At 35.5% G+C, this 139,118-nt stretch overlaps 6 protein-coding genes across 9 annotated transcripts; 5 read left to right on the top strand and 1 right to left on the bottom strand.

Annotated features, from left to right (window-relative positions):
- Positions 1-14,273: 14,273 nt before the first annotated feature.
- LOC117327660 (chitinase-like protein PB1E7.04c) lies at positions 14,274-19,778 on the bottom strand. Its single transcript, XM_033884734.1, has 4 exons — positions 19,639-19,778; positions 18,867-19,316; positions 16,110-16,188; positions 14,274-15,605 (listed from the first exon to the last, which is right to left on the bottom strand). Exons 1-4 carry the CDS (start codon positions 19,679-19,681, stop codon positions 15,398-15,400), a joined length of 780 nt encoding a protein of 259 aa, XP_033740625.1. The 5' UTR covers positions 19,682-19,778; the 3' UTR covers positions 14,274-15,397.
- Positions 19,779-21,760: 1,982 nt separating this feature from the next.
- Positions 21,761-26,662, top strand: LOC117327659. Its single transcript, XM_033884733.1, has 5 exons — positions 21,761-21,902; positions 22,305-22,661; positions 23,375-23,596; positions 23,905-23,983; positions 24,662-26,662. The coding sequence occupies exons 1-5, from the start codon at positions 21,776-21,778 to the stop codon at positions 25,173-25,175; spliced, it is 1,299 nt and encodes a 432-aa protein (XP_033740624.1). The 5' UTR covers positions 21,761-21,775; the 3' UTR covers positions 25,176-26,662.
- Positions 26,663-34,543: 7,881 nt separating this feature from the next.
- Positions 34,544-48,565, top strand: LOC117327658 (protein let-653-like). Its single transcript, XM_033884732.1, has 7 exons — positions 34,544-34,567; positions 35,674-35,759; positions 36,844-36,897; positions 37,295-37,652; positions 39,351-39,653; positions 40,413-40,491; positions 46,161-48,565. Exons 4-7 carry the CDS (start codon positions 37,337-37,339, stop codon positions 46,702-46,704), a joined length of 1,242 nt encoding a protein of 413 aa, XP_033740623.1. The 5' UTR covers positions 34,544-34,567; positions 35,674-35,759; positions 36,844-36,897; positions 37,295-37,336; the 3' UTR covers positions 46,705-48,565.
- Positions 48,566-52,004: 3,439 nt separating this feature from the next.
- Positions 52,005-64,785, top strand: LOC117327655 (integumentary mucin C.1-like). 3 transcript variants are annotated; one of them, XM_033884731.1, is made up of 8 exons: positions 52,005-52,470; positions 54,877-54,945; positions 55,341-55,352; positions 57,355-57,696; positions 58,199-59,107; positions 59,254-59,329; positions 60,498-60,556; positions 62,756-62,861. In XM_033884731.1, exons 1-7 carry the CDS (start codon positions 52,422-52,424, stop codon positions 60,529-60,531), a joined length of 1,491 nt encoding a protein of 496 aa, XP_033740622.1. In that variant the 5' UTR covers positions 52,005-52,421; the 3' UTR covers positions 60,532-60,556; positions 62,756-62,861. The 3 variants fall into 3 exon arrangements, with proteins under 3 accessions (XP_033740622.1, XP_033740620.1, XP_033740621.1); XM_033884729.1 differs by lacking the exon at positions 60,498-60,556 and having other exon boundaries at positions 52,011-52,470; positions 62,756-64,785; XM_033884730.1 differs by lacking the exons at positions 55,341-55,352; positions 60,498-60,556 and having other exon boundaries at positions 52,012-52,470; positions 62,756-64,785.
- A 4,113-nt stretch (positions 64,786-68,898) lies between these two features.
- Positions 68,899-72,034, top strand: LOC117327654. The gene has a single exon (XM_033884728.1). The coding sequence runs from the start codon at positions 68,998-69,000 to the stop codon at positions 71,092-71,094; it is 2,097 nt and encodes a 698-aa protein (XP_033740619.1). The 5' UTR covers positions 68,899-68,997; the 3' UTR covers positions 71,095-72,034.
- A 6,615-nt stretch (positions 72,035-78,649) lies between these two features.
- Positions 78,650-102,624, top strand: LOC117327653 (uncharacterized protein PB18E9.04c-like). 2 transcript variants are annotated; one of them, XM_033884726.1, is made up of 6 exons: positions 78,650-79,180; positions 84,335-84,376; positions 94,434-94,760; positions 95,109-96,614; positions 101,670-101,748; positions 102,590-102,624. In XM_033884726.1, exons 1-4 carry the CDS (start codon positions 79,120-79,122, stop codon positions 95,942-95,944), a joined length of 1,266 nt encoding a protein of 421 aa, XP_033740617.1. In that variant the 5' UTR covers positions 78,650-79,119; the 3' UTR covers positions 95,945-96,614; positions 101,670-101,748; positions 102,590-102,624. The 2 variants fall into 2 exon arrangements, with proteins under 2 accessions (XP_033740617.1, XP_033740618.1); XM_033884727.1 differs by lacking the exon at positions 102,590-102,624 and adding an exon at positions 97,390-97,404.
- The last annotated feature ends 36,494 nt before the right edge of the window (positions 102,625-139,118 follow it).

The raw sequence follows: 139,118 nt of genomic DNA, 5'->3' as shown, positions 1-139,118 counted from the left end.
TTCTCGGGAAAAGCCCCCAAGTCCCCAACTGACGGTCACAAACTGACGGTCCCCAACTGACGGTCCCCAACATTTAGGCCGACCAGTGGCCCCGACCATATTATTTATGTAATCTGTAAATACATATTAATATTATATTAATATTTAATAAACATAACAGGATTATTTTATATAAATCGTTTGTTATTTCTTTATGAATTCGGATTGACCTGAGACGAATAAACTTTGTTTACTTCGTTCATTGTTTACTTTCCTCCTCCCAGTGACATCTAGAAATTACGAACTCATTATTGTCTGCAGCGCTTCAGGGCTAGTTTCTAGACCCCGTTAAATGCTGCAATTGGTGGCAACGGTGGGATCATATAAACAAATGTAAACTGACGCCTGGTGCTAATATTATCTATTTGTTGGTTATATTTACAACAATTTGTTTTGTTGTAAAAGATTGTGTTTTTTTTTACCTCTGAAACTCTGAACCATTTACAAAATGGATGAATCTGGGACTGTAAGTTTCCCTAATTTACACAGTGAAGAGTTTTATAAGAAAGTTGATGAGATTCTTTAAATGCAAGTCTTGATCATAATTATGATCAGAGTGAAGCTTCTCACTCCAATGGAGGTTAAGCTGGTATTGAACTGATGAATCAATTAAAGTCATTTGTTAATGATGCAAAAGATCCGTTTTATGAAATTCAGTCAAGTTTGACTGAAATGATGAAAAATCAGCTGTCTGAATTTGAAAAAAGATATGGACAATATTCGTAGAAAGCAAACTTCTGTTTTCTGCAAGGACACTGATTCGAAAATGCTAAATTCTTCTCATCAGTCTCACAAGAACTCGCCACAGGTTAATTTAGATGTAAGCAGAAGTTTTGTTGTAGAACATGGTGTTTATAGAAATACAAATCGGCATGGCACCCATGAAATGTCAAATAGCACTCCACAAGGTGTTCGGGCACAAATACATACCGATCTCGTTAATGCTCAGAACAATGAGCCTTACATTAACTTTGGTTCACATGTAAGCCATACAACAGAGAAACCTAGTACCTCTGTGAAAAGTGTTTTCAAACCACAATCATATGATGGTAGAGATGATCTTGAAGATTATCTAACTCAATTTCAAATATTGTCTGAAATTAACAATTGGAGTTATCTTGTCAAGTCACTTTATTTGGCAGGAAGTTTGAAAGGTTCTGCTCGTGCATTACTTAGCGAGTTATCCTCAGCTCAGCAACGAGACTATGATAGCTTAGTACATGCACTCAACAGTCGTTATGGATCTGCCAACAAAGCAGCGGTATTCAGAGCACAGTTACAAAGTAGAGTTAAAGGGAAGAAAGAGACCATTCCAGATTTAGCTCAAGCAATCAAGAATCTTACAAGACAAGCATATCCTTTGGCACCATCATCTGTCAATGATGTTTTGTCACTAGATCATTTTATTGATTCTATCAATGATTCTGAAATAAGATTGAGATCTAGGGAAGCTTGTCCCCGGTCTATCAATGAGGCAGAGACCTTGGTCGTCCGTCGCGAGACTTATCGACTCGCTGACAATCACAGGGGACGACACACTCGTTCTGTAGATGCAAGGGCAAATGAAGCCTCAACTGTGATACCTAAAAACACAGGTGAGGTGAATGAAAGGCAGGTAATCACTAAGTCTGCACCGAACTCTACTGAGATCTGTGGTCTGAAGGATGAACTTAAGTCTCTTACCAAGGAAATAAAGGATTTGGTTAAAATCACCAGGTCTGGTTCCCAAAATGGTCAGAACAAACAAAAGCATTATAACAACAGCTATCATCAGCGCCAAAATGGTAACCGCAACAATGGTTACCATAATCAACATAACTCTGGCTATAAAAACCAACACCACCACAAAAATCAGCAATCCAACAATTAGGAAAACTAATATCAGCTGGGGTGGTGGACCACACAACATCAAAGGTAGAGCAAGGTCCATCAATAGTAATGGTCAACAGTGTTAGCAAGGGTTTATTTGTGGCTCGGTCTATGCAATCATATCCTGTTCTCATTTTGGTGGACACAGGTTCGAATGTCACAATAAAGAAAACTGAAGTTTTCAAGAAAATATTTCTGATATAGAAGTGACAGATGTTAATTCAACACTTGTTACTGCGACTGGTGAGTCTTCTCCACTCTATGGGAATGCAGATCTGTTTAAAGAAATCATAAAATGCAACATTGTGTGTTATTAGCAGACATTAAAAATGATGTCATATTGGGGGTGGATTTTATGGAGAAACATAAATGTGATGTATTGTTAAGCAAGAACTGCTTGTCAGTAAATGGTCATAAAGTGCCATGCTTTCAGATATCAGACTCAAATGTTCCTACATGTTGTAGAATAGCTATTGACCAAAAGGTGACTGTACCTCCTGAGACTGAGATGATAATTCAAGGTAGACCAATTGATACCTTGTCCAGTGGAATGTGTGGTGTATTAGAAACAGCTCCTTCATTCAATGAACGGACTGGGTTGCTGGTAGCAAAGTCATTAGTTGATTCCTGTAAAGGAGTGGTACCCATACGGGTAATCAATTTATCTGAACAACCTCGGGTTATCCATAAATATACGGTAGCTGCAGTCAGTGAACCAGTAGATGAGGATATGGTGCTCAGAGCTGAAAATATCAGGAATATCAATATTAGTGGAACAAGTGAAGTTGAACAATGTAGAAGAAATTGCCAGAACATTTGGTAAACATGTATACAAAGAGTAGTGAAAATCTTGACACTGAACAAAGAGAAAAAACTTAAGCGGTTGCATTAAAAACATAAACATTCTTTTTCCAAGTCATCAACTGATATTGGTTGCACTAACTTGGTTGAACATACAATTAATACTGGTAATTATCCCCCTATCAAGCAGAGGCCAAGAAGGGTTTCTCTGGCAAAAATGAATGAGGCTGAGGCTGAAATAAAATATATGACAGAGAATAATATCATTGAACCTTGCTCTGGTCCTTGGGGCTCTCCCACTGTTCTGGTCCGCAAAAAGGAAAATAGTATCAGGTTCTGTGTAGTTTATAGAAGGTTGAATGATATCACAATCAAAGATTTACACTTGTGCCCTCTCTGGCTCACAGTGGTTCAGTACCCTTAACCTGAAAAGTGGTTACTGGCAAGTGAAAACGGCTGAAAAAGACAAACCAAAAACAGCATTTTCAATACAAGGTGGTGAATTCTGGCAGTTTAATGTCATGAGTTTTAGGCTTTGTAATGCTCCAGCCACTTTTGAACGTTTAATGGAATGTGTTTTAAGTGGATTATCATGGAAGACATGTCTAGTATACTTGGACGATATAATTGTTTTCGCAAAATCACTTGATGAACAGTTAGAAAGACTAGATGAGTTTTTTTTACCAGTCTTCATGAAGCTGGTCTCAAGTTGAGTCCAAAGAAATGTTCACTTTTTTAGAAAGTGGTAGACTTTCTAGGTCATATTGTTAGTGGAAAGGGTGTTTCTAAGACCCTAAGAAAATAGCTGAAGTGGCCAGAACCAAAGAATGTGAAAGGTGTTAGATGCTTTCTTGGTGTATGTTCGTATTATAGACGTTTCGTACGAAACTTTGCAGATATTGCCAAACCTTTGCATCAGCAAAAAGAAAAGGGTCAAAATGGACAGAGCCTTGTCAGAAAGCTTTTGACACATTAAAAACTGCTTTGACAACTTCTCCGATACTGGGATACCCAACATCTAAGGGTTCTTTCATAGTGGATACTGATGCAAGCAATGAAGGCACGGGAGCAGTCCTGTCTCAATTTCAATTTTTTTCATTTTTTTTTTCAATTTCACAAAATTTTATTCAATAAAGAAAAGGATTTAACAACAGGCATATGCCTATATAAGTTATCTCCTTGTAACAAAGTGTATACATGTATACATATATAATTATATAAAATTGCTAATTTAATAGAATTAAGTAATTCCAATGCAATAAAGATATTACTTAGTACATATATAATATAATATGGTATGAATATGTAATTTGAGTAGTAAGGACAATTCTATGATTATTATTAATAAAAGTTGGCTTGTCTTAAATGTATTTTCAATTTGTATAAATTTTGGAGGATTTAGAATACATTATCCAAGACATAATCCATCCACCCATGGGATACAGACCTAAAAAGTCCATACTGGCTTACTAGCCATTGGTCATCCACCCATAAGTTTTTGGATTAAGTCATGGATACTATATTCAGTCATGGACAAATATATTGTAGAATATGGAAGAAAAGAAATTTAGTAGAATGGTATTAGTGGACTGATATTGTCCTTACTTATTTCATAATCAATTGATTTGATTCAGAGCTATGTAATATTTCATATGTAATACTTGGAATATATTATTATAATATGTTAAGTATTACAAATTTCATGCCAATCAGAAAAAGGGGGGAGGGGTAGGTGACCATATATAGGGCTTAATAAGGAAAGAAAGAAATTGCAGACCGCAGAACAATAATGGGGTTTAATCTATAGTAAAAATCTATTGGTGGCTCTAATGAACTCAATGACATTATCTAATATATTTAAGTTAGTTTGTTTATTACAAGTTTCACAGCCAGACAAAAATATATTTAAATTATAATGATTATGATTTAAATTGAATAATTTTTCTCTTAGTATTCTTCGGGGTTCCTCATATTTACTACAAGTTAAGAAAAATGTTCTACTGTTTCATGGGCGTTTCCACATGTACATACTGGGGATTCAGAAAGATGATCTCTGTGTAAGTCAGAGTTAAGATTACTCACATTATTTCTTAATTGACATAGAAGTATATTGTTTTTCCTGGTACCAGCATTAAAATAGGCATACTTAATATTTTCGAATCTGATGTCACTTAAATGCATATTTAAAAGTATTTTAAACTGATAAATTGATGTAATACTGGTAAGGTCACAACTTGCTGCAAGTTCATTATAATCTTTCAATGTGGCTGGAATAAAACTTTTTGCGTAGATATTGGTTCTGCATAATGGAATAGTAAACATTCTATCATTACGTAATAAATATGGATTTGCATTAGTAAAGTACGGCTCAATTAATTCATTCAGATAAGTTGGTGTAGTTCCAAAGAGAATTTTGTAAAGGAGTATTAATCTATGTTTTTTCCGTCTTGCAGCAAGGGTGTCCCAACCAAGTTCACAGTAAAGTTTGTAATGAGAGGTTCCCTTACGCAGTCCTGTAATAATACGGACAGCTTCTATTTTTATTGATTCAAGAAGTTTTGCTTCTTCTTGCGTACAGTTATCAAAAATAATATCACCATACTCTAAAATGGGTCTAATATAAGAAGTATATAAAGTAACTAAGGTTTTTCGACTCATTTTATATTTTACTGACTTTAGTAAATTAAGACGTTTATATGCTTTATTATAGATATAGTCAATGTGATGATGCCATTTACCATCTGCAGAAAAAAATACACCAAGGTGTTTATGTGATGTAACATTAGATACGATTTCATTTTGAAATAAAATATTAGGACTAATTATATTCCTTTTACGACTAAAAGTTAATGATTCAGTTTTATTTGGATTAAACTTAATGTCCCATTTTTTGGACCATACATCAACATTTACTAAGTCAGTAGATAGACTGTTGGCAGCATCTAATGGAGTGGTATGTATTACTCTAAAGAGAGATGTGTCATCTGCAAATAATCTTTTTTCATTAGTTATACATTCAGTGATATCATTGATGTAAATAAGAAATAGAAAAGGGCCGAGGACTGATCCCTTTGGGGACACCAGCACTTACCTATGTTTACGGTTTATAAGATAATCCTTAAACCAATTAAGGAGCTTACCTTTGATGCCATACATTTCAAGTTTAAATAGTAAACCAGGATGCCAGACTCGATCAAATGCTTTGCTAACATCACAGAATATTGATCTAATTTCAAGTCCTTCATCTAATTTTTGAATAATTGTATTATACAATGATAGTAGTTGGTTGACAGTAGAATCACCTGGGATAAATCCAGACTGATATTTTGTAATAATTTCATATTGTATTAAGTGATTATATAAATGTTTAAAAACAATTTTTTATAATATCTTACTAAAGCAACATGTGATAGAAATAGGACGATAGTTGGAAACATCGCATTTATTACCTTTACCTTTATATATAGCATTAATATTAGCTAATTTCCAAGACAGAGGAATAGAGCCTGTAGACATAGTTTTATTGAATAATAAAGTAAGGGGAGTTACTAGTGATGGTGAGAGGAGTTTAATATTTTTAGGTACAATTTCATCAGATCCTGCAGGCTTTCTATCATTCAATACAGTCAGTTGATCCACTATCTCCTGTTCTTGAAATGAAATATTATTGAGAGTATTTGGGGATTCTGGAACAGGAGGCAGTGGATCAATGTAATCAGAAGAAGTTGAAATAGATGTAAAATAATCAACAAGACATTCAGCTTTATCAAGTGGATGAAATAAAATGGAGTTATTACAATTTAATGGAGGAATGATAGGTGATTTGTCATCAATTTTCAAGATTGCTTTTGCTGTTTTCCACCATTCTGATGCAGAAGTAGACTGGTTGTTAAGAGAATTTTCTAGATTTTCTATGTATACAGATTTAACCCTACGTATTAAGGTAATAAGTTCATTTCTGACATTTCTAAAATGTGCCCAATGATCAGGATTATTACTCTGTACAGCTTTTTTATGAGCTCTATTTCTCTAATTTTTAGCCTGACCTCGTTTGACATCCATGGCTTATCATTTGGTCTAACTGTAATATTCCTCTTAGGTATACAAACATCTATAGCTTTATTTATAGTGTCAATAAGTATTTTGTTAAAATCATTTACGTCATGCTGCTCATTTATACTTACCCAGTTGATACTATCAATCATACGGTTCATTTTGGTAACATCAGCATTCTTATAGAGTAGAATATCTTTCCTGTCTCAAGTTCAAGGTGTCACTAAAAAAGTGATTAGTTACTTTAGTAAATCATTCTCAAAGGCAGAAAAGAAATACTGTGTAACTCGACGAGAATTATTGGCTGTTGTGGCCTCAATGAAACATTTTCACCATTATCTATATGGGAGACAATTTCTCGTGAGGAGGGATCATGGTGCCTTGAGGTGGTTGTTAAATTTTAAGAACCCCGAGGGTCAAATAGCTCGATAGTTCGAGGTTTTCGCAACCTATGATTTCAAAATAGAACAGAGAGCTGGTCGTTTGCATTCTAATGCAGATGACCTTTCTAGAAGATCATGTTTTGAAAAAAAAAACTGTGGACACTGCATTCGTGCAGAAGCCAAAGAACAATTACAGTCAGGGGAGACAACTCATACACAGCAGTGTAATGAATTTGTGTTAGTAGAGTCAGAACATCCTTTTCAGAAAGTAGAGCTAGAATGTAATGGAAATAAAACAAATTAGATGAATATTTCACCAGTTATACTTGTTACGAGGACCTTTCAAGATAGCATGGTTGATCAGAGTATTGTAGAATGTGTAACCTTTGACTTTAAGGGTTCTACTAACACTGGTTATCACCATGGAGAGGTAGCGGGTGGTAGTAAGCAGAATATGGGCGATGATATATCGCAAGAACCAAATTCATGTTGCAAAGGAAGTTGTCCTGATTCTCTCCAAACATCTCCAGACATTACTCTAGATTCTATTAATGCCACAGAATCATCTTGTGATGACTCGTGTAATGTACATGCTTGCTCGAAACTTGAAAAAGGAGAGACAATAGATGACCAAACCCCTGGTTCATCAAAACAAACTCCACAGAATATAGATACTGATACAATAGGAAATTGTCCTGAACTGAACAGTTTGACAGATTTGAGAGAGTCTCAGTTAAGTGATTCTGATATAAGTGTTGCATACTATTGGAAAGAGAAAAATGAAAGACCATCATGGTCGTCTTTTTTACTCTCATAGTGAGGCAGTGAAATTGGTCTAGATGGGATTCACTGCATCGACGAAATGAGATATTGTATAGGAAATGGGAAACAAATGATGGTAAATCGTGCATTTGGCAAGTGGTTCTACCCCTGAAGCACAGACCTTTTGTCCTTAAACAACTACATGAAAGTGTTACAGGTGGCCATTTAGGAATAAAGAAAACTGTGTCAAAAGTAAGACAGAGATTTTTCTGGTGTGGTTTACGTTAAGACGTCACCTTATGGTGTCGAATGTGTGATTCCTGTGCTGCAGGGAAAAGGCGAGGCAATCACATGACCTTTCAACCCCGTATGTAAATCTGGACAGGCTGAGGGAGCTGTTTGAAAAATGGCGTTCAGAGCGAGGAATTCGGCGATGTTTTCACGGACTATTGTATTTTGGATGTAACAATTCGTATTGAGTGACACGGTAGGTTAAAGATGAATGTTTCCTGATGACGGTAGTATATATTATGCACCGTGTCAATTTGAATAAATGTGTTTTTTAGTCGATTGAAGTGAGATTGGGTGCCATTTCGCTCGTGGCGGAGTTACCAACCTTGAGCTTAACAGATTACACATACCACTGTAAAAAAAAAAAAAAAAATGAAAATCACATTTTCTATGCAAACGCCTGTGGAATTTGTCACACACTAGAATGAAGAAACAGTATGACAGTAAAAGTAAACAATCTACACATAATAGAGATGACTGGTTATACAATCCTGCAAGACTTGGTAACTGTAACATAACAATGTAACAGAGCGCATGATAAAATAAATTTAAATCACTGCCTCCGTTAGGGGATCGAACCCGGGACCTCTGGCTTACTAGTCTTACGCTCAACCGATCGAGCTAAAGAGAAGATCTCTCTAGCCGAGCGGTATATTGCGGCTAGTATTTACCAGGGTTACATACTCCCCCTCCAGGAAAGAACTCGTCCTCGAGTTTCCAGGAGTAACAGCCATGCTTTCGCAAGCAGCGATGAGTATCATTCCCGAGTCCCTACACGGGCGCCAATGTAACAGAGCGCATGATATATTAAATTCAAATCACTGCCTCCGCTAGGGATCGAACCCGGGACCTCTGGCTTACTAGTATTACGCTCAACCGATCGAGCTAAAGAGAAGATCTCTCTAGCCGAGCGGTATATTGCGGCTAGTATTTACCAGGGTTACATAGGTTAATGCCAGAAATTACAAAACTTATGGCATGGGCCATATACTGTTACTGAAGTTCTGAATGATGACATATACCGTATCCAAGAGACACCTAGATCAAAACCTAAGGTAGTCCATCATGATCATTTAAAACCCTTCCAAGGTGATATATAGCAAAAAATGGTCGAAATGAAATGAAATTGTTGTGTTGAACAATTTGCACTTTCTTGATTGTGTTTAAAAGTTTTGTTTTATTAAATTTGTTGGTATGAGACACTATTCAATTACAATTGCCTGAAAACAGGTGAATAAGTGTGATAAAAAGTTCACATGAACTTGAATATAATGTGAATGAACATCACAGTTAGTTGACAGAGTATTAATACTCAAGCAGCTTATATTGCTTAATTGTCAAATCAATATTGTATATACTATACTATGGAGCAGATCCATACTTATATGTGGTGTTAATGATAATGGGTATTTCCCTGTTATCAGATAAAAATGTACTGTATAAACAAAACTACATATAATGGTATGAAAATTCCTATGTTTTAAGGAATATATATAACTCACCAAGTCCCTCATCATCTTTCAGATGAGACTTAAGTGCACCTTGTGCCCACAAAAAACGTTCACCAAGATGGACCATGCTCGGCGCCATCTTCTGGACCAACATTCCATGTTGGGCTACATGTGCCCAGTGTGCCAGAGGACATTCAATCGTCCTTATGCAAATTACGAGGGTTGTCACAATGGCATCAAGCCTGCCAACTTGATCTTGTACTGCCGTCAGAACGGGAAACAAGCAGCAGAGGCGAGTGTCCCTTTTGGAGGCATTTTATCGACGCATCCCATCATTAATAGTAAAGGAGCCAGAGGAGTTCCCCAAGTTTCCGCAGCCAGTATCCAACCAGGATATCACACCAGTCAAGCGCCCTAGGACATGCTCAGACCTTCAAGACATCTTAGAAGACCTGCCAGTGGAACTTTCCTTTCTCATTGAGGGAGATGTCGAAGCAGAGTCTCAGTATGTTCAAGTACCTGCGGATGAGCCCAGTAGGACCATTGCCAGCGACCCTGTGGAACCCATCCTAGATGCCCGTGTCACTTTGGATATTGGTGGAACCAAGTTCGACACCTGTAGAGAAACCCTTACTGTGGTCAGTGGTTCATTTTTTACGGACATGATTTTGCCAAATATTTCAAACTACTTTGTTGATAGGGATTCAACCCATTTCAGAACTATTTTAAACATTCTTCGTTATGGTGGAAAAATCAAAACAGTACTCCTCCCAGTTAATATTAGGGATCTTGTAGAATTAGAAATGGAGGCAGATTTCTATAGGTTGTACAACTTGGGGGTCAAAATCAGGGAGAAATTAGATATTTTGTGTTAGATCTAGGCTAAACAGTTACATTGGGAGATACATTTTGTATATATTTTTGGGAATGTTAGATTTAGGTATTAGTCAGATTGTAACATCTGGGATAGCCGGGGATATTATACTACATATAACAGGTTTAAACTACATTGTAAGCTACTCTGTTGTTATGTTAACTTACAGTACCTGTTATTAGAAATTCAATTGTTTTCTTAAATTCTTATGCTCGTCATAATAGTTATATATATCTTGAAGTTGTGTTATTGTTAATTAACTTATTATCAGGAATGGACAGAACAGGTATTGAATACAATCTGTTCTTGCAAACGTGTTATATATTAACTGTAATATAAGAGTTCCATTGTTATTTTCTTTTAAACAGTTGAAGATATTAAATATCATTTATTGTTATTGTTCCACTATGCGATTGTAAACATTTTGGATAGTATCTATAGTAGTATTGAAATGTTATTGTTTGGTACTACAATGTTATTGTTATTGGCTAAGTGATATCATTCTCAACTACTGAAACATTCAGTATTAACATTTTATCAATATTACCTAATGCTCATTACATTATTGAATTTATTTATAATCAATGATATTGTTATTATAGTTGAAATTGAAGTGATCAAAGTTATTTTCTAACATGAAGTTAAATGCTTCAATTTCCATATGTCCATCACTGCGTGACATTCATGGGAATGTTGTTACTGTAGGGACCACAGAACCAAATCAAAAATAGAATGTGGGTTTTCCCCGTTTGGGCAGAAGATTTAATAGGAAGGTGAATACATCGGGGCCTACTGATTGGATATTAAGGTGAGAGAAGTTTCCAAAGTTTTAATATGTGGGTCGGGCAATACATATAGATGTAAAATATATAGAAAAACAGTTATTTTTTGCTAGCCTGTTTTTGTCAGGGGGAGGTAAGTAAGTGTGTATTTTGTTGTTAATTTAGATGAATTTTTGTTGCTGATTTCAATACAAGATGGCGGCCCCCATATAAAAAAAAGTTCAAATTGGTAGAATTTTTTTTATATTCCATTTAGAGGTTTCCGAGATGACATACTTCAAAATTATTGCTACTGGACCAGTGTTGAAAACTCCATTTAAGCAGTACAGTGATAAACGTTAACATTACCGTCTATGGGAAATCATTTGGTTCCGTGGTCCCTGTAAGAAGATTTATGTCAGTTTTTAAATATTCGTGTATTTTTCTATCTCGAAGACATTACATGCTATTAACTGATATGTGAGTGTCGAGTCACGGGTTTTTATAGGGCATACCTATCGTATGTACATCCTATATCGTTTTATAGGTCGATATTTTCGTCGTTATCTTATTGTATCATCTTTAATTTGGAGACCAAATGTTGTCTAGGAGGGGCAGTGTTACGAAAATATGTGTATTGTTAGCCTACTGTTACTCATTATTGTCTGTAGCGCCTCAGGGCTAGTTTCTGGACCCCGTAAAATGCAGCACAACTAACAACGTGATACGAATATTTAGGCTTCTCTGAAGGTTATCCTCGTTTACCTGTTTCACTGGATCAACAATCATGTTATTTTATACATACATGACGGAGTATGTACTTATTTGTATTAATTGCAACATATGCACTATAATTAAAAAACGTTACATGACTTTTATAGCCGAAACAAGCATGTACCATTTGAAGTGAAGAGCGTCATCTCTCTTTTTAATCTAAAAGATAAAAATTAGGTGTATATTTTTCACTTCCATTTATGGTACTACAAACATACACAGTTTAAAAACAATCCGGGTATGGGTGGTTTTATGGAAAACAACGTGACACTATAAGAATTAGACGGAGAAATACAGAGTTACGATAAACGTCCGGGACCACAACACCTACCACTGGAGGTTACACCAAGCAATCTGATATGTCTGTTGTGAATAGAACTTCTAGATAGAAATAGCAATTCGATAATTTAAAGCTGCGCCGCACTGTTGCTTTGTCACTGAAGAAATTTTCTGTGATGCTATATCACTTCCTGGTGTAAATAGGCAGTTAACGTTTCAATGAACTTACACCGTCACAGAGGTTGATTAGGAATACACACGTACTGCACAACTCATCCAGATGACTGTCACTGACACTTACTTATAACAAAAGGATATGACGCATAACTTTGTATGAAGCACCATGTCCATAACATGTGGTATTGAAATTACGATATGAATTGATATCTTCAGGAACTTATAAGATTTCGGCATTATGCGATTTTATTATCATTTTAACATATGTTTTACATATCATCATTATATGACGTGTTTAACCAATATGCTTTATCGTTTGGGTTAAAATTAACAGGTAATTCTATAAATTTAAGTTTCAGAATTAATTTTTTCTCACTTTTATCGTTTTAAACGGAGACTGCATGTATCTCCTACCTTTGTCCCAGCACAGTTGAGTGGTTACCCAATACATCAAGGCATCGTAACAAGGCATTGACGATATAACAAACTGATTGCACGTTAAATTATTTGAGGAAGTATTTTAGCCGTCTAGACATTTACACAACAGAAAATAGATTATCAAATTACCATCACAATGCATGGTTGATCACCATACCCCGCGTGACATGTCTCTCTATATATAGCTGAAGTATGGTATTGACACACAATGTATGTAACATTATATGTGTATTTGTGATGACTTCCTGGTTGGTAAAATCATATTTGACTTAGTTTACTCCCCATGTATGTAAAAAGACCGATGTTCCAGTTGTATCTATACAACAGGGGTGGAGGCATGTCCGAGATTAAGTTAACGTGATAAAATCACTAAAATGTCAACCCGGATTATTTTGATATATAACATTTATTATTTCCTGAAATATTTTCAGGGTTTTTCGTGTGACACCCATGTTATATCGATTGTCGTATACAATTACATTTTGTTGGCATGCATTTAGATAAGCATGTCAAGTTCATTAATTCATCACAAGGTTTTTGTTTTGTAAAAAGGCTTTATAATAATAATATTTAGTTTCGTGTAAATGAACAGCATTTTGATTTAATAAGTTTACAACTATCGACTTTTGCTTATTTAAGTATTTTAATCGTGACCATCTCTTTTGTCATATCTTTGAATCGGTCGGCTTTATGATGATTTGTAGCTGTGCATTATGATTTTACTATTTTTGAAAGAGACATTGGCCTTTGTTTATTTCAGTATTTTAATTATGACAAGAAATCTCATCTCTACAGTCTTTCTGAAACCTGATAGGCGTTATAGTATTGACATGTAGTTTTGTCTTCCAGGGCGATATTTCAATTTTGTTTCTTTGAAAGAGTTACTAGTCCTTTATTTATCTTAATATAGTCCGGTATCTACTTTCTCAGTTTCTAACCGATCTGTTTTAATTTACCGCACATGCTTTACAAAAGTAACCATGCTAGGTTATTGCGTTATATTCAGTGCCATTCTAATTAGACTATGTTTAGAGGGAACTACTGCTCCTTCTTTCTTTCAACAACTTGTCTGGAGATCCTCTCACTTTGTTTAAGAGCTAAGCTGCATGTTCTGATTGAACATTTCTTCTGGTTACATTTTCATATTTTATATATTTTGATGAAAAGATCTGTTATTGTTCAGCCCCACGGAATTCTAGGTAATGTTTGTAAGTATGTCTTGCGGTTTCGTTGGAGATTTACATGTCGAGTGTCATCAAATAAGAAAACATAACAGGTCTGGACACTGTATATATATATAATATATGTAAATATTTTGTAGTAAGAATTACGCTTGTAGTTTTATTTGGCCATTCTGTCATAAACATACATTTTTTATGAGTCAGAACAGAGAATACCTTTATTTAATTAGGAACATGGTTAAATAGAGTATCAAGAACATTTTAGTCTTAAATAATATAAACAACACATATATATACCGTATATGTGTGTGTGTGAATGAGTTGTCATTAAGGTAACATCGAACGCTTGCTATTGCTGTTAAATGTTATCCTGCTTGATGCAATCATTTTAATGGCTAAAGTTCTGTGTTGTTATCATACAATATAAAATTGCGCCATTGATTATTTAGAGTACACAACTTGTGTGTCAGCTAAAAGATAGAGAATATGCACAAGATACACCACTATAACAATATTTCGCTGACAGCATTCAACATTCTCTATTCTATGCTGGTGATTTGATGACAATATATGGATGAAGAAGCAAAGAAATTAAATTGTTCTAAGCATTATTCCGCAAACACCATTGAGATCACTGATATGAAGTATGTTTCCACGAAATCTTGACTTCAGGCAACAGTTCGTTAAGCCAGGAAGCATTTTCTTATCAGAAAGAACACTATTGTCATCTCTGAATGGAATGTTTTCATACCATTAGGCTGGAACTTTTAGACATATTGTACGCTGGTAAAAAGGATTCATAAACATGAACTACCTGCAATTGTTCTTTGTACCGTGGGTGCATTGGATACCATGTACAATCGCCAAGGCAGTCGGGATGCAATTTCCTGATCGGACCTGGAATTGTATGTTATCAACGCACCGACGGTATGTTTTCTTTCGGTTTCCTTCAACAAACCATGATTTAGATATATTTATCTGTATTGTTTGTAATATAAAATGAAAGCATGTAAATTATATATGTATCTGTAAATCGTGTTTACGAGCTTCCCTTAAATGACCTTAACTGTCAATAGCTGATAATACTACACATCACAACAACCTTCATGTCGTTATAATACAACTTAAAATATGACTATACTAAGATAACCGTTTCTTTTTACCATTCAGACATAAAAAGCACTGGTGAAAGATGTTTAATTTGTTGGCCGGACTATAGGTATACAATTGTCTCTCTTTCTTACATTGTATTACTGTCTAAAATTTATGTCAACTCAGTGTACATATCTGATTGGTTCTCAGTAGTGGCGCTCATATTTTCATAAATTCTAGGTGTTTTAGCATTGTCTTTACCAACTACATCGTACATCTCGGATGGTTTTTCTCTGTTGACACCAAGGCTTTCATACGTTGCAGGAGTTGGTGTCTCGACGCCATAAGCGTTCATCGGTTTTTGTGCCAGAGCAAGACGTCTACAAAACGTTAAAGTTAAGGTAAGGTAATAATGACAATGGGATTCTTAGATGAAGTGAATCTCTTCTTAAAAGAGTTATGTTAAAATATTCCATGATGCGCTTTCGTATGTTGTATGTACTCTGTCACAACTCTCATGGGTATCATGCTCATTGATAAAATGACGTTCTTTGAACCTTCATTTAGTTATAAAACAAAAATGATGTTTAACGTTCTGAGCAATCGCTTGTGTCTCGTTTGATATTTGAAATAAATTTGATAAACATCAATGTATGAAAAACAAAATGAATTATAGATAATGTAACCGTTATCTTTCCCGTGAATAAGGAGTATTTTCTATGATAAGGGATTTTAGGAGCCGTTTATTAATTTAACAGTACGCTCTATTTGCCCCAGATACGGTGACATGGATTTGCTTTCCATTTTTCTGTAAAATGGTAGTTTTTTATTGAAAAGAATTGAAAAGTTGTAAATAATATATATATAATATAGGTCATACATACCGTCTGTAGAGGATTACGTTAGCTCCTGTAGCCAGCAGCACGATCAGTATTGTTACCACGACAGGGACGATAACAGCGACTGTAATATAGCTAAAACGTGTCATGTTTTGTTCTACTATAGTATTTCAATTGAACTACAGTCAAACTTCGCTATCTCGAGCTCTGATAATTCGAGTACCTCGATTGCCTGACCCAACTAGTTTCGAAATAACGAGGATAGATTAAACATTGTATTTTACCTTATATACTCTTTGGTAAAATGGACAGACTGTATAAGCAACTCCCGAATGTACGAAAGAAAGTATTCTCGGAAGGAGTAAAAATATCCCTTACTGAGCAACATGATGTCACGAACGATCTACATCATAGTGGTAACGAAGATATTTCTAATTATGATATATAACTTCAGGTTGTATGAATGAATATATGTTGTTTGCATGCAAATGTACATTTCTGTAAGACTGATGGCTGATATGAATATATTGTAAACAAAGCTTTCCTGTCAGCTAGAACCATATAGTTTTCTGGTTTCTTTATTATCTAAATATCTACACTCCATAACTATATAGTAGATTGATGATACTTATTATGGAAATTTATCTGGTTTTTTTTGAAAATTTTATCCCAAAATTTTAAAATAAAATTTTAAGATAAGATGTGTTTATACAAAGATCAAAGGCGATAACATAATAATGTGATACATCGTATAGGCCTGGAATCTATGTATTAAAAAAATCAATATGTGCTTTTTTAGCCCACCATCATCAGATGGTGGGCTATTCAAATCGCCCTGCGTCCGTGGTCCGTGGTCCGTGGTCCGTCCGTCCGTCCGGCCGGCCGTCCGTCCCTCCGTCCGTAAACAATTCTTGTTATCGCTATTTCTCAGAAAGTGCTGAAGGGATCTTTCTCAAATTTCATATATAGGTTTCCCTTGGTTCCTAGTTATGCATATTGCATTTTGAGACCGATCGAAATACAACATGGCCGACAGGCAGCCATCTTGGATTTTGACAAGTGAAGTTTGTTATCGCTTTTTCTCAGAAAGCACCGAAAGGATCTTTCTCAAATTTCATATGTAGGTTTCCCTTGGTGCCTAGTTATGCATATTGCATTTTGAGACCAATCAGAAAACAACATGGCCGACAGGAAGCCATCTTGTATTTTGACAATTGAAGTTTGTTATCGCTATTTCTCAGAAAGTATTGAAGGGATCTTTCTCAAATTTCATATGTAGATTTCCCTCGGTGCCTTGTTATGCATATTGCATTTTGAGACCAATCAGAAAACAACATGGCCGACAGGCAGCCATCTTGGATTTTGACAATTGAAGTTTGTTATCGCTAATTTCTCAGAAAGCATTGAAGGATTCTTTCTCAAATTTCATATGTAGGTTTCCCTCGGTGCCTAGTTATGCATATTGCATTTTGAGACCGATCGGAAAACAAATTGGCCGACAGGCAGCCATCTTGGATTTTGACAACTGAAGTTTGTTATCGCTATTTCTCAGAAAGCACTAAAGGGATCTTTCTCAAATTTCATATGTAGGTTTCCCTTGGTGCTTAGTTATGCATATTGATTTTTGAGACCGATCGAAAAACAACATGGCCGACAGGCAGCCATCTTGGATTTTGATAATTGAAGTTTGTTATCGCTATTTCTCAGAAAGCACTGAAGGGATCTTTCTCAAATTTCATATGTAGGTTTCTCTTGGTGCTTAGTTATACATATTGCATTTTGAGACCGGTCAGGAAACAACATGGCCGACATGTAGCCATCTTGGATTTTGACAATTGAAGTTTGTTATCGCTATTTCTCAGAAAGCACTGAAGGGATCTTTCTCAAATTTCATATGTAGGTTCCTCTTGGTCCCTTGTTATGCATATTGCATTTTGAGACCAATCGGAAAACAACATGGCCGACAAGCAGCCATCTTGGATTTTGACAATTGAAGTTTGTTATCGCTATTTCTCAGAAAGCATTGAAGGGATCTTTCTCAAATTTCATATGTAGGTTCCCCTCGGTGCCTAGTTATGCATATTGCATTTTTGAGACCAATCGGAAAACAACATAGCCGACAGGCAGCCATCTTGGATTTTGACAATTGAAGTTTGTTATCGCTATTTCTCAGAAAGCACTGAAGGGATCTTTCTCAAATTTCATATGTACGTTCCTCTTGGTGCCTAGTTATGCATATTGCATTTTGAGACCAGTCAGGAAATAACATGGCCGACAGGCAGCCATCTTGGATTTTGACAAGTGAAGTTTGTTACCGCTATTATTCCGAAAGTATTGAAGGGATCTTTCTCAAATTTCATATGTAGGTTCCCCTCGGTGCCTTGTTATGCATATTGCATTTTGAGACCAATCAGAAAAACAACATGGCCGACAGGCAGCCATCTTGGATTTTGACAATTGAAGTTTTGTTATCGCTATTTCTCCGAAAGTATTGAAGGGATCTTTCTCAAATTTCATATGTAGGTTCCCCTCGGTGCATAGTTATGCATATTGCATTTTTGGACCAATCTGAAAACAACATGGCCGACATACAGCCATTATCGCTAAATCTTAAATTTGTTATATAGGTTCCCTTTGTTTGAAAAGTACTAGAGGGCTGTTTCTGAATTTACACAGATTAGTAAGACTTAGAGGAAGGGAAAAGTATAGAAAAGATCAATCTGACATGGAACCTATAAAGATCATTCAATGGTTGGCGCCAAGATCCCTCTGCGATCTCTTGTTATAAGATAGTATACATACCATACGGAAATGTGTCTGTTGGACACACAGTTGTGGATTCAACGGTAGTTCTTGTCTCTGATGTGGATTCCGTGGATATAGTGGGCCCGAATGTTGATGTCACGATTTTGGTATCAGTACTTCTTTCGGTGTCTGTAGATGTCATTGTAGTCGCCGTTGAAGTTGTTATGCCTGCTTCAGATGATGCAGTTATGGAGGTGCTTGTGTAAGAGTTTCTAGAAGGTGGGGTCGTAGTTGTGATGAACGTTGTTGTGGATAATTGGTCGGTAGTTGTAGTCGATTGGTCAGTAGTTGTAGCTGATTGGTCGGTAGTTGTTGTCCATATGTCGGTAGATGTTGTCCATTGGTCGGTAGTTGTTGTCCATTGGTCGGTTGTTGTAGTCCGTTGGTCGGTAGTTGTAGTCCATGCGTCTGTTGTTGATATAGATGTTAACGATGACAATACGAGCACTGGTAAAAGGAAAATATTTAAACAAATACAAATAATCTTGTAAGAGACAACCGAGTTAATAAATTTACAAAATATAAAGAACCATAACCCTAAGATGATTCGGTCAAACATCGTCCTCAAAACTGAAGAACTATGATTTCTAAAAAAGTAATTTGTTTTTGAAATTATTTCTTGATATAGCGAAACAATAGTCAACATATCAGATACAGTGCCCTAATTATAGAACAAGATGGTTCTACAGAGTCTAGCTGCCAAGGCTGAACAAGGTTGTCGCTATATACAATAAAGTATGTATGTGAAGAATTAAAACAAATACCATACCTTTGTACAGAGTGATGGCGACACAAACACTACTCCACAACATCGTTGTCTGTGTGTTATTAGACAAGTTTCTTACTTACAGTTTGTGTACTGACTGTTCCGCTTGTTGACGTTCACTTTTAATGTAAGCTTACATATGTGGTATTTTAACTTCCGGGTTTATATATGTTACTGTGAATCTATCTAAAAAGCATTAAATATGGGTAGGTTAGCGCCGCAGCGACTGACAAAGAGGGTTTTGATTTACAGAGAGAGTTTTAGAAAAAGAAATAAAATATATGTCTGAAACACATTAATGTACTTCGCTTGTAATGTTGTAAAAAGCACAAATACACATTTCAACTTTGATGGCATTCCGATGTAAAAAGAGGTATTTTATATCGATCTAATCAAATTTACCTATTCCTAGTTGATGTGAATGAAATCTATTTCAGAACGAAATATTACCAGTATATTCTTCGATAAACGTAAACCGGTTTCAGCAAATTGTCAATTTTCACATCCTATTTTCTAGACAACTGTAATATAAAGTGTTTTGTTTTGGTCTAAAACCGTTGATAAATCTGCACGATAGACTTTGATGTGTGGCCGAAGTACGCACGTGAGAAATTAACCCATGATCTCTGTGTGAAGAGTTACAATGTAGATGACAGTCTCTATGCGGTTCTCTCATAGGAGGTGATGATTCCAAAGTGTACTGAATTGAACAAAGATAAGGTTAGTATGTCTGGACCATCCTGTTGCTGAAACCTTTAAATTAACTACTTACATAAAAAAAGTCAGAAAATATGTGAGTATTATGAACAAGAGGACCAAATGCCAAAGGTCGACTAGACTGAAAGTGTTAGTCATGATTCTGTCATGAACACGTATAAAATGCAGTTTTGGAAGTGTTTGGTACTTACTGAGTGTATGAAGTCTGATAGTTGCAATTCTCTCCAGTCTTATCATTATCAGATTAAATTTAACGATAAAAATGATATGATTCTCACTAGTGTTGGCAAACTTTTCACATACAATTATCCGGAATCAAAAGCTTGGCACACTCATCATATTTAAAGAACAATATACCTCGTTTCCTTAACAAATTATATAATCACTGTGTAAAAGCTTAGTTAAAAGGTTAAAGCTATTATATCAATGCTGTTAACTATTACATCGAATGTAGGGACCGTTAGAGGGAAGTCCTGTTCCATCAGATCTCGAACCAGTTAGACTGATTGTACAAACTGTTATAAAGTTTAAAATGAGTTATCAAATCTATTTTAGCTTTGAGTGACATTTCAAGCTTCCCCCAAAAGATAGTAAATGTATTCCTGATTTAATAAAATGGTATTAAGCACATTTTAATTTGCACATACCTTGTCATCAATTTCTATTTGTACTGTTTACTAGAGCATTTCAATGAGTATATTCGAATATGTAAATATGCAATTAACATTTCTGAATTTTAATAAAATGTTATAAAAAGTACACTGTAATTTGTATTGATAAATAAAATGATAGAAGCTCTCACCGTCGTGCTGTTGAAATACGTGTTGTCTCCCTTGTGTAAAACTCGAATGTTGGTGACGTCTCGCTCCAGTGGTTTTGAACAGGTTATATATTCACGTATTTAATACCGGCGTATAACCAGTTTGGACGTCTATATTTAGACAGTCTCTTAACACTAGAGTATGATTGTGGTTTGTAAACAAAGTCTAAGACTATATATATACTGTGAAGTTTTTGATGTCGACATTTTTCAGACAGTGACGTAAACGACAGAAGTGGTTTGTACTTACGGTAGATATGTGTCGCATTGCCATCAAGGTAAAGACATCATCTATTGGTCTGCTGCTATTGATACTGGTCTGTTTCCATTATCATGGTAGGTCTTCTGTAAACAGGAAGTATTCTGAAAATGTAATGTATTTAAATGAAACGTCATACTGAGATCGTAAATTTGTGCTCAATGTTTTTTTTTCAGAAGGCTCAGATTAGTCAATACAGGAAGTAATAACACATTGAACGGGTTTGTAACGGTCCACACCAGTAGGGTTACGTATAATTTCAGGGTCATTGACCTGTTTTCTGGTTATATATATGTACTAGTGATATGTTAAATCAAAAGAGTTTTGTTAATCGAACATGCTACATGTACTTCAAAATACTTACTTTTCAGAGAGTCAAGTACTTCTCTAAACTGTTTCTATACATCAATTTCCAGGTATCAAATCAACAATATGCACTGATAGAAGCTGACCAGGACGGCTTCACAAACGGTATCATACTCTCCCAACGATCTCTTTATATTTACTGTATTTGGGTCTGATCTATATTTTCTTTACATTTGATAAATAACACCCAAATTCATATATAAATAATTGATTGCAAAATCATGAGTATGATTTCATTACAATACCTTTCACTGTTAAACAAATATGTATCAAGATATACCGTTGATAAATGTGATGGAGGTAAACAACCTTAAGAATTTAATATAATGATGGTGTTCAGCTAAGGTCGTATATAAAAAATCCTCTAAAATATCCATTGCAACTGTGTTCTTGTTCTCTTATTCACGTTAGAATAAAAAAAGTGAATCTGCTATAGCATTAAAACCCTAACTTAACATCATATTATCAATATTGGTACATTTTAATGAGATGTATTTGACCTTACAGTGGTACCGATGTGTAGGAGTGGGACTTTAACTGCTGGCCGTGTGGTGGTTGATACGTACGACACAGGAGGGTTAGGACACATCAGTTGTCAGTGTACAGTTAGACTGACTGTGGCTCATACGATTCCCGTCCGCTTCGACATCAATGCTTATCCTGATACAGTGCCGGCGTCTGATTGTAAAAGTAAACTAAGATTTACCAGGCTTCCTGTAAATACATTTACAGAATATCAATGTCAGCAAATTAGTGGGGACATCATCACAAACTTTACAATCAACGAGGTTTACAATATTGCGTTAACCAGATCAGATGACAACATCCCGTGGCAATCCGGGTACTGTATCTTCATTAAATCAGGTAAGTAATAATTAATAATAGTAGTATGACGTCTTTTGGTGATATGTTGACCTTCGCACGTCGCCTCGGATAACATAATATAGAGCTAACATCAATCAGTAAGATTAGGTTTTAACGAGTTTTACCAGTAAATACACATGCAATATAAATGTATATATTGAGTTATTTGATATGTTAAAATACTCCATATTTCGATATTCCATATGTAATGCAAGTTTCTGTTGTAATTCTGTTTCAATTTCATATCATTTATTAACCGTATTTGTTCAAACTTGGGTATACATAGTAAGGCAATACCTCTTGGTAAGACACACAGTTCCACACAGAACTAGATATGCATAAAAAGTTTCACATCAAATAATGCATCTTTTAATCTATCAATACGGCTTTTGCTGATAAAAAACAAAATCAAAACAAAAAGAACTAGCCGCACATACATGACCCAGCCGAGCTACTCATGTCAGATTATATTTATTGTGAACAAGAACGCATTTATTTTGTCAGATCAAGGCTTAATGACAATCGTTTCGAGGTTATGTAATCTACGTACTTGGTAACTAATCATCTAAACATTCAATTTTCTCTTGAGCTTCAGTGTAGTGTGACAAATACTATTATACGACCTGAACTATACACTGATTCTTAATAAGATTTTCATTGTTTCCCGCACTTGCGTTAACACTTCACGTAACACGGTAACCATTCTTTGATAGATGTTACTTTAAATGTAACTTGTGATGCACCGCGCGGATCAGACAGCTCTCCGTCGACTTCTGTGACGACGACAAAGACGGCGACAACAGCAACAACGACGACACCGACGACGACGTCGATCACTACCGGCTCCAGTTCCATACAGACCATTACCAATCGTACATTGGGTAAAGGTAATGGTGATGTTAACAACGGAGAATTAAAGGAGTCGTCAATAGGAGGTAAGTGATATCTGTTTTTATAGGTACACGGATCTTAGAAACATTTCCACATAACACACATGATAGTCCTGTTCCTACTTAAATTATATTTAAAGCTACGATATACGTAAACATGACAGCTAAGAAAATGTCCAAACTTACTTAGTGCACGCAAATAGTGAAACCTTTGTGATTCAGTAAATACATGAACGCGATAACTAGGCCTACAATGTATTTGTAAATAACACTCGTGTTTGTTTCAATATGTTGAGCATGCTGTACCGTATGTTGAGGTGCCAGTGTTTGTATTGTACTAGTATCTGTTTTAGTGGAGATTATTGCTGGAGCAGCCGGCGGTGGTGCAGTTTTACTCATCGTCCTTATCATCGTCATTGTAGTAATAATTAGGTAAGTAGTCATTGCTCTAATGCTATTCGTCGTCCTTATCTTTTTCATTGAAATAATAATAAGGTAAATGCAGTCAAGTCCTTATCATCGTCATTGTTATAGTACTGAGGTAAGTGAAGTCATCGTCTTTATCATCGTCATTATAATAATAAAAATGTACGTATAGTTATTGTTGTTATCATCTTCAATGTAATAACAATAAGATAATTGTAGTCATTGTCCTTATCATTGTAGTAGTAAGTAAATATCCATCGTCTTTATTATCGTTATTGTAGCAATGATTAGATAATTACATGTAAAGGCATCGCCCTTAGCGGCATTGTAGTATTAATAGTATAGTCATTGGTCTACTTACTGGATAATAAGGCAGATAATTTCAGATGTAACGTTACAGATGTATTGATATCAAAATCAGAACAACCCAGTGCTATATATATAGTGTAATCTACAGATATGATTATGAAATGAAATAATTGCATAGCTTATTACCATAATTATACAATTGTATAGTGTGCTTCATAATAAACTGTTTAGAAATCTAACACGTACGAACTTAAACGAACACGATAACACAACAGTTCAAAATACGACAAAGACGTTGACGATACGTAAATATTTAAACGTGGATCGGTGATTTGAAATTGTTTATACATGTACTTAATACTTTATTCTTAATAGGAAAAAACGTTCAGATGCGAAGAACCCCGAGGAAAATTTCTCTGTGGACATCCAACCCTATGCTGTCGCAACACCAAAATTTTATCATGACGAAGGTTCAGACACACTAACTCAAAATTCTCTCTACATATCGGCGGGACCACGCGTTCCGGATAATAACCATATTGTCACAGAGACTGGCGATATGTATGCGCAGGTCCAGAAGCCAGCAACAAATGAAAATTCTGAGACAGAACATTCAAACAGTTCAACACGAGGACATGCAGTGACAGCTCCCTCTGGCGACGTATATGCCGTTGTAAATAAGCCAGGGAAACAGTCAGACGACAGGAACGATGAATCACAAACGGATGAGGATAGACGGCCCTCTCGATATAAAAACCAGGAAGGTTTAGTGTACGCGGAGATAGATGATACATCTCGTCCCAAGTCTCGTCCTCCAGTCAGGCCTAAACCAAAACCTGACGCTGACAGAGTAATATATTCGGAAGTTAACACTGACGGAGGAGTATAACTCCACTAATATTGTACTACAGAGTAGTGTTCTGTTATTTAGGAATCCCGGTCCGAAATAACATAAATATAGTCTAAAACAAATGACGTAATTTATTTGATATTGTTTTTCTGAATTTTCTTAATAATTGTAGTTTTTGTTTTTATGATTCGTTATAGGCGCCAAAATTCAGCTAATTCCTGATTTAAGTGTTTTCTCCTGTGAAACAGGCTAGAGCTATGACATACAAAAGTCATTAAAAGTGGTCGACGATTAGCTTTAAAGGGGCTGTACAAAGGAACATGTCTAACTTATTCTGTTGTCAGTATAACTTGGGATATGTCATGTCAATGTACCTCCATCATGATATTGTCGCTATAAAGCGGTCCCAATCAATTGGATACCTTCCTTAAATGTCACTTGATTTGTTGCTAGGATGTTATGCAAGAACAACCCGCAAACCTGTTGTGTATATGTGTATACGTTTGTTTGTCGGTTATTATAATCTTATATTGCGATGATCATCAGAAGCCTTTTTCAGGTTTGTTAATATGGTTTTGTAAATGTTAATTCATATTTAGCTACAGACGTGTTAAATGACATTTGAAACATATCAAATACTGTCTTAGTAGCTTAAATATGGTGGTGCTACAGTTGTGTTGAATTGTTAATCTTGTATTGATAGCTATATTAATTTTTATGTAATTATATCTTTAATTATAAACACGATAAGTATTTCATTATGTTTAACATCAATTGTTTTCTTACTTCCAATTCACGTCTAATCCACCTACTCCACTTACCATTAAATAGACTGTGCACTAAGTATTAGCAGTAAATGCTATCAAAGTTATGTTGCTTTCGTTAAAAACGAAAGCGAAAGCTTCTTTCGTAAATAATTAAATATATTATCCATTATCTTAAAATATACAATGTGTATGATATGTCATTCTAAGTGTAGGTCTGATTGTGTGTTACAGCTGCAGTGACATTCTGTCATGAAATCCTGCTTATTTCCCCTTTGTAGTCTTTGACATCAGAAATGCTGTCTTGTTTCTGTTCTATTTGATTCCATGTTGTGATTATGTAATTATAAAAAGTCGAGCGTGGATAAATAATGTATTGTGAAATATATTACAACAGGCAAATATTGTAGATAAAATAAGCTGACATTCTCAATGGTTAGCACTTTTCTTATATCAAATATAACATTTGCACACCTACTGAAGTTGACAAACCCTGAGTGCCTTTGCCTGATCAGTGTAATTGTTTTACTTTTTTGTCGTTAATTACCAAACACGTATACTGCAGGAGTTATATAGAATATATGCCTATCTTAAAAAAAAAAAAATAAAAAAACAACGGTCTATATTTTGTTCGGATATAAACAAGTATCTGCATATAGCATTATTACTTATTTCATCTTGCCAAACTATATAGCTTTATTATTTGACTTAATATATAATAATGCTATGTTTTACCGTTTCAATAAATTAGTCATGATTTTGGTTTTGTTTTTTGTGTAATTTGTTTTTGTAAAATAGGAAGATAAAATTGAACGAAAAATTTGACATTCCTCAACATAAAATGTAAATCAACGCTTGTATTGATCTGTTACAAAAGAAATAAATACATATGTACTCTGGAAATATTATAAGTTATACGTTTCTTTAGGAAATTAATAATTGTGGAGAAATGGAAAAAAAATACCAAAAGCTTCGATCAATGAAACAAAGCGGTACCAGGACAAAGCGGCTACATCGGCTGAATATGTAAAGGTATAAGGTATGGTGATTTTGGTGAATAGTTTGATGCCCAGTATAAGTCCGTTCTGAGAGATAAATAGAGGTTACACAACGTGGTGATTGTTGAATATGGAATGTATTCCACACGAGTAAGTTATTTTTTAAATGTTATAAAAGACACGAGCTTTAGCGAGTGTCTTTTGCAACTTTTAAAAAATAACTTACGAGTGTGAAATAAATTCCATATCCAACAATCACGAATCGTGTGACCTGTTTCTACCACAATAATATCGGCTTGAATCAAAGGGAAACGTGGCCAAGTATAATTTCGCGTATGCAAATAAAGTGTACCTGTGACGTCCGGAACCCGGTGATGTGACATCATTCAATTATTGATGACGTCAATAACAATTGCAGCTTGAGTAAAAGTTCAAATTCTTGACCAATCAAAAGACCGGAAGGTGATATACCACTAGTGGTATATAACATATATTTATCCAACAGTCGACACATTTATACAATGGCTTGAGAGTGGAATAACACGGCGTATTGTGGTAGAAACAAATCTTGCACACATTCAGCATCTGTGTTGAACACTTAAATGCATGTTACGATTTCTCGACGACATTGATTAGAGGGTTCGGCCTACGTCATATTCGTTTGTCCAACTCGTCCCATAAATCTTCTATCGGGGAGAGGCGACACCAACCTGGACTAGTGAACTAGACTAACATGAACGAAATTTTCACAGACGACAGAGTGGTTCACTGTTTTTAATTAAACCATTATTACATTCTAAAGCTAGTTTTAATTTCCCGGTCACCGGACACTTTTTAAAGTTCCGTTTCTGTTTACTTTCAGATCATTTGTTATTGTACACGTGTCTCGAAATAGGCGGATAAGACGGCCAATACCTTCGTATCCTTTTAATGAATTGACTGAAAGCGAGACCCTGCAGGCTTTTACTTCCGTAACACTGAAAATACCGAAATTGATCTACTCTCAGCTTTACAGTTGGGTTGTGGAAAGTCCGGGGTCCCATACGGCTTTCCATACTTTATACCATAATTGTTTTACTGTCGTTTCTTTCTTTCCTGAATGCGCCCTCCTCTGCTTTGTTTTGAAAAGACCCGAACTGGCCTGCTGCCCGGATTGTAACACTTTGGATCTTAATATCATTCTTTCTGTACTGCCCTGTCCTGTCTTCTTGTATGTGCTCTCTTTCTGTGTGTTTTTAACTGCTTTTGTCTCATTGATTTTCGTTGTCAACACTGGTCCGAGGACGATAAACGCCTATAATATTGTATCCTTGGTGGGCTCTATCGAAATTGCGGTAAAAAACTTCATGACATGTAGTGAAGCAATGTTGCGATTCTTTGACTGAGGGACCAGTACCAAATCATATCCATGAAAATGTGTAGATATGAATAAACTAAACTAATACACATAAATATGTAAGAGGAATGGGAAAATGCATAAGTGGACCTCCGAGCACTTACCGGAAGCGCTACCATTGAGCTAACTGGTCGCCGATAATCGCCCCTATCCAGTTCATTTTGGGAAAATTTCACACATACCAATTAAGTTAATCAATCATTCGAAGGACACAAGTAACACGACACGTGTTCTGGTGATTATCTGTACAGGTCTGAAAGTTGACTAAAACGGAAACCGATCACTGTATGTATTATCATACACAATTAATGTAAACATGTAGACATGAAAACATAACAACAGCTTAGAAAGACGATAATTTACCTGTACACCAGTTGGTGTACAATGCCGTATAAATTGAATTGTTAACCAGCTAGTTTTTTTGTCGATAAATATAGTCTGTTCAAAACGAATTGAAAAGAAACCAAATTTTGATTTCAACACATTGCGAATTTGGAATCGAATTTCAATGTGCAAATAGCTGATAAATATCAAGACACGCACATGTAAATATAGATAAGTGAACACTGGCCCTATACATTGTATCGCTTTACATGTATGTACCTACGTTATAGATACAACAACCGAACGTACCATCTTATGCTGTACAACTTGGAAATCTGATGATGATGGAATATAGATATAAAACAACTTTTGATGAAATCGCTCAACTTTCTTAATTGCCCCTCCTTATACATATTTCATGAGCAACCCTTGTAGTGTTTATAAATCGATTTATCCCCCGTCCGGACCAGCAGAAAGGAGACTGACCTCTGAATCCGACGTAAATGTCTTATGTCTAGGGGAATAACGTCATCGCTATAACTTTTAAGTATATATATTTTACTCCTTATACTTATCGGTATTACATGTAATTGACAATGGATATGAAAAATAACAAACCACACGATTCAGATATCATACCAGCAGATTCTATCATTTTTCTCCGGAAAGATATAAAGATTTGTATTAAACGTTTACTGAATACAGTATAAAGTAAAAAAAAAAAAACTGCTCTTAATAACACAAAAAACAAGGGATTATTTCATGCTTACCAAAATAAAATATAGCACGTGAATATTTGAAAAATTGGAGACCAATCACACTTCTTAATGTAACTTAAAAACTGGCCTCAGCTCGAATCGAAAACATTTAAAAGAAAAACGTTCCGAACACAATTATATCTGATACGCAAACAGGATTTCTATGCGGTAGATATTTAGGAGGGAATACCAGGCTCATATAAAATTTAAAAAAGAAAATAACATCCAAGAATTAATCATTTTGATTGATTTCGAAAAAGCATTCGAATCAGTGTCACGGCAGTTCATGGAAAAAGCAATTGATTTTTTTTTTCAAATTTTGGACCTAAAACATAAAACATAAAACAGTGGATTAAAACTCTTACAAAACATGCATCATCAGCTATATTGCGAAATCGCTCGCTATCAAATTTCTTTTCACTGAATAGAGGCTGCAGACAAAGAGATCCAATATATCCTTATGTCTTCATCATTATTGCAGAAATTTTAGTAAATAGTAATAATATTAAAGGGATAGAAGTTCATCAAATAAGCCATAAACTCTCGAAATTTCCTGATGACACCACCTTTATCTCAAAATTGCTCCGAAAAATTTAAAGAAACATTAGATACAATAGAACGATAGGCTCAGATTTTGGGGCTTGAAGTTAATAAGGAAAAAACCTCAGTTATCTAGATTAGGTCTAAGTTTAGTGCAGAAATATACCCCCATAGATTAAAGATATTAGAACAAAAACTTGGCTGATAGCTTGGAATAATGTAACGAGCAAAAATGAACCACAAAACGATATAATGAAATCTCCTGTAAGGCACAATTGTTCATTTCAGTTAGAAAATAATATCAATTTCCTGCATGGAATGGTATGCGAAAGGTGGTAAAAATGTTTGGGATCTTATGTCTAAAATGGTACATTTTTTTTCTCAAATTTGAGGAATATTCAGAATACAGTCAAATATTTTCATATTGTTTAGGGGGCTTTGTCAGGAAATACAACATCAATGTAGAATAAAGAACATAACAATGCAATTAACAGAACCATTTAATAGACCATATATACCTGACCACATACTACTTAGAAACAGAAAGGGAATCTATATATATATAAAACAATAAATAAGATAAATATCTCAAGGAACACAGTAGAAGTTAAATGGGAAGAACAACACAATACACACCAGAAGTTTGGAAACAGCGTTAAATGATACCATTCCCCACAACACAAAATACTTTACACTGGTTTCATTTCAGGCAACAGAAAAGAATACTCCCAATAATAACCATTAAAAATTAATAAACAAACCTAAAAATGGCTCTTGCGATCTTTGTAACTATCAGAAAGAAACTATGGAACACATATTTTGGAACTGAAAGAAAGTTAGAACGATCTGGAGAACATTGAACTTTGGGTGTTTGAAAAACTGCAAATAAATCGAAGGTTAATATCAAGGTCATTCTATTCGGTTTTTCAACAAAAGATCAAAAACCAAATAATGATTCTAAGGAATTGTATAATACTATACTCATAACACTACATATGTCTCACATCCAGGAAAAAATCAGACATACATATCAACGAATTGAAAGCATACATAACAAAAATGTACTAAATACATAAAGCAATCGCACAAAAACAAAACAAATTGCAAGTTTTTATTCAAACATGGGAAAACTTTCAGCAAATTAGAATTAAATACTTTATACATGCACATGTATATACAATTTTAGCATTTCTTCAATGGACCTGATGTATTCTAACAAAGTATAAAGATGTTGCCCCTCTTGCTACCGTATTTTCAACCCAGGTTGTGTTGAAAAAACTTTTATGGCAGATATACAGAAAAAAGAAGGAGTTACATAAACTCAGGTTCGATCCTGTCCTGTATCCTGGAATTTAAATAACTTGACAAACACGATAAATACAAATATTGGTATATCTATTGTTATTAGAATTGACTTTGTAAGTCAACTACATTGTATAGCATTACCGGCGATATTTTGGACGATATGAATAATTATTTTTAAATATAAGAAATCGTAGCTGTTGCCCATTTTATGTCCTAAGATCGTAAATTATAATCAGCTTGTCAATATTGTTTGGTAAATATGTAATTATTTAGTATGGAGTGGCTGGATATATGTTTCCTTCTTAAACTATATCGTCTGCGTTTGGGAGTATCCTATCATGCATCACGTCAGTCTTGGTTGCGAACGCAAACAATAACTTGAACAGACCTTTCAATGCCTCAAATACCCAAACAATTCCTAATAATTATTAGTGTATCACTATTAAAAGCGTACTACTTGGGTTATCCAAATTTACCTAATTCTTACTATTATAAGCCATGGTATTTGCATTTGTTTAGTTTTTCCTTTGTGCCCTGATCTTAATTTTGTATGTCTGTCAACACTATGCAATTTTATCCCTATGCCGATTTTTTTTTATTTTGGCCTGCCATATTCATATTACATCATAACTATGATTAAAAGGAAACTTAGACAATTAAAAACTTAAAAACATTCGTCTTATAAATGCCCAAATAAAACCGTGCGAATCAAAGAGTGTTACCTCTGCATAAGCGAGGCCCATTTAGCACATGACTGTCCCTAAAAGAAGAAAACTGTTGTTTTATCTGTAAAAAGAATGGACATTTACAACAAAATTGTCCAATGAACCTATATGGCGAGTAAAATAATGATGTGATGGATGGCAGAGAAATGACGGAGTATGAAAGTAATCGTAAGGCGACAAATGACACTCAAACAAACATTGACGAAACTTCCCTGAAACAAGTTAAATAGAGTGACATATCACTGATACTGGGAGCGTCCAATGTTTAACGGATATCTATCCTAGAAAAGAACGTAGTCGACGGTTCTATTTCGGTTGCGTCACTTGAAAAAGTAGACGCTGTCATAAAGAGAGCTTTATCGTTGATCCCAAAAAAACCGCCGACATTAAAAACGTCACACTTAGTTTGGGAACAAACGACGTCAGAAGAAATATTGATGATCCAGAACAGGTAATTGGAAGAAAAAATAAAAAGATTAAGGCATGTGTGCAGATATGGAAAAGCAGAAACTCATCATTATACGGTAAGAGCTTGATAATTAAATCATTGATTATATCTCTTATAGAATTCGAAGTAGAGGCTCGTGGTATTCCTGAAAGGTATAGCAATGAAATCAAATTATTAATATGGAAGTTCGTATGGAATGAAAAGAGAGATTTAGTCAACCGCAGAATAATGTCAAAAACATTCGAAGAAGGGCGTATGGAGATTGTTGATATAAAAGGCTTTATTTTCAGCATACAAATAAAATAAATGTACAAGATAATAAAAAGTGAAAACGACACATATAATGTGATTGGTAAACACTGGATTTGCTATATGGATGAAAAATACAGAGATTATTTCTTAATCAAGCTATCAGACATTCGAACACTAGATTAAACTTATTGAAGCTTGGCACATTTTCAAAAGTCCAACCTCTCCAATATTAGCAGAAATGGAATACTAGATCAGCCCATCTTTGGAAATCATTTTATCCAGTATAACAGAATGCCTATATTTTTATCTTCCTTTCTAAAAAGCAACACTTTTGCAGTTAAAGAATGATGGGATGAAAAGAGAAACGAAGATCGTGAAATATACAATATCTTGATAGATAAAAGAAACTGCATCTCTGAACTGGCGAATTTAAACATGCGTTTCCGAACGAATAGCTTAATATTCTGAAAGGAAATGATGTCAGGGTAAGAGAATGTGTGTACCTAATTATAAACGCCAATCTTAATATAATAGGAAAAGATGCAAAACAGATATCTTGCGCTAACCTTAAACCGAAAATGATAGCAAATAAAATGAAGACAGATGGTATTTCTTCGTGCAAAATAAAATGGGAATTCGAATTTCAAAAACAATTTCATTGGGAATTAATATGGCAAAATATAACAAATACTATCACCACAACGCAAATGAAAGAATTACAATGGAAGTGTGTACATAATATTATATAAACCGAATCAAAAATAACTAGATTTGGTAATTCAAATGGTATGTGCCATTTTTGCAAGAACCAAATCGAAGATGTTGTTCACCTTTTTTATGAATATAAAGATATTCTGAACATGTGTTCTTCACAAATACTAGACCATATTCCAGGATTGAGAGAAGAAATGTTGGTAATTGAAAACCTGATTCTCGGATGTCGAGGAAATCTCTCTGTGCTTCTCAATACAGCACAACTCTCATTTATACAATAAAAAGACATCTACAATTCATATCATTCATGAAAAAATTAAAAAAAAAAAAAGGAATAATCTAACCATGTTCAGGAAAACACAGAAAAGAAAAATAGTACCAACAGTTTATGTTCAGAATATTTTAAGAACTATTAGATAAAATTACTGGTATAACTAAATATTATAAAAGTAATGATGTTATTATATGTTAATGTATGATAATTTATCGAACGATTTACAATGATGAAAAATAAAAATCAACAGCAAAGTGCAATGCTGATATTACTGAGGTTCAGAGTGCCTTGTTCTAAAAAATGTACTAAAACTTGTTATTTATATGTAAAGATAATGATGTAAATCGAAGTGTTATATTTACTCATTTGAGAGAGAGAGAGAGAGAGAGAGAGAGAGAGAGAGAGAGAGAGAGAGAGAGAGAGAGAGAGAGAGAGAGAGAGAGAGAGAGAGAGAAGAGATCTGTTAGAATGAGGACATGTCTATACGTTCGTATATTTATAGTAATCCCTGTTATACAGTTGATATTTGAAGGTGTGTGTTTATGATATTCAAATTATTTGAGTGTGGGAAGGGTGTTTGGTGAATACGAATAATGCGAGTGTAAGTGTATTTATACATGTATGTGTATGTGCTAATAACTCGTGTTATCATATACATGTACGTGTGTATGCGAGTATGTTGATACTAGAATAGGCAGTGATAATAATTAAGGTGTTTGTGATGCCTGTATTATGTATTATAAATGAAAAAAAAAAAAAATGAGCAAAACTAACAATTACATGTAAGAGCAAATTTCTTAGCACTAAAAAAACAACAACTATTTATCAATTATTGATAATCTGGGTAAGAGAATGAATGTAAGTTAATGCTAATGTGATGTGATGATGTTTACGTGAGAGAGTTTGATGTATTTAACAGGTATCAGTTGTGTGGTGAGTGAGAGGCCCCTGTGTGGGTACGTTGTTCATATTTTGGAGACTGACCCGATGACCCCATCCCTGGCAGCCTTCCAATGTATTCATGTCTGGGAAATTGAAATGTGAAAAAAAAACCAAAAAAAAACCGGATTTATCTGAAGGAAAAGCGTAAATAGTTTCATTAATTTATGTTTTGGATAGGTTTATATTTTCTGTAAAAAATAATGAAAGCTGTGCATGTTTGATTACATCATTTTGTATGTTAAAGTCCTGCAATTTACGATATTTTCGTGAAAGATACACGTATATGTCCAGTTTTCTTTGAAACGACTTTCAAGGTGAATAAATGAATTTAGAAAATATTTTACAATTTTTTCCCCTCTGTCATAATGGTAGCTAAGAAGATGTAGACGAATGTTTTCTATGAACGCCTTATTATCGCACCGATAACAGTAACTTACTGATTTTCAACATACAAATGTAGCATTTCTTGCGAAATATTCCGAGTAAAAGATGGTTTAACACGTTTTTTAATTACCTATTATACAGTTATGTCAATTAAAACTGTTTGTGAGGAGATTTCCTAGATCCTATGTCCTTAATGGATTAAAATGATAAAACGAAACAAGGAATCTCAGCATACATATGTTATTGTATATTGAGCTATTGAAACCACGGATATTGTTTGTTTTTTCCAATGCATCCATTTTTGATGTTTTCCGAAAATGTAAAGCAAAAAGAATATTTTGTCACTAACTTGATAAAATGGATGATCAGTTTCTCTATCGATTTTATTTTGAATGTAAACTAGAACCATCAAACGTATCAATCTTTAATAGTAAAATAACTCTCCCGGGTAGAGTGACAACATAACTATTACACGAAAGCAACCTTACAGTGTGTCATGTCAACGTGTACACTGTATCGCTCCACTGAGTCAATAGAACAGGAACAACAAAGACGTTCGACCGGTTTGACTGCAGGAAATACATGCTATATTTAGTTAAATACATCGCGATTTAACTTCCTGCTTTATACCACTATAACACAAAGCTATGGAGTAAAATCGTGATCGGGGAAACATCACCTAAACTGACGGTGTACACTGTTGTTATATCCAGGGAAACCATGAGAGGCAGGGAGGACAAGCTCAGCGTACTGACAGTAATTACGTCTGTGTGGTTACTTCTCAGCGTGTGTGTTACAGGTAACTCTGATGCGGAAGTAAATATCAAAGGCGATTTCACTGACACTACTGATCAAATTATTGTGTGACAAAGTTAAGATGTTGATAACTATTATTACTATTAAATATAGTACATGATGCCATGTTACATGTTTGAAGCTGTAAATAATGAGGAGGTATATACTAGTATTCTAATATTCACGCCGAATAAAATCTATGTTAATAACATACTATTGCAGCGTGATCTGTACGATTATAACACATGAAAGTATTGTCTGGGTGTTCAGCGATTAGTTGTATTTGTTTATTTACAAGGCTCAACATGTTTTATTTTAGGTTCCACGTTACGTGTGTGGTATTATCTGTCAAACAATATAAACAATGAAAATAAATAAAAAAAATAATCATGTCATTGGATTTTTTAATACAGTTATGATATGTGAATGTGTAATTTCTGATGAAAATTACCAATGACTCACTCGGTGTGATTTGACACCAATATTGGTATTGGTAATGTAGTTTAACATGCACCTCTTTCATCACACTGAAATCTATTTCAATTTTCCCTTTCGTATACGTACGAGGATATCGTTTTATGCGCTATTATGTATTTATGTTATAAAATTCTAAAACCAGTCCTAACTATCACTATTCCTCGTAAAAGATGTCGACTGCTAAGAAAGACGCTTAGAAATATGATTTTAAAGAGAGTGAGCAAGAGGTCAATGGTCGTCATGATTTCACCTGAAAATAATCTATTATCCTAGATTAGCTTTGAGGATGTGAGCTGCGAGGGTTACGATTACCCTTCCGGAATATCTCGTTTTATTATCCTCATAAAAAAACCACCAACATGTTAACCATGTTTTTGTTTATACTTTCCGCTCGAGTTTTATTAACAATTTTTACATTTATTTGTTTAGCTTTGTTTTGCATGTTAAATGGTGCTCTATTTTAATGTACTGACTGCGTTCCTATATAAATGCAGTCCATGTGTATGGATAACAATTACACCAACTTTCTATTTCATTTCATGCTACTTTACATTCAATGTAGATCAAAATTATTATTCTATATCAATGTTGATGTAAAGTATCTATTACAGGGATCATTACAACGCCATGTACGGATCAGACTAAGCTAGAAAATTTTAATCACGGTATGCTATTATTATCTGGCTCCAGTTTCATTAACGTTCTTTAACGTAATAACATTCTTAGCTTAACATTTTCCATAGGAACGCATTAAGGTTCATAACTATTTTTTTTACCGTGAATTGATGAATCTGGAACCAGGAGATTAGGTTTCCGTTAACAAACCTATCTGGAATTAAAAACAATCAGACAAGGAAAAATATCACAAATAATGATAAGAGTTTCAACATGTTTTAGAACAGAACAATTGAGAACGAATAATTTAATATAATTTGCTGCCTATGTTTAAGAAATTACAGGAATTTTAAGGCAGGATCAAATTCACAGTAGAGTGTAATTACTATTTGTCGGGAATGGTATTGAATTAAATGTATTATATTTATTTCTTGTTTGCAATTGTAGTTATGACTATGTGTCAAGGAGGCGATACTATATAACACACGTATGGTAATAGACACCTGGGGTACGGGAGGCCCGGGGATATACAGTTGTACATGTACCGTTACACTGAATACGAAAATATCACGTACAACAACAGTGACAGTACAGGAATATCCGGGAGTAGAAACAGATCTTAACTGTGCAAGTAAACTTCGTATCACCTCCACTACATCTGCTGGTTTTACCGAGACCGGTTGTAGCCCGATCCCTGCTACGTCGGTGGACAATTTCGGGACAGCAGACATGTTGACGCTGACGTTGACCAGGGCAGAAAATGGTACACAATGGAAGTCAGGACATTGTATTTTAATTTCGCCAGGTAAGCAACTGAAGTGTTTTTGGTTCTCTGGGGCTATTTATAGCCCCGAGAACTATAGTCAGCGGTCGAAAAAATTGCTGCTTTGCACCTTTTAAACATATTTTTAGCCTAACTGTGCATTCATGGCTGTATGTTGTGATACCAGATTATAGGTATTGTGAAGTTGCTGTGTTGATAACAATCACAATATTCGATATCAACTGGAATTTTTTTAATTTAAGAAATTTTAATTTTAAGAAAAATTAAGTTTTAATGTCTATTTTTTAGTAACAACGGTGTAATACGAGCTATACATCCCACTAGGCGGCATCGTTAGGCCGAGATTCAGTGCAATTTGTGTATGTTGGTGTTATCTGGACTATTGACAGTATCAATTAATTTTGTCCAGGCAGGGCTTCAACCACTGCTCCCTAAGGTATAGTTTACACTGAAGGGGAAACACACACGTGTGTCTGTGGTCTACAGTGTAGTGTGGACAAATACCCCTGTCTTGTTACATACAAATGCATTGCTTTATATCATCAAATGATAAGATTTAATTGAAGAATTAATGAAAATAAAATACCTAAAGTTATATATAGCAATTATATAATGTATGTGACATAAAGTTTTAAATAGCAAATTTATTGTATGTGGTTCACATATAATCAGTATCACACATTACATTGTCTAGTTCCATACTACGAATACTCCATATAATCTGCATCAGAATAAATGCATCAAACTTAGAAAGAAAGCATAACTTGAAAGATACATGAAAAATAAAAATGTTTTGGGGCATAACATAGTATAATTTGTATACAATATTTGTGTTGTAATATGTGTTTACTACAAGTTGTGAGTGAAATATAACAGGAGATATATATACTTTTAATCATTATTTAGTTCCTAGTATTGTCATGGGAAATATCAGTTAAATGTGCAAATCAACAGATATCATGCAAGAATGTAAAGTATAATCTGTCGAAACCAGATGTTCATGGTTGATAAATGGCAATATATGAAATATCAAGGTTTGTTCAAAATATTGTGACGGGGTTCAAACCACAAACAAATGTTAATAAACTATTTACAGTTTATTTACAGACATTTAGTACATATTCACATTCACCAGAGTGCGTACATCAACAACTCCTAATCAGAACATCAAAACTTGTACTATGTTCACCAAATCAGAGACTCCATAAAATGTACATAGAAAACACCAGCTGACCAAAACATCATTGTCTCCCTCTCTCATGCCACCTAAAAACCTATTAAATGCCAGATTACGCTCAGTATTAATCACAATAGAGCTAGTGACCTAAACTCTCCCCTTACTCTGCCCCAGCGTTGACAGACACATACCAGCCAGTATACTGGAGCTGAGCTTGTTTGGTTTGTTTTCAGATAAAACAATATGGCCTTAAAACTAATTAATTCCGATTCTGTACAGGACGAAAATGAGATGATATACAAAGAACTGAAAGGACAATCATGATCAGTTGGTTAAACAAAATATAATTATCAAATGCAAGAAAATTGACAACAATAAATTAAATACTAATACCAAGCCCAGAGAACTACGTGGCCCTTTGCCTCTTGTTTTAATTTCATATTTAGATAATTCGGTTATTAAATGCAATTCTTTAAGTCGCAAAATTACAAATGTATTGGTTATACTAGCTTGCTATCTTTTTGTAATTTTCTCTTCCAAAGACATCAGCAGTTCTCTGGAAATCACGGTTAACTGTAATAAAAATAGTGTTACGTCTGACAAACCCTCGACAGTTTCCACCAGTGCGTCAACAAAAAGTACTTCCACACCACCAACATCACCACCAACACCACCACCACCAACAACAACAACAACAACAAAGATGACGACAACAGAAAAACCACCATTTACGTCTACCAAACTGATGACAACCTTATCAACAGATTTGACTACTGGTGATGTTGTTGCAGTGTCTTCAACGATGGGAGAAACAGGAAAAAACGCTAAAAATTTAGACGCAGACAGTAAGTATTGATTACAAGTTGTACTGTGTCCTACGGTACCATCGGTCGAAATCATTGCTAACCAAATTGTATTTCTACCCTGAATTTCTTTAACTACCTTATACTTTTACAGTCTTATACTTGCCTCTTGATGAAGTCTACTCGAATCATACAATATGATCATGCATAGAGTTTTATTAATAGTTCCAAATACTTAAGATTTTAATTTCTGCAGTAGATTTATGGTTGACTGATTCTATAGTTATAAATATACTTTACTTAGTATGGTGACTATATAGCACCATGCGTACTTGGGACGTTTGACTTCGTACAAGTCATTTAGAGAGGAGTGGAATTTCGTAACTAGAATTCATCGTAAATGTGACCCCGAAAATTGATTAGGGAGATATAACGTTGTTTTAAGCTCCCAAACTCGCAAACCTCGAGATCGATATATATATATAACACAAACTAAATTCAAAAATTCTAATCGAGAGTGCGAACATGAAAAGTAAGGTATATCAACATATGTAAATATGTATATAGAGAATGAAAATATACTATGTTACAGCTACCTAGAAAATCCTAGTGATTATTTTGGAGTTGTTTTGTGTTACTTTATAGTGAGCTCACCAATCCCAGTAAAACTGTCCGAGTCACCAATATGAGCCATTACTTGCTTATTGACGTTATTCATTCAAAAAGTGAAATATGATAATAATAAAAGAATATACCATAATTTGGCAACAATGGGCACAGTTTGTTGGTTTTTGTTTTTAGTTGGGATTATCGCCGGAACAGCCGGCGGTGGAGGCCTACTGGTCGTCATAGCTATCATCGTTGGTGTCGTCATCAGCAGGTTGGTAATTCGTACATCAACATCTTTGCGTCAGAAATCGATTGTGACGTCGGAATGTAGCCAATGGCATGTCATCTCCACATTGACTTTTAAAAGCTGTCAAAAATACGTTTTCTGAGTGATAAGATAGAAAGTATCCGAAATCCGTTTTCATTTCATATGAGATTGTATGAAACCTCCAAGACACGCTCTATGAATTCGAATAAGAAATGAAAACTCATTGTGTTATACTATTTACAATTTATTTGTTATTTCTCTTTTGCATCAATGTCGCAACATATATATCATATTAGACATAGTATCGCGATTTAAATTCTTATGACTTCTATGGTAATGGTAAAACAGACGTACAGTACAAATTAAACGTTAAACAGATAAAGAATACAGGTTGCACGTTAAACAGATGTAGGGAACAGGTTGAACAGATGCAGGGTACAGGTTAAACAGACGTAGGGTACAGGTTAAACAGATGTAAGGTACATGTTAACGTTAAAGAGATGTAGGGAACAGGTCCAACAGATATATGTTACACGTTAAGCAGACGTACGGTACGGGTTAAACAGATGTAGAGTACGGGTTAAACGTTAAATAGATAAAGAGTACAGGTTAAACAGGCGTAGGGTACAAGGTAAACGTTTAGCAGATGTAGGGTTCAGGTTAAACAGATGTACGGTACAGGTTAAACAGATGTAAGGTACCGGTTAAACAGATATAGGGTACAGGTTAAACAGATGTAGGGTACAGGTTAAACAGATGTAAGGTACAGGTTAAACAGATATAGGGTAGAGGTTAAACGTTAAAAAGATGTACAGTGTAGGGTACAGGTTGAACAGATGCAGTGTACAGGTTAAAAAGATGTAGAGTACGGGTTAAACAGATGTAAGGTACATGTTAAACAAATGTAGGATACAGGTTTAAAAGATGCAGGGTACAGGTTAAACAGATGTTAAACAGATGGAGTGTCAGGTTAAACAGATGTAAGGTACAGGTTAAACAGATGTTAAACAGATGGAGTGTCAGGTTAAACAGATGTTAAACAGATGGAGTGTCAGGTTAAACAGATGTAAGGTACAGGTTAAACAGATGTTAAACAGATGGAGTGTCAGGTTAAACAGATGTAAGGTACAGGTTAAACAGATGTTAAACAGATGGAGTGTCAGGTTAAACAGATGTAAGGTACAGGTTACATAGATGTAAGGCATTGGTTAAACTGATGTAGTGTACAGGTTAAACGTTAAATAGATGTAGGGAACAGGTCAAACAGATGTAGGGTACAGGTCGAATAGACATGGGAACAGGTTAAACAGCATTCGGCATTAAAGTGTAAATATTATTAAACCTACATTTAGTATAATTCACTAACCTTTAGGGAAATCAGATAGGTAGCATTGCAGTCAATGTCTGGCCAACTTTAAATTATAAATCTACTGATTAGAACACATTGCTGTACAATTAATTGCATGACGCCGGAAACAAGAAGATTTCTTTTCGAATTGAATTGCGCAGGGTTTGATTGATGCGGGCACAGAGAACTTAAACCCCTCACGGGTGTCCTGACGACGAAGCCACTCCCACTTAAAACAACAAGTCAAGACGTGCTCTGATTGGTCAGTCACCGCTAATGAATATGCTGTTGATCCTTTGATCAGTATTGAATTTCATCACACACATATGCATAATGTTACAGGTATAATCAGATTCGTTTCTCAAGACAAGCGATGCATCCTGGCATATACTGTAAGGTTTATGATTTCAACTAAACTAATATTTAAATTGTTTTCTTTCCTACAATTATAGAACTAGATGATGATCTCTGCCATATAGGTACATGTATAGTATAGGTCTCTGCTGAACCAGAGACATACAGGAGAGTTACAACAATATTGGCATAGGCCTTTTATTAAGGCTATAACTTAAATTTCCTGGACCCCCCAGGATAGCCCCCCCCCCCCCCCCCCCCCCCCGGATCCGCTAGTGACAAGGAAGGGATCGACATCATCATAGGAACATGTTGCTCCATTTTCACTCCATTCCTGCATGCTCCCCATATGGTTGATAACCACAAGGATTACAAACCAGAAAGTCAATTCCTTCTGAGCAGATAGCTTCAGAGTGAACTAACTCCTGTGAAGAGTCTAATTCAGCATCAAATTCCGTGTTCCTTCCTGTTGTAACAAGGCTCTTCTAGACTGTTGAGAAACCGTAAGCTCCATGAGACGAATACTTTACCAACACGTGTATCAATGGTTGAGCCAGGTAACCCACACCAGAGATACAAAGTGCGTGTGTGCAGCACGGACTACCTGTCCAAATACTAGTCAAACGCTGTCTCCTTATTTCACTTTCACCTATTCCCTTGATGGTGACACACGGAACCGTCGTTAACAAAGTCCATTCATTATTTTACTCTGGATGTTTTTGATAAGTATTTTATGCTGAAATGATATTTTAACCGGCGGCCATGCATAGATCAACCATCAGCTACTGAACTGCGTTTATGTAATGTACCTACGTTTAAGCCACGCCCCATTTCTTATCAAAACAATTGAGTTAACCTATCTTGCATCAGACTCGGGACTCTCAAAAACTCACAGGACGATTTGCAATTCATGATTCAAATGTCAATACTATATATGTACTAATAATAATATGTACCTACGTTTAAGCCACGCCCCATTTCTTATCAAAACAATTGAGTTAACCTATCTTGCATCAGACTCAGGACTCTCAAAAACTCACAGGACGATTTGCAATTCATGATTCAAATGTCAATACTATATATATACTAATAATAATATGTACCTACGTTTAAGCCACGCCCCATTTCTTATCAAAACAATTGAGTTAACCTATCTTGCATCAGACTCAGGACACTCAAAAACTCACAGGACGATTTGCAATTCATGATTCAAATGTCAATACTATATATGTACTAATACTAATATGTCTCTCATCACGAAAATAAAAAAAAATAGATTATCATCGCATAAGTTGAATATAGAAACGGGGAGATATTGGAGCATTGAAAGACATAATCGAATGTGTACATATTGTGACAGTGGTGATGTTGAAGATGCATATCATTTTATCGTCAAATGTATCTATTATTTAGATATAAGAAAATGTTTTATTAAAACTTTTGGAAATAGGCAATGACAATATCAAATTTAGGAAAATTCATTAGTATTGGTTTAAAAAGACGACTGAATACTGTCTAATATAAGTCATAGAAACATTATCTAAACTAGCGCAGCGGTCGTGTATGTGTAGTCTCTGTGTGTGTGGTCATTGTGTGTTTGTAAGGTACCATTTGTGTGTATCTTATGTAAATATTTGTCATGTATTTACTGAAAATATTTGTACTGATAAACCGTAAGGTTTAAAGCAATAAATGAATGGAAAAATCCGTCTGTCTACTTGGTTAATTCACCCATTTTTTTTTGTATGCCTATCTCTAGGCCCGTTATTTGTAAACAAAAATGACAGGTGCCTGGTAGGCATATTACCATACAGCAGAAACATGAACAGAAAGTAAATTACAAAATGGAATGTATTTTGTTGTTTTGTGTACAAACCAAATTTCATGTTCTAATAGCTAGCATATAAAACAACGTATTATATTTTGTTTAAATATATTTTCCTATGTTTTGAGTTCGTGATATCATGTTTTTTATTAGCATTTATTAGCATAAATAATGGACGCAGGCTTGTAGCCTCTATATCCATATCCATATCCATATCAATACATAGTGTAATATATAGAGGATCTGTCATGAGTTTCCCTTCATATTAGATTTATGATACGAGTTTTGAATTTTTTATTTTTGCGAGCCTCTGGCGAGCAAAAATAAAAAATTCTAAACGAGTATCATAAATCTAATATGAAGGGAAACGAATGACAGCTTCTTTTTATCATATGAAGTTTTCTTTCATCGTTCCCCATCAAAAACTGATTTTTTCTTTTGCCTTGAATCGTCACATCTCAACCAAATCACCCGAACCTTCGAAGTAGGTCAATTATACCGACGAGAGAAGAAATAGTTCTAACACAACTGACTCTTGAAAAGGATTCATTTTATTAAATAAACGTCTCAAAACAAAATTTCAGCATTTTTTCATTTAATCTATAATAGATAAATTGTCCTTGGTGTTTGAAACAATGAGGAAAATATTTTAGTTTGAAAGTTCATGAGCGACTGTTTTTGATGTGACGAAGCCGTGACGTCACTTGGCGCGATAATGGAGGCTTGTACAAATGTCTATTCGCTGTCGCTGTCGTACAGAACCATTGTACGGCGCCTTTTCACTGCTTTGTGTTTATCCTCGTCCTCGCGGGAGTTTTTGGAGATGTGAAATGTTCCACCGTGAATATTCCCACTGAACATTGTGTTCAGACTGCCGTGAAAAGCGACTTTGGATGCCGATTTGTTGGCAGTGTTGTTTGTTTTGACATTACACGTGTTTGTCGACGACAGTGTCAGCATGTTATTCTGAGTAACCGTTGAAGGCAAGTTGTAACAAACTACATTGCCGTTTTTCATGAAGATTTTATTAAATAATGTTATTATTTGTTTATTTGAAAAGAATCTAGACTAGATATGTCTCATCGGACAACGCAACCGCAATTTTCTATCGGAGTTGAAATATGTTACTAGGGGTCATAAAATAGATGTTTGCCAGGCCTAATTTAACATCTTATAGTATAAATATAATTAAAAAACTTAGGATGTTTACATCTTGGATTTTATCTTTGATTGTACAATATGTTATGTTAATAGACCAATTTGTCGTTCAGTTGATTTTTTTTCAAAGTTTACAAGCACTAGTCGCCATTTTTACGAGTCGTAGTAAAAAGAAGTAGGTCGTTCCCACGCGTATGAATACAGTTCTCACGGAACCAGCCAATCAGCGTAGCGAAAGGTGTTATTACCTAGTGTCATAAAGAAAATTTATGTGATGGGTTTATGACACCGTATATAACGGTAGTCATATGATAAAAATATTTCCTGTGTAATTAATGGTTTTATATTAGTTCCTGTACATTCATGAATAAAAACGGTTATTTTCCAATGACCATCTAACATTATTTCAAATTTTATGACAGAATCAGCATTGACAACAATTTGTTGCAAGCTATTTCATAAATCAATAACTCGGTAACTGAAAAAAATGTGTCCTTCCATCAAGACGACATCGCTTTTGGATATGTTCTTATCGTGACCTCTGGTTCTACTCATATTGTCCATTTGGAAAAAAAAATTTTTGTTATTCTACTATCGTACATGTTATTTAATATCTTAAAAACGTTAATCATATCTCCTCTGGTCCTATGGTGTTGTAGCGTTGGGAGGTTTAACCGTTGTAGCTGTTCCGGGTACGAGATATTTTTAAATCCAGGGATCAGTTTTGTTGCCCTTCTCTGCATATTTTCAAGGAGTTCTATATCTTTTACTTTTGATGGGTTTTAAACACTTGCAGCATACTCAAGGTGGTGGTCTAACTAGAGCTTTAAAAAGCATTTTGAACATCTTCTTATCAGTCCAACTATACTGTTAGCTTTATTGACAATTAACTGTATGTGCGTTTTGAAGTTTTGAAGTTGTTACATTGCTTTTCTTTGAAAGTGTCATATTTTACAAAAGATTTTAACAGATCACTTTTTTGTACAGGAGAAGAAAACCAGACATTCATCAGCCAGTTGACCGTGGGAACACGTCTAACGGCAATACGAATGACGGTTATGACGGTGACATCCAACCGTACGCTATCACAGGAACCATGAAGAAATACGTCAACTCTGACGGGGACACAATAACTCACAACTCGCTCTATGAATCGGCCGGACCCCGAGATCCGGACGACAGTCACATAGTCACGGGAACGGGCGATATGTACGCACAGGTGCGAAAGTCAGATCAATATTCCACAATAAAAGACACTGAAATTGACAGATTGGAACTAGAGGAAACTCCGAAGGGAGATGTTTATGCTGTCGTTAACAAATCAAAAAAAGAAAAGACCGGTAATGAAAGTGGTGACAACCGTCCGTCTCGGTATAGAAATGCGGACGGTTTAGTGTACGCGGAAGTGAGTGCTCAGGACGAAACGTCACGCCCACAGTCACGGGTGAAGTCACGCCCACCTCCCGTAAGCCCAAAACCGAAAGCAGACTCGGGGAATGTTGTATATGCTGAAGTGAATACCGGTGTCTGATCTACCGGTAAACTCTATGTTAGGTAACCGAGTAAAAGTATTGAATATTCAAAATAATGTGGTAGTTTTGTTAATGACATGCCGCAAGTTATATCGTTTATTAAGTGATTGGGGAGAAAGAAACGTAAAAAAACAGAGAAGGAAACCTGATACTTTAATCGCAATTCTGTAGTCATATTGTTCGGCATATCATTGCCCGTACGTCCGTCAGTCCGTCTGTCACAATATTTGTCCGGCTATGCATTCGCTTTTCTTTTCCTTTTTGGATTTCATTCAAATTTGGTATATAGTTAGAAGACCATATGAACTTGTGTCCCCTGCAGTGATTTCGCGATTTAAAGTGTCGGGACACCTTAACCACTCGGCCACCGCGGTTTTCAATGGATTTTCTTTTAACTTTTTACACAGTTGAAGGACAGCATGCACTTGTGCCTCCAGTAAATGTTTTTTCCGAAAAAATGTTGTTTTTTTTTTTACATAGTTATGCCCTTTTATTTGAAAAATGGTTATAATTTTGTCCAGTTATGCATTTCCTCAGTTTTCACAAAATTGGTGTACAGTTAAAAGACCATACGGTGCTGTGATTTTCCACAAGTAGTCCTTTTAAACAAATTATGCTACTTTAGCCCTTTTTAACAGAGTTATGGTCCTTTTTCATACAAAATGTGTCATAATTTAGTCCGGCTATGCATTCACTTAGTTTTTGATGGATTTTCTTGAAACTTTATACAAAGTTGAAGGATGGCATGAAATTGTGTCTTCAGTAACGGCTTCTTCCAAAAAAAAAACCTTTTTACAGAGTTATGCCTCTTTATGTAAAAAATGGTTACTAGCTTGTCCAGCTATGCATTTGCTTTGTTTTCAATGGATTTTACTAAAATTTGGTATGTAGTTAGAGGACCCTATGAGGCTTAGCCCTATTCAAAGATTTTGCCGAATTACCAGTTCTAATAGAGTTATGCCCCTTTTCTTTAAAAACGAGCAAAATTTTGTTCGGCTATGCATTCACTTAGTTCTTACCTAAACATAGAACATGTTTGATTTGGTTATAATACCATAAACAGGCAGCTTCACAAAGTATCCAAACCAATCATGGGAAAGCGGGGAGTATATTTGTCACCCCCTCGGTGACAGCTCTAGTTAAGAGTTCCAGTTCAGTTGGTAATACATATGTTACAGAAATGCATGAACCCAGTGGTATTATAAACACTATGTATAAGGATCTCGGAGCGTTGTTTTTACATTGTATATGTTAATGTTTATAATATCAGAAGTTTACTGTTTTACTTACAAATGCACTTTCATTTTATATTTAAAAATATATATTTTATATACTTAACGCCAGAGGAGTATTAACAATTACATATTGATAGTATTAATTACACCAGCAGAATTATGTGACAGCAATGTTACTGAGACAATATAGCCGATCATATCGTTATCATCCCTTGTAAGGCCTACAACAGTACCAGTCGAAAGGAATAGTATTTGCTGACGTACTCTACAAGGATAACATTAAAACAATTACTTGTGGTAAATATTTTGCTTGTCCGTCACCTGTTTTTATATGAAGTATAGACTTAAAACGGTCGCTTAGCATTAATTAAACTTTTTTTTAATTAGCATTAATGTTTATGTAAAATATTTTGATTGAAGGCAAATCTTACTTCGTAATGGAGTCCTATGTATAATTATTTACTTATGTATTCCGTACATACTTCCAATACATTATATCACTTACACATTGATAGATCTCTATATGTATATAATCACCATAAGAATATTCAAAGAGAGCCATTTTGTTCATATATTGCTATTTTGATAGCTTTAGATAATTAAAAAGGACTAATTGAAAATAGTATTACTCTGTTATTGTTTTTTTTATTAACTGTAATGATATATTATCTTATTGATCTATTATCTATATTTTTGTATTTTGCCTAATTTGGGTCAGAATAACGATCTCGTTATTATGCCAGTATTCTCGGTGGTTATAATAAATACCATATGATAATGTATCATCCTGGTGATATATATAGCCATGCAAAAAATGTGGAAACCACATAAGTATAACAAAAATATAGACAATAGGTATCTCTATCTCTATCGGAGTTATCTCTCTTGAGTCGACAAACTTTAGTTGATTTTATAGAAAATTGCCTTATTATTTAGATCAGGAAAAGTCACATGTGTTGAGTTTGAAACACAACTGCTACAGTTCCTGTTTATTAATAAATGACACTGATAATGTATTTTGGTCACTAGAAATAACCGCAGGTGTACACACGGAATTACATGTACTTATAATCTATAAGGTACGTAAAGAAATAAAGGTTTGTGCAAGAAAGATGGGGCTGGATTAAAATTCGGTTAAAATGACAACCCGGTGTCTGTTATAAGGAATTCTACCATATTTGATTTTTTTTTCTTCGAGCTAAGTACTAGCGGCTCGCTGATTGGCTGGATGCATCCCATTCAGCCAATCGGTGTTTTCTTATAACAGTTGTTGCGCGAAGGAACTATAATATAGTTCTAAATGAACTGCATAAAATAAACAATTTGAATTGTGCACTGAAACATATATAAAAATCAGCACGAACCCCAAAAAGAGCCGTAAATACTATTAGCCACTACATATAATATTTCTATGCCAAGTTGAGACGTAACGCCGAGTCCTTTGCGATAGGAGTTGGCAAAGTACAAAGATGAAGAATGACAACCATGACTTATTACAGTGAAATAAAGAATTCTATCAATAAAATAGACGGTGCATCTCCAGGATAACTAAAACCCGGATTTCTACATTCATCATTTTACATGTAATATTGATAACATGTACTTATCTCATATTGACAAAATGAAGACGTGATGCACTCCTGCATCATTCTGTCTCTGACGTTTTACATTACAATAGGACGATATAAAGATTCGTAAAATACCAGACGATCTCAGCATTTATAATCTTCTATATATAACATATAGTCACGCTACCTCACGAGAGCTATGTATTCCCCTATTACCAAATAACAAAACGTGAATAAGACTTGGTCACCTCGACCCGATCGGCTGATCGAATTTGTGCACACAGAAACAACAGGCAAACGTATTTTTGTTACAGTATGGATATTGATTGAAGCAGACTATAACTCAACAATCTATTCACGAATTCGACTGTATACGTTAAAGGTTTGTGACAATGTTAAGAATTTCATTTAAAAACTGTTTGCTATTGCCGAGGTCTTGTCATGATTTTTTCATCACGGCACACTTCATCACTATAAATATACCATTATGTACCCTTTGAAAGAGTTAAAATAAAGAACGAAAATAAGACAGATTCCAACATGTTTGTTAAAAAAAACCAAGATAATATTTTACATTATATGATAGTTGTGGCTGCGTTTAAAACAAGATTTACAAAAGAATTGTTAATTATCTTTATATACGAATTGATAACATACGCAGTGTATTGTTGAATAATAAATGAAATACCAAACAATGAAATATCTTATTGGAATTAGGAAGGCTACGTTGCAATAAATCAAGGCGCACGTACTGGTGACAATTGGAGCAGAACAACAATTGTGTGCCAGCCCCTCGGTGAGTACACACAACACTTATACCGGTAGTGTACATACCGGCAGTGATATATCTTACAAAAAATACAATGTAGTGTCCTTAACATTGTTAGTTAATCAACATTCTGACAGGTAAATAATGAATAACCCCAGTATTATGACAGATGTTTCACACCATGATTCGATGTAATGAACAACGATATGTACTTTGACGAAAAATGTAATTTTGCTTGCGCTCCATGAAATATATTATTCATAAGATTCCGTGACTGGGAGCCTTCCCGTTACAGTTACCTACCATAGCTAGGTATACATATACGTTTATTGTACCCTGGATATAACCCGATCGATACTGTATCAACCTGATATCGAGTTCCTGTCTGTATTTATGAGGTATCATACAGTATTGCCATGTGCCATCTAACTATACTATTCTAAATGTATTTATACATAAAACAGAATTGAAATGTAACGACAAGTATAAGGCCTTCTCATATGCCGTATTTAATATACTATCCCCTTATATCTCGTCAATAGATACTGTGATATTTAATAGGGATACAGAACTTATATCCCATATCGAGTCAGTAAAACACAATGGTTGTTTACTGATGATTCTCATCTAAAATGTCTCATTTAAATGTGTGGTATCATTGTTATGTCATTTTTCCACGCGATTTATTGTTAATATCTCATTTTACAAAATGAACGGAATATCAAAATATATTATTATGCAGTTAAATGACTATGTGACCTTCCCGATATTGATGAAAGTTTATTTCTAAAAGCAGACTTGTGTGAAAGTCTCTCAGTCCTTGACGCTGCAATACCTCTATGGCAGCCTGTTAACGGACATGCTAACACAATCGTTATTAATATAAGTCGGCTTAATACCAGTGCTATTCTTATAACATTATTATGATACACGACAAACATTCCTCAACAATAAACACTTTTGGAAAGCATAGCACCGACATGTATACAGCTTCATATTTCCTTTACAGGCGGATATATTCTGTATACATGTTTCAGTAGTCACGATAGTTCAAAGAAGCTGACTGTCATTTGGAAGTGAAATAGATTTTCAATCACGGACTATGTATCCCTAAAAGGACGAAACAGCGAGACAGTTGGGATATCCCCATCTCCTCAGACTAGTAGAATAAATTATTGAAGACAAGATTAAATGGCTCTACCTGTACTTTATAAACCACACGTAGAATAGTATACATGAAGGAGAGAAGGTTTATACTTGATGTTGTATATAATATTCCGTTCCTGTTTGGTGTATAATTTACACTGTACTACATAAAGTCCCCTAAACCGCGGTACAAATATACAACACTCAAATTATAAATAAGACGCAGGCTATTTCGTCGTTAGTGTAACTATCTGTCACCATAGCTAGTGAGACTAAAACGTTAATTAAGAAAACACTAGAGTTGGTATGATTAATTAAACAACCTTATGATAGTCCGTATTTAAATGTGAAGTCCGGTTGAGTACGTGATGAAGTGATAAGTCCAACAGTAGCTTTATACTACGGTCCAGCCAGGTAGGGTGGTAAGGCTTGTGTTGATAGCTATCACAATGACTTGGTGTATATATACGATATCAATCCTATTATTGTAACGGATAATTACCGTTAAATTATTCACACAATCAGATTATTGTATTATATACAAGGATAAATGTGCGGGACTATTTCGTCGGTAAAGAACCAATAGTCTGATCGTCTTAAACAATTGAGCTGTATGGAACGGCCCCAGTCAGTCTTTGAATAAAAAGTCACTTTAGTCGATACAACAAGCCGTCAACGGAGTCGTAAAGCAGCCTACGACATACAACCAATGGACTGAAACGTGCCTAGATCAGTGTGTGTGTACCCGTTCAAAATGTATGTGTTTGTATGTCTGTGTAACAATGGACCGCTATAGAGGCATACAGCACCATTTGTTCGTCGGAACTCTGGAACGTTAAAACTATAGGTGGTGATTTAACCATTTCGAGGTCTGTCACATGCCGACAAGACGACACGGATTTATATTTCCAATGTACCAGTGGATCAGTAGCACTTCCGGCGACGCCCTGCTGTTTCGTTAAAATTTGACGCCGTTTCTTTACATATTGGAAGTCAATATGTATACCTGTATCTTCGTATTTACTGTGGTACTACTTACTTTTGAAGGTGAGTTTCACAACCCAATCACAAACACAACTACAAGGACACAACACATAAGAGTACAACAGTTTGTAACACTTTACATTAATTCATAAATGCATCCATTTAATCAATATCTATTAATATACTAATCGATACTTATGAATAACATGGTGAATTTGTTAGGTAATGGTGTCTGTATTAAATGGCATCGCTTTTAAAAGTACTTACTATGTACTTTAACTTTATTAGTTCACATTTCAAGCGAGTACTGTTATAACAACCCATATCTATTTAGTAAAATTATTGTTAAATAGAATGTAAGATCAGTAGTCGTCAGGTTAATATTAAAGTTTCCATTGCTGAATGAAATACAAGGCTTAATGAAAACAATGAAATAAATAAACAAATTTAACTGTTCCTGATGCTTGCTTGGGGAATACACCGGCAAGAAAGGGAAACATGAATTATATATTATTGCAATATTCTTCTTTTTGTGGAGTCTTCAGGCAAACTTTTTTTTAGTTATAGTTTGCCCTCAATTACTCGATTTTGAGTTTAAATTACGGTTTGGTTATTATGTGGCAATCATTGTTGTTTTTACATCGAAGGTCGCATGTTAGAGGTGTATTATCAAGATATACCCAGACTATAGTTAATACTCTGCTCGCGTTTTTTTAATCTAGTATCAACGGTGATACTTTTATATTATATCAAATGTTAGATCTTGATAATATAAATGATGACAATCGTATTATGTCAGGACTCACCATATGTTACCAAAACACGTCAATGTGATGGAACATCTGTCTTTACTAAATCTCTGGGTAAATTGAGATTCACACAATTAAATTATTAACAGAATAAATAGTGATATCGACCGGTCTATTGAAGGAATAACATATGACACACCCAGAGGTAGACAGGGAGTAGGTGATTCAGGGTCTCACCAACCTAGTCAGACTACCTCCCGGAGACATGGCAACAATTACCGACAAATCGTATAAATAATTCAAGTTAGAGAACGAAAGTCAAAAGGGAATATAGAACGAATCTATTTCGGATCGACCTACGAGACTAACACCTGGGATGTTGTCTGAAATCAGCACCTTTGATTTGAATTAAATTGTGCGTTTGAGCAAGAAATTGCAAAAGCCCCATCTCCAGGGGAAATAAAGATTCATATATATGAAATCTAGCATGGTGTACATAATGTTTATGTCGTATCGTTTTTCAAAAATTCATAATAATCTTCTTTTGCTATCTTTCAAGTGTTTTAAATGGCCATCTACACGAAACCCTGAGATATATTTAACAATGGGATGTGCACTATAGTTCTAAAAGAACTTACATCAGACTGTTTGTACAACAAAATGTGTAATTCTAGACTACGATTATGTGTCAGACACTACTAAATTTTATGTCGAAGCTAACTAAACATAAATCTCTAGATGCAATTTACATAAGAGCAACATGACAATAGCTCACACTAGCTGATGTATATTGACACTTGAAAGTCGAGAACAACTTGTAGTTGCCAGAAGAAACGTATAAATTCGTGCAAATATTTGGATAACAGAGTTATCGAAAACTCGTCTATTAGATTTTGCAAACTTTCTTTTCCATAAAGATTTGACTGAATGGGACATGTGTTTTGTGATGTATATCATATGACACTACTATTGCGTGTACAATGGAATCGCTAGGACGGATTTACAATGCCCCTTATAACACAAAGCCCCGTTAAAATGTCGCGAGGAGAGGACAGGTAAGTCCTAGTCCTATGCTCTGTTTCACTTTCACTCTTATTCAATCAACCGTGTAATTTCAGACAATGGAATGGTAGTCAATAGAAGTTAGCAATGCTACATGGCTAATAAGCTTCCTTGTTTTTATAGACGGGTATGTCTATAATACAATAAAGATACATATCCTTTAAATATTTCATAAAAACACTGAATTATTGGTTTGTTTTTGAATATTGTATATAAAATGCGCCTACCACAACAATAGATAAAAAACTTGTTGTCTACACTTCAGTGATTTCAATTTCCTATCAACAGCTTGTAGTAAATATGTTATCAACTATTTTTAGTAGTATCTCTACATTTCATATTTTTCATTAACTGGTTAGCATGGGAAGACTTTATTTTGTTGGCGATGTTTCAATTTCAACAGTCTCTAGAAATATGGCGTTAAGCTTCCGTAGATTTTACCATCAACTACATTGTATCATTTTATTTCGCAATGTTGACAAAGTTGGTAAATAAAGAAGCACGTTGGAGCTTCATATCATTAATTATTATTGAGGAAAACAAGGTATTGGTATTCATTTTTGTCTTGTATGGACATGACTTGCCCGGAAGTAAATATATCGGTGATGGTTTACACTATAACTTTCCTTTACTTACCTGTGTTTCTCCCTTCATACAGATATACAAGGACAAACGTTATGTGCTCAGTTTGCAGAGATTTCTACAGACACCTCGGGTCTTATTCCAGGTAAGTAACATTGCATGTTTTCTGCATTGATGGGTATATTATATATGTACAATAAATAATATAAAGAACTTTGTATTGTCAAATAGATACGATTGTCATTTTATGTTGAAAATAATGAAATGAAAATATACGAGAAAAAATATCATTAGATGAGGTAATATAAAGTAAAAAAAACTAGTCACAGAATGGAAGTAAATTGCCAGTAATGTTATTTAATTTCAGAGACATGTGTACATGTGCATATTTGAATTTTCTGTATGAATTGCATGAATGATACAAGAAAAACAGTAATTTGTAATCAGTTTATTAATTGTAATGTTATGTCAATCCAATTAATGATTCATTGTAATCTACATTATAACGGACCTAATTTTACCCGTATTGTTCTTCCTTAGCCATTCCTAAAGGTAAACGTAATATGTTCACAAAAATAGTGATGCATTTCACAAGATCATGGTTAAGTTGCGATGGTATTTGGTATTTTTGTTTTTAATTTCTGTCAATTAGTATCCAAATAGTCACAGATTGTACAATTTATAAAACTTCCCCTTTATAGCCTTAAGTTGCTTTTCTGATTGCATTCTAAGCATGCTATACTGCTATACTAGTATTGGTGATGGGCAGGGTGCCTGCACGGTGTGTACTACCGATGGTGCAATGTATGTGACGGGATCCAATGTCACTCTTTCTATGTATGTCACCACTTCATATTTTTGTCAATATTAACTACTTGTACATGGAAATGGCTCTTGTTGCATGTCTGGCTGTTCAATGTATAAATACAATATTGACCCATTTGTCCTTCAAACCAATGCTCGCTGTATTATCGATTATATATAATTGAAGTAATATTTTGTACTGGGTATAACAGGATATAGCTATCTGTAATTGTGCATAAATCAATATTGTTTCATGGCTATCGCAAAAATACATACCAACAACATTACAGCAACTTCCGGTATATCGGCACTCATTTCAGTTTTACACTGTGAACACGCCATAATCCATCCAGCCATATCGTCCCTACATCAGTAATTAAATTCTAACAGTGGAGCCTTCGTAATCCAGCCTTGTTTTCCCCTCTATCAGTTATTAGTATCTGATCGGTTAGCCTCCATAGTCCGGTGATGCTGTCCCTTGGTCAGTGGTTATAGTGTCTGACAGCAGATTCTCCGTAATCTGACCTTGTTTACCCTCTATCAGTTGTTAGAATCTGACCGGTTAACCTCAATATTTAATGTCTCCTCATCAATGTATAAATTATAACACCGGACCCTTTATAATCACGTTATATCGTTTCTACATCAGTAGTTACGTAATTCGGCGATGTCATCCCTACACCAGTAATTACGTAATTCGGCGATGTCATCCCTACATCAGTAATTAGAATCTGACATTGGAACCTCCGTAATCCAATCATATTGTTTCTTCACTAGTAGTTTGATTATAAAAGAATAGTCTCCGCCCGTACATGTGTAGTTAGATGCCAGATTATATTCTGACATTTTATCCTCCCCAATCCGGTCATGTCCTGACTACATTAGTGGTAAGATTCTGACAATGGACCTTTCATGCCTCCATGATCCGGTTTGAGATGGCTTAATAAATTGCACAATTTTAATAACATCCTGTTAAAATGTCTGTTTTGGAAGTGTAGAATTCAGATTAGTGACGGCTGGATGATGAGAAATTTGGATTACCGTTGTCTTAATTTAGTGTTAAGGCAATATCACTATTTACAGGGGATGATATTGTTTGTGATATAGATAATTTTGTTATCAGTATGAACACGATATTCTAAATATATAGAGATGATGGAATCACGAATGAAATTTCCATGTAATGATGAGTATCTACCACACACATTAAACTTATTCTGTACCAGATAGCACTTCAACACACTTATCAAATTCATCCATTTGATTTGCAAATGCATTAAAACACAATTATATTGCTTCATATGGTCATAGCTTCTTTATGATCAACATCCATTTTTATGTTTATACTCATATAATCAGTAACAAGAGGTAAGTACACTGTTTAAAGTCTGACCTTTGATATTAACTGGTCGGGGAATTAATTAGTGTTTGTAATTAATGTATGGTGGGCAAATACAGCATGGGAACCCTACCTATGGTGGGGAAATCTCACAGGTTCCCATGCTGCATTTACCTACCATATATCTTGCTGTTATATCGAATATAACAACATTAAACAACTGTTTAGTCTTACCATCTTTGTCAACTTTAAAAAACCTGAAAACAATCTTTTTAAATGTCACATGACCCACTGGGTGTTACAGGCGTAAGGTGGTAACTGCCTCTTAACATTGTGTCAATGAGAATTGCGGAGCAAATGTAAATATATATGATATAACTGTGTAAATATGATATACTTTATGTTACGTAGTGGCTTCCATGTGCACCAACTCCGAAGTATCAGGGAAGAGAGTGATCATTGACACGTACACGGCGGAGGGACAGACCAAACCATCCACTTGTTTTTGTACAGCAACTGTTACTCTGGATACTGTGGCCTCCTCAGACATCTTTCTCTCCCCTCATGTCGACCTTCAACCTAACTATCCTAACTGTGGAAGTCGCCTAGTGCTAACTAAAGGGAGTACCACTGTCAGCCAAAGGTGCTACATCAATGGTAATATCCTTGTAGACAATGGGGATACAATAGATGTCAGCTTCCATATGGAGACAAATCCTTTCGATACCAGATACTGCATGGTCCTGTCGCTAGGTATGGATTTTATATATTGATATCGTTACGTATGTAGCCGTGCCATATTGGAACGACACTTTACAATATCTCGCGAGGGATAACTTGAGAAGCGTCAACATGATATATTTACTTATGAAACAAGCAATCCTTTTCTGATACATGTACGTTCTATAAATAATGGACAGAGTAAAGTATGCATACAATACGCTACCTGTTCAAACAGTATTGTTGTGTTTCAGTACATACTTGTTTTCAAACCAGTCAAAAGATACAATTACATCTTCACTTAAAATGCAGCACATAGGAAAGATTATTCATAAACCTTTTAATCTTCTTCATCACGACTACGGGATCTTTTCTCTGGATTGAAAAAATACGAATACTAGATACAATCAATTATAGTTTTGCTTCGTCTCCTATGATTCGTTTTCGACATGCATAATATACACAGTTTATAAATACAATTCGATAACGTTTTATGTTTTCAGATGTGATTGTTTCTAAGTAACATCTTTTGCAGGTGCGAATGGTCATATAGCTATGAAATGCAGCGATCCAACTGGTAGCACAACCGGAAATACTACTACTGACGCCGCTGCCGCCACCACCACCGCGGCAACAACAACAAAGGAACCAGAATCAAGCACAGCGACCGCGTCGACTACAATAACATCTACTCTAACCTCAACAGAAGCGACAACAAAACCAGTAACGCAATCACCAACTAATCAGACAACAACTTCGGCATTATCAACATCAACCTCACAGTCAACCACCGTATCTAGTTCATCATCAACAACAAAAACAACAGAACAAACAACTCAACAGGAAACAACATTGAGTACACAAACGACGAACACACAACTAACAACAACTGTAAAACAACCAACTACAACAGGAAAACAATTGACAACGACTACGACTAAGACAACAACGAAACCGTTGACAACATCTCAGCCGTCGACCACAACTCAACAATCGACAACCAACACTACAAATAAACCTTCGACAGCAACAGAACAAAGTACATCAACGACAATTAATACAACTACAAAACCATTGAAAACAACTCAACAATCAACCACAATAACGACTGCAAAAACAACTAGGGCATCGACAACAACTAAACCATTGACAACAACTACATCATTAAAAACGACTACACCCTTGAAAACCACTCCTTCTGCAACAACAACTAAACCATCGACAACATCTAAGCCATTAACAACGACTTCACTTTTGACAACAACTATAACTGAAACAACAGGTAAACCAATGACAACAAGTAAACAATCGACAACAACTAAACGACTGACCACGACAACAGTCCAGACTAAAACGAGTACGGCGGCGACACCCTCAGATGGACTTACATCACCTAAACCAAGTATGACGTCAAAGCAAGGACAGGACGGCGAAAACTACAAACGTAAGCATGTTTAAAAAATCAGTTTCAGAAGTTATTTTTTGTTCGGAAAAAAAGGGTATTTGTATTTGTTTTTATTTCATTATTTTATTATAAACATCAGACGAAAACTTATCGCAGTATGAACTTATCATGTCGTTGTGTTTCAGTTGAAGTGATCGTCCCCGTGTCCATCGTTTCTGCGATCCTAATAATCTTTGTCATAGTCTGCATCATATGTGCCAGGTACGTCTGGGTAGTTTACTCCTTACACACTCTCAAGATGACAGTGTCTTTGTATGTTAATTCCTTACTTTTACATTACAATATCAGCATTACTCACAAACTTCCAAGGAAGCCCATTCTATAAAATACCAACTTGATGTTTGTTATCACATCCTTAAAGTTAATCATAACGGTGCTAATTGACATTAGATAATTTCAGAATGCATAAACACATTCTTTGCACATACTTTTCATTTTGATAAACATATTAATGTTTGACCTGGTGAAAATATTGGACGATTATTCTTTGTCCAATATCGAAAATTATTTAGGGTATCTAGGGGACATTACCTTCCATACATTAACCATTTGTTGATGCATATTTGATCACCCAAAGTTTCCCCATGGAATTTGCAGGCTTTGATCCCTAACATCATGTCCAGTATATGCTATATATATGACTGAATTCCAATTTAATGCTGTTAGTTACATTCGTGAAATAGTCAAATTGTTCAGCCCTCAAGCACTGTTTCGAAATATTTGTTGAAATACACGGTGTTTAAATAAATCAATATTTGAATTAACATTTAACATCACAATAAACAACGATAGCACACCTGCCAATTCCAGAAACGGACTGATAATTGAATATGACAGTGATTAGTCTAATATTTAGCTGTGACATCCGACGTCGCGGGTGTCATATTTGAACATTTGTGCGGAGTCATTTAAACAATGTTTTATCAATAAAACGCACCGGCACAATGATTGTCATCTTAATATTTATGTTTGTAAAATTACATATTTATAGCAGATACTAATTTTTCCCCATTGTGATCTAAATTTTGCTACTTCGTGATTAGGCTATCAGAATTGTGGTGCTACGATGGGAGGATTTTAATTTCATAAGTTTGTTGTTGAAGAATTCGTGACACAAACATGACGGCTGTCTATCATGTTTATCTAACTCTCGTTAGATGGTTTTCAAATGTAGAAAAGACACTTGCTTCAACCGTCAACTTAAACAAACTGCAGTAGTGCAGTAACGTTATACAGCTTAGTTTTATCGGGAGGTATATATATAAATAACGTTTGCTTCTTTGCATAACAATTTTGCACGATCTTGAAAAACAACCGTTTTTATGTTATATGCAAGCTAAAATTGGTGTTATGCCATATTCTATTTCAGGAGCAAAGTCAGAACTAATAACTACAAACTATAAAATACTAACACTGGAGAGATTTAAGGTTCGACATGCATGCATTTCTTTAAATGTAGTAGCGTCAATGTTGTAATCACGAACATGACTTTTATACTTTTCGATTAGAAGCTTTGATGAATTTCTTTAGTCTTCATTAATAAATTTTCATTATCTATATGAATATTTTGATATCTTTATATACATTTGTGTATTTCTTTCGTGAAAATCGTAATAATTTGAATACATTGTACTTTGGTATTGCATGCATACACTGTTTATGCCTGTACTCTTGGTAGTTACAATAGTGTGGCCGTTTTATTATAATTTACCATTTATATATCGGAAAAATATCAAACATTTTCATAATAAATCATCACTGCTTAAATTTGCACTATTGGTGATATCTAGTGATGATGAAACGTTTAGATATCAACCTTGAACGTTTTTTTCTTTCTGCTTTGGAAGTCGCCACATTGAAATTGTTTTCTTTTTAAGTGATAAGAGTTGATAAATGTAGAACACTGTTATTACATTTTTTGTGCTTATTTGTCATAGACGCATTATGCCAAATCAAACAGCCTAGGAAGGGTTGTATCTTAGAATGTGTAAATGTACAAAATCACGTATATAAAATGGGGTTGTATCGTCTAAGAAATGTACAAATGTACCAAATCACAAAGCCTAGATAGGGTTATGTCACATATAACATGTGAAATGTGTGTTAACAAATGTATGTGTATCGCACAAATTTCTAAACAGATTTTTGCCGTTATCACGATGTCATTAGAAATGCTATCAGTCCTTGTACGTTTTAAAGATCTCTATTAGAATCCCTACCTTACCTTTCTGTGACGTTAAAAGATCTCTATTCAAACCCCTACCTTATCTTATGTTGCGTTTTTAAAGATCTCTATTGGAATCCCTAACCTTACCTTGCTGTAACGTTTAAAACAATCTCTATGAGAATCCCTATCCTAGCTTGTTGTGACGTTAAAAGATCTCCATTCAAACCCCTACCTTATCTTGTGTTGCGTTTTAAAAGATTTATATTAGAATCTCTACCTTACCTTGTTGTGACGTTTTAAAAAATCTCTATGAGAATCTCTATATGAGCTTGTCGTGACGTTAACAGATATCTATTCAAACCCCTGCCTTATCTTGTGCGTTGCGTTTTAAAAGATCTCTATTAGAATTCCTACCTTATCTTGTATCGTTTGTAAAAACATCTCTATTAAAATCCATGCTTGTTGTCGCGTTTTAAAAGTTATCCATTAGAATACATGACTTATCTTGTTGTGTTGTTTAAAAAGATCCGATTAGGATCCTTATTTTACTCGATGTTGTTGTTGCCATGATATAATTACTATCAGGACAAGACATACATTGATGTAAATTTACTTGATGCGTCTCCGAGCAAACAAGACGATTGTTTTACCTACCTGGCATTTGTTCTTATTTCGTTTCATGAATCTAAATCATGATTTACACTTCATTTAGTGGCTTATTGTTTCCATCATGTTTTACTCTGAATATTATATTAGAGAATATAATTATCGCTTTTTTCATCTCACAGCTAATGCTTTGACCCTCATAATGTATTAGAAATGCATGTGACTTTTATATAAAAATGATTCATGTAACCGCTATAGATTTTGACAATGTTAAATTACTTCGATTTTTGTATTTTCCCTCAGAATGTTGAATACACTTTGAATTTGATACTTTATACATAATAAACTTACACCTAGATTACTGTTTTTTGAGAAGCGTCGGCAATCATACTAGGAGTCGATATGGATATGATATCATTTCATTACGGATTGTCGTTACCATTGATTGTTAGTCTATGTCGATACAACAGTTGTATTATATGTAATGCTGCATATTGTATCTAATGCTGACCTAATTCTAACACAGCTGCCAACATCTCATTTACATACCATAAACCTTGTATTATTTATTAGCAATATCAATGTACATACACAGGGCAAATATTGTAAAGACTGTATACTTTTGATAAGTCAAATTTTGCGGTTTAAAAAATGTTTGAAGTGAAAATGATATCTTTTTAACGGAAATTATTAAGCGTGTCATACTTTCCTCTATTTATTTATTTTCAAGATAACTATTTTTCGGGATTTTCTTCTATCTTCGAGTATGATGAGCAATGAAGCCCATTGAAAATAAGAAAACAATACACCTCTCACCTGTTGCAGCATTAGTAAGCATCTTTTTTGTCTTGTAGACACGTGAAGTCCAGGGCTGGACATTTTGAAATAAACCGAGACATACTACGCAGGGTGTCAGAGGATATGAATGCCAAAACTAAGAATGGGATCCAGAACCCATCCTATAACGGCGAGACCCTCCCGACCTCGATATCATCTCTGGACAAGAACAGTATGTCCATGATGCAGGAGAGTGACCCCTCGTGTGACGCAGAAGTGACGCTGGACTTTGGCGAGGAAGTCGCGGACGAAAACCAGGATCTCACAAGTTTTTAGTGCCCATAAGATTTTTACCACGACTCAGGAACTGAAAATTACAGTTATATGTCCCTTGTTAAATTCAAAATTCAAAAAAGGAAATTAAAAATTATGAAAATAACATATATTTCCTACACTAGCTCTGACGTCACAGATTAGTTCTGATTGTTTGAAAAAAAAGAGGTGAGGTATATACAAGACACGAAATACACAGAAGATATGATGGTATAAGTCAAGATATTATTTTGTAATATATTGACAGCTCTTAAATATTTTTTAATGGAATTATGGCCAATTATTCTAAACTGACACCTTTCTTGGGATTTGATATCGATTCACATTGACTGTATTATAACCATTTACAACAACTGAACGCAAGCGCGTGTTCACCTTCAGTAGGGGATCTTGACGCATGGTTAACAAGATGAAAATATTTCATATGGTCATCAATAAACTTTGAAAAATATAGGAAAAAAATACTCATCTAATTGAGAGCATTGTTGTATAAAACTCACTTCAAAAAGGGCAAGGAATCATGTAAGAAATTAAAAATCATGCAAATAACTGTAATTATAATACATCTGTACATCTGGAAATCATCATAGTGTATCATGTCTAGGTTAAAAAGACGTTCTATTAGCTATTGTAATAGAGTATTGTCGAATACAGCACTTTGATTCGAACAAATAGTTCCCGAAACATAAGAACAGTTTTCGATTCTCATAATTCGTGTAATCATTCATCACCGTGACAAAATCCATAATCCAGTATAGAGAAGTTTTGAGCAGAATTCAGGTCGAAATGGTACAGTCACTTATTTTTAACGCGACGGATCGAGTTTGTTTGGTGACTGTTAGGTAGGAGTATTTATATGATGGTGCTTTTTCTTAATTTTGCCAGGAGATCCATTGTACCAAGATATACAAACCATTTCAAAAAAAGTCACGCTATCGTTGTGGGAGAAATAGTCCACTTTGTGTTTTCTTTACCCTAATTTGAAAGAGGAACGAATGCATTATATTTTACGAAGTGTTGGATTTCGAGTGCCTAAACGTTGTTGGTAAGTGACTGTGAGAGGGTGTAAGTGTGAGAGTATGGTTTATATCCGATGATAACGATCTGTGACTTCCGCAATCAATTATCATTCCAATATAAAGAAGTGTTCGATACTCTGTATCTGTACTGGTATCTGTATTTCTGCGAGTTCCCTCCTGTTCAGGAGAGTACATACCATATATTTCGTCAACTCTTATTACATACAGTTGTACTTCTGCCTTTTTCTTTGGATTTAAAAAAATCATATAATTCAAGCTAGTTCCTATCATCACCATGTCATGGTCACCAAGGGAGAGAGATAACTGTGTTTGTTTCATATTTTTATATAATGTGTGTTAAACCCACTGCTCATCTAAAACAGTTCTCTATAGATTCCACAGTATGACGTGCATCTTCTATGGAATAAACTACCGATCTGTCGCCATTTCGAATCGATATCGCGTTAGATGTACGCGTGGATATCGACTACAGAGTAATATGTAAATCAGTTTGTTATTGACAGTTTGTGTTTGGTTTGTATGACGAGTTTGTTCAGGTAGACGAGACAGTATGATGGTGTATTGACAAAACTAGATATGTTCCTTAGTTAAATGTATAAAGCCTGGGATTGGATTTTATATATACATTTTATATGTAATAACTTATTTTGTAAATATGGAGTTTTTCTTCTTCAGATAGAAGCAAGACTTCAGGTGATTATTTCCGTCCAATAAAATTGGTAAAACTAAACGTATATCTTGTTGTGTTATCTAAACATAGAAAGGTTATAAATTCCTGTTAGATTGCAGGAGTTGCCTCCCTTAACGATAGATTATTGACAAACTGTAAAATGGCATGATTTTTGCTCTAGAAATAACGGGATTCAAATTAAAACATGTTGTATTTCTTCTTTGTTTCCTCTTAAAATTTGTTGATTAACATTAATTTATAAAGCTTCCTATGAGTATCTGTACCTGGATAAACATCCCAAACCATGAAAAGATGAATGATCAATGTTCATTGTTATTGTCGCAGTGTGATCGACAAAGATTGACCCAGAGGAAGTATTTAATTTAACAAGGGTGAAAATAAGTTGAACAAGTTAGGACAATATATTGGTTATGGATAAACAACTCGGCAGCATCAGGAGTACACGTGATAACAAACTCAATTAAAAGATTATCAAAAAATAATTTTAAAAAGATTCAAACTAACGTAGCATTATTACGCATAACGTTAAAGATACTACATCGTCAAGAGTGCACTAACTGCCCCTCACAAAGAAATGCTTTACATTGCCCTACAGTCAAGAAATGATTTACTACAACAAAAGATAAATAAGGATACCACCGTCCTAATGATAATCTTTATTTAACAGAAAGTTACCAGATACATAAAAAATCGTTGGGATTTATGATAAAAAAAACAGAAGCTCAATTTTGGATGGGCGGTTCTAGTGTAATGTATGTAGCTTTTGGTGGGTTGTAATAGTGTGAAGTATGTAATTTTTGGTGGGTGGTAAAAGTGTAGAGTAAGCCATTTTCGGTGGATGGTAAAGGTGTAAAGTAAGTCACATAATTTGGCATAGATATATACAAGACATATACTATTCTTGCTTGTTTTAAATGTATCAGCAAGACAAACATTAATGGCCATGTTGCGGGCATTAAGTGGTTACAAACAAACGTACATCAGCCCAAATGACAATACTTGACATGCATTATTCAGGGTTTCATGTTTTATCACCAAATAATGAAATATTTATAAATGTGAGGGTTTCCTTTTATATGTCTGTAGACATCGTTTTAATTTGTTTTAACGAGATCATAGTCTATAAGTTTTCAAATCGATGAACAATACTTACAAGGATTGATTTGATACCTTCAGAAGCATCCACTGAGTAAAAACTGAATATTAACCTGACGTATTCCTAAATATCGATTGAACGAAAAAGATATTTGTAAGAATTTTCAGAAAAGTGTTCATGAAATGGATGTCGGATTAAATATGGATGTAACAGAATGGTAGTCCATATTACATGTGACATCACAGTGGTGTCAGTAATCAACTACAACGTAGAACATATACAGCAAGTGTATACCATCTAACACATCTGGACAGTTTATTTACATTTCGTCTCAGTATTTACACTACTATTCAAATGTAATGGCATGTTTATTTCAATCGCATTGTACCTACACGTTCCTAAAAGTTTAAAACGGATATAGGAAGACGTTGACCTCCAAAAATTTGAACGATTCTTCACAAATTCCTGCCCTACTCCATTTCAAATGGAGATTCAGTTTATGAGATAATTATATTTGAAACCGATATCAAGTTTCATGAAAGAAATGAGTGCCCTTAAAAGTAAATAGATATGGGATAAGCGAGGTAAGAGGATGGTACAATTTCAACGAATCAAATTTATTACTAATTTGATACCGAGACTTACTTCCTCTAAATATGTTTTTGTAATATTTAGTTTGATCACTTCCCATTTAGTAAAAGGAAACATTTTAAGGACCTCTAATTTACAATCTAGCAATAAAAAATTACGGAAGTTTTATTTGATTGATTATATCTGCATCAACAATTCCAGCCAACTTCTATTTCCTTCTTTCCTTAACAAAATACCGGTGAATCATAAGGAAATATTTATAAGTACACTGGTTAGGTTTAATGTCGTTTTACCTATTCGACATATTTTCATTCAATTGGGAAGAAATTCCTCTGGTACCTCCGTCTGGATTTGAATACTTATCTAAGGAGTTACATATGTACAAAGCTGGGGTAATTGAATGAGAAGTAGTTTTAGATGAATAAAAAAAAACAAAAACAAAAAGCACATTATTTTTGTTCGAATGATTTTATCACTAGTATAGAAATAAAAGGTTTTCAAAGGCATTGAAGGAAGAAGAATATTTGTTTTTCCTTATTATTATGTAGATATGCTGATGGGAAAATGATATGAAAGGACAAATGCTACGTGAAGAATACAACGTATCATGAAGAACAATTAAAGAAATACAACTTAAACAATAAATAGCAAATAAAAACAGAAACATTGATATCACCATGGTTATTAGTAACTAAACAGAAATAACAGATTCAAAGTAAATCACCACGACAACTAATACCTAAACAGAATTAGTTCACAACGGGTATGTAAAATATGAAAAAGATACATAGAGAATATATCACAAATACATAATGTACTTAACTGTATGTAAATAGCAAACATTTTTGTTATCAACTGAGCATGAGACTGGACAGAAATTTCATATGCAAATTCATTACTATTGAAAGTGAAAATTATGAAATACATTGTTTTATTTCTAATGATATCCTTATAGCTAAGTATGTATCAATATATAATCCCTTAAAAATATATCTCAATATAGATAACATTATATAATGTAGTGTTTAAATTTAATTTGATTTTAAAAGTATTGACAGGAAGTTTAAAGATGATCTGAACGCTACGTAAGAGCAGGAAGAAGCAATTCATTTATCGTGCCACTCGTATTTGACCATGGTGAATTGCGTAACAGGTTAAAGCAAATAAGGATGTTGTGGGTCGTATATAACGAGCGGGATAAGTATGTAGTTTGCATTCGATCGTGTTATTTGGAGTGAAACTTGAAGAAGGCGTACAGATTAAGTCAGTGATATTCTCTGCATCATCAACTAGAAAAAATAAGAAAACTATAGAAAAGACACTTTCTACCTTGAAAGGCATTGCTTTCTTATAGACGTGTTTTATCGTGTACGGCCACACGAGATGAAGAAGTCATAAAATCAGAGATATGTAGTAGTTAGATACTACAGAAAACATTGAATGCTTATTAATCAACAAAATGAGAAGGTGATGGTTTCTACAAGAAATTAACAAGCCAAAGCTTCTATCGCTTTCTCGTCCAATAGCGCACAACACATTGGAGTTCCCAATACCAACCCGGCAGGTGCAGCAACATTACACCCTAGGGTCATAGCAAGCTTACGACAATAATTCTACTGTTTCAAACAACGTTGACGCTGGTGAGCATAATATCTAGCATTTTGTATATCCTTACTCTTTCTATTTTTATTACAAGAGGGGATAATCGATAAAGTAGACTATCCCAAAAGGTAATTAAAAAAAGAACATTTTGCGAAATATTTGACTATTTGCTTCCAACAGAAAAATAAAGATTTTTCTGCATACCAGAATTCTTCGGTGTATATTATAACATTCTGATAAAATTCCAAATACAAATTTGTAAATTGGTTTGTTGTTATCTGAAGCAAAGAGACACAGATTGTCCCATATGCTTGATCAATTCACTTTAGCAACCCTTTCAGAGACGTGTTATTAGAGCATTATACAAAACCTGACGGACGACTATTTGCTTTAACATCTGGTAAGATATTGCTGCAAGTAATTATATCGTGTAATTGCTTCATGTTTTATCGTGTAATATCCTTTTAAAGTGATCAGATTTATTATTTCCGATAATATTACCATTTCTCTACAGATACACTATTTACATTCCAAATGACCACAATGAAATTTCTGTACATATTTCAACATCTAGGATGCTTCCCCTTTTCTTGCCTTCTTTCATTTCAAAAGTCTTATTTTGAAATACCCCGATTTTGGCCTATAAGCTGACTACTGACATAAGGTCTTGGTAGGTAGGAATAAACAAAACTTGTAAAACCTACTTACAGATATTTTATAAGGTCAGAATTGAATGCGTAAGTCTATTGCCACAATAATCTGAACTGTTTGTGATATCTCAATGTAATGATGCCACCGAAATACATTATCAGTTTGTTACATTATATTGTCTTCATACTAACATGAATGATCTGTTCTCTAGTATACACTTGTACACAAAGTACTACTGAATTTTAGTTCATTGAATGATCTTTCATATCCCAGTTCTTCTTTTTCATTAAAGGTTAAACTCCCAAGGAGACAATTATGGATTCCGTTGAGAATGAGCGAATGTCCAAGCTCCTATCGACACTTTTGGATTGGAAGTATTCTAGAACAGAGGAGGAAGTGGACATCAACCGGAGGGCACTGATCATAGAAGAACATATACGATCCTTAAAAAGCGATCCAAGTAATATAATTACTCTTGGAAGTGCAGGAGAGGGACTTAAACTCAAAGGTTCAGATAGAGACGTGATGAACGTACATAAGGGCGTTATAGTAATGTACCCCGATGAAAGTATTCCTTCGAACATAGCACAAAAGACTATTCTGTACATGAAAAAGGCACAGTCATGTCGTCCTGGTTATGTCAACCTTCAACTTCGTCAGACAGGACCCACACTTCCCGTGGCGTTATTGTATTCACTTGTAAAAATAAAAGGATTGGTGTTCGCTTCCAGTGACTTATACAGAGACCATATCGTATGTTCAATGAATACAGCAATGGATTTAAACTATAGATCCAATGGACCAAGCTCATCAAACAATATCTTGACAACGGAAGTCGACTATGTGTTTGCCTTTGCATGCAACAGTTGGCCAAGGGAAGCTAAGGAATGGGTTACACGTACACGCCTGTATGGATGGCCGAGTCAAACCTTAATAGACAAAATCGTAAAGAATGGCTGTCACGTTGTTCCAGTGGGTGACAAGTGTTCAGAAGACACATTGTTACAATGGAGAATTTCATTTGCAACATCAGAAAGATCCTTAATTCACTCATTTACTCACATTCAACTCAAAGTTTATGTACTACTGAAATATTTCTTAAAACAAATAAAAGAAACATTGAAACAGGTCATAGGAGACGATGACATTTTGTGCTCTTACTTTTTAAAAACAGTTCTTTTTCATGCAATAGAGAACTCCAGCCAATTGTTCTGGCAAGACAAGCACTTATTTACCTGCTTTTGGTTTTGCTTCAACATACTGATTACTTGGGTCAGAGCAGGATTTTGTCCCAATTACTTTATCCCAGAAAACAACTTGTTTAAAAGAAAAGTTCATGGACTTCATCAACAAATACTTCTTGACATTTTGGGCAATTTCTATGACATGAAATGGATGTGTCTTTCAGTGGGAAACTTCTTCATACCAACAATATGGGAGGATTTGTGTAATTCATCAATGCAAGCTGAACTTTCACGTCCCAAAACAGTAGAGGAAATTACCATTCACAAAGATGTAACAGTTTCTTCCTGTTTACAACATATGCCAATGTCAAATCGAGTCATATCTATGTGTGCCAACATAGAGACAATCAGGATCGTAATTGAACTATTATCGACATCCAAAACGGATTTCGATGAAATTTACACATATAACTATGCTATGAAATGTTTGCAAACCGTAGCAACTAACCAGGTTTATCCGGATCACATGGCTGCTACAAAAAACAAGGCCAGGTATAGGAGTTTAAGGAAATGTAAGCGCTGGATGATTCCTAGTGCCTCCATGGGCACAGATCTGTTGTATTTGGCGACGTTTTATTTTCTGACTGGAAACATAAGCAAAACGCTGGAGATGTGCAAGCAGCAAGGAATCCAAATAGCATACTTAGATTTCCCCAATATTAATTCTCAAGAAAAGAGAGAAATATTTACACGTAAGTATCCTGAACATGGACATATGTTCCAAAGACTGAGGACAATATACACACACGACATCGTCTTCCAGAAACATGATGTAGTGTGTCTTCCTCATCTGCATCCAGAACTGCTTAAATGTGCCACATTTCTAGCTATTCCAGCTCTTCCGTACGCTTTGTTCCTGTCCTTCCTGTGTTGTCATGAACTTGGAGACACTTGCGGACAGGATGTAGCATTATGCCACTTGAGAGATATTCAGCATGATGACCAAGACGGAGGATGCATGTATTGGATAGTTCACACTCTTCTGGGGATTTGTTACCAAACTCTCGGGGACTATCACAGGGCCATTGGGGCCTACTGGGAGTCAGCTCAATCAAAGGGTTATGGTTTTAAGAGGAATCCTGCCATCACTAGAATAGCTGTAGTGTATCTATGTATATGTGCCTCATATATGTCTGAAACAGACCAATTCAAAAGAACACGTTTTTAGTTATTAGACGTCATATAACTACTGCACCCTATATTACAAAACAAACTTTCCTAACCATGGACATGTAAATTGTGGTTGGAGACCAAAACCACAAAATCTAATTTGCTATTCAATTGGACTTATTCTAACAAACTTGAACAAAACGAATGTGTAACATATTACGATACGTCACAGACTTACCAATACGCAATAAGAAAATACTGAATTGTTATTGATGTGAACAAAGGAGTTTTTCAAAGACATTAAACTCCTGTAGTTATGGGAATGTGGATGTTAGGTTTGATTATAAATTATGATATGCATGTGTTTACAAAGGGTGATAACTCTTACCAAGAGACTGACTACTTCATGACCCAGACAGAAATAACTAATAATCGTTAGTAGCTATATTAATCAATCTTAAAATCAATCAGAATTAGAGAGGTCTTATTTTAGTATGCGACATCCCTCTCTCTCCCAAGATGTGTGAGTGTACAAAGTTTGAAAATATGATCACCCGTCTAGAAAAGCATATTTGAGTACAACGTACAGTAATCCTAGATCATCTTACTCTAAGTAATGGCCAGAATAAGAAAGACAAAAGGGAGGAGAACGGCACTAGAACTAAAGGGGATGGCGTAATGCTTGAAAACATAAATATGTACGATAATATGTAAATATATCAACGTCGCATTCCATGTCATGTAAAGCAATCACGCCTTAATGATTATATGTATATCATCATATCATAAATGGGGGAAATAGTTTTCATCGCATTAAAGATTTATTAATCAATTCGTAGAATTTGGCATTTTATCATATCTCTGGCGAGGTTAAATATGAAATAGAAAACGGGTATGAGATTTTGTATGTGTAATGATAAAGAGTTTGTAAAACGTTATGATATCTGAAATGTCAATATTTTTATCCCCTGCCTCTGTTTTGGTGAAGTGGATTTGATTCGCAGTTTATTTATCAATTGGAAAATAAGATCAACATTTATTCATAGTTGTTTTACTTACGAAACCATCACCGCCATTTTAGTAACAATATATATACAAAGTATACTTTTTATACATTTCAAGAATTTAAAGAAAAATATGACATCAATACCAACTTTCTTATATTCCATGGTATAATATATTCTGTGAAATATTACATTGCAAATAAGGAATCAGATAACAAACTCCTATCTTATCCGATAATACCCACTAACCTTGAAATTTTCTATAAAAATACTAAGGCTCAAAAGATTTCTATAATATACTTTCTTTAAATAACTGTGTTCCGACTTGGAAAAGAAAATGGAATGACATATTTCAATTTGATGAGCAAACTTGGAAAATTATTTATCTGACTCCTTTTATTGTCACTAAAAGTTCAAAATTACACTGGTTTCAATATAGAATAAACCAGCATATATTAACTACTAATTCATATTTATTCAAAATTGGATTATTTGAACATCCACAATGTTTCTTTTTCAAAACAGAACCAGAAACAATAGTACATTTATTATGGGAGTGTAAGGAAGTACAGATTTTAGTTTGATTTTTTGTTAGATTCTTTATTTATACCATTTACTTTCAATAAAGAAACTTTCATTTTTGGTATGAGAAACAACAAAAATGTATATTATAAAACTGATAATTTTATTTTACTTCTGATGAAACAGTATATTTACTCAGCAAGATGTTTACAACAAGCACTATCAGTACCTGTTCTAAAATCTATAATCAAAGACAACTACAGAATTCAGAAATATGCATGCACAAGTAAGGAAATGAAAACCTAGTACAATTTAATGACAACTGGATAAAATGGAATAAACTATTAGATATTACACCCAATCCTTGACAATGTTATAGACACATTTATGTTATCATATTTATTTGCTAATTCCAATATTATTCTCCTTCTTAAGTCAATTAATCTTCATGACACTGAATAACTCCATATATTTTCCTGTGTGTTTTTATTATTGTATAAAAAAGTTAAAATGGCACAACTCTCTCCCCTTTGTGTGTGTGTGTTTTGTGTGTGTTAGTGCGTGTGTGTGAGGGTGTGTTTGTGTGAGGCTGTCATCTACATAAACATTTATACCCTCCTGTGTAGATATGTAAATGATGATGTTGTTGATGATGATGATGATGATGATGATGATGATGATGATGATGATGATGATGATGATGATTGTGACTATGTTAATGATGATGATGATGATGATGATGATGATGATGATGATGATGATGATGATTGTGATGTTGATGATGATGTTGATTGTGATGATGATGATGATGATGATGATTATTTTGAGGATGGCGATAAGTGTTGATGATTGGAATTTGTTTGAAGGCATGTTGAAAGAAGGTGATAGATATGAATGAATGAGTGTGTATGAAGAATGAAAGCTATGTTTAGTGTTGTCTATGTTTTGCGTATATTACATATCTATGAAAATTGGAAAAATAAAACAATTAAAAAAATATATATATACAAAGTATATATGTGTGGTAATATTCGACCGTCCAATCCTCAGTCAATCTAAATCATCTTACTGGTGTAGTAAACATACACAAATCTGATTCCAGCCACAATTACAAACTTTAATTTGCTGTTCGAGTTTCCTATTTACTCAAGTGTTCTGTAAACTACTTTAAAATCTAGCGAATATTCAAGAAAGAAAAGAGGAATGCGTTTTTTCATATTTTGTTATCAATTAAGCATAGTGATTACATGGCTTGTGAGACTATGATGAAATGATTGGCGTGAATTACAAAGTCAATAAAGGATTAATAGGTTATGGATTATAATAATTTGGTTTTGTCTAATTTTATCCATTTTATATGTAGTATATGATATTGACTTTACTTTTTCCTCCAAGTTCAGTAAAATAAGTCCAAGTCACAGTCAATGAGCTGAAATCCTTTTACATTGCGTCCTGGTAAGTGGAATATTATCTAATGTCATATGCATACCTTGCATCACCGAGTAATATAATAAAAACCATTTTCTACAGTTAAAGGGAGACAATCAATAATATGTATTGCATACAATTTCACATAGGTAGACCTAAGTACAGAACGGATAATTTCAGAGAGTGATGTAACCACCCTTTATGCTAATAGTATTTTTACCCTCAGAATGAGAAACATATGAAGTAAGATATTACTGTAACGTTACCACAGTGCTTTTAAAATGGAAATGCAAAAGACTAGTGTAACGGACACATAAAAACATATGTACACATGTATTTAAATGCTCTAGTTCGCGGGAAAGAAATATATTAATGTGTCAATTGATAAATGGTGCTAGTCGACTTAGCTATCATTTCTTTAAATATCACTAAAAATAGTCCAGACTGTCCTTGTGGTCAGACAATTTAAAACACTTATGTCTTTCTCTCTATGCCCTCTCTATACAAATGAACGACAAACTTTTAAACAGGATATGATATTTTCCTGATTTTGTCTGGTTCTCTTTGGTTCATTTACCTTTTGATTTTCCAACTCAACTCAAGACACCCCTACATCAAAGAAATACTCAAATATACCCAAATGTCGTGAGATGAGCTGAATGTAAATGCATGTAAATATTGTACTTAAAGGGACATCACGGTAAAAGCGTTGTAATTTTCAATGAATGTACGTGTTTTGTTCCTTTCCAGTTATGTTTCTGTGCTGTCCCAATGTTCACAGTCGATCCTCATGTCCAGCTTGACCACTTGATTTAGTTCGGAATCCCCCTTTAAATTTAGCGCGGAAATTATTTTTAAATCATCACGTAACTGTTTTGAAATCGAGGCAACACAAACACACGATAGTTTACAAGGCGAATTGGATTAGTTGGACAACGATATTATACAGTGGTTTAAATGTTAAATAACACGTTCTGTATATATTCCGGCACATATATTTATGTGTAAATAAGTGTAAACACCGTACATATAGTATAGTGACAGTAGCGATGTACTGGTACAGACTGTATAAATATTACCGAGTTTGTGTAAATATTACCGAGATTGTCATGACCTACTATCCAGCAATCAAGCAGAATACGAACAGCGTCCGTATTACTGCTGTTTTCATGTTTGAACTGTATTGTACTGCTTCCCCAGTTTAATTCTAGGATTGTGTTTGACCCAATTTCCAATTAGTCTCTTCATTGCGGAAGCTGTTATCGTTTTCAACCGCAGTCGATTCACATTGGAAGCCATTTTTGTTTTCATGTGTTTTAGTGTGTTGTGCGCATGCGTGTTATCGTATATGTCACAAAATTTGCATATTCAGACTATTGATCAACGAATTGTGATAACCTTTTTTATAATTAATAGTTGATGTTTTTTATATACATATATCATCAAATTCGAATGGTTATTGTTCATAAGGATATTTTTTTTAAAGATATACCCAATAATATGAAAAAATACTAAATAAAAATTGGTTTACCGTGATGTCCCTTTAATGTCTTAAACTCTTAAAAGTACCCTGGGAGACATGGAGGGGGCTTCTATAGGAAACGCCTGTTGCTCAATCTTTTTGGTGTATCAATATAATATATTTTAATTGAAATGTAACCATACATTTTGTTTAATCAATAGTGAGCCAAGCGGTTATATTCCACAGTCCAATTTCTCTATATTGATCAGCTGATCGCTACATTTACAGGGTAAGTTACATTCATGTAGCCATGTTTTATATGATTAAATACCAGTGGGTTTATGGACTAAATCATTTATCTTACCTTTACCTCAATGTTTGTAACAAAAATCAGTTGCACGCGGAAAGCAACGTTTTTCAAGCAAAGGGCAGATCACTCGTTTTGCTTTAACTTCAGTCATTATGAATAACATGTTACTTGATTCAACAAGGAACACATGGGGTCAGTGTTAATTTACGCATATCTATTCATTTAATAAAATTTCCGTATTGGCGTCTTTATCTTAAAAAAATCAGAATTTAAGTAAAACAATGGATTTTGTTGACGGTGCTTTCATCTATAAAGAAGCTGAAATATGACCCTTCAGCTTATGATTACCTTACCTTACTGCTGCTGCTGCTGCTGTAGTTTGTTTCATTCTAAATTCATAATCTCACTAACCACTTTTCAAAACTGACTGTAACCCGCATCTTGCATTCCTCATTTATGAGCAAATTGTTTCTTTAAAATATCTTAAACATACTATACCATATATTATATCCACATATATATATATATATCTATTAAAGTGTCGTTTTCCCTAACGCATTTTGTGCTCTTACTGTTACTAATCTAGATACGTTTGATTATAACTGGCTTCCAAAGTGACGGCCAATCATCGGAACGATCCACTAAGATATCACTTACCTTCGTTTGTGAATATTATTTTAAGTTTGTTCTCCGAACTAGTTTTACAGAAAACTTATTGTAGTGCCTGCTGTTGAACACATAAATACTGATTCACTTACCTTAGCTAAGCCACTGTCTGGTGCTGGAATGATATCATTCTCCCCTCTATCAGATCGTCTCGACCTTTTGATACATACTTTCTTGTCTGCTCCCTTTCTAGAATTTAGCCATATGAAGTTTTCTTACCTGCTATTTGTTCTATTACTACCAGGAATGATATTAGCTAGTACTGACCGAGGGACAATAGTTACATCCACGTGAACCTTTATAACTACGAATGTCCTGGCAAATGGAATATGTTGACCTTGTTATATTCTACAGCACGTGTTGGTGTCAACATTTGTGAAGCCTACCTGTTGAATATCAGAAGCCGTGTTGATCGTTACATCTTAACCACACTTACTTCATCTCTTTCACTGAGTTTACCCTAAACATAATCTAACATCAGGATAACAAACCATGTTTGAAAACTGTAAATCTATATAGCTAGAAGCTCTGGCTCCCAAATTACTGTTTGGCATCTTTTAGTTGCTAAGTTTGCATTGTTAAACTACTAGTGCTCGGTATGTGTTATGCATTTTTTGCATATAAAATTGTAGTAGGAATTTGTTTTTGTGGTAGTGTCATGTCAGGATTGCTTTATGTACATACATGCACATCAGTATAAGTAGAAGCTACATAGAAGGTTTGTGGCAGGTAATGTTTGGTTTGGTTTAATTTGGTTAACGTCCTATTAACAGCTAAGGTCATTTAAGGACGGCCTCCCGTGCGTGCGACATGCATGCGTGTGTTCAGTGCGTATGTGTGTTTTGGGAGGCTGGTAAGATGACGTGAGAGACATATAATGTTGATAAAGAGGCAGATGGTAAGACGGACGAATTCAGGTTTTGTGGATGATAGGAAAAACATGACGTTTTGTAGTGTAAGATTGTAATAGGGACGAATAAGTATTGATAGTGTGAGATGCTGGATGACTTTTATGCTTTGCAATGAAAGATGGTAGAGGACATATCAGACGTTTGTGTCTCTATAGTGTAAGATGGTAGAATAGATTATAAGGTATCTACGGTTTAAGACGGCAGGACGGACGTTTGTTTAATATTAGATAGGGAGGGGCATAAGGTCTGTGTATTGTAAAACGACAATAGGGACGTATACATGTTATATCATATAAGACGATGGATGGTCTGTAGTATAAGACGTTGGATGGTCTGTAGCATAAGACGTTGGATGGTCTGTAGTATAAGACGATGGAGGGTCTGTAGTATAAGACGATGGAGGGTTTGTAGTATAAGACGATGGGGGGTCTGTAGTATAAGACGATGGAGGGTCTGTAGTATAAGACGATGGAGGGTCTGTAGTATAAGACGATGGAAGGTCTGTAGTATAAGACGATGGAAGGTCTGTAGTGTAAGACGATGGATGGTCTGTAGTATAAGACGACGGAGGGTCTGTAGTGTAAGACGATGGAAGGTCTGTAGTATAAGACGACGGAGGGTCTGTAGTATAAGACGAAGGAGGGTCTGTAGTGTAAGACAGTAGGAAATTATAAGATTTTTGTAGTAACAGAATGTAAGAGGTGGTATAGTGTTTGAGCAAGATTCTACGAGAAAGGCTATGCATTGTAAGATGTTTGGGATACTATATGGTCTTTGCTGAGGGAGGTGATGGGAGGGACGTATAAGTTTGTGTCGTGTAAAACGATTTGGGGATATATATTGTAAAAAAGTAGAAGAGATGTAAAAGGTCCATGTAGTGGAGGATGGTTTCAGGAACGTATGAAATTGTGAAGTTTAGACCAATAGGAGGACATATAAAGTCAAATATTGGAGGGGCAAGGTGAGGGACAAAAAAGAATAACATAGACTCTTGAGGGGTATAAAAGTTAAGTGACGGAAAAGTGCGCAGTATTTTTACATAGCGTCGACTCTGATAATTAGCTATGAATCATGTTTTCACAAGGGCACATATATATTAATTAGACAAAAATTGAAAATATCATTAGTAATGTAGTAATAAAATGAATGAAAACCGCACATAAACTAGCACAAAAATAGCTATCGGGAATTCCCAAGGAAGACTTTATGAAGTGACAAAATGAAGGTATCCAGTGCTGGGAGCATTATAGGATCCGATCAGAGGGTTGGTGACGTGTGATGTCCCTCAAATGACAGAGTATCATCCATCACAGGGGACAGTCAGAGAGCATCGCGAGCTGCACACCTACCTCTCTCACCTGGACAGCCATCACACCTGTGTACGTCACACCTGTAAGACTATTCAGCACGCGAGCACGAGCCGAAAGCATTGTCTTACATGATCTTCATATACACAGGTGTAAATTCTAACCTGAAAAGAAATCTTCTTTCTCAAACTAATTTTGCTGAGGGATGTATGACCTGAAATATTGCTCGACGAAATTGTGATTCGGTGTATCCCTGGTGTACAACTCCGGATCTTACACTACGTAAATAGAAATGAATTTCGGATAAAATGGTTTTAGTTCTTTGAATGCCAACATCAGGAAAGTCGAATACTTTGTGAAAAAAGACTGTTTCTTTCCAGGACGGAAAAGCATGAAAAATTGGTAATTGTAATTATCTGACTGGAGATTTGTTTACCTCTGACAATTATAAGCCGCATTCCCTGAAAACTACAATGGCTTGTTATCAACAATTAACCTTTGTCCTGAGTGTTGTGGGGATGTGTTTCATTGCTGGTAAGTTTATGTGCAATGTCTGGTTGTAGGCCTAATAATGTTATGGCTCGTTGCAGCCATTTACAAACACAATTGTGCATGCTTGTGCATACAATGGTCATTTATTTTAATTAATAGATGCTCATATTATCCTAATTTTGAACAACGTATAAAATAATCTACATATTTCTGAACGAAATTCCAAATAATATATATCTAATGTGTTCAACATTTGATTCGCCCACTCAAAATGTTCAGGAATAACCCTTATCATTTTTCACATGAAAATAATAACTCGCTAGTTTAACGTGTTGTGCAGTATAGGTATATGCCAGCTCTGCGTTCCTACCACATAAGCGCGTCCAAAGAATCGTATAGGTGCTCGCTACAAACAAATTCCCCAACTCCTTTTTAAAGCTTTCTAGGGAATAGTTTGAGTATATTGCATTTCATGAGCAAAAAATCAGAACCTTTTTTACATTCTGTATTGAATATAGAAATTATCTGCATAAAAATAAACCGTACATGTATTCACAAACCAGACGTGTGTTACCTGCAAGGACGCGTACAAACTAATGAGAAATAGCACATGTCAGTGTCACGTCGTTATTGCTGGGAGCACAATGTTAAAAGGACATTCCTATGTAAATACTGTACACACGTCCAATGTATCGTAGTAATAGTGCTTCAATGATCTTCGCTATGAATAATATTTTATGATTTTGATATCATCAATAATTTCAAGTTATTAAATTATGACATTAATCTCTTTCACAGCTGACAAGTGCACAGCTTGTTTTAGATGAAGTTGTTTGCTTGTTAGTAAAACGTGTAAAGCCTGAAATATAGATTTTTACAGGAGATCCTTAAACATTTCAATGGGAGAGGTACCAGGTGTTCCAGAAGGGTAAGAGTCTTCTGCTTCGCCGAGGACACCTGTCATACAAATTATCAGTGGAATCCAGGCAATGTCGTGTCCTTATAATAGAAACCAGTGTACTAACTACTCGACAGAAACACATGCATATTCACGAGGTTCAGATATGTCATCATATCACATTGGGAAATGAAATCTTAATGTCAATTAAAAATAAAAATCATCGTTTTTATCAACGTGTATCTCTCGAAGCTGTATTATAGGTGTATATGCGCACTGCACAACAAGCAGACTTGCCTTTTCTCTAGATGATTAATTATGCAAATTGTATGGAAATACAAATCCACAAGCATAAAACACTCGATGTCTGAAGTAGTTCAGCTCTTACATGATAATTATAGGGTTTCACTTGTGGTTATTTGGTGGTCATTTGGTGTCAATTTGGACATTTCACATTATGATTTAAAATGTAAACAGTAAAGTTAACAAAAAATTAATGCATGTTTTGTGTACAGTTTGGCTTGGTTACCTCTAAACCTACGTGTGAGTTTGTTGTCGCCTGTTGGAAGTTTAGAAGTCTTCGTGTGGGCTAGTGTCTACATGTACGCCTTTAAATCTTCGTGTGGGCTAGTGTCTACATGTACGCCTTTAAATCTTCGTGTGGGCTAGTGTCTACATGTACGACTTTAAATCTTCGTGTGGGCTAGTGTCTACATGTACGCATATACATCTTCGTGTGGGCTAGTGTCTACATGTACGCCTTTAAATCTTCGTGTGGGCTAGTGTCTACATGTACGACTTTAAATCTTCGTGTGGGCTAGTGTCTACATGTACGCATATACATCTTCGTGTGGGCTAGTGTCTACATGTACGCCTTTAAATCTTCGTATGGGCTAGTGTCTACATGTACGCCTTTAAATCTTCGTGTGGGCTAGTGTCTACATGTACGCCTTTAAATCTTCGTATGGGCTAGTGTCTACATGTACGCCTTTAAATCTTCGTGTGGGCTAGTGTCTACATGTACGCCTTTAAATCTTCGTGTGGGCTAGTGTCTACATGTACGCCTTTAAATCTTCGTATGGGCTTGTGTCTACATGTACGCCTTTAAATCTTCGTGTGGGCTAGTGTCTACATGTACGCCTTTAAATCTTCGTGTGGGCTAGTGTCTACATGTACGCCTTTAAATCTTCGTGTGGGCTAGTGTCTACATGTACGCCTTTAAATCTTCGTGTGGGCTAGTGTCTACATGTACGCCTTTAAATCTTCGTGTGGGCTAGTGTCTACATGTACGCCTTTAAATCTTCGTGTGGGCTACTGTCTACATGTACGACTTTAAATCTTCGTGTGGGCTAGTGTCTACATGTACGCATATACATCTTCGTGTGGGCTAGTGTCTACATGTACGCCTTTAAATCTTCGTGTGAGCTTGTTGTGTGTTTATGTAACCCTTTAAGTATTTGTTTGAATTAGTTATGTGTTCATGTAAGCTTTTAAGTATTTGTTTGAATTTGTTATGTGTTCATGTAACCCTTTAAGTATTTGTTTGAATTTGTTATGTGTTCATGTAAGCTTTTAAATTTTCGCATGAGTTTGTCGTTCAAATCAATGTTTAAGTGTTCGTTTGAGTTTGTTGTCTGTTTATGTAATCCTGTAGGTTTTCTTGTCAGTTTGTTGTCTTTTCATGTAAGCCTTTAAGTATTTGTTTGAGTTTGTTGTCTGCTCACATAAGCCTTTAGGTATTTGTTTGAGTTTGTTGTCTGCTCACGTAAGCCTTTAAGCGTTTGGTACTCGTGTTAGTTGTTGTTTATAATTATTTTTATCTTCCTGTGATTAGTGGTTTGTTTTTAGAAGTATGTCAATCTTTGTGGTGTGAGTTTGTTGTCAACTGCTGTTTCTGTCCGTAATATGACGTCAGTTAAAAACATAAACTTTATGTATTTTACAACAATCGTGAAGCAAGTTACATTGTATATCAACTTACATTTATCCCTCTTATTGACCCGGATGGAAGCGCGCGAAGTTTGGAAAACCAGATCAGTACCCCGGAAAAGCCCACGTAATCTCAGGTGATCCCATACCTTTTGGTGTCTTATTGGTGAATCGAACCCCGGCCACCTAAGTGAAAGACATGTTGTTATCAAAGTGCCACGAGACCGACCAACATATAATATAATATCCTTCCATTTTTAAATAACAAGGAGTTTCTGACCGATCCAAAACATTCACTCGTTTATTCGGCTGTGACGAGTCTTTGGCATTACTAAAGTATAATGTTTTTTGGCCACACTAAACAATTTATCAACGCAGTGCTGTGATAGATATGTGAATAGTTGTTCATATGGAGATGTCATTCTAGTTGGGTTTATCGAACGTTTTCATGATCCGTCCGGAAATACATATTTTCTACTGCTGGACCAAGGTGTTTCGCTGTACATTAGTTATAATACTGGATTTGGTTGCGTGGGAGGTCCGACCATTATGGCTCGTAGGCTATTTTCAGTAGGCATGCTTTACATGACTTTGTTGTGTTACCCCTACACTACTTACCACTTATGAATATACTAAGTTTGGCTCCGATCTGGAAACAACATCCTATATCAATATTAAGACGCAAAAATCAGTGGATGCCCTTAGGGATGTCCTGTACGATCCGTGGTGATGAGACGCTAAACAGACATTGCTGTCACCACACTCATGGCCACGAGTGGGCAAAAAACAAGTCGTCTTTACGACAAGGAAACATATCTATCGTCGGTCTGACGTTTATGTACCTTCTATTGGTTTTTATACGAAAATGTAAATATATCAAACACCAAGACCGAACTGATTGTGAATATCCACACATTCCAATGTGATTGAACAAATTACTAATTCCAAACACAAAACGGAGCAACGGAGCAACGTGCATTGGAAAATTTTTGTTTCGGTGCAGAAATAACCAACACATTACTCCAATGTCATTCTATAAAACTCTTTTAAAATGTCAATAAAACGAATCATTTAAATTACTAACGAAGAGGATAAATCATGTCGGAAGTGTAGGGTCATGTGTCTTCACACGGCATTGCGTAATTGGCCGGAAGGCGCTACGCATTGAGCTGCGCAAATCGGTCTTCATATATATAGTTCTGATAGAGCCTTCATTGATGGAAGCTCATAACGTTTTGTAACATGTTAACGTTATATCCTAGGGCTACACCAGTCGACAATTTAACCTGTAATAATGGGATGAACAAAATACATGTGTTTATTGACGGGGCAAAGAGACAATGATGTCACTTATGTGCGTGTTAATGTACATAACGTGTGTGTTGGATGTTTGAAGAATTAATCAATAAGCGAGTTTTAGCTTCACAGTCTATGATTTTTGTCCAATTATAATGTAAATCATATTTGTTTAACCGTTAATAGATGAAGACAATAAACCTTTCCATATGTTTAAATAGAAAAGGGTTACGGAGAGTGTAAAAACAATAATGAGGAACATGAAAAAAACACATAAAAACAAAACAAAAAAGCAAAACAAAACAAAAATCTAACCAAAACACACAAGCATGTGGAAGATACATGACAGTCTAATACAATAACTTTCTGTAGAAAGATAATTTACTTGAAAATAAAAAAAAAATTGAAGAATTTGTTTGAATAATAGGCAAAATTTATGACTTGTGTTGTATTGAAACTGTCTTCTGTGAACTACTACAAGAAATGAACACAATTTGTGTATGTTAATTGTTACCTTTGACATCGTATAACTAAGGTATAACAGGTGTACCCGTATGAGTTATCACTCGGTTGTGTTTTGGGTGGTAAGGCAGTCGTATTTACGTCTCGCCGGTAAGTTTGTCATATCAGTCATCTTTAGCGGCCATTTGTCTGAAAAAGACAGACTTCACGAAACCCAGACAAACATAGTGAAGCAACATATATTCTTATTTTGCACAATCTCTGATTTGGTAGATCACCTCGTGTATTTCGCAAAGCATCTTCTAAAAGATCGAAAAGCTGTACCCGGTTACACGAGGTAATCTACCAAATCTGACATTGTGTTATATAAATAAGATGTAACGTAACTTCACCATGTTTGTCTTGGTTTCCTTGAAGTCTGTCTTTTTCAGAACAATGGCCGCTAAAAGTGACTGATATAGCAAACTTACCGGCGAGACGAACAGAATGACCGTCCTTCCACCCAACAACCGGATGATGGCTTAGACTGGTACACCGGTACAATATCATATACGATGTAATCTGAATCATAGTTCAAGCCTTTAAAACTAATTATACTTTTGTTTTTACAGGTGCAATCGGCAGGCGATCGTGTCCCGTGGAGCGCCCGACAGGTAATTACTATGACCCTTATTTGTAGAACATATTTTTATTGTCACTAGACGTTGTTTTTCGCCATGAAATGGGCCATCATTTATGTATATTGCTACGAATTTAAAAAGCATTACGGATGTTTTTTTTCGTCGATATAGTATTGAAACTCTTCAAAAACCACGCACTTACGCCATATATATTGCATCAGAAGAGATGCAACACATTTTATTCAAAATATTTGAAAAACAACATCTTTGTAAATGTAAATGACGATACATGTGTATTGATATGGCGCTATTTCTTGCCAAATTGTTGCTCGGTTTAAGATGATTTTAAAAGATTAATAATAATAATAGTAGTATAAAAACGCTCGTGGTAAAGTTGTATTTGATGTAATGGTATTTTTGTTTGGTTCTTACCATCTCAGCTGGAGTTACCAAGTTGTTTACTTCCTTATTTTTCTCTTCATTTTGCTTCAGGTTTTTTTTTTTTTTTTTCATTTCTGCATTTTTTAAAAAGTTTTGCTATATAAGTCCTAGAGAAGCGATATACACATGTACACATACAAACGACACACGTAATACTATATACGGATATGTCTATTTATGAATAATAAATGACATAATACGGCTGTCTGGCGTCTAGGATACGTGAGTGATGCTAGGGCGACTAATGCGGAAATCCAGAAAGAAATACATGAAATCAAACTATAGTTAATATGGATATATAAAGAGACCTACAAGTCACGTGTTGATGGTTTACCTGTTTGACCAGTTTCGGTTTTATCATTTCAGTCATAGCAACAACACTCTGGTCATTTTGACGACAAAGGTGTTTGGACCATCATAAACAATGTCTATCTGTCCATGTACAAGTTATTTAGGGAGTTGATCAGTGACCGTCAACCAAGGTCACTCTCCGGCCATTACCTATGCACATAGAAAGGCCATTTAGTTGTCTGTATAAGTCATAAAAATACTGACCGCAGGTATCTAGACTGACCCTCCCTTTTATTTGGAGTCTACGTGACCATGTCGTAGTTGGGAGGGTGTGATAGCATTGTCTAAATATAGATATGTATCACGCTTTATGTGTACTGCCTACATACATGTATCACTATCACGCTTCCCCATTAGTCCCTAAAAGTTTGGTGACAAGTGGCAATGTGGAGTCTCTGGATACACCACCTGTCAACAAGCATGTCCGAAAACAAACGTTAAATATTCCGGACACATTTTGTGTAAAAAAACCATTAAGTTTCCGGATATACTGAATAAGTTCACAGCGTTAAAGTTTCCGGACAAAAAGTAATCATGTCTACAAACAAATGTTTAAGTTTCTGGACAAATTACATGTAAACAAACAAGGGTTAAAGTTTCTGGATAAAAGTTTCCAAGCAAATCTTATGTCATGCGAGCAATTAATTGTCCGGACAAATTTATTGTCGTAAAGTGTCAAAGTCTGGACACCTGCTTTGTTAACCAATAAGCTTTAAATTTATTTAAACAATATCTGTCTACTATTGTAAAGTCTCTGCCAGACAGAGCACCTGTCCTAAACCAAACAACATAACAATAAGAAACACCAGAGTTCAAATATCATTCTAAAATGTCCTCATTATCAATCGTTATATCACTAGTACTGTTACTGTTCACACACTTCCATCGGGAAAAGATGGAATGTGATTAATTAAGTTTGTTTGGTGCAATTTGAATTGATACGTTTACATATAAATAATGCACATTTTACATGTAAACGATTTGCTGATAGTTATTTGGAAACACCCAGTTACGTCGGGTAAGTCGGTAGTATCGACGAAACAGCTCCGGGCCACGTACTGCAGCCAAACTACTAGATAAATTAAGACGTCACTATATAATGAGGTTATGTAGGTATTGCACAGGTGTTAAATCACCAGGTATGTCAATCATTGGACAGATGTAGCCAGGTGGAAATGTGTATATATCTATAATTACTCTACCTGTCATCCCACTCATCGATAAATTAGGTCTGTGTGATCGGAAAATACCGTTACCTTGCGGGGACGGATAACATACTTTTATAGAGGCCTGGTAGTCAGATACCATGAATGTACATTAAAATGTGTGTTTATTACTACACATTCCTGTAAATAACGTCCATATAAAAATATTGGTCCAATTCATGAACCTGTTGATGAAAACGAGAACAATCAAGAGCCTCGGAGTTCTTAATATGTGCGTATACCTAACTACTGCATTAGACTGTTTTAACTGAAGACTTCAATGCACATGCGCAAGATACACTAGCCATGTGTCATGTTTTAAATGAAAATAATAAGATTTTGATTTTGAAGCCGCATCCAATGACTATCCACCATAAAGCAACCCTTCCTCTGATGAGATAGTAACATATAACTAAGTCCGTAGGACGTAGGATTCAATGAGGACTGTAACCGCGCAAGTGATGACTATGTAGAACAATAGACCAGTGTCCGCTTCATTGTCCTAGCAGGACGTCTTACTCAACGCGGAGATGATCTAACTCTCAAAACACGCACACTCTCATTCACCCCATTAAACTTCCTGTCAAAAAAGCACAACAGGAAATGACGTAGACGGATATGAGACCTCAAACTACACTTTGTGGAAGTTTTTGCCGACACCGGTATCTAGCAAAGCGTAGCATTAACTTATCTGTAGGATTCTAACGAAAGTTTTTTTTATAATGATTTATCTCCTAGAATGTATGCCGACTGTCAGCTGACATAACAAAATGCCGAAATATCAAAATGTTTTTTTTTTATTTAATACTTACAGGTATGCCCTGAGTTTTAAGTGCGCAAACGAAACACAAAGTTAAAAGTGTGTCAGCATCGCAAACGAAACACAAAGTAAAAGTTTGTCAGCATCAGGAAACAAATGATTCACAACACAATCAGGTGTTTAATAAAGCACAGCCTTTAAAGTACTAGTGTGCCACTCATAGAAGCTATAATGAATACACTGAAACGTTCGGCTTCAGCGAGAGGCATAATACCGTTCATTCAACATTCATAAGGGCCCTAGCTCGATCTAAATGTGACAATTCCCATTATTTATATACATGTATTGTCCCTCCTCATGATAATATATACATGTACTGTGACACTGGCCATATCAAGATATGTCCCTCGATCCTCAAGATAATATATACTGTGACACTGGCCATATCAAGATATGTCCCTCGATCCTCACGATAATATATACTGTGACAATGGCCATATCAAGATATGTCCCTCGATCCTCACGATAATATATACTGTGACACTGGCCCTATCTAGATATGTCCCTCGATCCTCACGATAATATATACTGTGACACTGGCCCTATCTAGATATGTTCCTCCTGACGATAATATATAATGTGACACTGGCTCTAACTAGATAAATCCCTCCTGACGATAATATATACTGTGACACTGGCCCTATCTAGATAAATCCCTCCTCGCGATAATATATACTGTGACACTGGCCCTATCTAGATAAATCCCTCCTCGCGATAATATATACTGTGACACTGGCCCTATCTAGATATGTTCCTCATGACGATAATATATACTGTGACACTGGCTCTAACTAGATATGTCCCTCCTCACGATAATATATACTGTGACACTGGCCCTATCTAGATATGTTCCTCATGACGATAATATATACTGTGACACTGGCCCTATCTAGATATGTCCCTCCTCACGATGATATATACTGTGACACTGGCCCTAACTAGATATGTCCCTCCTCACGATAATATATACTGTGACACTGGCCCTATCTAGATATGTTCCTCATGACGATAATATATACTGTGACACTGGCTCTAACTAGATATGTCCCTCCTCACGATAATATATACTGTGACACTGGCCCTAACTAGATATGTCCCTCCTGACGATAATATATACTGTGACACTGGCCCTATCTAGATATGTTCCTCATGACGATAATATATACTAAGACACTGGCCCTAACTAGATATGTCCCTCCTCGTGATAATATATACTGTGACACTGGCCCTAACTAGATATGTCCCTCCTAACGATGATAAATACTGTGACACTGGCCCTATCTAGATATGTCCCTCCTCGCGATAATATATACTGTGACACTGGCCCTATCTAGATAAATCCCTCCTCGCGATAATATATACGGTGGCACTGGCTCTATCTAGATATGTCCCTCCTCACGATAATATACACTGTGACACTGGCCCTATCTAGATAAATCCCTCCTGACGATAATATATACTGTGACACTGGCCCTAACTAGATATGTCCCTCCTCGCGATAATATATACTGTGGCACTGGCCCTATCTAGATATATCCTTCCTCGCGATAATATATACTGTGACACTGGCCCTAACTAGATATATCCCTCCTCGCGATAATATATACTGTGACACTGGCCCTATCTAGATAAATCCCTCCTCGCGATAATATATACTGTGACACTGGCCCTATCTAGATATGTTCCTCATGACGATAATATATACTGTGACACTGGCCCTAACTAGATATGTCCCTCCTCGCGATAATATATACTGTGGCACTGGCCCTATCTAGATATATCCTTCCTCGCGATAATATATACTGTGACACTGGCCCTAACTAGATATATCCCTCCTCGCGATAATATATACTGTGACACTGGCCCTATCTAGATAAATCCCTCCTCACGATAATATATACTGTGACACTGGCCCTATCTAGATATGTTCCTCCTGACGATAATATATACTGTGACACTGGCCCTAACTAGATATGTCCCTCCTGACGATAATATATACTGTGATACTGGCCCTATCTATATAAATCCCTCCTCGCGATAATATATACTGTGACACTGGCTCTAACTAGATATGTCCCTCCTCACGATGATATATACTGTGACACTGGCCCTAACTAGATATGTCCCTCCTGACGATAATAAATACTGTGACACTGGCCCTATCTAGATATGTTCCTCCTGACGATAATATATACTGTGACACTGGCTCTAGCTAGATATGTCCGTCCTGACGATAATATATACTGTGACACTGGCCCTATCTAGATATGTCCCTCCTCACGATAATATATACTGTGACACTGGCCCTATCTAGATATGTTCCTCCTGACGATAATATATACTGTGACACTGGCCCTAACTAGATATGTCCCTCCTGACGATAATATATACTGTGACACTGGCCCTATCTAGATAAATCCCTCCTCACGATGATAAATACTGTGACACTGGCCCTATCTAGATAAATCCCTCCTCGCGATAATATATACTGTGACACTGGCCCTATCTAGATATATCCCTCCTCACGATAATATATACTGTGACACTGGCCCTATCTAGATAAATCCCTCCTCGCGATAATATATACTGTGACACTGGCCCTAACTAGATATGTCCCTCCTCACGATAACACGTGTTTTCCTTAATAGGTCCTCTCTGCTTTTTACGAATAGGCAACCGTAATTTTGTCTCAGTATGCCCTTCCTACCCTTGACACGTAAAACGACACCAGTCCCGTCTTAAGACCCGTTTAAGACGTGGCTGTCGGGAAATCCCCTTTCAATCGCAGAGACGCCCCACTCTTCTTTAACGTACACCTCCGATCCGACGATACCTAACCTACTAAGTAAGTACATATTAGCTTTTGTTCTGCATCCCCCTCGGCTACTGTCATTGTGACCGCGGTCAAGTTTCACGAAACTTGTCAGACTTGTGACATACTGGAGATAAAACGGCCAAAATGAAATATTCAATGTCGAGCTTTTGTCATACTGGACTTAACTATGCGTTCTCCTGGATGAGTGACCGCTTATAAAGTGACGAAAACACTGAACGAGTTATGTCACAGTCCTGATGAAAGTGACCCGTCATGTACCGCTGAGCAGGCTGACCACATGACCAATTGGTCAGATTGTCCGGACACTATGTAGTTATGGATACGGATGCTCCCAATGAATTATCAGCACAGACACTTTGAAGTTTGAACTAGTTATATAAAACCTCTTCAAATTCTTTCAAAGCATTTAATCGTCAAAAATATATAATCTACTTTATACATGTATTTAGCATTGGGAACTATTTTATATACAATTCTTTGAAATTTAAGAAGCTTACAGAAACCATTCGTCAAACGTCTATGTTGTGTGAGAGCAATACTTCCTACAGTGTTGTAACATATGACATAGCCTAACAATGAATAATGGATTAGAATTAAATTAAATATTGTCTAACACTAGATGAATCTCTATTGACAGTAAATTAAATCAATATATGTCATCTGATCAAATTGAGTAATACATTTTAATTATTGTAATAAGATTGTATGTATGCATTATAAATTCTATTATGCAAATGGAAAAGTTGCGGAAGACTTTTTAACTTATACAGCTTTGTTCAAAGTGGGGTTACAATATATACACAAGTTTTGTGACAGGTATTCAATTGCATATGCATGTTTTTGACAAGATCTAGACAAAGAGTGTAAACGAAGAATAAAAATGGAAGCAGAAAGAAGGAATATAGAATCAGAATAAAAACAGAAATCTTGGAAATCAGAGGAAATAAGTAAGATACGGGATATCAACAAAAATAATAATAATGTAAGGGATATAGACCAAAATAATAATGTAAGGGATATAGACAAAAATAATAATAATGTAAGGTATATAGACAAAAATAATAATGTAAGGGATATAGACAAAATAATAATGTAAGGGATATAGACAAAAATAATAATGTAAGGGATATAGACAAAAATAATAATAATGTAAGGGATGTAAACATAGATTAATGATATAAGGGATGTAAACATAAAATAATGATATAAGCGATGTAAACATAAAATAATGATATAAGGGATGTAAACATATATTAATGATATAAGGGATGTAAACATATATTAATGATATAAGGGATGTAAACATAAATTAATGATATAAGGGATGTAAACATATATTAATGATATAAGGGATGTAAACATAGATTAATGATATAAGGGATGTAAACATATATTAATGATATAAGGGATGTAACATAGATTAATGATATAAGCGATTTAAACATAAATTAACTACATAAACAAACAAAACAGGTGGGTCTAATATAAAGGTTAATTAAGAATATTCATGACATGTCACCGGACATAGTGATTGTGTAATTATAGGGAAATTTAATCGTGCACTGTAAGAGGTCTGTAATGAATCTTAGACCATTTATATCAAAAAGTGGTAGGTACAGACATATACAATGTATAGTTACATGCATATAGACAATCGGTGTCTAAGGCAGGTCGACAGATATTCGAGACAGTCTGTGTCTAAGGCAGGTCGATAGATATTCCAGACAGTCGGTGTCTAAGGCAGGTCGGCAGATATATTCTAGACAGTCGATGTCTAAAGCAGGTCGACAGATATTCCAGACAGTCGGTGTCTAAGGCAGGTCGACAGATATTCAAGACAGTCGGTGTCTAAGGCAGGTCGACAGATATTCCAGACAGTCTGTATCTAAGGCAGGTCGACAGATATTCCAGACAGTCGGTGTCTAAGGCAGGTCGACAGATATTCCAGACAGTCGGTGTCTAAGGCAGGTCGACAGATATTCCAGACAGTCGGTGGCTAAGGCAGGTCGACAGATATTCCAGACAGTCTGTATCTAAGGCAGGTCGACAGATATTCCAGACAGTCGGTGTCTAAGGCAGGTCGACAGATATTCCAGACAGTCTGTGTCTAAGGCAGGTCGACAGATATTCCAGACAGTCGGTGTCTAAGGCAGGTCGACAGATATTCCAGACAGTCTGTGTCTAAGGCAGGTCGACAGGTATTCCAGACAGTCGGTGTCTAAGGCAGGTCGACAGATATTCCAGACAGTCTGTGTCTAAGGCAGGTCGACAGATATTCCAGACAGTCGGTTTCTAAGGCAGGTCGACAGATATTCCAGACAGTCTGTATCTAAGGCAGGTCGACAGATATTCCAGACAGTCGGTTTCTAAGGCAGATTCGAATTCATTCTGATATTAATCCGTTACAGGATTATATATATATATATTCATAACGAGCTATGTTCTTTTTAGGTTTTCTTAAGCGTTTAATTTGTAAGTAAAAACAAGGTCACTGTCAGAATACACATATCTATACAAACATTGTCACAGTGGTTATCTAGATTATAAATATTCATGAGTCAATCTAAACTACAGTACATCACTCTACACACGGAGTTGGACAACCGGTAGACATTCCTCTCACTCTCTTTCCGCATTCGTTATACAGTGTCGGAATACATTTACTCTGACGTCATCAGTGACTACAGACAGACAGTCTAGATGATAGCGTTAGCTTCCGTAGCTGTAGTGAAGCCATATTTTCTGAGGAGGATGGAACTCTTGAAGATTATTAAACTTTAAAACGCTATATTGCAATGTATCAGGCTGAATATGTTGGCAACTAGATTTCATACAATCACAAGTATATAATTCGTTAGATAATAATGTATTCCATTTATTAGAACCCAGACGGATGTAATGTTGTTATACATTGTTGATAGATGGAGTTATCTGTCTTGGTGTACTGGTATCATAGGGAAGTTTGAAGCCAGGCCCTTTTCTATACAAGTTTAAATGCTGATAAAAGATGAAGAAATATAGCATTATCGTCACCCATCTGTCCTTATCGGCCCAGTATAATAGAGGTTTTATTAAGGTTTAGTCAGCGTTTCATTCCAGAATTTTAAACGGTCGAACTGATTTTGTGAGGCTAAGATATTCAAAGGAGAAATAGAAGAGGTAGAAATTCAAACTGCATACCCGGCAGAACAGGATAAACTATTTCTTCACCCTCATTTCACCGAAGAGGACATTTACATGATGACACGCATCGCGAATGCGTCTATACATATATATAGAAATAAGTGTAGCTGATGACATGCTGGAAAAGCAATGTGTTGCTACATTACAAAGCATTCAACCAACAAACGGTAGGTTTCCATTAATGTTGAATATGAAATAACAGGTTGGTTTGTGAGAACAGGCCAAATGAACATGACCATTAATAAAGAAATATTGTTTTTTTTTTTATTATTCATATGGCTATTCGTAAGAATTACATGGGTACGCAATCTCAATGAGTAACGATAATGCGATTTTGTACAGAAGTAGCTTCTGATAGCTCTGTCGAAAGCTAATCGGAATCTTTATCTCGTACATCAACTGGAGCTGAAATGCCATGCAGTTAGAAAGTGGACAGAACATGATATCCGTAAAATAACCCACAAGTCCATTGACCCCCGTCATTGGATCCCTCAAAGTCTTCTCCCCATATTCATTCACTGAACAGTGTTTGAATCTAAATTGTCCAGACCATATGTGAAATGTTTACTGAATTGAAACCTTCGCCTCATTGTTGACATATCTGTCTTCTTATAGAGAAAATATAAATAGAAAAAAGTATACAGTATACACATGCAGTATTCAAGAAGGCTAATATTTTCCTCAACGATATTTCGATTACCACCAATCCAATTGTTTTTAGAACCAGTGTCTTCATGTTTCGCTAACAAAGCCGAAACGAGAGCACACCGATGATTCTTCCTTTCATCTCTCTGGTAACTTTGTCCACTTTAATGGAAACCTACCGTTTGTTGATAGAATGCTTTGTAATGTAGCAATACACTGCTTTCCCAGCATGTCATCAGCTACACTTATGCCGATATCTTATTTACCAGTGTGTCACATGTAAAATTAAAACCGAGGTCACCTAAATACCACTTGACATCTGTATAACAGTCATTCGCTCTGGTACCGACACAGATAATGTTCGTTATAACTTACTTACACTTGGAAATTTAGAACTAGGAGCAGATGTATTCAATTTTCCTGGTGCAAGAAGCTCTACAATTAAAACAAAGCTGAAGATATATTCAAACTACAATGTACCTCTACCTCAACGAAATGTGTTTGTTATTTGTTTTCAATATACGTTTTCACAACAGTCCATGCTTTCGCATAAGTAGATATTATGTTGTACAAATTATCTATTTAATTAACATTACATATGTGTTTCAGTTGATATCTGTACTGAAGGCACAGTTCATGGAACAGAAACTTTGCTGGTAGATTTTTCACCGGAAGTCGGAATTACCTCATGTAATTGTAACTTCACGATAGATGGCGCTCGAGTGAATGTATCCACACTAGTGGCGCCGCAGAACCAATGTGAGCCACAGTTGGAAATTGAAATTGGCATAGATTACTTCCGAGCTGGTTGTAACGCCTTTAGTGAATCCTACAATATCCCAGAGATCAAGACAGGGATTATTTGGACGACGTCGGATGCATTTTATGGCATTGATCCACCTCAAGATTTGTGTCTCGAATTCAATGTACAGGGAGGTAGGTCTATATTTATTACTATATGCTAATAAGATGAGAATGCCAAACTTGAAAATTTTGTTGAGAAATTTGAAAAAAGATGATTTTGATACATAGCTATATTTTTTAATCACAACTTTTTTCTTTTCACTAACTATAACCGATATGGAGAGGGACATTATGCACATATGTCAAAAGAATAATGAATATGGACACTAAAATAATAGGAATTGAGCTTGTATGAAAAACAATTCAAGCGGCTTAGTTAGCGGTAGTTTAGCCATATCAATTGCATCACCGGTATCTTTAGAAGTAGCCAATTAGATAGATGTGTAATCTTAATAATAATATGACATTGTTATCATGAAGGTACGTCGACTGTGTCCATAACGTGCACCGTTGAAAGCGATCTGGAACCTAGTACGACGATGGAGGCTGGTACACTTAGTCCGGAAGTCCTCCCGCCAATCTCCGGAACAACTGGTCCTATGGTTGACCAGACAACAAACATATCACAAATTATAACGACTAGTACTGCTGCCAAAGAGTTATCAGGACCACCGGATAATATCAGAGATGAGATTCTGAAGCTGGCTAAAAACAACGAAAATCCACTTGTCTTTGAAAATGTTGCTTTATTACTGAACGCAACAGATTTATCAGATGTAGCACTAGCTGAAACAACTTCCGAACAGGCGATCACTGATGTAACCGCTTCCAGCACCACCTCTGTTCCTATGACACCACCTAAAGATGTTATGGATAAGATATTAGAAGTAGCCAATGCTACTGCAAATCCTATCCATATAGAGATCCCTGGTACTACACCACTCGAAAATGAAACGGTTGTTGATGTGCTCACAACCACTAAATCATCACCACAACCTATACAAATAGCTTCCAGCACCACCTCGGTTCCTTTGACACCACCTAAAGATGTTATGGATAAGATATTAGAAGTAGCCAATGCTACTTCAAATCCTATCCATATAGAGATCCCTAGTACAACACCACTCGAAAATGAAACAGTTGTTGATGTGTCCACAACCACTACATCATTACCAAAACCAATCCAGACATCTGTTAGTAATGTTCCTGCAGTACCTCCCACTGACGTCATGGATCAACTGTTAGATATTGCGAATAACTTTACAAGTGATACCATTGTTTTCCCTGAGTTTCCGGGAGGCACAGATATTCCCTGATACTGTGTCGCCTTCTACACAAGTACCAGAACAAACAACAACTGTGGATGTCAGATCAACAGTAATATCTCTAGAAACAACATCAACAACACAACAATCAACTGACGTAGATATAAGTACAACAACACTGCCTCTCGCTGCATCAACAACACAATCACCACCACCACCACAACAAACAACTGATGCTGCAATAACCACGTCAACGGCTATAGCAGAAACATCAACACAACAGCAAACGTCAACGCAACAACCTGTATCTACAACTTCACAAATAACAACCACAATTTTAGAGACAACTTCAAAGCAACTCAGCGAAAACTACCACACCTATCATTTATTCAACTACCGGTTATGATCAGAAACCATACGACGCGGTTCCTACAGATGATTGGATCAGTCAACCCGAGAGTAGTACCCCATCGACATGGGAAATTTATGACAACTGAATCTGTAAAGACTGCATATAGAGGTGATATTGAAATAACAACACAGACCGACCTACCAGAAGTGACATCCTTACCAGAAATAACTTCGAAAACCGAAATTCCAGTCACAACTCAGACAGATGACACGACTAAAATGACGACTGTGCCATTGACTGATGACGACACAGGAGCCCAGAACGACACCAGGCCTGACGACAAGCACGGAGCAGAGGACACGCTTGTTGGTGAGATATTTAAAACAATTGCATTACAAATTTCCTTGAAATATGCTGTGATTATTCCAAATTCAGGGCTTCCCCATCCAATGCATTCGGCTGACATCCTTTCCTGGTATAATGGCTGTGTATAAACGTTTAGGTCTGGACATCCTGTTTCAGACGTATGATATTGTAAATGTAATATTAACAACTTCTCTTTCAATTACACTAGAAATTAAAATAGTTAGCTTTTGATTTAGATTTGTTTCGAAAAGGAATAAATGTCATCTTTATCTTTCATTGTCTTGTGACACATACACGAACATGTGAAGTTATAAACAATCTTTCTGCATTTTGCAATGGGAAGATGAGTTTTTGTAACCAATATTTTGTACACTTCCTTCTTTTTTGTCTACCTCCCTCTATTCTGTGTTACTGCTAATTTTCATGAATATAAGCTTTCGTTATAATGAGGTCTGATGGCTTACTTATAAATGATTTCTTGGTCTGGTCATGTAAATAATTTTAGGCATTTGTACACAAACGGTTTCAAGCAATGTGTCAATGACTTGTGTTTTGTGGTCTCCTAAAACCACTATTTTTGTGTAAGCCGACTAGGCTGCAATTTGAAATATATTTCTGATGCTGATATAACCCTCCCCATTGGGTTTATATAATTATTTATGCATTCGTTAAGTTTGTGAAGTTTTTTTCTCATGAAATTTAGCAACAATACATTACTGTAACAATAGCCTGTACTATTATACATCTATATTTACAATGAATGTTCCTCCCTCCCTAGTGCTGGGCTTTGTGTGTAAGTAACCCCTTATGGTTCAGGTTTTGTTTGGAGTTGGATTTAAGTCTTCTTGCAATTGTCTTATAACGCGGATCCACTTAGATACTACAATTGGTACAAAAAATGTAAATTGTAAATTTTTCTGTATTTTCGTTGTTTTGACATATACTTTTGATTAGAAAAACACAAACCTCTGCGGGGTTAAACAATAATCATATTTCAGATATAAATCTCTCATCGTTAATAATATGATATTTTTTTAAGAAACACTTTCATATCTTTAATTTAATGTAACAAAAATGTATTAGTTTTCGCTTCTAATTTCTTACGAAAACATGGACTCTATCAATAGATAATAAATGTTTCCTATGTCAATTGACAGAAAGCTTTAATCATAACATTGGAATTGATGTACTCATGTGGTGACGGTTGTTTTATTCAGGAGGATCTGTCTGAACGAGATATCCAAAATGTATCTTAAGAATAATTTGTCAGATGATATATTTCGATACACGTCTGATCATCATAACACTTGGTCTGTGATTACCTCATTGTGTAGAAAATAGAACACTACCAATACTCCAATTCTTACTATTCTGTTTTGTATGGTGTAAAAATTGTATTAGACCTTCAGACACATCACTGCCGTTTGGATGTGTTGTACATGTGTACACTCTCAAAATATTTTTTTTAAAGTTCAAAGGGCGATCCGTCAACCAATCTTTTTATTGTTAACATGTTAAGTAAAAAATGATCGGTAAAAGACTTCACATCCTAGTGGTATGTCAAAGATATTTAAGATATCTATGACGTGATTTTAAAACTCACGAGGTGAGTTTGTTTGTAGATAGAAAGTCCCTATCATTTACATTTTATTGCTTTATACTAAATGTATGGGAAATTAGTAAGCATTGTTCATCTATAGCCTTAATTAACTCGTATAAACTGAGTATATTCTGTAAAGATGACGTCATTTCTCCAGTACGTTATTATTTGCCAGTATTTATTAAGGATGGCAGCGAAAGTATACACGGATAAAATTGGACAAGGTCAAGGTTAGGAAAAACAGAGGTCGTTTCAAGATAAACTCCAGGTTGTCGTTTTTCCACATTTTATTGATCGTTTGACATATTACCTCCAGTATTGTAGATGGTTATCAAACATTTTAAAGTAAAAAGTGTCAAACACGTAATCTCCATCGTTTCGATGAATAAGTGGATTTCGAAAGATGTGGTTAAGGATTTCGCTAATATCAACGTTTTTATTGAACTTTCCCGTCATAATATCGTTCTATTTGCTACACATATCATTTTATTCATAACAGAACACACCTTTATATTATCAAACAAATAAATGTGTTATTTATACATAAAAAAATCCAGTATAAGATCAAGTATACTAGTCAATTTGAAAGCGTTACATTAAGTAGAAGCAGCTGCCATACTACTACCACTGGAGTATAAAGAGAATTCCTATTATCAATTCTTACAAACACGAGGTTATTTAATGATAAATTACATTGATTAGTGTCATCATTATGAGGACATGATTAAATACAATACACTTAAATGTAAATGATTATATCAGAATATATATAAACTAATTAATTGTTTGATATTATGATATAATTCATAATCCTCCCTTATACGTTTATTGTTTCTGATAGATAAGTGCCTTGTAAACCCCATTAATAATGTAACTAATTGCCCTATTAAGATATAGGTGTATGACATTAACAAACAGATAATATTTCAACCAGAAAAAAAACAAATAATTCAACACGAACAAATTAAATATGTAAATAAGACAAAGACACATTAAATGGCATCTGTTGGCAGGGCGTTGTCATAGATGGTAAAGCTTGTGATAGCCATCCCTCTGTATGTTTTCGCTCTTTAAAAAATACACTATCTGACATAATGCTAAAATCCTGTCATCTAACTAATGTCCCTTCACAAAGGCCAATATTTCAATTATCATTACTCTTACATCCGGACAACATATTAAAACAAGAAATGTTCGAGGATGTATGACATCTTACCTATATTATACATTTCAGTAATCCAAATATTTTCAATTTGCAAAACATAAATAAGACAATCATTTTGTTATTTTCTATTTGCTTTGAAAATGGTGAGATGACGAGACGTCTGTGACATGACGTGCGGACGTCCGTCGTCAGATTAGTTGTATCCGTCTTGTGCTGGATAGCGACCACTGGTTTGACGACTTTCATCGTTATTTTGTGTTGATACTATTGTAAATATACATGTATATGTTAGGAGTTTTTAAGAATGGTTCACATTTCCTTTTTCATCGTTGGTTAGAACATCTGTAGTATCTAATTCCGACCCGAGATATCCCTGTTGTTTTTTTTATAAGTAAACGTGCGATAAATCGTTGCATCCTCTTTCATATTAGGGCATATTTCAATATAAACCGGTATGCATATTGGCTGCTTCTCATAACTTTCGGGAAATGTTTCCATAGCAGAGTTTGTGTTTAGTTTAGCATATTAGATTAGAACAGACATGTTTCGAGTAAGGAATCGTATTGACATTATCTCCATACCATTGACAGTTCAGGCTTGCCCTATATAACGGCCTTATCCTCCATGTTTATATGACCAGGGTAACCCCTTTAACAGATGGATTGAATAGTCACTAGTTCAGATTTGTACTGTTATAAGAGGTCATGATGATTAAGTAGTGCCCTCTTGGTAACATCAATCGTCTGTGCTACAAATGTACCTCACCTCACCACCTTAGTGCGTGTGTAGGCGGCAATGCCCCATTGGATCCCTTCGACAAATGATCATGTTAGGTTTGTTGCCTTTTAGGCTTGGTAACATCATAAAAAACCTGAATTTGCATGAGCTTTTTGTCCCATTGGTAAAAGTTTCGACTATTCTGAAATCGTAAATCACATATAGAGTCCCATGTTATCAGATTTGATTTAAATATCATACCTCTCTTATATTATAATAATTCAACAAAGTTAACTCTCGTGTGACTGGTAGTCTAAAATTAACTGTTAAAACTTCAGTTTGTTTTTATAATGAGAACACCATTGAGCTTCCATCATACATGTCATTTATCATTATCAAACATTTACCTTTTCCCTGTTTATGGTACAACATCCGGATGTCTTATAGATTACCACGAATACGATTATGTTAAAAAAGGTATTTTTATGTCTCATATATCAGTTTTTTAAACTACTGTGCTATTTCGATTTTGATACTGAGTATAGTATGTATTATACAAATGAATTCGAATGTGTTGACCAATCCGATACCAAGCATTGTCTCCCGTTCAGACAGAATATTTGTTGTTTATCACCTACACGGAATACTTTATCTAACAGGAATGTTATGTACTATAAAATGTTTCGAATTCCATTCTTATTGCGCATGTTTAGTTATTGAGATTAAATGTTATAACACAGTGATGCATGTCTAATTGGTGATGGATTAAGTTTTGAATGTAGTGTTTGATTCTGCATGGACAAATTATGAGTTAAGATACAGTTTGTAAACAAACGCTGGTGTCGGTTAAGTACTTTTATATACAGGAGTTGTACTTTAAATGTACATATTTAAACAGTACTCTTATTCTCGCGCTTTTCGCACTGGAAGTCGTCCGTTAAACTATGCATTATCTATAGACTTTTTCTATATTAGATAGATTTTGCTCGTCAAATCAACAGTGCACTATTCTGTTAAAATTCAGAATTACGCTAGAATTTGAGTGCGTCAAATAAAGTACGTTTACAACACCATACTTTTTGCTTCTAAACATTCTGGAAGATATTGATTTTAACCAGTACCAGAACTTGATCATGGTTTAAAAATATAATTAAGCCTGGAACCAATACCTACCTTCGGGAAATGCTTGTATATTACATCGTCTTTATGAAAAGACCAATACCGATTCCAACATATGTCTTCTCAAGCATGCAGGGCAAGTTTTTGTAGTGTAATACGTCACCTGTACAATCACTTTCGCACAAATCTTGATTGAAAATGACTTAGATTTTCTCTTTTTGCGGCATTTAGTCCCCGTCATCGATGATGATAACTGCAATATCTGCACAGTTGCACGCATGTCCAATAAACTGCATCTTGTGTGATTTATTTTTGTAAATGAACATTAAAGCATCTGGCATGTCTGGGATATTCATAGTAAAACAGTTTATCGCAGCTCCTTGTGTTCCACAACATCGCCAAAACAGTAACTTTTTGCGAGTAAGCTCTTGTCTAATCGTACAAATATGTATTTCAGTGATCGTTGTTGGTTCTATCATCGGCATCATCGTCATCGTCGCCGTCATCGCAATCATACGGGCCTTTTGTAAATCAAGGTAAGTGTGCGCAATAGAATTCACAGTTACACAGGTAAGAAACACAGGTGCACAGGTATACGGGTACACATGTAAGGTACATAGGTACACATGTAAGGTACACAGGTACACAGTACACAGGTAAGGTACACAGGTGATTATGAAACTCTATTGTGTACATTGTATATGCTATTCGTTTGTGCCTTTTGTACACTCCCTATTGATCATTGGTGTAAAAAGATATATCATATTGTTCTATTTCTTATAATTGGGCTTTAATGTGTATCTGTGAAAGAAAACATTGCAGTAATGTGCATGTATCCGCGTACTTGGTTTCGGTTGCGTTTCGCCTTTTGACAGAACATGCTCATCTCTATAATATACTAAATAATACGATGATCAGACCCGAGACATTAGTGGGATATTGTCTGTTAACAAGAAATCTTTATATAGACGGAGTTCATTGATTCTCAATAATATTGGTCTATTATTGGACAGAGAGCGCCCTATAGCCTATTTGAAATTATTTTTCGAATGTAAAAGTTCATCGTATCTAGATTTCACTAACAACTTTCGTCTGTGCATGTAACTTGTATATATTGGTAAAATGCGGTAGAACAGTTTTCAGGTGTAATAGGCAGACTTGTGTTACATCTTGTGTCAGCAAAACATAAAACGGTTGACCTTGATATTTCTTAAAAACTCATCCGGATGTCATTACGTTACAGTGCGTATTTGATAAAATCAATTTAATAGTAGGAAATCGATATAGATTGTAAAACTACAAACAACCGCCCAACCAATCATTAAAACAAAGGATTGTTTTTGTTTCTTTAACGGATATTGACATGCATATTTTCAGACGTAAGTCTGCCAATATTACAATGATGGAGAAAGGTGGTCTGGAGAATGGGTCTGGTGCCACTACTGGAATCGACAACCCATTGGTCCAGTTGCAACAGGAACAGGAAATGGTAGAAACAAATCCAAACCCGGTAATCATTGAGTCCGGAACAGAAGGAAATAATGGTAAAATGGAGGCGAATTTCAGTGAAGGTGCTACAGAAATGAACGGAAATGGTGTGTCTAATTCACCAAAGGCTGGAGATGACGGATTTCAAAGTTCGGCCAATCATTGATTTATAACCGTTAAAAAAATAATATTTTATTAGGATTTGTATGTAAAAAATAGTAAAACGTTTTGAGAATGGCAAATATATCGCAGGCTATAGAATAGCAAACTAATACCAACGCATTCACTTTGCTACTTCGAAATGTTGTGTTTATCAGCTAGATACCATTTGTTTTATACTTGTGAAGGCTTTATACTGATTTTATAGTATACGTTTTAAGATAAATCATCAGCTAGGTACCAACTTTACTACCTTTGAAGGCTTTATACGGATCTGATTGTTTACGTTAACAAATGTTAAGCTAAGCTACAAATGTTATCACTTTTGAAGGCTTTATACTGATCTGAGTGTACACATTAAAATGATCAGTTAATGTACCAATTTCATTACCTCTGAATGCTTTATACAGATCTAGATACATACATTCAGAGACAAATCATCCATTTTCATATCGGGGTACATCAAGGTTCTAGATGAAAGAATCGTTTCACACACACGTGTGGATGAGAATAAACGTGAAATCCTTTCTCTCTATGTTCCCTGTACATCTATTTATATCATTGATATACATCTGTATTGTACGTATACTAGTTTCATGTTTTCATTTTTATACTGTCGTTCTGAAGTTATTGTTTTTGGATATTATGTAATAATAATATGAAAACTGAAGATATCTGAAAGTTTCTAAAATAGTGGACATCACAGCATTGTAAGCTTGGTATAGGTGTTTTTTTTCAATTCCACATCTTATAGTTAAACGTTTTGCGCTATTCCTATGTTTTTGTATTAAGGACATTTGCTACTTTATGACTTCGAACTTCCCGAAGAGTTCCACATTTAGAGCTCCACATTTAGAATTCCATATTTGGTTTGAATTTAGACGTTTAGTTCGCAGTTATCATGAGGATCCCCTACCGATGTCACGGATACTAATGTGCCTACTGAACAATTCAGTAACAGCTGTATGGAATAATGAGCTGATAATTTTACTTAAACCTTTTTAATTTGCTAGAATGGCATACTCAGTTAATTAGTTTATTTTATTTAACACACGTGTTTTCATTGTATAAATTGCATTCTGTCTTTGTCCAATTTTTGATGTAGTGATTTGTACAGTCCTAGAGCGAGTTGAATCTGTAAATACCATCCCTTAAATATGTATACTTGTATATACATCTTGTTTTTGTAACCATTGTACGTTATGTGACTGTTCTGTCCATGCACGTGTCACCGTTCTGTTGCACCCGATGACCGAGGAAAACAATAAATCAAATTGATGTGTTTGTGTGTTTGTGTGTCTCTTGTTTTTGTAATTGCCTGGGAGAATATCAATAGAGGGAAAACTAATCAGGCATTCACTAAAAATTTACTAAATATACAATAGAAAAAAACCTTTTTGATTTACATTGAAATTCAGTCACATCAACCAATATGTATTAAATCAAGCTTTAGAGGTTTTCCAGGTGAATACTATGCTTGACATTCGCATTGTGTTGACGCCCGGCCGAGAGTTGTAAATAAAGGCCCTCCGTCTCGAGACAAAGATGATCCAACGTAACTTTGTCCATATCCTGCTGCATTCCTTTACTACCTTTCTTAAACTAGAGATATTTAATAATCACTTATTATACATTAAGTTAATAGAACGTCAATTTACAGTCCCATCAATGCGTGTCATGTCGGTGGCCGAGTGGCTAAGATGTCCCGACACTTAATCACCTCTGGGTTCGAAACCTACGTAGGGCAGTTGCCTGGTACTGACCGTAGGTCGGTGGTTTTTCTCCGGGTACTTCGGCTTTTCTCCATCTCCAAAACCAGTCACGTCCTTAAATGGCCCTTGATGTTGATAGGACGTTAAACAAAATAAACCAAATAAACCAAGCTCATCAGTTATATTCTTGATGAGACGGACAAAAGCTAAAAATATATCCCGTTTGCACCTTATAAACTTTTATTGATATGCTCAATATTTTACGTGGATTAAACTCAGTTTTAACACTTATTTAATTTGTTTTCAATCATATGAAATATCTGATCAAGTACACTTTTAATAAATAAAATCATTTGAAAAATTCGCAAGAAGTAAAAAAAGAAGATATACATAGATGTAATTTTGTTTCACTTATTTCATTAGGCTTACTGTACACAGTACCACTTTAGGATTTTACTGGCACAGAAAACTTCGACTGATAACATTGGTAGTCTGAATATACTCAAATGGGATTTATAAAGCAGTGGTGAGACACTTATAATATTTAAAGAGAAGAAACCGATGACTGACAGTGTACAAAACTAAAAGTGCCATTGCAATACAATCTTATGGCGATATCTTAATCAGCACTCCCGTTCAGGATACTTTATCCGTTACGTAGCAGTTGAGTTTTTTTTTTAATTTCAAACATATTTTATTGACATCATATTCACAAAGTTTAAATTTTTTTCCAACTTGACTGATCTCGTAGCGGAGTTATGATTTTAATCAGATCGCTAGATGACCGCTGATGCCTAAGTTACACCTTTCAACCTCTATGGATTGATACATTTACCTGTACAATTCCAGCCAAATACTTCTGTTGTTAGCGAATACTAATCCATAGAAGATTATTATGTAAATCACTGCTATTAAACACGGTCTCAATTAATCGTTTCGTTTATTCCGCCAGTCATGCTTATATATGTATATCAAGGACCAATGTTTGTCACCGTTTTGACATCCTGCTAGTACAGAAATAAAATCCAATCAAACGGTTTAAGCTGTGTTTATGAGAATGTATCAGAATATACAGGGTTACTAATAAAACATGCCTTTAAATAGGCCCATAACAACCAAGCGGTTCGACAATAAAAATCTATAAAAAGGTTTACGGTTTAAACATTTCAATGTAACATAATAGTGTAATTAACTTGTACATGGGGACATTTTGTCTTCCGATATCACTTTAATACCTGCCTGAGGTAGTGAGGTAGTTTGTTCTACACGATCTTTGTCTAATCATAGATACGTACCTGTCTACATATAATCCACCTATTACTAATTGGTCTGTGCTAAGTTAAGTAACCACTATTACAGACAGATAGTGTGGTAGCTGTCAAACTTGATCGAGCGATACGGCCAAGTGGCCGGGGGCTTGACCCGAACAAAACAAAAAGTCAATGGTTCTGACACATCGTTTAACCTATCGATATATGATATCCTATCTAAAGTTTATGAGATATCTAATGTATAATATATAATATATCTATATCTTTTTATGAGATATCTTATCTGTTATATGATATCTCATAAGCTTTAGATAAGATATCAGTTATTCATTACACCAATAACAGTATACAGGAGCGTCCTGATATGCCTACGATCCGTACGAATGTACACTATCAATTTGTCGGGGTGTAGTAATTATGAGAAGGAAATCATTAAATCATTAAACCATAGTAATTTTCCAATTTGTTAGTAACTCTGTTAGTTACGTCGCTAACAAGCACACGTGTACAAAGGCCAACCAACCAAAACAAAACTAGTACAAAAATGTAACTTTTGTCTCCTGTAGGTGAATCGAAAATGATGTGTCGACGGAACTGGTGAGTCAGTACTGTACGATTTGTTTGATTTCTGGAATGGGTCGTATTCCTAATCAATAAATATTTGAGAAAGTACCATCAGGAAGTGATCAATAATCATGACGCCAGCTACTCTTAGCGATAATTAAAAATAATCAAACATCGAAAACAATACCGGCCGGGATATCAGAGTTATCTCCCTTTGCTCAATTAGACTAAGTGTTACAAAAGAAAAAAAAGACAGATAACACCGAAAAAAACCCAAAACATCAAACGTATGATTTCTGAAACAAGATTTCTATGTTTGTCGTCAAGAAAGGCGAATTTTCGTATATGTTGATCTCGAGCACTTGTACTAATTAAATCTCACCGTGAGATGGCCTTGATGTTTCCACTCTGTGACGATTAGGTGTGGAAAGACATGACTGGCATGTGTTTCGGTTCACACGTCATCGCTGAAATGACATTTGACATATAAAATTATAATAGATGGCAAGGGTCTCAGGAGTCAGAATCCAACACTCCCCTGACCATTGTACTGTATAGAATTAAACACAGATTAAATGGCAAACGTACAGTAATGATTTAGGGCACGATTTAACGTTTTTGTAACTTGATTTGGAAATGAAATATCATACCTAATTCTGTGTGATCATGCCATGAATTTTTAACACACAGGTAAGTTCAGAGCGTCTAACACACGTGTATGTACCTGACACTGTAACACAAGCTTAATGAACAGTAACCTAGGGACATCATGCTGTGTAGAACACGACATGGTGGAAATAACACATCTCTATGGTGCGTAAGAACTGCGAAAAATAACATGATATCATAAAGTACCCGTAACGTCTAACAGTACGATATATACATCATGATTGACACAAACCACAGTCATATATCAGGTATTAGATTACAGCATCAGGTTCATGTAAGGGAGATAACTCGAACAGGCCAATTTCAGAGATAAGGAATTGATCAGTAATTTGGAAAACATTCACAATTTCAGAAACCGAACGTTGATATGTTCATAGTTATGATAAGTAAATCACGACGTTTTGACTTTGATGTCGTCCACTGGTAATATATGTTCATCACTGAAGTTTGAGTATGGCTTGTCAAGAAGTCGACGTAACATGGACTAGCAACGAAGAAATCAGATAGTGAAGTAGTACAAGTATCGCCATACACTCAGGATATGTACAGCGATTTGTCCTCTCGAGCGGGGAACTCTGACCAATAAAAAAACTGCGCACCGATATCCCAGGTCATTCGTGCCGTTTTCCAATTACAACGAATAAGACAAATAATTCCTTTTACAAGATGTTTTTAAAACACGAGTGAGCACGTGTCCAGTTTCATCTAGTAGGGATTTACGAAACATTTACAAAAGCAGCAAAATCGATGTCTCCATCCCCTGGAGTAATTGTAGACATCGTTTGATCTCTGGTGGGATGGGTAGCTCGGACAATGTACGTATTTATCCACGGGGCTTCTTGTTTCACGGAAATTCATACAGATATTAACAGCTCATTTTTCTGTAAAACATGGAGATAATTCCGTGTGCTTGTTATGAATTTGAGACGCGTATCATATAATCAATAGTTTGCGGAAGTCCTGACACTCTGAGGATGATTCTGTGATAAGCTTTATAATATCGATCTAGATCAGCGTTGGACAAAGTTCTTTCGTCTTCGTTAGAAGTACGATGTACTAGTACTGCGTCAATCGCAAAAAAATGATCCAGCGCACGTGTTCATGTTATATTTCATGTTATATCTAATTGATGAAAAGGTTGTGTTAATTCCGTATCTGCATTAAACTATTTCAATATATTCAATATCACATAGGAAGTTTGATACTACACAACTCAACTTGTGACAAATAAACCTACAATTACAGTTTTAATGTACACAGTAACGAGCACGAAGACACATTCTTAACCATCGCGATCAGGTATAGCGTGACGTCATACACAATCACGTGATGCTATTCAATATGCCGTCACAGTAATGTTCCATACATTGCGAGCTTATTGTTTGTGCTTGTATCATCATTAAAGTTTTTAATCTGTCGGCAATATTGCAGTATAGAGAGATATATAACGAGATGGAACAAATCGTCAAGAAAAGTGAAAAGGAAAACTCTCACACACATATGTATAGTGTTGATAGGGAGTTATAGTCTGTTACAGAAATGTTCTCTGTGTTAGAACACAGGTAAATCAGAACCCAGGTAAATCAGAACCCAGGTAAATCAGAACCCAGGTAAATCAACTCACCTAGGTGATCAGAAAATCATTTTGCTATTAGCTGCTAATCAAATATTTTTTGTATAGAGGATCCAAACTGTTTCAGAAATAATGTATAAAACTGAAGCACACTTTGGAAAATCATCATATTTTGCTTTGATATTTGAATTATCAACATCTTGGCATACATATATACTTACTGAATCTTGAATTGTAAAACAATTGTATCGTTGGATACTTTTGAATCATATTTTCTGTAAAAACGTGCCATATTGATTTAATTTGTGCTTGTTTTCAGATTTAGTGTAAATATTTGAAAAATACTCTAATGCGATTATTTAATGTACATTCTTTTATATTATTTCAGCAAATTCAGCCTGGTATCATTTTTCATTGATGGTGTAAATACATATCTAATTATCAACATTTAAATACTTACAGAATCTTAAACTAATACTTTTTCACCGTAAAGTAGTAAAGCAATATTAGTTAGACTTTGTATTTTTTTTATATTGATTAACTTTTTACGTTTTTCAGATTTGTATAGATAATTAAGTTATTGTAGAGTTATTGTCAAATTCTTTAAAAGTTATATATGTTTCAGGTTTAGTTAGCAGTAACAGTTTTTGTTTATATTTCATTTTACCTAGAATAGCTATACACGTACATTTGTATTGTATTGTTTTTTTCCCCAGCATAGCCGTATAATACTCTTTTGGCCCCGGATATGACGCGAAAGGCGGCGTTACTGGTCAAGATGAAGTATGTGATTGGTCAATGTACCGGTAAATGCAAAATGCAGATATGCAGTTAAAAACGAGACAAAGTTAAGATTGAATGCAAGCTGTATCAGTGGTTATATCTTTTCAAATTATAAATTGATAAAATTATATTCCTGATTCAAATGCAGTCTTATTATCACCAAAAATGATTCAAACTGATATAATTTTGTTATCCGTGCTGAAACGCATAAGTTCATTTTTTTTCACCAGCAGTTTTACATTATAACAACCAGCATAAAACTATGTCGTTTATCTTTTTTAAAGATATGTCTTGTTTATATTTGTTATTATATAACACAATATAGATCAGTAACTGCAGAACTATTGTAATATTCAGGTTTCTTTAATAGAAATATGTTTTTGTTTATCATACAAGGAATGGCGAATGCACAGGTCAACGTTAACTTCATCATCAACAGATATTGTCATTATTAATAGTTAACATCTAAAATTAGTGCTTTGAATTTAGAAAACATTTTCTTATTTTATTGATTTTTTATTTGTATATTTATTCTGATATACATTAGCAAAATATATAGTTAAGCATAGTGCTTTGAAAATTTGATTTTTTATTCATTTTATATATATTTATTTATATAATATTGTCATTTCATTATTACTATAAAAAATTTCTATATGATAGTGCTTTGAATTTAGAAAACTATATCTGATTCATATACCTGAGCTGACCCTATTTTTGTTTACCTGAGTTGGTATTTCATATTGAAACAGACTATAACTAAACTTCAAAGACCTTCCTATAGAAACACCTTCCTTTGTCTTTACCAGAGTTGGTGTTCGGGGAATGAGCCATATATAGTAGCATCTTCCGAATCATTATATGATATTCTAGGTCAGGAGAAACGACTCTGTGCCATTGCGAATTATATGTGTTTATCGCATTTCCGGATTAACAAAGATATTTTCAGGTTTTTACATACCGCCTCACCACAGCAGTATAGCTGTTTCAAAGCGGATCGCAAATTATTATCCGTGTACATTTTTGTATTTGGTAATTGGGCCTTTAACATCTAATACATGTCTTTCTCGAATTCGCAGGGAGTATGCAGTCGGAGCTGTTATTTCGGCGCAAACAGATAACAAGGGACATTCCTGAAACTAGAAACCCTTCAGTCACATAGCCCTGCGTCATATCACCAATTATCGGACTGCATCGTAGAAATGTAGTGTAGTCTATATTGAATTTAGCATATTTCGGCTAAGCTAACTATGTATGTTAATCAAGTTTAGTACAACACAGCTCACAAATCATTAACACCTTATATACGGCCTCTTTTCCGCAATAAATGACAGCACGGTTACTTATTCGGTCAAGATCATCAGCCAATCGAATTCATTACAACACAAGGAGTTTAAACATCATGTTTGTATTATTTCGGGAAGGACAGCTGATGATCAGAGAAACACATGCACTCTTCAAACAAACATCAGGGCTCATTGAAAAGTTAAAATGAAATATTATTTTGGAGGAAGATAACGTCATGTTTCCATATGAATGATGATGACGTCATATTACTTCTGGCGGAAGGATGGCGTCACGTTGTTTATATCAGAACGTAATCGCACTCTTTTTCATACATTCAATTTTGTACATGTATATTCATATATATCAACATTTCTCCCTTCTTCAGCTTAGTAAACTCTGATTGCGAATAAACTAGCGTAAATGCAATAAAAAAGGCTCAGCGCATTAATAAGCGCGGGAATTGGTATCAAAACCATGACGTCGTCCGTAAACTTTCGATGATGTATAAACTCCACAATGATTTAACTCCTTCCTATTTCAGCAATCTTCTTCCTCCAAGAGTAGGTGAACGTAATTCGTATAATGTTAGAAATAAAGAAAACTATACCGTTCCAATTTTCGATTGTCTACTTCTTATGAATCCTTTATCCCATCTTCTGTTAGGTTATGGAATAATTTACCTATTGATGTCAGAGAACAGCCATCCATTAGTAGATTTAAATCCAAAATAGAAAACAATCGTGATATATTACCTATTTATTATCTATCTGGAAATAGAAAATTAAATGTTTTACACACAAGGTTAAGACATGTTTGTAGTAGCTTAAACTATGATTTGTATAGAGTAAATATAATTAATGATACAACCTGTGCATGTGGTAATGAGTGTGAAAACGTGTATCATTATTTTTTTGATTGTATATTGTACAGAAGAGAGCGTGAAACTTTATTTGATAATCTCTCCCGCTATTGTAATGTGACTCTTAATGTTATTCTCTGGGGTTCTCCTAAACTATCTGATGAACAAAATGGCTATATTTTTCAATATGTTCAAAATTTTATTAAATCCAGTAATCGATTTTAGGTCATCTCTCTCTCTCTCTCTCTCTCTCTCTCTCTCTCTCTCTCTCTCTCTCTCTAAATTAATTGGCATTAACATATTTACTTTTCATTCTGTCCCTCATCTCTGTCTTTTCTTACATCATATACAAATTTTATATACTGTATTATATTGTAAATTCATATTATGTACATAATGATTATTGGAAGAAGGCGTTTTAAGTTGCGATAACTTGTGTCCTATTCCTGTTGTTATATTTAACAATAAAACTATGTTTAAATCAAAAAACGTCGTCTCTTTGTGACGTTAAGAAACGTCAACTAGACGGTGCCATTTAATGTTATCTCCTGTCACCTGTTGATCGCTGTACATAAAGCTAAAGTCAGGTGATTATTTTGTCAAAAAACAGATGGGTGAATATATAACTTTTCCACGAGGTAAGCTTATATGGTAAAATTCGACCATGTATCTACTAAATCTGTGTCAATACACGCTGTGCTTGGCAACCATAGCTAATCCGAGACGGAGGTTGTGGATTGTAAATATGTCAATTCATTAAAAACGTAAAAGGCATTAAACAGAACTATTGAGTGTTTTCTTTTAATTTCTAACAATACTCGTGTCTTCACGTAGGTTCACTGGAATTATATCACAAATATATCTTACGTATACATGTACCTATACCTACATAACTATATCTTAGCAACCACAACTGCCGTAGTTACCAACGGCGCAACACACCCTACAGTATTTCAGTGATTTGTTTGATACAATATATGCATTGACGATTGTATCCCATTGCGTTCATACCTGCATAAACGCAATAAAACACAGTTCAATTCAGCGCTCCGGTTTTGACACAATTTTGCCATATACAGTAACATGTTGTTAAATTCACACACACACACTACTCAAAAGTGTAATCAGCGCAATAACAATCATTTTTATGAAATAGTTCTCCGGTTCCCCCGATTTGATAAAAAAAGAACCACGCGTAATTTATAACGGAAAGTCCCATTGACCTATCGAACAATATGTATAGTTGGAATAAAGGTTAATTAACCGGATGTTTCTAAACTATGGATTATCTTTATGGACATTGTCGAAAAAAAATAAATATCTGTTTAATACATTACAATTTATGTAGTTATGTAATAGATAAATTAATGTTTTAAATGTGCTTTTGATAGATAATTTTACTACACTGTATTTGATTTTGTAGTACTTCAAATGTATATTTTGAAATATATATATTTGTCTCATATTGTAGTCAGTACAAAATTTATTTTCACTCGTTCACTTTTGTTTTCAAAACATGATTTCATGATAAAACTAAAAATATCTTTCAGTTTCGGTTATCATTCCGCTGATTTTCCCGAATAAAAATACCAACCTGCAACTCGTCTCTCTCGATCGAAATGTTAGAAATTGATAAGAGCAATGCCTTAACGCCAGGGATGCGGAATACGAATTATGTACAATTATTATACTCAAAACCAACATTTAAATACATCGTATTTATCCTGAATAGTTCACCTGAATACCAGGTAGCACATCATATTTCTTTTGCACTCTTAAGAATATAAGATTCATCAAAATATGTACGCTAAGCGATAAGGTTTCATGATACATTCAAAGATAACTCCGTTACTACACACTGACGTCGGTAAGGAATAGCCTGATACACTTATAACCCCACCCCCACTCACTCTCACATGCCACCTGTGGTTCTAATTATAATACTTAATTACAAACAAACATACTTCAAAATATCCGAGCATGCGCCGTTGTATAATCCTTTTATCGTGAAGGAAAACGTAGTAACACATGGCTGGAAGAAATGCACATATGTACGTCATAGTTGTAAAAAGGGGTCGCGTTTAAGAATGAAATCAAGGACACTTTTTTTTTCTTTTCGTCAAAATGAATATTTCCGGGGCAAAAATGTATGAGTCACATTCATACGGCAGAAGAGAGCTGTAAGCATTACAGTTCTTCGTCCATGCAAATAATTTTTAAATGGATAATCATGACTTTTGCAGCTTAGCCACCAATTAAAAAAATTATCTACCTCAGGTCTTTGACAGCAGCCGTAAACTTCCTAGTGTAACTTACAACAGCAGTCAATGATAACCTGTCTTCACATTGCTTAAATCAACACAACAATCAACACCAAGACTGGAATCAGGAATTGGTATCTGTTTAAGGGCTGTTTTACCTATACGACATAGGGATTATAATATATACAAGGACTGTACTACCTATACGAACAAGGAATTATAATCTATACAAGAACTGTACTACCTATACGAACAAGGAATTGTTATCTGTACAAGAACTGTACTACCTATACGAACAAGGAATTATTATCTGTACAAGAACTGTACTACCTATACGAACAAGGAATTATTATCTGAACAAAGGCTGTACTACTCTACAAACCAGGAATAAGTATCTGTACAAGGGCTTTATTTCCTAAGCGAATCAGGAAATGAAACTGAAGTTAAATGACCGTGGCCTCACAGAACAAGTGATATACGTACGATATTTATGTAACACCGAAGTAATATATACATGTCTTTAGGAGTGCCAGTGGGATGTATAAATCCCTTCCCGTTCCCACCCTCGCTATGTCAAGTACGAACAGGGGGCGATTCCCTGTGGGGTGTTCTCGAGTTCCTGTCATTGAGAAGGCTTGGTGCTATTGTAGATACATGTATAAAAGTAGAAGTTAAGATTTCGAGTATTGCAGGCGCGTGTAAGTAAGATCGCATGCAGTAAGGGCATTCGGTGCTATAAAGGTTGGTAACGTTGTTATATACCTCCAGTAAATATCCCGGCCAGACTTAGCAGTTGTCCTCACCGACATTAAACACCGGGTCTTAGATTTCCACACTGACGCCAAAAACTGACTCAAGACACAAATCAAATAGGAAATTCCTGTAGTATTTTGTGTCAGTACCTGACTAATGTTTTACAAGCACAACTCTTGAATGGTTGTGTATTTTTTATATCTTTACAATTGTATGCGCAGATATCACAGATATGCTCATTTATTTTTTTCTGATGATTCTTTATCGTTTCAAAAATCTGATCCATTTTTTCCCCTGATATTCTCCAGTTTGTCTGTTTCATAACTTGACAATAAGATACAGCGTAAGAATGTTACCATCTCCTGAACAGTAGTCTGCAGGTATTGTAAGTGAGCCGTTTGAATATAAGCTCATGTATTATCTTGATTATCCGTTCTATACAAAACTGTCAAATGTAAGAAAGAAGTTTCTGTCGCTGAAATCTTGGTCACTATAACATATACACCTTGCATCATTGCTCTAGTTCCACGACAGTTCATTTTCTTGGAAGGAACATTCCAGCTTCCAACGCGTATGGTATCAACCTGTCACAGTTATGACATACCCTGAATTCCTGTCTTTACACAAATGATGATATAATGGCTGTAATCAGATACAGGAGCTAACACATCTTTGAAATATTTCTCCATGTTTCATATCGTTCGTTCGTGATGTATCCTCATGGGAAGGTATCTTGACATTCAGTACCTGCAGACATCTATCACATACAGAAGGAGCTTCTTCTTAAGACTTATATATCGCATATAACGTTAATTGTATATAATGTATCTTTATAACATTTTTTGCATATCTATTCTCTTCCGTTGTATACGTTAGACACATGACTAAAAGAGATACTTCTTTTTTCATCCATATATTTGTTTCGTGTACACTAATGCGAACTAGTTTGAAGTGAAACAAAATAGCTTAAATGAGTTATATTTTGTAAATAGACATACAAACATGTGTGCCATTTAAACTATCTTACTTCTCAATGTACATTTACTGTAAGATGATAAAGATAGATATATCAAAATCTTGAGGGTAATACATGATGTGTAATGAGATACCTGTTTCGATTTGTTTATATAGAAATATGAATTCATCTAAATGTAGATTATTTGTGAAGGTGAAGTATGTCACGTGATCTGACTTAGGATCTGACTTAGGACTAAAGGTGAGCGAATTTATGCACTAGTGCATGCACCTGTCATATCGAATGCAAATATTTATACTTATACATTTATAATAAAACAAGTAAATTATTGTGATGATTCATTCTTTTGTTGGTTTTGCGCATGCATTACATGCACAAAGATGTTTGATTTAAATGTAAATATTATACTTCAATTGATGTAATAAGAAATATTTTGGCTTAGATAATTTCATCCTATCCCAACTATTGGATCACATTTCATGTATTGCTTGAAACATTGCTTATGGGTTTATTTTTCTGAGGAAAATGGATATGTAACTAGTCTGAGTAACATTCGCTCTGATTGTGTTTTAATTCTCCAGTGTTTAACAGAATTAATCACACGAAAAGTTGAAAGTATAAGGATATAAATAAACATATTTATGTCTTCAATTTGACCAGTTAATTTGTTTTATGTTCAAATCAAGGAACATTATACGACAAAAATGATTAGAAATATAATTGAGATACAATATTTAATAGAAAATCGTCAATTATAGATACTTTTTGCTAAACTAACGTGTCTGTAAGAAATCGATACTAGATTATATGCCTGTAATGTTTATGTAACTTGTGTAATCGACACGACCATGTCACATCTTACTATTAACATTCACGGCTGTGTGAGGCTACCATTCTATTGCATAACTGCAGTTAAGTCGTTACATACAAAATTTAAACATCAAGATTACACACACAATAGGAAACGGAGAAAAACACAGATCATCGTGAATGCATCATTAAATAAATTGATACTACAATAAGCCTTGTCATGACAGCTGCATACCATAGTAATTGTCCCCTTTACAATAATTCTCCACGGAATACCACACATACACATACCACAATATCACTCACAGCTTGTATCACGTTCGTTCGTTATACATTCCCGGGATAACTGTTTTATGGACTAGAAAATAAAAAAAAAAACTATGAAAAGTTAGTTTTTAAAACATATGCATTATGGAAGTGCCTACCTCCTAAGGAATAGTCTTCTATAATAGAACGGCTAGTTTACCAGGAGCCTGAGTTACGGGACGGCTACACTTCCCATTTCATATTTTTGTAATTTCTTTCATCGTTTCCTCCGTTGCCTCCTTGGTACCGATATTGTAGGCCCTAAGCATAACCATCGTGTTCTAAAAAGACAAAATGGCAGTATGATATAGGTTAATCACCCTTTTCAGTTGTACTGTATATTACTCCTTAGGATAGGTGCCAATTTGCCCTCTGGTGGGTATCATCGATAAGTTTTACATTTTTTGTATATAATATCTGATTTGAATTAAGTTAGGTGGTCATGATATGACATGAAGTTAAGGTCAGGTCAGAGGCCATTTTGAGTTATGAGAGGGTAAAGTGAGGGGTCAATTTTGACAAAACGTTATAAATCCTTTTCACAAACACGATGCTTTGATATGCTGAAAGTAAAACCAATTAAAAAGATAATCCATATTCAAAAGTAGGTCACAATGACCCTATTGCTTTATATGCGATCTGATAATTATTGTTGTGATGATTTCATTTGTTTGTGTTGAATTACATGGACAAAGAAGTTTAACTTTAATATCAATATAACAGTTCAATTGATGTAATAAGAAATATAAGAAATATTGTTGCTTAGATAGTTTCACCCTATCCCAACTATTGGGTCACATTACATGTATTGTTTGAAACATTGCTTTTGGGTTTATTTCTCTCAGGACAATGGATATGTAACTAGTCTTGGTAACGTTCGCACTGATTGTGTTTTAATTCTCCAGTGTTTAACAGAATTAATCACACACAAAGTTGAAAGTATCAGGATATAAATAAACATATTTATGTCTTCAATTTGACCAGATAAATTTGTTTTATGTTAGAATCAAGGTACATTATACGGCGAAAAATAATTAGAAATATAATTGAGATACAACATTTAATTGACAATCGTCAGTTATAAATTCTTTTTTTCTAAACTACATTTGTAACGTGACAGTAAGAAATCGATACTAGATTACATGCCTGTAATGTTTATGTAACATGTGTAATCGACACGACCATGTCACATAGGTCAGTGGTGCGTAAAACAATACAATAGCTCGCATACAATAACAGATTTCTCACGAACCACACAAAGGTCTTCATCATGGATTCTCATATCATATTCCATATAGATAATTTATATGATTCATTACATTGTTTTCAGATCCATTGTATTCTTCAATTTCAACAAAAACTAGTTTCGACATCCTGTAAATCTTACTATTAACATTCACGGCTGTGTGAGGCTATCATTCTATTAAATAACTGCAGTTAAGTCGTTACATACAAAATTTAAACATCAAGATTACACACACAATAGGAAAAGGAGAAAAACACAGATCATCGTGAATGCATGATTAAATAAATTGATACTACAATAAGCCTTGTCATGACAGCTGCATACCATAGTAGATTGTCCCCTTTACAATAATTCTCCACGGAATACCACACATACACATACCACAATATCACTCACGGCTTGTATCACGTTCGTTCGTTTTACATTCCCGGGATAACTGTTTTATGGACTAGAAAATAAATTTTAAAAAAACTATGAAAAGTTAGTTTTTAAAACTTATGCATTATGGAAGTGCCTACCTCCTAAGGAATAGTCTTCTATAATAGAACGGCTAGTTTACCAGGAGCCTGAGTTACGGGACGGCTACACTTCCCATTTCATATTTTTGTAATTTCTTTCATCGTTTCCTCCGTTGCCTCCTTAGTACCGATATTTTAGGCCCTAAGCATAACCATCGTGTTCTAGAAAGACAAAAAGGCAGTATGACATAGTTTTATCACCCTTTTCAGTTGTACTGTACCTTACTCCTTAGGATAGGTGCCAATTTGCCCTCTTGTAGCTATCACCGATATGTTTTATTTCTTTTGTATATAAATATCTTTAGGTTAGGTGGTCCTGATATGACATGCAATTAAGGCCAGGTCAGCGGCCATTTCGAGTTATGAAGGGGTGAAGTGAGGGTAAATTTTGCGTTTGGCTCAATTATGGCAAAACGTTATGATAGTTTTAGAATCGTTTTCATAATTATGATGCATTGACATGTTGTAAACTAAACCAACTGAAAAAGAAACAAAGTTTAAAAGTAGATCACAATGATGCTGTTGCCTTATGCAACATGAAAGCAGGAGTGTTACTTGCCGATATGTCTATTGATTTCCCCGTTACCAGCATGCAATGCGGATGTCGTCAGTGAAGCAGAAGACGCTTACTTATCGGAACACCTGGTCTCATTGTCCTGGTATTTTTGTGTTGTTATTTTGCCCTCGTTTTTCGTTAAAATTAGACTACGACTTCGCTAAAATGCCGTAATTCTCTGTTTGTAGAAGCTGACAATAAGAATATCATAATATCCATAGAACATGTCCTTATTTAGTGTCCAGAACACTTTGAAATAATAGTTGACAAACCATTTTAATTAGTTAAATAATCTATTTAAATAACCACTTTTATGGAACAACGACATCATAAGAAAGGAGTAATACACCCAGCTGGAATGTCAATACCAAAAAAGAAAATGTCCAGAATTTTGCTATTGTAGTTATAAAGGAAACAGGCGAAGAATTCCAGTAGTTACGTGACCGGGAGGAGCGTATATAGCAAAGCAAAACGTCTCGTTATGAATGTAAATCTCAATTCAAATGTATACAATATAAGTGTGGGAAACTGAAATCCTGATGTCTTGGCGATGTGCATTCAAACTATTGTAAAAACAACAAAATACCTACATCAGATCGAAACTCAATGACGGTCATATTTCCTAGAGATTACATAATCAACCAGCTACTGAATTGATTCAATGAATCAACAAAGATGGGAAAGGAAGGCTGCGAGATAAAACATTAATTTAACATTATATATCAATAATAATAATATACGCTAGTTATATAGACGATACGCTTGTGCTTTGGTAAAAGAGAACTTCTGCTTTTTTGAGATAACAACTTCAGGTATCGCACCAGTTATTGACAGAGCATTGGGTCTGACATTCGATACATCAAACATGCGTATATGGATTACAAAGTTAAGTGAATAGAAGTTTCCATAGTCGACATCAAAGATTCTGTATCGGTCAACAAACATTAGCCTTCCGTTCAAGGAAACAGGGTAATATGCTATTTTATTATGCAATATCTTGCACCATATCTAGCGAGAATAGGCAAGACGTGATCATTTTCCAATAGTGGCACGAGTAACTGAGTACAGTATATGATCATTTTCCAATAGTGGCACGAGTAACTGAGTACAGTATATGATCATTTTCCAATAGTGGCACGAGTAACTGAGTACAGTATATGATCATTTTCCAATAGTGGCACGAGTAACTGAGTACAGTATATGATCATTTTCCAATAGTGGCACGAGTAACTGAGTACAGTATATGATAATTTTCCTATAGTGGCACGAGTAACTGAGTACAGTATATGATCATTTTCCAATAGTGGCACGAGTAACTGAGTACAGTATATGATAATTTTCCTATAGTGGCACGAGTAACTGAGTACAGTATATGATCATTTTCCAATAGTGGCACGAGTAACTGAGTACAGTATATGATAATTTTCCAATAGTGGCACGAGTAACTGAGTACAGTATATGATCATTTTCCAATAGTGGCACGAGTAACTGAGTACAGTATATGATAATTTTCCAATAGTGGCACGAGTAACTGAGTACAGTATATGATAATTTTCCTATAGTGGCACGAGTAACTGAGTACAGTATATGATCATTTTCCTATAGTGGCACGAGTAACTGAGTACAGTATATGATAATTTTCCTATAGTGGCACGAGTAACTGAGTACAGTATATGATCATTTTTGAAGAAGTTGAATGTGCAATGTGCATTCTAAAATTTCAATATGCTTGTATCTGCGTATTTAACGAGACCCTGTTATATAGCTTTTCTAAATTTATAAAGGTCACGTGTCATTGGGATTAGCATAATATTTGTCGTCATCATTGACGACAGGGATGGTCAAAGAAAAACACCATCAGTTTCTCTGTTGCATCATAATATCATTGTGACGTCTAGCAATCAAAATTACGCCTAACTCATATAGATTTCGATATCAAATTTAACATCAGCACTGTCAATATATTAAAAAACTACAACTGCAGCACGTTCAAGCCTTGGGCTTATTCTGACATATATGGATTATTTTTTAATCAATAAATGATAGATGTTGTGAGCTTCCGCATTATCTGTAGAAGCATATGTAATTGATTGTGACGTGATTAGGATGAGCAAGGGTTGTGAGACAGCCGACGCTAATTGCTTTGTGCATGGTACAGCTCGGGAGGGTGTTCCCTTACTTGTACAGGGTCGGGGTGGCTTTGTCTGAACATCATCTATACGCTGGACCAGAAAAAAGTGTTCAGTAAAAGTACATTAGGTGATTAGAATATTGCTAAATATCACGGGATAGGTTGATGATAATCCAGCTTAGGATTACCAAACGTGGCTGCGACATGGACTGATTCCCAGGCATCACAATATGTATCTATAGTACATCTGTATCTTGTGTGAAGTATTACGCAATTTTCAGATGTCATTAAAAATAACTATATTAAATGTGAATTTGATAAAGCCTATGTCAATTTGTAAACATTGATATACTATATATAATTAAGTTATTTACGGGGAAAACATATAATTAGAGTATTGAATACACAAATGAGCAATACATTACCAACATATCAACGAAAATCAAATGCACCAATGTTTTATGTGGAGCTGTTGTAATGAACTTTGGGACACACCCAATGTTTCTGATTTGGTGATAACAGCAATGTACAACAGTGCCTACATGTTTATCCACGTTTAGACAGCTATAAGGAGTACACCAAAGTTTGATAACAATGTGTACACCAAGGTTCCTCACAGCTTGGACTGCCTAGTCAATATTCTGGGCAACAACCTTAAGCTGGAAACCTTTGGTGTGTTGACACGTATGGAAACAGGCGGTCAATTTTAGATTAAGCATATTGGAGTTTATCCAAGGAACTGATGTCAGTTAGACAGACTTTTTTACTTTGACCTAGTTGACTTGTGGTCTAATAACCATGTCGATTTGTTTATCATCGGCAAGGCAATGGTACCATAGACTGTGGTGAGGAAACATTTCCCTCTTGGTTTGGAATAAAGACATCTTTATCTCTTTTAGCCCCAATTTTTCTTTGTCCACTTTCATGTGACAATGACAGAGTGATGTCATCGGTGCGCAACTGCAAGAGGTCATAGTATTAATCATAGTAATTATTGTCGAAAGTAGGATATAACCAAATATTAACATTTTGATGTCAAAGTGACGACATAATCTAAATAGGCCTCTTTACAGTCTATGAAAGCTTAACTGCCACCCGGATCGTGAAATCAATCAACTCATGGGTATGAATATATTTCATTTCCGTGCAACACGACCATTTATGTTTGATCGAAATTTCAAGACGTGGTTTATATCAAAACAAAACAAACATTCTCTATGGTTGTATAATAAGACGGTATACCACAGGAACGTCACGATCATTTGACTTTGCATATGTTTGAATTATAGATTAAAGCAATGTAGTGATGACGTGCAACATTAAGCTCAATATTCCCAATTATATCATATGTCATTTGTCGTCAGGACCCTATGCAGTAGACGCCAGGTTTATTTTGCAAATTTAATCAATTCAATCTGTATACTTTCAGTTTAAAAAAATGACGTCTCGACGGGTAAAGTGAATGACTTGTGTTCATTCTCAAAATATTTTGTAAACATATATACTCTCAAAGATCATTGTTCAGTAAAGCCACGTAAATAAATAATATGATTCTACTGATAAAAAATAACGATAAAACTCTCCCTTCTGTTTCATTATTTCCATGTACTATTTTGTTTACCGATCTGTATGCGACACCAGGCTGTTGCATATGTCAATATATATATTAATGCAGTTCAATGAAACGGCTGTACGTGAGCCACTGTATCTTAACGATATAAATGACTATGACCTCTAGATTATGAAATCTGGTCCAGGTTTCATCAATATTCAAATGAAAATTTCCACAAAAAAGAATCATAGAATTATAGGCAACTTCTCAACTAAGATTTCCTTAAATCCAAGAACGCTTTTAAAGTTATGGAACTTTGATGAAACCGTAACTTGAAGGCATGTATAGAGGCGTTTTGAACCGAGCATGCTATTTAAGTTGGAAACACTAAAATGTTCTACATGTATTTTCCGTCCGATAAATATTCCCAATTTTTATAGAATTCTTGTGATGTTTTTTTAGTCTGTTTAGGATAGAATGTTATGGCTAGGGGATGAACTGTACGATATACGCTGTTGTATTTCTTTTACCTGTGTGTGTTAGTATAGATTCTGAAATGTTCTGTTTATTTTACTTCTTAAGTTATTATTTTGAAACATACTGTTGTAATATATTACCGAAAGTCGGTGAGAACGTATCCTTTGATATAACACCATCCTCCTACACCATTTCCACCACGCCCCTGAACACCTGCCCACCACCTAACGGCAGGCTTCTTGGCACGGATATAGCGCACAGCTACGTTATGAAATAACTTTGTGCTTGGTAAACGCAGTCAGATATATTCTTAAAGAATTCTTGTGATATTTTCGTCAACAATATCATGCAAGTGTATCTAAACATATTAATGCAGTTTATTTATATTTTTAGTATTTTTTTTGTGATGAATTGATAATTAAAAGAAATGAATTTGAATCCATACTGTAAAACATGTTTATAACGTTTGTGGTTGTTATTTTTTTTCTGCATATAACGTTTTTATTTTCAATCCCCGATGAAACCTCTATATAACATACGTTAAAATATACTGATATAACGTTTCTTGATATAATGTTTTTATTCATATAACGTAATGTTACATGTATCGGCATTATGAATTAATAAGAAAAATCATACGTAAGGCGTAAAAATCTACTCGCAGTATGTTTACAATGTAGTACTTGCTATTCAAATCTATTATTATTACTATGATAAAGCCTGTTGAATAAAAATACATTACCACGTTACCGTAGTATGCAAGTATTTTCTGTTGTTCACGACACGTCACATTTTTACGGATTGTTTATAACGATTTCCGGATACATTGTTTTTGCAGTGAAGAGTTATTATCTTTAAAAGATACTTTAATGGATTGGACCTGGGCTAACATTACGTCATCAGGTCGATAAGGTCACGAACGGGGATTATCTGTTCCTCCGTGTAACGGGTATCTGTCAAGCCCCGCATTACTTGGTCGGTATAGGTTACCGTCTAGAGGAAGTGACAGACTAAGCTTGCTCGCGCATACGATGTTGATATGAAAGAACTAGCATCCAATGTTTCAAAATTTCATTCGTTGTGTACTGGGATAAAAACGAATGTTTGTCCAAAAATGCTTATTCTAGTTATTGCAATTATAACATAACCAAGATATAACAAATTAAGTTAGTACACACGATTCACTTGAATTATTGCTTTAACCAGGGCCATATGACGAGAACCCGTGGACTATCGTATGGCCGTGACAGAGGGATTTACTATAAATAATCCAGTGAGATATTACGTCATATTTCCTTGAGAGACCTAAATGGTAATTATTGTATCCTTCAAACGAAATTAAAACACAGTCCCAAATGACATTCTGGACTCAGGAAGGAAATGGAGATTATGTAATCTCATTATCAAATAGCTCTACCAGTGACAAGTAGCGAGGTGTGTGTAATCTGTACGGAAATGGGTAGGATATCAACCTACCAAGGAAATTCATATTCATATCCATTGTCATTATATTTTTGTCCGTATGCGAAAAAGAGTTGAACTAGCATTTTATAGTGACGATGATTATTACAGAAAAAAATCATTGGAACAGTAAAAAAAGAATGATATTTGTCAAGCAATAGCTTTTGTTCGTATTTTTGCCTCGTTTTATCTACCTATGTCGAGAATCCATGTACCAACTTTTAAATGCCTCTATCCGGAGACAGACACCAAACCTCCCTCAGCGGTGGCTCTCACAGACCAAAATTAGGTTTGCAATGTAACATAATAATCCAAGATACAGGCAACATCAGCTTTATTATGGTACTCTACAAACACTATAGACTGTCATCACATCAAGGGTGATTATGTACATATATGGTTAAAACTTCTTGCTGCAAGAAGGAAGCACATGCGCCTATTCTACCTCTCTCTTCACTGCCACCTTAAATACATCCCAGGTCTTCAATTATGGGGACCCAGGTGACAGGAGGGTAAAAAGCGTGATGGTCCAGGGTATGAATGAGTGTCTGTACGCTGGCAGTTGTTTGAGGAATGCAGAATTAGTAGGGAAGGAATATTTGTCATATACGGTCATCACTTCTTGCAGAGCGAGATGCAGTGGGATATTGTATTACTTTCATGTTCTTACATGTTTGACATCATCAATATCTAAATGGTCAACTGTAAACCGCATATAGACGATCGCGCCCAAGAGTTGACACAAGGGGTAACAGCTGGAATTACCAAAAACATACATGAAGCCTTTATATGCTGATATGCAATCGAAATATTCTGAACAATTTTCATATTTTGTTTATGTTCGACTGTTTGGTATATCATCTAGAATAGTTTCTGATCAGACTTTATCATTTGGTTGGAACCTTCTCGTGAACATATTTTGGCTTCCGACCATAAATAGTATCATTTCTATGTCTTCAGTCTCATATCTTATTTGTAATGAATATAACTCGATCAAGAAGTGTCACTAGACGGCAGGAGGTCAGTAACTGCACCATGCTACACCATCGACAAGTAATTAACCTGTTATAAGGGTGTGTCAATCGTTTACAATGTAACTCTTGACGGTATGGTAATTGTAAACGTGTACGTCCTGATCTCAGCCGGTCAGCGCCTCTTCATGTGGCGTTCAGACGCAAAACTAATCGAATAAACAAGCAAACTAATTATGCATTGGAGTTCACAAGCGTGCGTACTTGAGGTAACTGCAGCGCTCCTGGATCAACATATTGAATTTTATCATTCCTGAACATGTATGTCTTCTGTACAATCCCTTTTGATTGCCTGATGGTACAGGTGAACTCTGCTGGTGGACATGAAGTTCCCGAGGTTTGCCGTTATCCGTATGTCATGCCTTTTGGATAATACCACCGCAGCACAATGCAATCATAACATACGCTGATGATTTAGTTATGCTGAGAGTCAGCCACTTCTTTTACACTTGCCTGGGCCCAGTTTAATTGTGTACCTTTTGGATATCCACATTTATCCCCCTAGCATTCATATGTAAGAGTTCAGTCGTCTGGAAAAACATGAGAAGAGGAACACTGAGATCAGTACTAAATGAATATACATTCTCTATAGTGATTGGATAACTATGGTGATTTCTAGATTGACTACATTTTTATACACATCTATAGGTACTTTTATTTTTTCGATCATCAATAATAATATTACAAAACAATTCAAGTAGGGAATGACTCTTTTTAGTTTCATTACCTATGTAAATGTGTAATAACATTTATTGATAACGGATACAGTAAATATTTAAAACGAATCCGACAACGAATTAACATAGGGACCAATTTATGTCAAATATATAATATACGATTTGACATTAAAACCTTGCTGTAATTATAAAACTAAAGTGATACAATCCTGTCCGGAATACAATACTGAAAGCTATAGGCCGAAATAGAAGTGGTATGTGTCATATCATTTCAATTATTATGCGAATCGTGAGAGGAAAACAAGGCTTCTTATTAAAATGAGATAAAAATAGCACAGGTTTTAAACGAAGAGACAGTTATGAATCCCACAAGTGTTCGGATAAGTGGCACATGATCAATAATAACCATGTAGACGTCTGTCTCGGATAAAATATCAACCAATGTAGAAATAAAAGCTCCTCAATGACTGTCCGTATACCATCTTAAAGCATAAATGTTTGATGGGTTTGCAATATTATATGTTTTAGTTTTTGTTTAAGCAGGATGCGTAGGTAAATATAAGTCTAGTATTGTTTGACCTTAATTGTATATTTTAGTACATAGTCCTACATGATTGTCCTGCCCAATGCTACACCTATACCATGAACGTGCTGTATCGAATAAGTCTATAATTATTTCTAGGGTACCGGAAATTCTTATTCTAAATCAAGAAACGACCAATTGTCCGGATTTATCTTTAGCTGCACGATCAGTAGCAAGAAAACAATAATGCGCATGCGTTAAGACAGACAGAAGCTTCTCAGATCAGATTATAAATAGCAAGTCTACAACACGCGCGTAGAACGGTGTAACTTGTTTTCCAAAAGAACACTCAAAGATGAATAGTTCTTTTTGCTTAATTACTAGATAGTTATGTAAATCATCCATGTATACAGGTTTCATAAGCGTGTAATTTCCGCCCACTACAGAAACCTTGATGCCCTTTCTATATACATTTTGGAGAAAGTTCACAAACTAATTCAATTTTTTACGAATTCTATGATCGTGTACTTTTTGACACGAAATGTATTAAATATCATGTTTTTAAATTCTTAAATATAGTTGTACTGTTTGTCCAAATGATGTCAAGCTGTTTTCACTAGTTCCATCAGAAGCTTCATCACGTCCAATATGGCCCTTACCGTAGCCACATTAAAGCTATATCAAAAGTGAAAATATAATGAGATGAATTTCAAAGCATTATCTTGATGACTTATCGATAACATTATAGCCTATTGACTTGACCTGATCAGAGAAACATCTTTAAAGTTATTTATTTTTGTTATCAAAAAGGCAATGCTTATTGTTACTGATGTGCCATGATGCTCCTTTAACTCTTCTTTTCCTTGTTTAATGTATTTATAGGAACACAATATGTTTAAACTTAGATTGTAAAGGGAAGTACATGTATTTTAATGGTGATAGTTTAGCGCTTTTAATGCAATTGCTTAAATAGCGTATTAAAACACAAATAAAATTGAAAAAATAAGACAATTCTGAGAACTGCCAGGACAATGATGTTAACAGTTCAGGAGCTAAACATTTATTTGTGGTACTAAAGTAGTTTACCAGTAATGATCTACACAAATCCATCACCAGTTAATAGCTTGTTATCTCCAGGGCGGCCAATTATCTGCACTATTTGTTTAGAACACCTCCTTGGCGTTCAGTCGTTTATGTGGTAAAGATTCGCAGTAGGTATGTAGAGTCTGAAACATTGTAAAACAGCAAGACATTTACTTACTGAACAATTCCTGGCATGAAGGATGTGCACCTGTCTAAGTGGTTTTAGTCGTATATATACCCTGCTAAAGGAATGGTAGACAATATTTAAGCCGAGTGAGTTTACCGTTTTGTTACGATTGCATTTGCTATCAATCGTATCCACCTACGAGTTCTTTAATTGATATCATATAAAGAAAATAATATATCCATTATATAAACACTTTTCGTAAGCCACCTGTAAATCTTGGACAAATATCCCATCTATTGTGTTCAAAGGACAATGGAACAACGTTAGATTCAGCACCTGCAGCTGACTATGACGTTTATTTGCTTATTGTCTGTACCAATTTTTCAAAACGTTCCCTATGGTCCACAAGTCTGGCAATGTAAACAGGCTAACAGACATATGGAGGTTTTTACTTTTCTGAGACATCAGATTCTGTCCTCTATTGAAATTGAGGGGTCTTTCATCTCTACCAATTCTACGCCAGCGGCTCCATTGTTACCGTTGATCCGTATGGGTCTGCATGTCCATAGTGCGTGCCACTGCACATACATGTATTACTACTGTGGGACCCTACATGATAGTAATTTGTAGAAAGATCGTTTAATATACGGAAAGCCATGCATGTATGTGGCCGTATGTCAGCGCTGGGCTATCAAGATCAACGAACGTTCTGGCCTAGTCAAAACACCCAAAACATCATATCAAAATATCTAAAATCTAAATATCATATAATGAACAGGAAAATCAGATAAAGTTAAAAAAAATCAATATATTCATTCGATATACTGCTAACGCGATATATTTGTGGTAGCAAAAAATGGTTTAATTCTCTCACCAATAGAAGCGACGTGTTTTTGAGGTATTCGTGAGAATTTGTCTGTTGGCAACACCAGGATTTGTCTAATAGTTCACAAATTGTCTTCTTGTTCGATCAGTTTAAGGAATATCACTTACAATCTTGGTCATCGGTTGATGAAACATGATTTTTCAATGCCTAGAAACTCAGATGGCATGGTTGTCACATCCGTAGTTGATACATTACGTGTGGTATCAGTTTATTCGATTTTACAATTTGTGCCGTTAGTTGATGAAACTTGACGTAAGCGTGACAACGGTTTACGGGATGTAGCGACATGACCTGTCTGCATCAATCGGCGACACGTGGTCTGTCGCTGGCAGCGGTTTAAGATAGATTGATATTTGTGGGCGTGCGTGACCGTATTGTGCAGGCGAGCTGCTTACCCTACCAAACATATAATGGCAATATTCCGTTATATTGATAATGCTATCGAACACCTTTGAATCAACATTGAAAGAAATAGAGGATATCTAACGGTGTCTTCAGTGATACCAAATATATTTCACGAGTAGGGCTAATATTTTGAAATTTTAATATATCACAATATTAGCCACACGAGTGAAATATATTTCGCACTCGTGAAAAATATCAAAATATTAGCCACACGAGTAAAATATTTTGGTAAAACCGAAGATACTGTTAGACGTTCTGTTTATTACATTTTATAGCAAAATGTACCCAGGCGGCTCATATAATTCCTAGAATTCGTTGCGGCCCTGTCAACGACTCGCAAATGTGCATCAAATTGTGACGTTATGTATTCTACTGTATCTTGCATTATGACGTCATATAATATGACGAAGAGCTATATGCAAATCTCAATTTTCCACATTGTGGTTTGTATACATTGTTCTGTTCAAATAAGAAAAAAAGTGATATTTTCCCTAGTCCACTTTCATAGAGGGAATATTTTTCGACATTTAACAGGTTTAAATGTAATAAATAACATTATCTACACGTTACATATTGCTAACTCGACATGTTAGCAGTATAATATGAAACACGGTTAACAAATTATGCTTTGTTTTCTGTGTATCTACAGAGGCATTGTTTATATGTGGCATACATGTTGCATTGTGATGTATACTTTGTTTGTGGCATTTGATTAAGGACACCACTATTTGAGGCATTGGAACATGTGTTAATTAAGGCATGGCAACATGTGTTATTTGAAGCATTGGAACATGTGTTATTTGGAGCATGGAACATGCTTTGTTTGAATCATCGGAATATGTGTTATTTTGGACATTGGAACATGTGTTACTGTATTTGAAGCATTGGAACATATGTTATTTGAAGCATTGGAACATGCATTATTTGAGGCATTGGAACATTTGTTATTTGTGATATGTGATCAGACATATCCATTCAAGTGTTTGGGGTCGACAGAGGGAATTGCCTGAGAGAAGTAAATGACATGATAGAAAATTTCGACCGTCGGCCATCACGAGCCCATCCCCAGGTTTAATATTCCATACCGCTGACCAATAAATGATGCCTTACGTGTGCTTAATTTTCGATCTGAGAACAGTTCCCTGAGGTGTACTGACCTGTGGGGTGATCGGTAGACAGAGCTGAAAGTCATGCAATATGTAAAGCAATAAATTGCCCTCCCGTTCCCATTCCTTTGGTTTTATTTATGAACTGGGCTTGCTGTGATATTAAGTAGCATATTGGCTGGAATATGATATTTCTATTTTCTTTTTCTTTTTAAGGAATGGAAAGATTGGGAGTTAGGGGCAAAAACTATTTGGTTTATAAACACAAATATTGGTTTACCTAGCTTTGTATCTAGACAGCTAGCAGATTGTACATTTACAGCTGTGGCTCAGCGGGTCTTTGTCGGAGATGGACGATCACATGACGTTTACTGAAGAAAGGGCAAACGTGTATGAATGGTTTTCCTTTTTTTCTTTTTTAATCTTTTTGTCTTGTTAACATAGAGGTCTACTCGCACAAACATATTATTTAACAGGTCAAGATAACACAGGGACTTGCGATGCAGGCATGCTTCACGTCCAAGTGACACATGCAATTGAAGTGCAGGTACAATGTAAGTATCAATATATATATTGTCACATTAATACAAGTAAATATATTGACAAAAAGACGTCATGTAACGCATGTAGTATTCAAGACGTCACCATAAGGTAGGGCGTGTAGTATTCTAGACGTCACCATAAGGTAGGGCGTGTAGTATTCTAGACGTCACGATAAGGTAGGACGTGTAGTATTCCAGACGTCACCATAAGGTAGGGCGTGTAGTATTCTAGACGTCACCATAAGGTAGGGCGTGTAGTATTCAAGACGCCACCATAAGGTAGGGCGTGTGGCATTCCAGACGTCACGATAAGGTAGGGCGTGTAGTATTCTAGACGTCACCATAAGATAGGGCGTGTAGTATTCAAGACGTCACGATAAGGAAGGGCGTGTAGTATTCAAGACGTCACCATAAGGTAGGGCGTGTGGCATTCCAGACGTCACCATACGGTAGGACGTGTAGTATTCCAGATGTCACCATAAGATAGGGCGTGTAGTATTCAAGACGTCACGATAAGGAAGGGCGTGTAGTATTCAAGACGTCACGATAAGGAAGGGCGTGTAGTATTCTAGACGTCACGATAAGGTAGGGCGTGTAGTATTCCAGACGTCACGATAAGGAAGGGCGTGTGGCATTCCAGACGTCACGATAAGGTAGGGCATGTGGCATTCCAGACGTCACCATAAGGTAGGGCGTGTGGTATTCTAGACGTCACCATAATATAGGACGTGTATTATTCCAGACGTCACGATAAGGTAGGACGTGTACTATTCTAGACGTCGCGATAAGGTAGGACGTGTATTATTCCAGACGTCACCATAAGTAAGGACGTGTAGTATTCCAGACGTCACGATAAGGTAGGGCGTGTAGTATTCAAGACATCATTATAAGGTAGGGCGTGTAGTATTCAAGACATCATTATAAGATAGGGCGTGTAGTATTCCAGACATCACCATAAGGTAGGGCGTGTGGCATTCCAGACGTCACCATACGGTAGGACGTGTAGTATTCCAGATGTCACCATAAGATAGGGCGTGTAGTATTCAAGACGTCACGATAAGGAAGGGCGTGTAGTATTCAAGACGTCACGATAAGGAAGGGCGTGTAGTATTCTAGACGTCACGATAAGGTAGGGCGTGTAGTATTCCAGACGTCACGATAAGGAAGGGCGTGTGGCATTCCAGACGTCACGATAAGGTAGGGCATGTGGCATTCCAGACGTCACCATAAGGTAGGGCGTGTGGTATTCTAGACGTCACCATAATATAGGACGTGTATTATTCCAGACGTCACGATAAGGTAAGACGTGTACTATTCTAGACGTCGCGATAAGGTAGGACGTGTATTATTCCAGACGTCACCATAAGTAAGGACGTGTAGTATTCCAGACGTCACGATAAGGTAGGGCGTGTAGTATTCAAGACATCATTATAAGGTAGGGCGTGTAGTATTCAAGACATCATTATAAGATAGGGCGTGTAGTATTCCAGACATCACCATAAGGTAGGGCGTGTAGTATTCAAGACGTCACCATAAGGTAGAGCGTGTAGTATTCTAGACGTCACGATAAGGTAGGGCGTGTAGTATTCTAGACGTCACCATAAGGTAAGGCGTGTGGCATTCCAGACGTCACGATAAGGTAGGGTGTGTAATATTCTAGACGTCACCATAAGGTAGGGCGTGTGGTATTCCAGACGTCACGATAAGGTAGGGCGTGTAGTATTCCAGACGTCACCATAAGGTAGGGCGTGTGGCATTCCAGACGTCACCATAACGTAGGACGTGTAGTATTCCAGACGTCACGATAAGGTAAGGCGTGTGGCATTCCAGACGTCACCATATAATAGGGCGTGTAGTATTCTAGACGTCACGATAAGGAAGGGCGTGTAGTATTCTAGACGTCACGATAAGGTAGGGCGTGTAGTATTCTAGACGTCACGATAAGGTAGGGCGTGTAGTATTCTAGTCGTCACGATAAGGTAGGGCGTGTAGTATTCTAGACGTCACGATAAGGTAGGGCGTGTAGTATTCTAGACGTCACGATAAGGTAGGGCGTGTAGTATTCCAGACGTCACGATAAGGTAGGGCGTGTGGCATTCCAGACGTCACGATAAGGTAGGGCGTGAAGTATTCTAGACGTCACCATAAGGTAGGGCGTGTAGTATTCCAGACGTCACCATAAGGTAGGGCGTGAAGTATTCTAGACGTCACCATAAGGTAGGGCGTGTGGCATTCCAGACGTCACCATAAGGTAGGGCGTGTAGTATTCCAGACGTCACCATAAGGTAGGGCGTGTAGTATTCCAGACGTCACCATAAGGTAGGGCGTGAGGTATTCCAGACGTCACCATAAGGTAGGACGTGTACTATTCTAGACGTCGCGATAAGGTAGGACGTGTATTATTCCAGACGTCACCATAAGTAAGGACGTGTAGTATTCCAGACGTCACGATAAGGTAGGGCGTGTAGTATTCAAGACATCATTATAAGGTAGGGCGTGTAGTATTCAAGACATCATTATAAGATAGGGCGTGTAGTATTCCAGACATCACCATAAGGTAGGGCGTGTAGTATTCTAGACGTCACGATAAGGTAGGGCGTGTAGTATTCAAGACGTCACCATAAGGTAGAGCGTGTAGTATTCTAGACGTCACGATAAGGTAGGGCGTGTAGTATTCTAGACGTCACGATAAGGTAGGACGTGTAGTATTCTAGACGTCACCATAAGGTAGGGCGTGTAGTATTCCAGACGTCACCATAAGGTAGGACGTGTGGCATTCCAGACGTCACGATAAGGTAGGGCGTGTGGCATTCCAGACGTCACGATAAGGTAGGGCGTGTAGTATTCTAGACGTCACCATAAGATAGGGCGTGTAGTATTCTAGACGTCACCATAAGGTAGGACGTGTAGTATTCTAGACGTCACCATAAGGTAGGGCGTGTGGCATTCCAGACGTCACGATAAGGTAGGACGTGTAGTATTCTAGACGTCACCATAAGGTAGGGCGTGAGGCATTCCAGACGTCACCATAAGGTAGGACGTGTAGTATTCCAGACGTCACCATAAGGTAGGGCGTGTAGTATTCCAGACGTCACCATAAGGTAGGACGTGTGGCATTCCAGACGTCACGATAAGGTAGGGCGTGTAGTATTCTAGACGTCACCATAAGATAGGGCGTGTGGCATTCCAGACGTCACGATAAGGTAGGGCGTGTAGTATTCTAGACGTCACCATAAGGTAAGGCGTGTGGCATTCCAGACGTCACGATAAGGTAGGGCGTGTAGTATTCTAGACCTCACGATAAGGTAGGGCGTGTAGTATTCCAGACGTCACCATAAGGTAGGGCGTGTGGCATTCCAGACGTCACCATAACGTAGGACGTGTAGTATTCCAGACGTCACGATAAGGTAAGGCGTGTGGCATTCCAGACGTCACCATATAATAGGACGTGTAGTATTCTAGACGTCACGATAAGGAAGGGCGTGTAGTATTCTAGACGTCACGATAAGGTAGGGCGTGTAGTATTCTAGACGTCACGATAAGGTAGGGCGTGTAGTATTCTAGACGTCACGATAAGGTAGGGCGTGTAGTATTCTAGACGTCACGATAAGGTAGGGCGTGTAGTATTCTAGACGTCACGATAAGGTAGGACGTGTAGTATTCTAGACGTCACGATAAGGTAGGGCGTGTAGTATTCCAGACGTCACGATAAGGTAGGGCGTGTGGCATTCCAGACGTCACGATAAGGTAGGGCGTGAAGTATTCTAGACGTCACCATAAGGTAGGGCGTGTAGTATTCCAGACGTCACGATAAGGTAGGGCGTGAAGTATTCTAGACGTCACCATAAGGTAGGGCGTGTGGCATTCCAGACGTCACCATAAGGTAGGGCGTGTAGTATTCCAGACGTCACCATAAGGTAGGGCGTGTGGCATTCCAGACGTCACCATAAGGTAGGGCGTGTAGTATTCCAGACGTCACCATAAGGTAGGGCGTGAGGTATTCCAGACGTCACCATAAGGTAGGACGTGTACTATTCCAGACGTCACGATAAGGTAGGGCGTGTAGTATTCCAGACGTCACGATAAGATAGGACGTGTAGTATTCTAGACGTCACGATAAGGTAGGGCGTGTAGTATTCTAGACGTCACCATAAGGTAGGGCGTGTAGTATTCTAGACGTCACCATAAGGTAGGGGGTGTAGTATTCCAGATGTCACAATAAGGTAGGGCGTGTAGTATTCCAGATGTCACGATAAGGTAGGGCGTGAGGCATTCCAGACGTCACCATAAGGTAGGACGTGTAGTATTCTAGACGTCACGATAAGGTAGGGCGTGTAGTATTCCAGATGTCACGATAAGGTAGGGCGTGAGGCATTCCAGACGTCACGATAAGGTAGGACGTGTAGTATTCTAGACGTCACGATAAGGAAGGGCGTGTGGCATTCCAGACGTCACGATAAGGTAGGGCGTGTGGCATTCCAGACGTCACCATAAGGTAGGGCGTGTGGCATTCCAGACGTCACCATAACATAGGGCGTGTAGTATTCCAGACGTCACCATAAGGTAGGACGTGTAGTATTCTAGACGTCACGATAAGGAAGGGCGTGTAGTATTCCAGACGTCACCATAAGGTAGGGCGTGTAGTATTCAAGACGTCACCATAATGGAAAGGGTAATAAGACAATTTCCTCAAATAGGTTATTGGCAGTCAGTTTGCATATAATATTTCTGAACATTTTACCAGAGAGAAGGGTCCAAGGAGATAATATAGATTGGGGAGACCAGTGCATTGATAGTAGGATGAAAGTTAATCGGCCATATTAAAAAGGATAATTCAGAAAATGGATAATTTCAAAACCAATGACACATTTATTAAAATATCCAAAACCAAATTAAGAATCCGATCAAATTACGTGGTGAACGCCTGATGATCAAGAAACCCTCTGGATACAATGCACTCCCGTGACAATTACACAAAGAAAGACAATTTTCCAAAATCCTATTATAAATATATCTATTACAATGCAATTATCGCATGTTGATGAGCTCGATGCATGGTTTTATCAAGCCCAAACTATGACGATATAGTAATACAGGCAGTGCATTGATGTCGTCATTGTTACACTAGAACGTCCATGTGTATTATAGTTTATTTAGAGAAACCAGGCCGGTCCTTTATTTCAAACACGATACTGAATTGTTTTCAACTACGTTTACGCCATGTTAATGTTTAAAACAGAAACAATAATGGTCATTGGACGAGTGTATACATATATGTAGCCATGTTATTTCTATAATAACTGTTGTAAGGCTGTAGAGTTGAGTACGGAGGCGTGGGAGACACAGTACGGCTCCAGGACGTTACTGGTTATTGTGTAACAGACACGTTTTCTTTCCCCTTAGAGACGTAGTGTTAACATTGTCCGCCCTCGGATTAATGTCCAAATTTGAGAGACGATAACTGTTTATAGTCTCCCTGATGACATGGGCTGGAGTGATTCCTCGAACATTCCTCTAAAACTCTTCATTACTTTGTTTGAGGATGACGTCTCTCCTGGGAACCTGTTGACAATTACCCGCCTTCACACTGTTCTGAGATGTATAGAAATAGCTACATGTGCGATTGATAAATTCAATCAGTATTCCACACGGAAACAACTGGTAGAAGATTGTAAAATAGCTTACACAGATCACCATGCCCAAGATTCCAACGTCTTCCTTCTGGTTACGTATTGACCAATTACAGGAAGTTTTACATAGACATTAATTTTAATATTTTATGTATTAATGATTATAACTTCCATGGTATTTGCAAAAATGACTTATCAACGCTCCATTAACCATATTGAATTCTTAGTTTTGAAGCCATACTCTACAAATTATACATTATCTAATTTTCTCGTGGGTTTCATGACATCAATTGTAAGCTATCGTTTAAATAAAAAAAAAGTTTTTACCACAATACGCTTTTTTTTCAACTCTCGCATCTTAGTGTAAATGTGCTGACTGTTGAATAAATGCACCGATACTTTTGATTGGTTAAGATTTTGAATTTGACCACAACTAGGTCTACATTTTTCGTGCGTGCTTAGTGTCACGTGATCGTTTTTGACGTCACCAGGAATCGCTTTGACATCACATAATCGTGTCTAGCTTGTGACCTGGCATACAAACTACTACTGAATAGAGATCTGTCACCCAATTGGAAACTTAAATGTTTCCCCACCCATTGCAAAATAGTCATGATCCATTTAACGACTTGTTCGACAAGGATTCTCTCGGTGATTATGATACCGATGGCTTTATTGCATCAGTGAAAAACACAAAAACTGTTGGTGACATGAAGAAAGACGAGATTCCTTTCTCGGAGGAACAACAACCGATTGAATAAAAAACATTTGTCGCACAGAATGCATTGCCGTTACTATTTAGGAGTCTGTATACGGCTGCACCTTTACAATAAACATTGATAACAAGCCAGTCTCGCATAAACGCTTCAAACCAAGGGTCTTAAACTACGACAGTGGCAGCGATTATCAGATGACACCGCGCCACATACATACGTTCAGAAAGTCCGTGATAGTTCAGTTAATGCACCACTTGCAGTTTAAACTTATTTTATTGTCATTTGAAAAAAAGGATTGGGCACAACTTATAAAAGCCCTCTCCCAATATACAATTAAACAATACAACATTAAATGGCCTAGCCAATATTAATAAATTTACATAACAACACATTTTATATATATTTATGAATATGTAAATATGCATATCTTAAAATCTTTTGCCGGACTGGATATAATGCTGCACATGCTTGAAAAGATATAAGTTTATACTTAACTTCTATTTATCAGGCGTAAGTATATTTGGTTATAAGTAGAACACAGAAGAAAAAAAAACGTAATCTGCAAGAGGTTCAAACAAGTTGCCTCTAAACATTCTGAGCGGTCTTTTAAAATCTATGAAAAATTATAAAATTTATGATATAATGGGTCTTTTGCCTATTCCTATCATATTTTGATATTCTTTAACGAGCTATTTGGAGTTTTTGTTGACTCCTATCATCAACACGTTAGGGCCTTAGTACTACTGACGAGTCGTATAAAGACGAACCTGGCTCTACTGGATCTGTGTCTCTGTCTGATTTGAAAGGCGCTAATTCCTTGTTTGTCTTTTGTACTATCTTTCAATAGCATTTATCTCAAATTAAAAAAAAAATTTAATTAAAAAAACAACAACAACAACAACAACAACGCATCACTTTTATCTGTAAATAAGACCACTCCTTTAATCTGTATATAACAACACTCTTATAATCTGTAAATAACCGCACTCCTACGATATGCATATAACCATACTCCTATAATCCGTATGTAATAATACTCCTAAAATCTGTATGTAATAAATAATACACCTACAATATGTATATAACAATACTCCTTTAATCCGTATGTAATAATACCCTAAAATCTGTATGTAATAAATAATACACCTACAATATGTATATAACAATACTCCTATAATCCGTATGTAATAATACCCTAAAATCTGTATGTAATAAATAATACACCTACAATATGTATATAACCATACTCCTATAATCCGTATGTAATAATACTCCTAAAATCTGTATGTAATAAATAATACACCTACAATATGTATATAACAATACTCCTTTAATCCGTATGTAATAATACCCTAAAATCTGTATGTAATAAATAATACACCTACAATATGTATATAACAATACTCCTATAATCCGTATGTAATAATACTCCTAAAATCTGTAAATAACAGCATATCTATATTCTGTAAATAACAATACTCCTATAATCTGTAAATAACAATACTTCTAAAATCTGTACATGTATATAAAGTCACTCCTATAATCTGTGAAAAACAACATTTCTATACTCTGTAAATAACAATACTCATATAATTTGTAAATAACAACACTCTTTTAATCTGTAAATAACAACACTCCTATAATCTGTAAATAACAACACTCCTATATTCTGATGAGCAGGATCACGAAGTGACGGATTCCTTCTAAGAAACGTCGCTCTCCCACCCTATGGAGACAAACCAGGTCACTATGACACAAATCACACAGG

The sequence above is a fragment of the Pecten maximus genome, chromosome 5, assembly GCF_902652985.1.
Source record: "Pecten maximus chromosome 5, xPecMax1.1, whole genome shotgun sequence".
In the NCBI taxonomy this organism is placed as follows: Eukaryota; Metazoa; Mollusca; class Bivalvia; order Pectinida; family Pectinidae; genus Pecten; species Pecten maximus.
The sequence above is the reverse complement of the archived record's forward strand: the minus strand, read 5'-3'. Positions and strand labels throughout refer to the sequence as shown.

Coding starts and splice junctions, on each gene's coding strand:
- LOC117327654 (XM_033884728.1), top strand. CDS start 68,998: ATGGATTCCGTTGAGAATGAGCGAATGTCCAAGCTCCTATCGACACTT.
- LOC117327660 (XM_033884734.1), bottom strand. CDS start 19,681: ATGTTGTGGAGTAGTGTTTGTGTCGCCATCACTCTGTACAAAG. Junction 19,317..19,638: donor CGCCATCACTCTGTACAAAG/GTATGGTATTTG, acceptor TCCTTTTACCAG/TGCTCGTATTGTCATCGTTA. Junction 15,606..16,109: donor AACGTAATCCTCTACAGACG/GTATGTATGACC, acceptor AACGTTTTGTAG/ACGTCTTGCTCTGGCACAAA.
- LOC117327653 (XM_033884726.1), top strand. CDS start 79,120: ATGGCTTGTTATCAACAATTAACCTTTGTCCTGAGTGTTGTGGGGATG. Junction 84,377..94,433: donor TCCCGTGGAGCGCCCGACAG/GTAATTACTATG, acceptor TATGTGTTTCAG/TTGATATCTGTACTGAAGGC. Junction 94,761..95,108: donor CGAATTCAATGTACAGGGAG/GTAGGTCTATAT, acceptor GTTATCATGAAG/GTACGTCGACTGTGTCCATA.
- LOC117327658 (XM_033884732.1), top strand. CDS start 37,337: ATGGTAATAGACACCTGGGGTACGGGAGGCCCGGGGATATACAGTTGT. Junction 37,653..39,350: donor TTGTATTTTAATTTCGCCAG/GTAAGCAACTGA, acceptor TCTCTTCCAAAG/ACATCAGCAGTTCTCTGGAA. Junction 40,492..46,160: donor GTTGGTGTCGTCATCAGCAG/GTTGGTAATTCG, acceptor TTTTTTGTACAG/GAGAAGAAAACCAGACATTC.
- LOC117327659 (XM_033884733.1), top strand. CDS start 21,776: ATGTACTTCAAAATACTTACTTTTCAGAGAGTCAAGTACTTCTCTAAA. Junction 21,903..22,304: donor CCAGGACGGCTTCACAAACG/GTATCATACTCT, acceptor TTGACCTTACAG/TGGTACCGATGTGTAGGAGT. Junction 23,984..24,661: donor GTCATTGTAGTAATAATTAG/GTAAGTAGTCAT, acceptor TATTCTTAATAG/GAAAAAACGTTCAGATGCGA.
- LOC117327655 (XM_033884729.1), top strand. CDS start 52,422: ATGTATACCTGTATCTTCGTATTTACTGTGGTACTACTTACTTTTGAA. Junction 52,471..54,876: donor GGTACTACTTACTTTTGAAG/GTGAGTTTCACA, acceptor CCCTTCATACAG/ATATACAAGGACAAACGTTA. Junction 57,697..58,198: donor CTGCATGGTCCTGTCGCTAG/GTATGGATTTTA, acceptor CATCTTTTGCAG/GTGCGAATGGTCATATAGCT.